Raw genomic sequence first — 144,179 nt, forward strand, 5'->3', positions numbered from 1 at the left:
AAAAAAACTTACCCCTGACATCTCCTCTGTACCTTTGCAATAAAAGATCTCATACAAATACAAAGATGAAATTTATCTGTGCAAGAGAACAAGTTCAATGTTTTTGCAAAAATTTGCCTGGATTCTTACAATGGACTCAGTCAGATACCTGATTTACAATTAATGTATGAATTACTAAATACTTATAACATTAATTTTAAATAATTAAAGAATTATATATAATTTACAAATAATATTATTAAATAAATACTATGAAATACTGATTATTTTATATTAGCTTATAACACATGTGTCTTGTCCTCTCTGGCTTGGAATGATAAAATAAGAATTTCAGTGTTAGTGGAAGAGATATTTGAAAAGAATAGTAATTATAACCACATAACAATTACAGCATGGAAACAGGCTATCTCAGCCCTTCTAGCCTGTGCCAAACACTTACTCTCACAAGTGGAAAGAAAGTGACAATATTTGAAATATAGTTAGAGATCAAATGGGCTGCAGAGTTAAGAATAAAGTGTAAGAAGATAGAGCAAAGGAAAATAGCTTACTCAAGTATAACATTAAAGTTATCAATTCTTTTATGAAAAGCCCACACAGAATGAGCTTACATTCATAGCTTTTTTTACATATGTGGTCTCTTCTAATCGGATGCTATTTAATAACTGAAGTTGTTTATTTGCTTTGTTTATCTAAGATTTCTACAGAAGTTGTAGTGGGCATCATGGAACTACCACTTGCCCACACATCCCACCCTTCCCTCAGTAAGCAGCAGATTCATTAGCAGCGCCTTGGTTGTACTATCAATAGGCTGAGAACTTATTAGCTTTAAATTAACATATTTTTTATTTTTCTAAATTTTAAGTTATTTCTGTTAAATATTATTAAGAGATAAAGAATAGGTATAAGAGAGAAATAGTGATGATCATTATAGAAAATTCTGAACATATTGCAAGTGAGAAGTTCCCTTCAATTTTTGGTTTTAATTGCTGTATGCTATTATTCCCTTTTTAGTATCAAGAAAATCATAGATAATTCATACTTAGTTGAAACAATTTGATTTCTTTTGAAGGAGACGCTTCAATCAGGCTATAAACAATTCTTAAAGTTTGCTGCCCTCACAAAAAATTGATTTAAATTTAATTTTTCTCAAAAGTAAATTCACACAATCAGATACAACTCACAATATAAAATTTTCCATCAAATTAAAGTCAACTTGCTGAAAAGCAAATATATTTATTAAGCACTTTACTATACATAAGAATTTTTTGCTCAATATAATACAAGAAATAAAATAAAATCTTACAATGCAAAATTCAATGTACATTTAAGCTATTTACAACCAAATACAAAACCAAATGATTTAAATGTAAATCTAACTAACTGAAATACTGTTAAGTGATTTATTGAATAAACAAAGTAGACTTGCATATCAAAGCCAAAACTGGATAAAAGAGAATCGTAGAGAATTCAAATACTGCCTAGAATTAAAGGTAGAAGAATAGGATTTGAAGGCTCTACCTGCACCCTTCTCAATTGTTTTTGTTTTATCCAAATAACTAAATGAATAACCTTGGGCATTTTTCATTTAGAATCAAACAGGTGACTAAACTACTAAAGTTAGATTACCAATTCAGAGTCTGGTTCTAGTCAAGAGACCTGCTGGAAGAAGATTCCATTTCTGATGCCTTATGGTTTCATGCTTTAAACAATTTAATCACCAATCCCAATCCATCTGACTGCAACCACTGGGAATTTGAAATAAATTCTTGAAAGTAACACAGATTTGGAAATGTTCACTTTACAGTATTTACATAGAAACATCAATAACGGTATTTCTAATGAATTTAAACCAAAATATGAAATCACGGAAGTCTAAATGAAAAAAAAACTCTCTCTGGAAGTCTTAGCACCTTGTGTAACAATCTGTAGCTACTGTCTAACCAGAATAGTTCTTAAGAAAGGCATTTTTAAAACCTGAATACTGTAGTAATAAATGCTGCCGGCATTATTTTAAGTCTTAACCACATTCCTTGTGTTATAAAACACAGAAAAGGGGTAAAATGAAGTTGTGTTAGATTCAGTTTTGGATTCTGGGATTAATGGCACATGATAAAGCCCGAGGAGCCAAAGTCAACATTTTCAAAATCTTAATATAATGATCAAAGAGAACAGTCCCACAGGGACAAAAATACTGTGTCAGAATAAAAACGTCTAACTTTTCTCCCAAGAGGCTACATCTAATTCTAATCTACAGGACATAAATTGATCCCACCTTGGAATCAGCCTTTTGCCTAAGTATCGACATGCAATACACCACAGTAGTCCTGTCATCTATACCTTCAACACCTTACAGTGACACACCTTTTTCCCCACACAAAAAGCCACAAACAAATAACAAGCAATTTTCTTTTCTATGACATGTTATGCAACTAACTGGGTGTTGGATATCAGTTTGTCAAAACGGGAAAGAAAATTGCATATAAAAAAAATCACCATGTAGTTTTGAACACCATTACATTTTGTACATCCATCTTAATTTCATTACAAGAACCTTTCATTACAAAAAGTCTTTATGCTTTGCAAGTATCCGTGAACACATCAATGCATAATTAGAAAAAAACAATAAATATGAGAACCACTCATTCCAGTATTATTTTCAGTATTATGTAGGTTGCATTTCTGTGGAATCAATTTGTTAAATAATTTAAGGAGAGATAGGGCAAAAAGCTTCATGTGTGATTATTGTCAAATACAAGTTCATAGCAATAGGTTGAGTATATATTGCAACAATTTGAAGCCCACATCAGATCTAAATAATTAGGAATGCCTTGTTTTCTCATAAAGCCTCAATTTTCAATCAGTCCTAACATAACTCCAATTTGCATTCTGCATTCTTATCTCTCCCCAATGCATCAAGCAATAACTGTAATTGTTCTAGTGTTACATAATGGTTTATGTTTATGAAAGTACAAAGTAAACAAATATATAAAGCATATATTTATGCATGGTTACATTTAAAGATAGCTTTTATCATGGCACAGATAAAATTGTTACTTAATGAAACATCATGGTAGTATTAAAACTTTAATAACTTTTGCTGCTTTCATTGAGTAAAGGTGCTTTCAACTCTGATATCAGGGGGACGACTTCATAACCAGGCCAGCTCCATCCAGGCTGCAGTTGGTTCAATGCCCTCAGGTTACTGGCTGCAAACTATGATGGGAATTAAATGCGGCACTTCAATTAAGTCCATTGCGTTTCATCTGAAAAAGTGAACAATGCTTACATGAAAAATATATTTACAGATATTAATGACTAAGAATTTCTTGAATTCAACGCATTAGTCCTTAATTCTTGCTTTTATATTAAGTAAAAGTAATAAATTCCACAATATCTTTAATCTTGTAAGTGTTGCGGTTACTTAATAGTACCCTTGTCAATAAACCTTTCTTCATGTCGATGTAGATTGTGAAATGGTACACTCTCTGACATGGAACCATCAGAATGAAATCTGATCCCAATGTTAACTAACATTCTTACACAGATCTTAAAACTATGTTCATTGGATAGCAGCCAAGTTTCTCTTTTTAGCTTAACTTTATCAAGGTCAAATTGTTATACTAATTTATACAACAGTTAAGGTGAACTAATGCATAAACTCATGTTCAAACTTGGGTCCTGCTCCTTAAGCCCAATTCCAAAGTAGCAGCAAATTATCCAATCAAAGTCAAGAGAAACTAAACATTTGTGAGTACAGGTTTCCCCCGCTAACCGAAGGTTAAGCGTTCCCATGAAAATGCTCGTAAACCGAAATGGCGTAAAGCAAAGAAGCAATTACCTTTAATTTATATGGGAAAATTTTTTGAGCGTTCCCAGACCCAAAAAAAACCTACCAAATCATACCAAATAGCACACAAAACCTAAAATAACACTAACATATAGCAAAAACAGGAATGATATGATAACTACACAGCCTATATAAAGTAGAAATAACGTATGTACAGTGTAGTTTCACTTAACAGAATTGGGAAGTTTGAGCCAAAATCAATTTGTCGGAAAAAAATCGGCATGTGCATGCATGTGCATATCACGCATTCGCATGTACACGCACGTCACGCATGCCCACACACCTGCCCGCAAAAGGCTTCATGGTCATGGTAGTCTTTCTCGGGGTAAACAAAAGTTTAAAGCGAGTGTCTTTTTTTGTAAAAGCGAAAATCCTCTTTCAGTTAACGAAAACAGGTACTAATGTAGGTCTTTCGTAAAAGCGAAATGTCGTAAAGAGAACGTTCGGTAAGCGGGGGGCACCTGTATAACATTTTCTGCACAAGCAATAAATCATGGGGCAAATAGAAATTTGTGATATACTGATCTGAGGGATTGTTTATTCATCTAACCACTTGAGCAAACCTGAATAACTTCTCTACAATTGTCAATTCCAGTATTTTATCTTCTCTTCTGAGATTTAATAGATCAAGCAATATTAAATCTAACCCCAAAGATGGAACCCAGAAATTGTATTTTAAGACATGAAGTACACTTTTTCCTTAACCATACATATAAATATTCCAATCATAATGCAATTTAATCTGAAGATCTAAGAAAGCTGCATATGCAATAGTGAATAAAAAGCAAAAAAAACTGGAAAAGCTGAAAACCTAAAAATTGAAAATGCTCCAAATACTTAATAAGCCTTAGAAACACTTCAGATGGATGACTTTTCATAAGAACTTGGCAAAATTAGGCAAAAGCATAATTTAACTTTCAGATAAAGGCCCATGAAGGACAGAACAAAGGGTTTACCCATGATGGGATGAACAATCAGAGAGAGACTGTAAGATAATTAGTGGTTTGCACATACTCAAAAGGCCAAACTCCAAGTCATTGTTGAATTGTACTTTGGAGCATTCATAAGAATGGGCCTTCACACTTAAGATTTACATATTAATAGTTCCCTACTCACCCTCTTCTTTTGTATTTCAGTAAATTTTATTCATGAATGTACAAACAGAACACAGAACATGGAACAGTACAACACAGTACAGTACAAGCCCTTCAGCCCACAATATTGTGCCTACCTTTTCACCTACTCTAAGATCTACCTAACCCTTCCCTCCCACATAGCCTTCCATTTTCCTTTCATCCATGTTCCTATCTAAGAGTCTCTTAAATGTCAGGTAATGTATTTGTCTCTACTATCAACCCTGACAGTGTGATCCATGCACCCACGACGTTCTGTGTAAAAAAAAACCTCTGCCATCCCCCTATAGTTACCTCCAATAGCCTTGAAATTATGTTCCCTCCTATTAGCCATTTCTACATTGGGAAAAACTCTCTCTGGCTGCCTGCTCTATCCATGCCTCTTATTATCTTATACACCTCTATCATCACTTTTCATCCTTCTTCGTTCCAAAGCTCGCTCAACCTATTCTCATAAAACATACTCAACATGCTCGCTAATCCAGGCAGCATTTTGGTAAATCTCATCTGTACCTGCATTCTCTCTAAAGTTTCCATTTACTTCTTAAAATCAGAGGACCACAAATGAACACAATATAGCAAGTGTAGCCTAACCAGAGTTTTATAGAGCTAGAAATGGTACATGGCTTTCTTAATATTCAGTGTTTGCCGTCTGGACACTTGCAGTGTCATCCATTTAATACATTCTACATAATAGGCACAGATCTCTTTGAAGAATATACTCTACAAATGTTTTTGGAGCTTATAACATAAAACCTAGGTCCTCAGTGACAGTGGCAACAAGAATTTAGGTTGGTTGCACCAAGCTTCGATATGTCCTTTAGTAGTCCTCCTACAGTTAGTAATATGCCAGGCAGCAGCTGTCACTTACAGACATCTCCAACAAATTTTGGGCAGAAGGTGCATCCCTCAAAACATTGGTGATCGTCCAGCAACACTTGATGTTTGTGCCAGTTAGCATCCTTGGGAAGAGCTTGTAAATCATAAAGTCCTCAGTTAGAATTGAAAATACACATGGACTAAGATGTTAACTGTCCTGTGCTATCACCAGTGGGATCATCAGTTGATCTGCCACCTGTCTTCAGGAGTTTTGGCCCGCTTATGATCAAGGCTCCCTCGAGGTGGTCGGCCAGCAGTGCTAAAGCACCACCTCCCACTGGTGAGCTTAAAATCTTGGCATCTGCCTCTATCAGAGTTGTTGGTCACTGTTGCTGTTATAACTGCTTCAGATGAATCTCAACAAGGACCGCAGAATCCTTTTCCAGACCCATGTTGCAAATCAGAGTTCACAATAAGTTGTGCAGCAATGTGTGTATATAATTAAATAACGGGTGGGGTACGAGGGGGAGGTGGGGCATTAGCAGAAGTTTGAGAAGTCAATGTTCATGCCATCAGATTGGAGGCTACCCAGACGGAATATAAGATGTTGTTCCTCCAACTTGAGTGTGGCTTCATCTTTACAGTAGAGGAGGCCATGGATAGACATATCAGAATGGGAACAGGACATGGAATTAAAATGTGTGATAGACATATTAGAACGCTCTGTCCGCCAGAGAAAGCAGGATCTCCCAGCGGCCCCACCTCCCCCTCGTACCCCATCCGTTATTTATTTATATACACACATTCTTTTTCTCTCTCTCCTTTTTGTCCCTCTGTCCCCCTCACTATACCCCATGCCCATCTTCTGGACTCCCCCCCTCCCCTTTTCTTTCTCCCTAGGCCTCCTGTCCCATGATCCTCTCATATTCCTTTTGCCAATCACCTGTCCAGCTCTTGGCTCCATCCCTCACCCTCCTGTCTTCTCCCCCTCCCCCTCCCATTTTCAAATCTCTTACTAGCTCTTCTTTCAGTTAGTCCTGACGAAGGGTCTCAGCCCAAAACCTCGATTGTACCTCTTCCTAGAGATGCTACCTGGCCTGCTGCGTTCACCAGCAACTTTTATGTGTGTTGCGTATAATTCATGTTCTATTTATGTCTTTCTTTTGAATGTTGTTTATCTGATGTTATCTGCCTGTGATATCTCTGCAAGCAAGTTCTTCATTATACCCATGCAGACATGTACTTGAGTACGCAACAATAAACTCTTACTTTGATGTTGACTATTAACCACAGGTCTCAGCTGAACAATTGTCTTTCTTTCTGTTCAGCACTTAAATTTATTTCTTAGTTTATACTCTGTTTCTCAGTGAGGCCCCTCCAATCGTGTTGCTTTATGAGCTTTGCCTTATTGTTACCCAATTCTATGGACAAAGACATATTGAACTAAGTTTCCAGGTTATAGATATTTTCTGCCGAGAAGCTTGCAGCAAGTTGTAAATAGCAAGTTGTGCTATTTCATCTTTGAAAGAAGAATCCTGGTCTTTAGTCAATGTAGAAACAGATTATTTTTGCTCTTATATTTAAAAGTATCAATACAATTCCTTGCATTAATGACCAAGTTGTTAATATTTTAAGAGGAGGGAAAATCAGAGTAGGATCAACAATAATGTAACCATTTATTGACCTGCTGTATTTCTGGAGCAAGGAAAGTGGTGCCCAATATTCCTGTATAAATAAATTGAGGTCCTGTAACATACACTGGTACATATGTGATTTACTAACCACACAAACATGAGGAAATCTGCAGATGCTGGAATCTGTTGTGTGTGTTAATGTAAATAAGTAATTCACCTCGTGTTTAAGCTATATTTCAAGTTCTCACATTTTCCCAAACATTACCATGGAAAACTCAATATATTCTGGCTTCAACTTTAAAGGAAAATTACTTCTTTGCAAGTAGTCAGTTGTGAATTAGGTGCAAGGTTGTGTCAGTTTACATACGATAACATGAAAATCCAACTTATTTCTTCAGATGAAGATCCATCCCAGTTTCTTTCCCCCACTACAGATGAGATAAACTTGCTTTTTGTACTATAATCAACTGTGAATGGGTGTGGAGCTGATGTCTTTTATCTCTTGTTGATAAGCACCACTCTATGGGCCAGAAAATCTTTGCTTACCGTCATACAGGAGAATGAGGAGGTGATAGATAGAAACTACAGGCAGGTAGTCACTCCTAGGTGGTAGGTACCTGGGTGACTGTCAAGAGAGGCCACCAGAATAGACAGATAATGCAGAGCATCCCCGGTGATACTCCCCCTCAATAAGATGCATACCATTTTAGATACGGTTGATGGAAGGAGAACAACTTGCCAGGGGAAAGCCCCAGCAACCAAGTCTCCGGCACTGAGACTGGCTCTGTAGCTCCGAAGGGAAGGGGGAAGAGGAGGAGTGCAGTGATCACTGATTAGCAGAGCAGACAAGAAATTCGGTGGATGTGAATGAGACACCTGGATAGTATGTTGTCCCCCTGATGCCAGGGTCATGGACATCTTGGACAGCATTCTAAAGAGGAAGGATGAGCAGTCAGAAGTTGTGGTACATATTAGTACCAACGACATAGGTAGTAAAAGGGAGGAGGTCCTGAAGAGAGAATATAGGTAGTTAGGTAGAAAGCTGAAAAGCAGGACCTCCTGGGTAGTAACTTCTGGATTGTTGCCTGTGCCACATGCCAATTAGGGTAACAACTGAATGACTTGGCAGATGAACGTGTGGCTGAGGAATTAGAGCAGGGGGAGAGTTTCAGATTTCTGGAACACTAGGAATTCTTCCGGGCAAGGTATAAACCATATAAAAAAGCATGGGTTACACCTGAACCTGGGGGGTGGGGGGCGGCGGTGGGGGAAGCAATATCCTCGTGAGCAGGATGCTAGAGTTGTTGGAAAAGGTTTGAACTAATTTAGTAGGGGAATGGGAACCGGACTGATCGGGCAGAGGAGCGGGCATTTGGTATACAAGTAGATGCAGCATGTAGTGAGACTGTGAGGAAGGATAGGCAGTTGGTCAGGCAAAGCTGCAGTCAGTCTTTAAACTAAATAGTGTTGGGGGGGGGTTGAACAGTTTGGAAAAATGACGATAAAGTGAAAGGGAAAGAGCAAAGGAGAAGTTACAAAAGTTTCCAGAATAAATAAAAAAGACAAGAGATTTAGAAAAGAATTAAAATTTAACCTGGTAACTTAGGGGCAAAGATAAAAAGGGAGACGTATACAGGACTGAAGAATATGTATTTGAATGCACAAAATATATGGAATAAGGCAGATGATCTTGTAGTGCAGTGTGATGGGGTCCTGAATTAACCCTATGAACTGTACTTTTAAAAGAGAGAGAAAGAAAGAGAGAGAGGGACGAAGACTGCTCACAGTTTGTTTATACTTTCTACAAGGACACTGCCTGCTTGTAAGTTCTTACAGAGACAGAAGGGAGGAGCTACTTGGGAAACAGCTGGTATTCAGCACGGTGAGATAAATAGAAGGTCAGATGATAGACCTACAGACACATGGTTTTGGACACTGAATGAGCTTTGTTGTGTCCACAGAAAAGGTGGGTTTTGGAGGATCGATCAGGCGGATCTATCAGTGGCTCTCGCAGTGTGAAAAGAGTGTGACCAGTGGGGAGTTATTTGTGTGACCAACCCTCACCTGGGTTGATAATTCCACCACAAAAGATCTGTCCCCTTTGTTGTAGTCACAGTCGGTGTCTTCTAAAGGATTTCAGAGGACAATGGGAAGATCGATGGCGTCAGCTCACCTGAAGACTCAAATCTCTCCCTCTCTCTCTCTCCATCACTACTCAACTCAATACCACGAACTGAACTGAACTTTACTCATCATCGTAAGACTATCTATTTAGCCCTAGACTTGAAGAAGCTTGGTTTTCATATATTTCCACACTTACTTATATATATAATCATTGTTAACCTATTGGATATATCTGCATTTATATTACTGTATTGCATAGTTACTATTAAATACCATTAGCTAATAGCAATACCGGACTCCAAAGTGTTTTCCATTTCTGCTGGTTCTTTAACCCGTCACGTGGTACGTGACATGCAGTTAGAAACTGGCAGCTAAGATGTAGTGGGCATCACTGACCCACGGCTGAAAGAAGATCATTGCTGGGAGCTTAACATCCAAGGATAGACATTGTATTGAAAGTACAAGCAGGTAGGCAGAGGGGATGGGGTGGCTGTTGGTAAAAAAAAACAAATCCTTAGAAAGAAGTGACATTGGATCAGAAGATTAGAGTCCTTGTGGGTCAAGTTAAGAAACTGAAAGGGTAATAAGCCCCTGATGGGAGTTATATACAGACCTCCGAACAATAGTCAGGATCTGGGGTACACAATCACAACAGGAGATAGAAAAGGCACGTAAAAAGAGCAATGTTATGATAATCGTGGGGGATTTCAATATGCTAGTAGATTGGTAAATCAGGTTGTTGCCGCATCCCAAGATAAGGAACTTGTAAAATGCCTATGAGATTTTTTTTAAGAGCAGCTTGTGGTTGAGCCCACTAGGGGGAAAAAAAAACAATATTTGCTGTGTAATGAACCAGATTTGATCAGGGAGCTTAAGGTAAAGGAACCCTTAGGAGACAGCAATCATAATATAATAGAATTCATCCCACAGTTTGAGAGGGAGAAGCTAAAATCAGATTACAATGGAGTAAAGGGAACTGGTCAAAGTTGAATGGAAGGGGACACTAGCAGGGTTTAGCAGAACAACAATGGCTGGAGTTTCCAGACGCATTTCGGAAGGTGCAAGATATATTCATCCCAAAGAGGTAGCAGTATTCCAAAAAGAGGATGAAGCAACCGTGGTTGACATGGGAAGTCAAAGACCATATAAAAGCAGAAGAAAGGCATATAATATAGCAAAAATTAGTGGGATGCCAGAGGATTTGGAAGCTTTTAAAAACAAACAGCAGGCAACTAAATAAAGCAATGAGGAGAGAAAATATGAAATATGAAGGTAAGCTAGCTAATAATATAGAAGAGGATACAAGGAGTTTTTTTCAGATGTATAAAGAGTAAAAATAAGCGAGAGTGAATATTGGACAGCTGGAAAATAACAATTGCAGACTTAATGGAGGACAAAGACATGGTGAACAAACTCAATAAGTATTTTGCATCAGTTTTCACTGTGGAAAATACCAGTAGTATGTCAGAAATTCAAGAGTGTCGGAGGCAGAAGTGAGTGTAGTTGCTATTATTAAGGAGAAGGTACTTGGGAAGCTGAAAGGTCTGAAAATAGATGAGCCACCTGGACCAGATTGGCAGGGTTCTGAAAGGGGCAGCTGAAGAGATTGTGGAGGTATTAGTAGTGATCATTCAACAATCACTAGATTCTGGAATTGTTCAGTAGGACTGGAATATTGCTAATGCCACTCCACTCTTTAAGAAAGGAGTGAGGCAAAAGACAGGAACTTAACTTATACACTAGTTAGCCTGACCAGTGGTTGGGAAGATGTTGGAGTTCATTATTAAGGATGTGATTCTTGGGGTACTTGGAGGCACATGATAAAACAGAACAAAATAAGCAGTTTTCTTAAGGGGAAATCTTGCATGACAAATCTGTTTGAATTCTTTGAGGAAATAATTGGCAGGAGAGACAAAGGAGAGTCAATGGATGTTGTTTACTTCACTTTCAGGAGGCTTCTGACAAGGTGACACACATGAAGTTGGTAAACAAGATAAGAGTAGCTCATGGTATTATAGAAAAGATACTAGCGTGGAAAGAATATTGGCTGACTGGCACGAGGCAAAAACTGGGAATAAAGGGGCCTTTTCTGGTTGATTGCTAGTGACTAGTGTTGTTCTGTAGGGGTTGGTGTTGGTACCGTTTCTTATCATGCTGTATATTAATTTGGACATTGGAATTGAAGCTTTGTGGCCAAGTTTGTACAAAATACCAGGATAGATGGAGGGGAAGATAGTCATTTGAGGAAGCCAAGAGTCTGCAGAAGGACTGTACGGAAGTGAATGGTTATGCACTTCGTAGAAGGAATAAAGGCATAGAATATTTTCTAAATGGGGAGCAAATTCAGAATAAGAGGTGCAAAGGAACCTGGAAGACCTTGTGCAGGATTCCCTAAAAATTAACTTGTAGGTTGAGTCAGTGGTAAGGAAGGTAACTGCAAGGCTAGCACTCATTTCATGAGGATTAGAATATAAAAGCAAGGATGAAATACTGAAGGTTTATAACCCATTGGCCAAACCACACTCGGAGTATTGTGAGCAGTTTTGTGCCACTTATCTTGTAAAGAATGTGCCAGTATTGGAGAGGCTCCATAGAATAATCACAATAATAATCCTGGGAAGGAAAGGGTTAATTTATTAGGAGCATTTGATGGCTTTGAATCTGTACTCACTGGAGATGAGAAGAAACAGGGCAGAGTTCATTGAAACCTACCAAATATTGAAAGGCTTAGATGGGCTGGATGTGGAAAGGATGTGTCCTATAGTAGTGGCATGTAGGACCAGAGGGCACAGACTCAGAATCCAAGGATGCCCCTTCAGAACAATGATGAGAAATTATCTCTTTAGCAAGAGTGTGGTGAATCTATGCAAGTCATTTCCACAGACAGCTGTAGAAGCCAAGTACTTGGTGCTGGATTAGACTTAATAATTATTTTCTTCGTAGCTTAACAATTAACAGTTAGCATTTTTAAATTCTATCTACTTACATACATGTAATTGTTTAGTATTTTTTTCTAGTGGTCACAGTATGTATAGTATATGCAATTGTTCAGTATTTCTCCAAGTGGTTACATTTTCTGATTCTGGAAAGCTCTGTAAGCTTATCAGGTGTGGCATTATTTGAACAGAGGATATCTCATTGGTTGACTCTTATCCACAAATTTGATCAAGTTGTTTATCTCCGGGTATAAAAAGAGCTGACCACACAGTGGTGCCATTTTATTTGCTTCCCTCTCCCTTCACTTAGCAGACCACTACCATAGTCTATAATTTTCTTTGTTCTATTAAAGCTTAATAAACAATCGTGAAGCAACACATTTTGTACCTCTCTCATGACTTCCGAAAGAATCTAAAGATTAAAACATCACAATCCAACATTGGGTATACTTTAACCAAAGGTAGATAGGTTCTTGATTAGTAAGAGTGTCAAAGGTTATGGAGGGAAGGCAGGAGAATGGGGTTGAAAGAGATAATAAATCAGACATTATAGAATAGCAGAGCAGATTCGATAAGCCAAATTGCTTAATTCTGTTCCTATGTTTTATGGTCTTATGGTCATCTGTATGGTAATTTGCAAATGTCAAAAAATGGTTGGGATACATTAAAATAGTATGCTCAGGTCCTTGAAATTACTACCTCAGGTACTCAAAATGAAAATCTGAAAGTACTTAGCAGTTCAGACCAATGATCATTCATCAGAACAGGGAAGTCTTACAGAGACTTAACAGGTATTGACCAGGTAGTGGTAGGGAAATGAGGAAACTGAGAAAAGAACAAAAAGATTTGTAACAGTAGAAGTCAATTTAAATTAAACAAAATGAATAATGCAAGACATATTAAGACTGTAAACAACTTTAGTTATTTAATTTCTTCTGTTCGTCAAACTATTACAGATCTTCCCCTTTATTCCTTCCCCTTACTCTTTTCACTGTCTTTATGCTTAAAACCTGTTGCATCTTTAAGTTTTGCTCATTCCTTCTTCATTACTTTCATTTCTCTAAAGATGCTGTCCGACATGCAGAATATGGAAGAACCAGGATCATCGCTATTCACCATATACATTTACATGCATTAGGAATTTGCTGTGGTGTTTTGATCATGGCACAGCATGCAACAATATAAATATTTAACAAGTATAAAGAACTATATAAAAAATTAAAGAAATCCTAACCTCCAAAGGATATCCATCATTTTCCACCTTTACTTCCAGGGCATTAGCCAAAAAAACCTACCCCTACTGAAGAAACTACTAATTTTCATCTTTTTCTTATGTTTCAAATCAAAATGGCTTTCTCATAGGTTTCAACTGCAGTAACATCAAACCTACAGATACACATATTATGATACTGCTTCCAATTGAAGTTTTCAAGATTTTTAGCAGAACAGCCAAGAGTAGAGAGAAACTACATTTGTAGAGTGAACAACAAACAACAGTCCTGACGAAGGGTCTCGGCCTGAAACGTCGACTGTACCCCTTCCTAGAGATGCTGCCTGGCCTGCTGCGTTCACCAGCAACTTTGATGTGTGTTATTTGTAGAGTGAGTTGAGTCACAGATCAGTCATGATCTAACTGCATTATGGACACTAATGTCTTAGAAAGCCTACTCCCAATTCAATGCTGTTTCCTAAGTTCCCCTGCTGAGAAAGACTTATGTATAAATAAAATGATGCATAAACATGATGAACCTGTTATAGGAAATTTGGGTCTACAACTTATCACAATGTCAATAATTGAATGCGTTAGAGAAACAAATAAATACACTTAAGGGTACCTGCTATAATGGTGTCTCTTTCTTGTAATTAAAGCTTGAATCTGTCCCTTCAATCTGTAATTTTAGAGCCTGCTTCAGGCTCAGTTCAGTCTCTGCTAATGGATAACCTTCCAAACATTCATTATGTCCTCTTTCCTGTGCACTTCTTGGAACAGCAACTCTGCTCAGGAAAACAGGATTCCCTTGCAAATAATTTGGATTTGTCATGATTCCATTTCGTTTCTTCTGCTCTCCATGCTGTTGAATTAAGAACTGTTGCTGAGTCCTTGTATGTTCCTGTGGACTTTGTGGAATTAAGATTTTACACTGTGATTCATGCGATGTCTGTTTTAGTGACACTACACTATTCTGCACCATTTTATTTATGGCCATTCGCTTGTCAAGTTGTGTCATTTCATATTCTAAAACCTTGGGCTGAGGGGAGCTGTTTTGTTTATTCTGTGCTGCTCTTTTCCCAGACGAAGTACTTTTGGAACCTTCACTGGACACAACATGTCCAGTTTTGCTGCTCTTACCAGATTTCACATTGGGCTTCATCTGTCCCCATTCATTTTCACTGGTTGGGGAACTAGCATGCTGTCCTATGGAACGTGTAGTAGATGACGGAGATACAATAGACTGCCTGCTTCGACTGCGTGGCAAAGAATGCTGCTGTATCTGTTCTGTGAAGGACATACCATGGAAACTGTCCATAGGTACAGTCTGGGCTGTTGCTGTGGATGATGTTGTGCGGAGAGAGGAATTTTTGGAACTCTTTAGTGAATTATTGGACAAAGAGGATTTCTGCCGATCGACTGTTGAATCTGGAGATTCAGAAGGTGAACTGAAAGGATGTTGAGGGCCATTAGAAAAACCCCGCACAGCAGACTGATCTCCTCCACCAGTGCTGCCTGAGCTATTTGACTTAATTGTCAAAGATTGCATTTTCACAGTGACAGATTGAGGGGCTGCCTGTTCCATTGTATGAACCGGAGATGGGCTGCATCCATTTAAACTAGAAGCTCCATACTTTTCTAATAACTTTATAATTTGTGTGTGGCCACCTTTTGCAGCAACTCTCATTGCAGTGCGTCCAAACTGGTCAGCATGGTTTGGATCAGCACCATGTTCCAACAATATCTGGACAACATCCACATGTCCTTCTTGGGCTGCAATACAAAGAGCAGTGGCACCCTGGTTGCACGTATGATCTACTGATGCTCCATGGTCAATCAGCAACTGGACAATTTTCATGTGCCCCTGCCATGCAGAAGATTGTAAAGCTGACCTCTTCTCATTATCTGCCGAATTAACATCAGCATGATAGTTTATTAAAAGTTGAGCCATTTCCAAGTGTCCCTGCCAGCAGGAAACATGCAGAGCAGTTCTTCCCTCTGCATCTGTGCTTTCTACATTTGCTCCATTTTCTAGCAAATACTCAGCCATTGCTAGCTGATTTTCAAGTGCTAGGATGTACAGAGTTGGGCGGCTGTCAGCGTCCTTGCAATTAACATCAGCCCCATGGCTCAAGAGAAGTTCAACTATATCTCTATGGCCTTCTAATGATGCAACACGTAATGCATTCCTCCCATCATAGCCTCTCTGATCTACATTTGATTTGTTTTCAAGCATAACCTGTACACAGTCATAATGGCCTTCCTGACCAGCCAGTATTAAAGGGATTCGACCATCATTGTCCACCTCATTAGTTCTAGCACCTTGTTCAATAAGTGCTTCACATACTACTCGGTGACCCTCAAATGCTGACATATGCAATGGAGTCCAACCAGCATCATCTCTATGATTCTCATCGAGTCCTCTGTCCAGCAGAGTACGCACCACTTCCACATTTCCTTGTGCTGAGGCTATACTCAATACTGTTCTTCCTTCACTATCGATGGTATCCACCGCTGCACCCCAAAACAGCAAGGTGTTTACCACAGAGGCATGGCCCATGGATGCAGCGGCTAGAAGAGGGGTACGACCGTTGTTATCAGTGTGATCCACATCTGCCCCTCCTTCAAGAAGCAAATCGACAACATCCACATGACCTTCATAGGCCGCTACTAACAGTGGAGTCATACCATCCTTGTCACAGTGGTCAACTTCTGCTCCTCGGTCAATCAGCAAACTAACCACTGATGCATGACCTTTGCTTGCTGGGACACACAGTGCAGCAACTGACAGAGCTGTCCTTCCATCTACATCTTCATGATTTATCACCGCACCATGATCAACCAGGTGTTCGACTATTTCTCTATGTCCCATGTATGCTGCCGCAATGAGTGCCGTCCTTCCTTCATTATCTGCTTTGTTAACCTCGGCTCCATGTTGAAGCAGATTTAGAACAATGTCTTCATGTCCGCCCCATGCTGCTGCCCTAAGAGCAGTCCGACTATCTGCATCGGCACAATCCACTTTAGCTCCAGCATAAAGAAGTGCAGAAACCACTTCAGTGTGTCCTCCCCAAGCTGCTGACCTGAGTGCTGTCCATCCATCTTGGTCAGTATGATTTATGTTAGCACCATGCCCAATGAGGCAATTAACAACCTTGGTGTGACCCTGCCTTGCAGCAAGTGTAAGTGCTGTCTGTCCATGATTATCTTCAATTTCCAGATCAGCTTCCCTTGATATCAGTAGATTAACTACATCTAAGTTGCCACTATAGGCTGCACTACCCAACAATGTTCTTCCATTAGAGTCAATCTGGTTAACAGAGGCCCCATTATCCAGTAGAGTTCGAATGGAGTCCTCCCTCTCCAACGCCTGCCGAACAATACATGATGTGCGGTCATCATCACTGTTCACATGAGCTCCTGCCTTCACTAACAGCTGCAGTATTTCCTGTTCTTTAGGAATCACTGTCGACAAAGCTCCTTTCACAGGCGTACTGTTCCAAATCATCCACAATGCCAAATGATGTGTTTCCAGCTGTAAGTTAGAATTAAGCAGGTGCAGAGCCAATTCTTGTACCTCCATCGGGGAGAGTTCTTTTGCACGACATGTGTAACTCATGGCTAACATCCTGTGGCCCTCTGCAGCATTACACAAGTACTTCTGGGTGCAGTGCTTCACATCAAGTAACCATTCGGCAAAACTGTAATGAAACAGAATTTTAGTGCTTCCCAAGCCATCAACAAGAATCTTTGATAATATATCTAATTTACGCTGAAATTCTTCTATTGTCATGGTCATATTTTTTGTCCAGACTGCATGATATAATTCTGAAGTCGTCAAAGGCCTACAGGCAGCCAAAATTACGTTTAGAATAGGCTGCACTTTTGCAAATTGTTTTCGCACAAAAAGCCTCTGACAAAGCCAGAGATAGAGTCCATTCAAAGTTCCTGGAATATCTCTAATTTCTCGCAGCATAATAAAACTTTCCACCACTCCGTCAAGGACACGTTCGAGATAAAGGAAACAGCCACTGCTTTTAATATGAAGTTGGTTCAACATTTCAGCTGTTTCTTTTGTCAGATGCTGCCTGAGTGCTTCCTCCTGGTCCAGCCTATGTAGAATATACTGCTGTACATCTTTCACTATGTAGGCTTTACGTAGATCATCCAAGCTAATTTTTCGGAAGCCTGCATGGAAAATAAGAAATACAATTAGATATTATTATTAATGTAGGAGTTTATCAAACTTATGTCTGCTAACCCTTCTGTACCCCTTATGTACCTGATAAATTCAGCCCTGGTTGCATGACACTTAGCCTTATACATCATCCCAACTACTTGGTCATCTGCAACCTCCCTCTTCTGTTCAAAGTTTTTGAACAACAATTCCTTCGGAAAATGATTCTGCATTTCCAAGCTACAACAAAAATGATCAGACCATTTTCTGATATACATACAGTAGTTAGTCAAAATCTGCTTTTACCTGTTTTTGAGTGTAATCAGATAATTATCATTCCTTTTAGCGGTCCTTCCTCTGAAACCTTACATGTTTTTCTTTCTTGTTATGTACAAACTATGCCCCAGATAAATAACACTTAAAAATACATCAGATATCATATGTCAGATTATATCATTTTATCAGTTCACCATCAGTTTTCCAGACCCCTTCTTTGCTGTGCTATTGTCAAAATACTCGTCCACAATCTATTCCTGAATAAACCAAAATTTCATCCGAATAAACATTCAGATGCCATAGAAATGTGTTTCCACATTACTCTAGAACAGAGAAGAAACCAGGATATTAATTACCAGATTCGAAAAAAACTCATTCTCAGTGAAAACTGCCATCAAACAAGGCTGCAACATTGCTCCCGATATTTTTCATACCATAATGTTGAATTTCATTTCAATTAAATGTCCTCTGGGAATAGAGCTAATCTCAGAACTAATAGGAAATTATTCAATCAATTGTGACCATACACCAGAACCAATAACCCAAACCACAGTAACCAAGCTGCAGCATGCAAATAACACTTTCATTTATGAATGGATGAACACATACAAGTGTCTTTCTCAGACCAACTTCCCCTGGATTGAGGCCCTTGCTACATTCAGTCAGTTACATCATTCACACAGTTGAAAAAACTCTAGATTGCACTCAAAGCCTCCATGAAAAAAATGCAGCAACATAACTGGTACTTGATCGTCCAATGGATTCTTTAGGGTAGAAAGCACAGTTTCCTGCATTGTACAACTTTCTGGCTCCGTAATCGCTGTCAGAGAAGAATGGATGCCAGTGAGATAGACAATGAAGAGTAGGCAAACAGTTTTGAGAGATCCCTGAGACATCTTGCTTTCAAATCTTTTGTTATATACTGCTATAGCATCCTTCCCAAAATGGGACAGCCACCACAGTTTCCACTGTGTTATGAATCTCTCTCTCTACCCAAAACCTGTAATTTTTACCAGTACACTTGCAGTGTTGGTTAAGTTCACTTTCCTTCAGCTGCCCTGCATCCATTCTATAAGTGAAAGGAGAAACGCAAAATAATAAGAGGGAGAAGGATTATTCATATAGCATAGAGAGTATGTTATCTGCATTCCTGTAAGCAGAACCGTAGGTGATCTACTAACTTTAACATTTTAGTTCAATCTATTTAATTAACCAGCAAGAAAATTACTTCAAATATCAAATTAAACACCTGTACAGCCAATAATGAGGCCATTAACATTTACTGAAGTGTGAACTATCACTTAAAATACTATAAACATTAATCAGAACAGGGAGACAAGGAACAAGGCATGGAAATCTATTTTAAGCTAAATATTTAAATTAAAAAGATAAATTTAATACAAGTGATACCTCACAATTACTGAAAATTTCTTCATAAAGCATTAAGTTAATATTCTTTGCTGGTCTATATACAAACTGGTCAAAGCTGCTTTTCTTACCACAAAATTTGATTTGTTCGGTTAAAAAATAATCAAATCATGCAATGGATTAGCATTTTTTAACCTCAAAATTTGATTAAGTACACTTCTATCTGATGGGGTGGAGCCCTCTACATGAATTTAGTTTAATCCAATCAGTTGATACAGAACAAAACAAAATGAACCATATATATTACAACTCTCATTCAGAAGGGGAATTGAATTGCCACATTCTACTATAAAAGATGGTCTGTAGAATCAAGGCCAAGTAATTTCTTCTGAAAACTTCCCTGGAAATACTGCATTTCAGTATGCTAGTAAATAGAGTCAAGATAGATCCCATATTCCCACTGTATCTGATCTATATAGTGCCACAAGAGCAACTGGCATATTTGATAATGTCCTATATAAACCAGAAAACTTTTAAGTAATTCAGTCTAACATTTTTCCTGTGAACATTCACCTAGCATACAGCTATTATTACCTTCACGCAGTCCTTGAAACCATATGCCACAACTTTTTGGAGACCATGAAAATAACTACGTACTCAATAATCAGAACATGAAACTAACTATGAAAGTCAACCAACTAACATGGGGATCTTAGCTGGCTCACAAATATGTCATAGGCTAGTAATATTCTTGAAAATTCAGATCCTACTGGCTGTTGGAGTGGCAGCGCTATTATCGGTGCTCTTACTCTTTTTAATTTACTACTTCCAACTTGTTTTGAAAACTTACTTTTAAACGCAATATTGCTTTATGATGAGTCATGCTAAAGCTTCTAAAAAAGAAGAGGACCCTCCTGTAACTTTGGAATCTATTATGGAGATACTTCGGAAGCATAAAAATGAACTTTTGGAGGAGTTCCAGCAACACAGTGCTGAATTTAAGCAGATGGATGGAATATTGGATTCTATTCAAAAAACTTTGTGAACACGATAAACGGATAAAGGAGAACGAAGACACTTTGACGATGTTCAACGCGAAGATTGACGACCTGGAACAGATCTGTGATAAACAGTTAAAGGTTAATGAAACATTAAGATGGAAGATTATCGACTTAGAAAATCGAAACAGAAGAAATAATCTACGTATTCTGGGTTTTAAAGAGTCATTGGAAGGCAATCAGCCTTCGGAATTTTTTGCAAACCTTTTGGCTAATTTATTTCCGAATATTTTAAAACCTCCACCTAAAATAGACCGAGCTCACAGATCGCCTGTACCAAGACCTCCTCCAGGAGGACGACCCCGTTCAGTGATAATTTGTCTTTACGACTTTCAAACAAAGGAACTTTTAATTCATGAATCTTGTCGGAAAGGTATGATTGATTATGAAGACCAGAAGTTCAGAATTGTGGAAGATTTTTCACCCGAGGTGTTGAATGAACGCTTTAAGTTTAAAAAAGGTCATGTCTGAGCTGTATAATAAAGGCTTTAAACCCCCTCTTCGTTACCCCACCCGTCTTAGAATCATTCTGAAAAATGGTTCTCAGAGATGGTTCCGTTCGACTCAAGAGGTGCAGGATTTCTTGAGTGCCAGATCAATTTCAGAAGTTTAACTGTTCAATAACTCTTTACACAAATTTATGTTGCGTCTGCCTGATGGATCCTTTTTTAAGAATCAGCAGTCTAACTGTTCATTACTTTCTTTTATGAACAATTTTTTTTTTTCACTTTTGGTATGCCTTCATATCTAATATTTTTCGTACTTTTATTTGTTTGTTTAGAAAATTAAGGATTTAGTATTAGTAAGTTTTCTTTGAATTAATACTTCCTAAGTTAATATGTTTTGAAATTTCATATTTCTTTCTAATACTTTTATACTATAATTTTTATGAGTTTTTTTTTAAATACGTTTAATTTTGTTCTTTTTTTGTTGTGTCTTGTTGGAACGTAGTTTTGCCTTAAAAATTTTTTTTGGAGCTCAGCCAGTAGATTCTTTTGAGAGGGAATGGTAGGTTTAGCTGTCGACTGTCCTTTGGTCGATTTTCTCTCTTTGGGCGGGGGGAGGGGTTTCTTTATTTCTATCAGCTGTTTGGCTCTCTTAGCTTCCTTTGTTGCTTGGTTACTTTTTCTTAAAGCTTACTGTTTGGATTTAATATATATTCCAGTGATATTTGTTCAAACATCTCCATTTAGCAACATTTAAAATGGACCGTATTTTTAATTTACTTAGTTTTAATGTGAAAGGATTAAACTATCCTCTGAAATGTAATAAGATATTTAATTATATTAAGAAAATGAATGTCTCAATTTTTTTTAAAAAGAAACACATGTTCGTAAGTGTGATGATTTATGTCTTTTCAGCCGTTGGAAGGGTTTATCTTTCCGTTCCTCCTTTCAGGCTAAGGCAAGAGGAGTTTTGATTCTTATAAACAATTCAGTTTCTTTCGTTCAACATAATGTACTGTCTGATACCAATGGGCGTTTTGTTATAGTCTCAGGGAAATTAGATAATAAATTAATGGTTTTTGCTAATTTGTATGCCCCAAATATAGATGATCCAGGCTTTTTTGAATTTTTTTTCACTTTTACAAGATTTAAGTTTATATTCTTCGGTTTTAGGAGGAGACTTCGACTGTTGTTTAGATCCTGTTTTAGATCGTTCTTCTTCTAAACGATTGACTTGTAGTAGATCTGCCTCCTTTATCCAATCTTTTCTAATGAGATGTGATATTGTTGATGTTTGGCGTTTTTTGTATTCAACAGATAGAGTATTCATTTTTTTCTCATGTTCATCAAACGTATTCCAGGATTGATTATTTTTTTGTTGATAGCCAATTGATTCCATCAGTTCGATCCTGTGAATATAAAGAAATTGCTGTTTCATATCACGCTCCTTTGTTTTTATCTTTAAATCTTCCGGGTGTCTCTCAAATAAACAGATTCTGGCATTTTAATCCAATTTTGTTATCAGATAAAGACTTTTTAAAATTTTTGGAAAGACAAATTATTCTTTTTTTCTGAAGAGAATACGCTAGGAGAGACTTCTAGGCTTATTTTATGGGATGCTTTTAAGGTTTATATTAATCAAATTATTTCTTTTACCCCAAGTGTTAAGAAAACAGCTAATAAGGAGAGAATTGAATTAGCCAATCAGTTGAAGCAATTAGACCAAAAATATGCTTTGGCGCCAGATCCTGTTTTATATAGAAGACGTGTTGAAATTAAAATTAAATACGATCTGCCCTTAACTTATCCAATTGAAATGCAACTTTTAAAAGATAGAAGTCAGTTTTATGTTCATGGAGATAAAACGGGTAAACTATTAGCTAACCAATTAAAGACCCTTATAGTTAAACATCAAATTAAAGTAATTTGTAAAGCTAATGGTGATAAAACATCTGATCATTTAGAAATAAACGATGCTTTTAGAGAATTCTACTCTAAACTTTATAGTTCTGATCCTCCTAAAGATAATACTCCTATGAATAAATTTTTAGATCGATTAAACATTCCTACACTTTCTGATGATATTTGAAAATTGTTGGATCAACCTATTTCCTATGAGGAAATTGCTGAGGTTGTTCACTCTTTGCACTCGGCGAAGGCTCCAGGTCCTGATGGATTTTCTGGAGTGTTTTATAGGGCTTTTTCCTCTTTGCTTATACCTCGTCTATATTCAGTCCTTTCCAACTCTTTTAAATTAGGTAAGTTGCCAATCTTTTTATGAAGCCTCTATTTCACTTACTCTTAAAAAGAATAAGGACCCACTTGAATGCTCTTCTTAAAGACCTATTTCCTTACTTAATGTTGATACTAAAATTTTATCTAAACTTTTGGCTCGTAGGATTGAAAATATTTTGCCACCTATTATCTCTGATGATCAGACTGGATTTATCAAAAATCGATACTCCCACTTTAATATTTGTCGTTTATTGAATGCTACTTATTTTCCTTCTAAAGAGATTTCGGAACGTGTGATATCCTTAGATGCTGAGAAAGCCTTTCATCGGGTTAAATGGAATTATCTATTTAAGACCTTAGTAAAATTTAACTTTGGGCCCGATTTTATTCAATGGATTAAATTACTTTATTTATCTCCCTCCACTCAGGTTCTTACTAACTCTCAGTACTTCAAACCACTTAAACTTCATCGTGGAACTAGACAAGGTTGTCCTTTGAGTCCTTTGTTTTTTGATTTGGTCTTAGAACCTTTAGCTATTGCTTTCCGGGAATCTAATGATATCACTGGTATTTTAAGGAGGGGTATTACCCACAAAGTTTTGCTTTATGCTGATAACCTTTTGCTCTACATTTCTAATGTGGAGTCTTCTTTACCTTCTCTACTTTCTTTACTCTCCTGCTTTAGTATGTTTTCAGGATATAAACTTAACTTTCATACGAATGAACTTTTTCCCTGGAATAACTTGGTATTAAAATTGTTTTTAAAATTGTAAGAAATTAATTTACTTATTTGGGCGTAACAATTACTAGGAATCATAAATTCCTTGTTAAAGACAATTTTTTTTACACTTCTGAATTATGTTAAGAAGGCACTATCAAATTGGTCACCCCTCTCTTTACCATTGATTGGCCGAATCAATTCTATTATAATGAATATTTTGCCTAAATTTTTATATTTATTTCAGGCCATACCTGTTTTTACTCCTAAATCCTTCTTTGATTCTTTGGATTCTATTATGTCTTCTTATATATGGAAAAATAAAATTTCTCGATTAAATAAAGTTCATCTTTAAAAAGCTAAAAAGAATGGAGGTTTAGACTTACCCAATTTTAGGTTTTATTACTGGGCAGTCAATATACAGAATCTTACGTTTTGGTTATATTAATCGAGAGGACTGTCTGGTTTAGGCTTCTTTAGAAGCTAACTCTGTTAATAAATTTTCTATCATTTCTATTCTTGGATTCTCAATTCCTTTATCTTTAATTAATTTAAGGAAGACCAAGATTTTCCCTGTAGAAGTGGGATGCAGAGGATTCGTTGCTACATCTACGACCAGTTTATTGAAGAAGATGGGGGTGAGGGGTCACTCCCTCCAACAAGCAATCAAGTCCTTGTCAAATGCAGCAGAAGAAAGCAGCAATTGGATTTGGATTAAAAGGAAAGACAACAACTGGGCTGCAAGATGAAGACAGGAGGGTATGGAACTGATGGGGGTGTATCTGGGACACCAGGTAGCACCGTCGAGCCCTCTGGAGACATCGTGGGCTTATCAACAAAACGTCAAAGGAGGAGGGTGCCCACCTGATGACCCCGATGACGTACCTACCCTCCCTCGTCATCACTCCAAACCCACTGCCAACATCGAGAGTGCCAACTTACCATAGGGATTGAAACATCAAGTCCTAGTAGCTCTACTGATAATTTTGTAGTTAAACACACTTTGAGGATTTGGGTACAATTTAGAAAATATTTTGGTTTATTGAATTTTCACTTTCCAGTCCCATTTTTTCTAACTGTTTTTTTAAACCTTCTATGGCTGATGTAGTTTTTAAGAGTGGAATAGATTGGGTATTATATGTTTTCATGATTTGCTTGTTGGTTTTAGCAAGTCCTATTATACCTAATTTCTTTTTTCAATCCTCTACTATGGATCAAGCATATCCAGATTGGAAAATTAAAGGGATAGTATGATTTTGTGATTTATTTTTGGATAATTGTTTTATGTCTAATAAATATAATCTGCCTACATCTCACTTTTTTAGATATTTACAGGTTAGAAATTTTTAAAATGCCGTTTCTCCTACCTTTCCAAATTTATATTCAATGGATATTTTGGAAAAAAATTTAGATTTAAATCTTTTTCAGAAAGGTGTTGCAGCAATTATTTATAATACAATTATGAAAATATGTTCTGATGTATCTAATAAAATTAAGACTGATTGGGAAAGAGAACTTAAGATTATTGTACCGATTGAAAAATGGGAAAAAAATTCTTCAGTTAGTTAATTCATCTTCTATATGTGCTAAACATGTGTTGATACAGTTTAAAGTAGTGCATAGGGCTCATATGTCTAAAGATAAATTATCTCATTATTATTCTTATATAAATCCTATATGTGACAGATGTCACTCTGAGATAGCTTCTTTAACTCATGTTTGGGTCATGTCCTTTGTTGGAAAGATATTTTTGATATTATCTCAACTGTTTTGAATATTGATTTACAACCTCACCCAATTACTGCCATTTTTGGGTTACTAATGATAGAATCAAGTCATTTAACCTCTTCAGCTTGTCAGATTTCTTACATTAATGGCTAGAAGATCCATTTTGCTAAATTGGAAAGAGATTACTCCTCCCACCACATTTCAGTGGTTCTCTCAAACTATGTTGTGTTTAAATTTGGAAATTTTGAACTGTTTATGATCCCTCTATTAAATTTGAAAAGACTTGGAGGCCATTTATTCAACATTTTCATATGATGTAATTTGACCTTTTCCAAATTTATTCTATTTCTTTGTAATATTTGTTGAGAGGAACAGAGTCGTCGACACTAATGGTTCCTTTTTTTTAATGACGTTACATAACAGCCCATGTCTTTTTCTTTAGTTTAGTTGATTAATACTGTTTAGGTTAGTTTTTTTTGGGGGGGGGGTTATATTTTTATATATTTTTTTCCTTTTTCATGATTTTTTTTGAGATATTTTTCTTTGTTTTATATTGTTCATCTGTATTCTGTATGATTGGGAGATTTAACATTTAAGTGTCAACTGGGCTTATATTTAACTATGTCGATTACAACAATATATTCCCAATAACTTTGTATCAATACTATGCTATGTTTATTATTATGAAACTAATAAAAAGATTGAAAAAGGAAGATTTGCTTGTTGGAGATAGTCTCTCTTCAACAACTGTCATTTAAGTATTGCCTACCGAGAACTCACCTTTTTCAATATTTACAAATTGGAGATGTTTTGCGTTCTCAAGTACTTACATTTCCTAAAAGTCCAGAGAAAAATTTACTTGATAACTTTTAATTTGAAACCCTTCCATAATGCATCTATATCTAATATTTATGGTATGTTGTTGGGAATGAGAAATATTCCTTTAGATAAAATTTAAAATCTTTGGGAACAAGATTTACAGTTTTCAATTTCTGAGGACACTTGGAATGAAATTTTTAAATTGGTTAATACCTCATCATTATGTGCCCATCATTCCCTTCTACAATTTAAAGTGGTTCATGGAGCACATATGTCTAAAGACAAGCTGTCTCATTTTCATTGGGATACATCTCCCAATTGTGATAGATGCAATAATGGAGAAGCTTCACTAATCCATATGTTTTGGACTTGTCCGAGTCTTGAAAAAATATTGGAAGGAAGTATTTCAAACTTTTTCGGTGCTTTTTAAAGTAAATCTTAAACCTAATCCTTTGACTGACTTATTTGGTATTGTTGGAGGAAATGATATTATTTTGGAGACACATGATTTGCATATTTTGGCCTTTATTTCTCTTGTAGCCAGGAGGGCATTGTTGCTTAAGTGGAAGGATGCCACTCCGCCACTCATACTCATTGGTTACATGATGTTACATCTTGCTTAAATTTAGAGAAGATTCGCTGTTCCATTTCTGAACCTAGACAAGATTTTTTAATATTGTGGGGACCTTTTTTGAATTATCTTCAAAATCTTTGATTTGTTATTAAGCACAGATGTTGGCTAATAATATGTTTTACTATATGATAAGGATTTTTTCCTTTTTTTTAACCTAACAGCTGCTTTTTTTTTCTGGTAGTGGGTTTAGATTTTTTTGTATAATAAAACTATCTCTTTTCAATATTATGTTGAAATTTAATTTATATGGATATGGGGTAATACACTTTATCTGTGATTTAAATATATTGTAATTGATATATATTATATATCCTACTGTACTCTGTATTCTTTTATGTAAGAAATTAATAAAAATATTGAAAAAGAAAGAAAATTCAATTGTCAGAAACAAAAAAAATACCAAATACAAACAATTAGAATGTAAAATACCAATATATACTATTATCCCTTAACCAATTCCTTTGAAAGGAATTCACAATTCCTGTACAATGTCTAACTTGGTGCAAGATCAGAAGCCAGATTCTCTCATCATATATGCTTGACAACTAAAAGTTTGCATTCTAATGCTTAAATAAATGAAAACACCAGCTCGAAATGTATTTGGAAAAATGTCAGAGTGGCCAGAAAGTTTAGGACTTTCATGATCACGGGGTGGGGGGGTGGGGAATGCTGGCAGTGCTGTGTAAACATGATGTACATTGCAGACATTTACTGCACTGTTACATTGTTATTTGGGTTAGTTGAGTTTATTGTCATAGGTGCAATAAAACTCACCTGCCACAGCATTATATAAGAAGCAGTCACATGAGAAACAAATTAAGCCTAAATTGTACAGAATTGTTACAAGAAATCACAATTAGAATAAAAACAGCGATATCCACTTTAGTACAAAACGATCAGAGTGGTCATAGTGTTGCTAAACTGTAATGGTGATTAAGGTTTTGCTGGTTAGTTCAAGAACCAAAGGTTTGAAGGGAAATAGCTGTGCTTGAACACAGTGATGTCAGACTTCAGGCTTCTGTACCTCATGTCCAATGACAGCTGTGCAAAGATGACATAGTGCCGATGGTGGGGATATTTGTTGATGGATATTGCCTTTTTGCCTCCTGTAGACACTACTGATAGTGGGAGGAATGTGCCCTGATGTATTGGTTAGAGTCCAAAACCCCTTGCAGCTTCTTGTATTCTGGCACATTTGAGAAGCAATACCAGACCGTGAAGCAACCAGACAGGATACTTGCAACACTACACCTTTAGAAGGTTGTTAGTGTGCGCGGTGACAAGTTGAATGTCCTTAATGTTCTAAGATAGTAACGTCGCTGGTATGATTTCATCATGATTGCATTTGACCTCCAAAAGTGCAACACCTCACACTTGCCCAAATTAAACTCCATCTGCTATTTCTCCACCCATATTTGTAACTGATCTGCATTCTGAATCCTGTGCATTATGTCAAAATGGGCAATATAGATTAGTACGAATCCAATGCTTCAGAAAGGACAAAAGTATGCCATGAAATTAATTGGTTAGAAAAGGAATAGGGAGAATAGAATCCAATCAGATTCTTCAGAGATACTAGCTGCAAAAGGAAAATGTGCAGATATACAGCCAGAATATGATCTTGTTTCTCCTCCAAATCTCAAAAAACTCTACTAATATTTGAGACATGGGCTTAAGGTAAAGACGAACAGTTGCGCGGGTACTAGGCTACTGGTAACTTAAAACCTGTACCCAAATAAACATCTGCCTGTCAGATAGCAGGAAGAACACTAGTCAGGAGATGCAACTAAGTTACCTAATCTTTATACAATAGCTGCAGCTGAAAGTTAGTACTGTGGATCTCACAACTTTAGAAATTTTGAATGCAAATGCCTAATGGCACAGTTAGATCAAAGTTTAAAGTGCAAAGTAAATTTATTATCAAAGCAACACATACAAAATGCTGGAGGAACTCAGAAGGTCAGGCACCATCTATGGAAAAGAGTACAGTCGATATTTCCGGCCAAGACCCTTCAGCAGGACTTGAGAAAAAAATATGAGGAGCAGAGTTGAAAGGTGGGGGGGAGGGGAGGGAGAAACACAAGGTGATAGGTGAAACCAGGAGGGAGAGGGGTGAAGTAAAGAGCTGGGAAGTTGATTGGTGAAAGAGATACAGGGCTAGAGAAAGGGGGCATCTAATAGGAGATGACAGAAGTCCATGGAAGAAAGAAAGGGGGGGGGGAGGAGCACCAGAGGCGATGGGCAGGTAAGGAGATTAGAGGAGAGAGGTGGACCCAACATAGACTGGGAAACCGCTTCGCCGAGCACCTACGCTCCACCTGTCAGAAAAAAACTGGATCTTGTAGTGGCCATTCATTTTAATTCCACTTCCCATTTCCATTCAGATATGCCACTTCATGGCCTCTACTGTCATCATGAGGCCAGACTCAAGTTGAAGGAGCAACACCTTATATTCCATCTGGGCAATCTGATGGCATGAACACTGATTTCTCGGAACTTCCAGTAATGTCCCCCCTCCCCCCCCACCTCACCATTCCACCATATCTCCTTGCCTGCCCATTGCCTCCCTCTGGTGCTTCTCCCCACTTTTCTTTCTTCCATGGCCTTCTGTCCTCTCCTATTACATTCCCCCTTCTCCAGTCCTGTACTTCATTCATCAAGCAACTTCCCAGCTCTTTACCTCACCCCTCCCGATTTCACCTATCACCTTGTGTTTCTCTCTACACCACCCCCCTCCACATCCTTTTAACTCTACTCCTCATCTTCTTTTTCTCCAGTCCTGTCAGCATTAACTATAGAAAACTTAATTTAGAAAGAGTGAGACAGGTATCATTTGTCAAGTTAGGTTCCAGTTTATTTATGTTTTATTACCTACTTCCATCAGCTTCAGGTAAAATTCACACTGTGTCACAGCACTATTATCCTTATTATCATAGCTTACTGTTCAAGCAAGAGTAGTTGTTAACTTAAAATAATAAAACAATAAGTGTTTTGACCAATTTCTAACCTTATCTAAAAATGCTAAAAATTGCAGGGATAGTTGAACTGCCTGCATAATTATTTAAGTCACACCTTAAGGTATTCATGATTTGTATGCTGAATATTGTTGTCTATGGCTCTGTCTCACTTCAGACCATAAGCATGCAGAGAAAATGAAATCCTTCTAATGAATTCAAAAACATTTCTTTCATTAGTTGACAGTCATTTTTTTACAGGAAGAGGGAGATTTCTGCTTAACCACTTATCTCTTACAGTGTGCCTGAAGGCAAATAAGTGCTTTATTTTGATAAAGATCTATTCATTTCAGTCAAGTTCCCATGGTTTTGTGCAGCGCACAAACTACAGCATACCACAGTCACAATCTACAGTTCCATGACCCTGCAACTTTGCCTCCTACATCATAGTTTAAATTTTTTATTGAAGATGTCACTTTCTATATTTAACCACAGCTTGTGTGCCAGCTTCATTGATTTATTAATTTTCTCTACTTCTTCATAAGCAATCCTTATTCAAATGCATTTCCTTGTTTCCCTTTCAGGCCTCTGGTTATCAAAGGAATGTTTCCAGTCACACAATACCCCAGGGCAAGAGAACATCCCACCAAGGATTCCTACATCCTCTAAAACGGAAATATAATCATATAATTACAATTGTTGTCCAAAATATTCCACATTTTCTCTTTCATCACCCCTCTGCTTTTTTGGATTTTGAGTAAAAAAAAATCTCAAACTAAAACTTATATTAGGAATACATCAGAAAGGATAAAAAAAACATACATGATCATTGAAAATTTTGTGTGGGACTGACTAAGAAGTTGGACTAAACAGAGTTTACTTTTTAAAATATAGCTCAGCGGATAGCATAATGCTATCACAGCACCGTGACCCGAGTTCAGTTCCATCACTGTCTCTAATGCTGTTTATATGCTAAAAAAGGATCTAGTGCACTCCCAGTGTATATGATGCATAAACTCTTCTCAGGCCTCCAGCCAGGTCCAAGTGTCAATTTCAACCAACACTTGGATGACCAACTCCACGATTTTCATCAGGGATGATGCCTAGGCATGTCTAGACCAGTGGGGGGTGGTTGGGTGGGTGAGTGTGTGTGAGTGTGTGTGTGTGTGTGTGTGTGTGTGTGTCAAACACACACAAACATATACATATACACACACACACACACACACACACTCAACTCTAACTCCCATCACCCATCCCTCCTAGTTGGTTAGTCCTCATCTAAACAGGCTTCTGCTCTCCCACCTTGCTTACAATCAAATTCCAGTTCTTACTTAGAGCGAGATCTTTGTCTTTGTTGAAATCATTTTCCTCTAGTTTTATTTCATTGGGTTCCTTTAAAAGGTGGTCCCAACAGCCATTGGCACGGCACAGTAGTTTTGTGCCATCGAAGTCAAACCTACGGCCATTGCGAATGCAGTGTTCTGCTACTGCCGATTTCTCTGGGTAACCCAAACGGATACACCTCTTGTACTCCTTGATGTGGGTTTCAGCCATGCATTACGTTTGGCTGATATACACTGCTCTGCATTCACAGGGGATCCTGTAAATGCCAGCTGTACTGAATCCCAGGTCATTTTTGACCTGTTCCTGAACATTCTAATGTGACGGAAACCGGTCTGTAGTCCCGGGTACGGCAGACCCACTCAACAATAAGCAGTCACCATCATGCCTTCCAACACCGAGCAGTTCTTTCTATTTTGATTAACCATGCAAAGACTATTTCGGACCTGGAGAGTCTCCATGAGGAAGTAAGACGATAACGCACGACTTTCCTACAGAATGGCTACAAGGAAAAGGAAATCAATCAGGCTGTAAAAAGGCCGACGAAAAAACCAGGAAACCTAACAACAAGGAGGAACCCATCACTACCACCTGTCTTCCCTATATTTCTACAGTTTCTGGAAGGAACAGCAGGGTCCTGAAGAAATACCAGATAAATACCATCCACAAACTTGTAAGGAAGCTCAACTCCCAACTTACGCAGGTTAAAGATGACCTGGGATGGTGGAAATCTGCATCAAGGAGCATAGGAGGTATATCCAATTAGGTTACTTGGAGACATTGACAGTAGGTGAACATTGCATATGCAATGACCACAGGATTGACTAAAGCATAGAACTACCATGCAGCACCAATGGCTTGTGAAGATGGCGGAGTTTGGCATTGAAGCATTGGTTAAAATTGACACCTGCACCCGGCTGGAGCCTGAGGAGAGTTTGAGTTTATATGTTCTCCCCATGATTGTGCGGGTTTCACCAGCAGCTCCAGTTTCCCCCACATTGCAAAGACATAAGGGTTTGTGGGTTAATTGGTTTCTTTGATGTAATTGGTCTGGGCAGGCTCATTGGGCTGGAAGGACTTATTACTGTGCTGTATCTCTAAATAAAATAAAACTTCTGAGATTCCTGAAGCAGTGTCCTGAAAGATTGATTATCACTTTCCTACACAGATGCTGCCTGACCCAGCTACAAAGTAGTTCTTTCAGCAGTTTTTGCTTCTAACTCTTGACAAACTAAGATATTTTGGTGAACTGAGGGGCAAAATATAGTCTGTGAAACAAATTGTGCATGCAAAATGAAGTAAGCATCTTCTGCCCAACCCATATTTATTAAATAGGATTATATTCTTCTCAACTAAATTCACTTTTAATCATGTCAGACATGCTGCAGCAAGTCCATTTATGCTGGAAGTATTTTCCTACAAGATAATTTGCATGAGTAGCATTGTGGATAAATTAGGGGATTTGTAATCAAGTAAAAAAATCTGGCAATGCCAGCTCTAAGCCTACCTCAGTAATTCTGTGGAATTTAAATTCAGTTCATTAAAATATCCTGCTTTTTTAAACAAAAGAATGGTCTCAGTAATAAAGGCCATTAAACTATTGGATTATAATAAAAAAGGGGTTGGAATCTATCATCCTTACCTCATCCAGCAGATTTATGAATCCAGCCCAAACAGATTGTGATGTGTGCTGTTCTCTAAGTTCAGAAGCCCAGTAGCATTGATAGCAGACTCCTTCTCTCACCACCTCAGAGACCTAGGTTTAATCCTGACCATAAATTCCCGTGATCTCATGGGTTTCCTCCAGGAATTTGGCTTCTTCCCACACCCTATTTGGTAAGTTTATATTGCCCATAATGTTCTGGTGAATTGTTGAATCATGGGGCAAAGGGGGAATCGATGAGAAGGTAGAGAGAATAAAAAAAGAGATTAACATAGCATTAGCATGGAATTAATTGGTGGTTGGTGGATGGGGCAGACTCAACAGGCCTAAGGCTTGTTTCTGTGCTGTATCTTTTTCAGGCTCTAAAACAATTTTTTAAGCCGTTCTATAATTTCAAATGCTATGTTAAAAGAGGATAAAACCAGATGGACCACCCAGCATCACCCCAGACACTAAAATGGGCCACTGCCCAATCCAGTTTGCAAAATCCTCCTCACAAACATCTCAGCAGAATACAGACACGTCAATTAAGAAGAGCCTAATGTAGTTGTACTTACAGAAACATCCCTTACAGACAACATGTTTATCCATTACAATCTTCATGGGCAAGACCATCATATCGTTCTGGCAGTACAGTGATACACAGTAGAAATTGTCTTTATCAGCTCCAGATCCTATGAAGTCTGATGTCTCTAGGTCAAACACAAGCCATGGAACTGACTCCTGAACACCAACTACTGAGCTATTTCAAAAGCAAAATATTGTTCCTTTATGTTGAACAATTCCTATAAGAAACACTGAAAGTCATTGGAGTATATAACGTTTTCTGGGTGAAGAACTTCAACATTAACTCCATTCCTGACTGAGCTCACTAGGTCCTGAAAGGCATTGCTGACAAATTAAGTTTGTAACTGTAGTGAGTAAATCAACAAATGGGGTAAACCAACTTGATCTTAATCCTGACCAATCTACCTGTTGTAGATGCATTTGTCCATGAGCATAATAGTAACAATTGCACAGTAATTATGGAGACAAAGACCCTCCATCTTGTGCAACAGGGTCATCATATTAAAAGGAATATGCTCAGAAATGGAATGGCAACAATGATTCATCGGTGGCAGCAGCAAAATGCATGATGGCACAGGATATATCACTCTGTGACACAAGAGATTGCAGATGCTGGAACTTGAAGTGAAAAAAAAACTACTGAGCAACTCAGCAGGTCAACTTGCATCTGTAAAGGCAAAGGGATAACTGAGAGTTCAGGTTGAGACTGCATCAGGACTCTGTTAGACTGGATTCAGCAAGAACTATCAGATTGGTGAGATTTTATTTATACTTCTACAAATTCCTGCAGAACTTGTCATATATTTAGCCAATCTGTTTGAGTACAGCTAATAAAGTGGAAAACTACCCATTTCAGATTTTGGCTGAGAACATCATCATGGACCCCAGATAATAAATGCTAATAATAGGAGTTTTATCCGGTGTAAGGAGTTATACGTTGCAGAAAAAGAAATGGTTATGGTTGGTGGAAGTCCCACAGTCCACGGCTTCAGGCCTAGTCGTCGCTACAACCGAAGCCATGCTTCTGCCTCTCGCGACCAAACAAGGGAAACAGGCCTGCGGCATCTTACATTAGCAATATCCAACAGGGTCTTGCGATCACAAAAGAAACGTCCAAGACAATCACTCACAGTTACACTGCACACTGCGCACTAGGCTGAGCACTGATGAAGAGCTTCATCCAAAAACACTGACTGTTTATTCCTTTCCATTGATGCAGGCTGACACGTTAAGTTCCTCCAGCATTTTGCATGTTACTGTTATTAAATATAGTTTGCTCACTGAGATACTACAAGGAGAGAGAAGCAAGAGCACAGGAGCTTGTAGAGCAGGGCCCCAGCATACTTTGATGGAGCATCCCGGCCTTTGCAACTGTTCTGGATGTTGACTGATCCAGAAACAGGCTTAGGCCAATGCGAAGGATAAAAAGATAAACACTAAATCAGCTCAAGATCTGGGTGAAACAGCAGGCTCAGGATAATACTGATTACCACTAGTCATGGTTTGAAAGGAATTGCCACCGATAACAGATGAGAGTCTCTTGGGAGTCAGTTAAAGTGGCCAAATTCTGGGTGTCTTGATTCATATTCTTAATCCAGGAAAAGTGATGTCTGCTGCACTTCTCCCCTCTTTTCAAGTACCACACTCTCTCACCTTCCCTTGTTTAGTTTAGCTCCTTTTCTTAAATTAATTTGCCCAGTTACAAGTGGTAGTCAAACATTGTGAACATCTGCCACACCCTTGCCTTTGAGTAAATTGTAATGCAAATCCTGATACTCTCTGCCTAATTGGTTTGCTTTAGCTGCAAATTGGTGGGGGTGGGGGGTGAAAGGAGAGAAACATGATTTATAATTTCAGCCATTTCTTCCATAATGAATTCTTTCCTCTAAACTCAAAACTCTCAAACTCCTTCTTAGAATTATCTAAAGGAGCAGGCTAAAGGCTGAACTGATGTTCACTGATAATGAACATTGAATTGTCCAACTTCAGACAAACTGCTCCCGCTCTGTCCCCTTTCTCTCTCTTCTCCTGTTCTATCTAGTTCTTGTTAAACACAGCCCAACTCCATCACCATGTTTCCTTCCCCTCCTCTGCCTGCCCATCACCCACAGATGGGTTCCTTTTGGTTTTCTTCCAACACTCTTCCCATCTATCCTCCACCTTGCATTGCTATCAGATTTCACCTTCAACCCTCTCTCACCTCCAACACCATCTCTAAACTTCTCTCACTATTTCCACTCTCCCCTCCTCCACCTGTGCTCATCTGGATCCATCTTTCACTGGCCAGCTCGTGCTCTACTCCTTCCCTTATCTTTTTATACTGGCTATCTCCAGTCCAGGTGAAAGGCCTTGGCCTAAAGCATTGACTACCCATTTCTCACCTCAGATACTATGTCCAGCATTTTCTTTTAATGATAATGCATGTGTTCCATGTTAGCAGATGTTAAACTAAAACTGGTCTAGGAAGCTGTTACTTTTCACTGAAGAAAATAAATTTCATACAAATGCACATTCCCTCCCTGACTTTTCTTGCATTCCCTTAAGCTCAGCACTATAACAAAGAAATAGATAGAACAACCATCTTTAATCTTACGATGTTTTTGTTTATTAAGGTCTACATGCAGTTAACCATATTTGCATTAATCCAATTTTTTTGACCGAGAGCCCTGATTTCAAATTTATTTTTGTTTGGGTAGGATAAAAAAAATCTATGTTCAACATGGTGGTCTTTTTGATTGCATAGAAGTATTAATTATAATCAATTTTTAAATCCAGGGAGAACCTCGATGGAAACAAAAGAAAATCTGTAGATGCTGGAAATCTGAGCAACACACATAAAATGCTGGAGGAACTCAGCAGACCAGGCAGCATCTATGGAAAAGAGTAGACAGGAGGTTCACCAGGTTGATTCCAGAGATGAAGGGGTTAACCTATGAGGAACGACTGAGTCGCCTGGGACTATACTCCCTGGAATTCAGAAGAATGGGAGGGGATCTTATAGAAACACACAAAATTTTGAAAGGGATAGATAAGATAGAAGTAGGAAAGTTGTTTCCATTGGTAGGTGAGACTAGAACTAGGGGACATAGAACCATAGAACCTACAGCACAGAAACAGGCCCTTTGGCCCTTCTTGGCTGTGCCGAACCATTTTCTGCCTAGTCCCACTGACCTGCACACGGACCATATCCCTCCATACACCTCCCATCCATGTATCTGTCCAATTTATTCCTAAATGTTAAAAAAGAACCCGCATTTACCACCTCGTCTGGCAGCTCATTCCATACTCCTACCACTCTCTGTGTGAAGAAGCCCCCACTAATGTTCCCTTTAAACTTTTCCCCCCTCACCCTTAACCCATGTCCTCTGGTTTTTTTCTCCCCTTGCCTCAGTGGAAAAAGCCTGCTTGCATTCACTCTATCTATACCCATCATAATTTTATATACCTCTATCAAATCTCCCCTCATTCTTCTACGCTCCAGGGAATAAAGTCCTAACCTATTCAACCTTTCTCTGTAACTGAGTTTCTCAAGTCCCGGCAACATCCTTGTAAACCTTCTCTGCACTCTTTCAACCTTATTTATATCCTTCCTGTAATTTGGTGACCAAAACTGAACACAATACTCCAGATTCGGCCTCACCAATGCCTTATACAACCTCATCATAACATTCCAGCTCTTATACTCAATACTTCCATTAATAAAGGCCAATGTACCAAAAGCTCTCTTTACGACCCTATCTACCTGTGACGACACTTTTAAGGAATTTTGTACCTGTATTCCCAGATCCCTCTGTTCCACTGCACTCCTCAGTGCCTTACCATTAACCCTGTATGTTCTACGTTGGTTTGTCCTTCCAAAGTGCAATACCTCACACTTGTCAGTATTAAACTCCATCTGCCATTTTTCAGCCCATTTCTCCAGCTGGTCCAAGTCCCTCTGCAGGCTCTGAAAACCTTCCTCACTGTCTACTACACCTCCAATCTTTGTATTATCAGCAAATTTGCTAATCCAATTTACCACATTATCATCCAGATCATTGTTATAGATGACAAATAACAATGGACCCAGCACTGATCCCTGTGGCACACCACTAGTCACAGGCCTCCACTCAGAGAAGCAATTCTCTACCACCACTCTCTGGCTTCTTCCATCGAGCCAATGTCTAATCCAATTTACTACCTCTCCATGTATACCTAGTGACTGAATTTTCCTAACTAACCTCCCAGGCGGGACCTTGTCAAAGACCTTACTGAAGTCCATGTAGACAATATTCACTGCCTTCCCTTCATCCACTTTCCTGGTAACCTCCTCGAAAAACTCCAACAGATTGGCCAAACATGACCTACCACGCACAAAGCCATGTTGACTCTCCCTAATAAGCCCCTGTCTATCCAAATGCTTGTAGATTCTGTCTCTTAGTACTCCCTCCAATAACTTACCTATTACTGACGTTAAACTCACCGGCATATAATTTCCCGGATTACTTTTCGATCCTTTTTTAAACAACGGAACAACATGAGCCACTCTCCAATCCTCCGGCACTTCACCCGTAGACAGCGACGTTTTAAATATTTCTGCCAGGGCCCCCGCAATTTCAACACTAGTCTCCTTCAAGGTCCGAGAGAACACTCTGTCAGGTCCTGGGGATTTATCCACTTTAATTTTCCTCAAGACAGCAAGCACCCCCTCCTTTTCAATCTGTACAGTTTCCATGGTCTCACTACTTGATTCCCTCAATTCCATAGACTTCATGCCAGTTTCCTTAGTAAATACAGACGCAAAAAACCCATTTAAGATCTCCCCCATTTCTTTTGGTTCCGCACATAGCTGACCACTCTGATCTTCAAGAGGACCAATTTTATCCCTTACAATCCTTTTACTCTTAATATACCTGTAAAAGCTCTTTGAATTATCCTTCACTTTGACTGCCAAGGCAAACTCATGTCTTCTTTTAGCCCTCCTGATTTATTTCTTAAGTATTTTCTTGCACTTCTTATACTCCTCAAGCACCTGATTTACCCCGTGTCCTATACATTTCATACAACTCCCTCTTCTTCTTTATCAGAGTTGCAATATCCCTTGAGAACCAAGGTTCCTTATTCCTATTCAATTTGCCTTTAATCTTGACAGGAACATACAAACTCTGCACTCTCAAAATTTCCCCTTTGAAGGCTTCCCACCTACCAATCACATCTTTGCCAAAGAACAACCTGTCCCAATCCACGCTTTTTAGATCCTTTCTCATTTCTTCAAATTTGGCCTTCTTCCAGTTCAGAACCTCAACTCTAGGACCAGATCTATCCTTGTCCATGATCAAATTGAAACTAATGGTGTTATGATCACTGGAACCAAAGTGCTCCCCTACACAGACTTCTGTCACTTGCCCTAATTCGTTTCCTAACAGGAGATCCAATATTGCATCCCCTCTAGTTGGTCTCTCTATATATTGATTTAGAAAACTTTCCTGAACACATTTTACAAACTCTAAACCATCTAGACCCCTAACAGTATGGGAGTCCCAATCAATGTATGGAAAATTAAAATCCCCTACCACCACAACTTTATGTTTCCTGCAGTTGCCTGCTATCTCTCTGCAGATTTGCTCTTCCAAGTCTCATTGACTATTGGGTGGTCTGTAATACAATCCCACTAAAGTGGCCATACCTTTCCTGTTTCTCAGCTCCACCCATAAGGACTCAGTAGACAAGCCCTCTAATCTGTCCTGCCTGAGCACTGCTGTAATATTTTCCCTAACAAGCAATGCTACTCCCCCACCTTTCATTCCTCTGCCTCGATCACACCTGAAACATCGGAACACTGGAATATTAAGCTGCCAGTCCTGCCCCTCCTGTAGCCAAGTTTCACTAATTGCTACAACATCATAATTCCACGTGTCAATCCACGCCCTCAACTCATCCGCCTTCCCCGCAATACTCCTAGCATTGAAATATATACACCTCAGAAGATTTTTACCACCACTCACAACCTTTCTATCATCGGATTTGCTTAAACTTTCAATATCATTTATTTTCACCCCAGCCACACTGTCAGCTCTGGCACTCTGGTTCCCATCCCCCTGCAAATCTAGTTTAAAGCCTCCCCAATAGCACTAACAAACCTCCCTGAAAGGATATTGGTTCCCCTGTGGTTCAAGTGTAACCCGTCTCTCTTGTACAGGTCCCACCTGCCCCAGAAGAGGTCCCAATGATCCTGAAATCTGAAACCCTGCCCCCTACACCAGTTCCTCAGCCACTTGTTCCTCCTCCAGAGCATCCTATTCCTACCCTCACTGGCACCTAGCACAGGTAGCAATCCTGAGATTACCATCCTTGAGGTCCTGCTTTTCAACTTCCTACCAAGCTCTCTATACTCACTGTCCAGGACCTCTTCACTCTTCCTTGCTATGTCATTGGTGCCGATGTGCACCACGACATCTGGCTGGTCACCCTCCCACTTCAGAATGTCATGTAATCGATCAGAGACATCCTTGACCCTGGCACCTGGGAGTGAACAAACCATCCTGGATTCTCTGTCACGACCACAGAACCTTCTATCTGCACCTCTAACTATCGAGTCCGCTATCACTACCGCTCTCCTCTTTTCCCCCCTCCCTTCTGCACTGCAGAGCCAGACTCAGTGCCAGAGATCCGGCTACTGCAGCTAGTCCCAGGTAAGTCATCCCCCCCAACAGTATCCAATGCGGTACACTTGTTGTTGAGGAGAATAGCCACAGGGGAACCCTGCTCTGCCTGCCCTTTCCTCTTCCCTCGTCTGACAGTGACCCAATTTCCTGTCCTCTGCTCCTTTGGCGTAACTACCTCCCTGTAGCTACGATCTATAATCTCCTCATTCTCCCGAATGATCCACAGGTCATCCAGCTCCTGCTCCAGTTCCCTAACGCGGTTTGTCAGGAGCTGCAGCTGGGTGCACTTCTTGCAGGTGTCGTTGTCAGGGACACCGGAGGGCTCCCTGACTTCCCACATCCTGCAAGAGGAGCATTCCAACATCCTGCCTGGCATTCTCTCTGCGCTAGACAATCTGAACAAGAAACTTACCGGAACCTACCCTGGCCTCTGCCTGTTCTCGCCGAAGCCTGTTGAGCCAAAGCCGCCCCACTCTGACTCAGTCCACTCCGATGATGGCTGCTACAACGATGGCCGCTGTATATGGTGGTCTGCTTTTTAAACCTTGGTGCGCTACGTCACGCGCCTGCGCAGTGTAGACCCTTCTCCCCGAGCAGTTTTTTTATTGCCTCAAGATTCAGGAGATTTAGGACGGAGATGAAGAGAAACTGTTTTTCCCCAGAGAGTGGTGAATCTGTGAAATTCTCTGCCAAGGGAAGCAGTTGAGGCTTCTTCACTAAATATATCTAAAATACAGTTAGATAGATTTTTTACATCGTAGGAGAATTAAGGGTTATGGGGAAAAGGCACTTAAATGGAGCTGAGTTTACGGACAGATCAGACAAGATCTTATTGAATGGCAGGAAGTCTAGATGGGCCGGATAGCCTACTCCTGCTTCTATTTCTTATGTTCTTATGTTCCATAGATGCTGCCTGGCACGCTGAGTTCTTCCAGCATTTAGTGTGAGAGAGCCTAAATGGGTTCAAATCTATTCAAGACTAATGAATTGTTGATTAAAACAAGTGTTAATTTATAATTTTCTTTTGCGTTAAATGCATAATGTTTGTGCTTCACAGCTTATTTTAAACAATATTACTTTTTAGCTTCATGACATAAGGTTTAGAAAAACATGTAAACTGATCGGGGTAGATAGATTTAAATGTACTCTTTGATTGGCTTCATTGAGTGATAACTGGAATCTACTATTAAGGAAGTGATAACACAGCACAAAAACAGATCTGGGCAGAATGAAATCGATTCAATGAAATAGAAATAATGCTTAATAAATTTGTAGAAGTTCTTTTACAAGGAGTTGATAAGGTGAGCAAGTATATTTCCAAAAGGCAGACAATAAGGTGCCACAGAAATGGTTATTACACATAAGCTCTTAGTATTAGTCATAGTCATAGTCATACTTTATTAATCCCGGGGGGAAATTGGGTGACACTTAATCATAGACAGGGCTAGGTGATGAAGTGTCAGAAACGGAGTGAGAATAAAATGACAATATATTTAATATAATCACTTCAGTGTCCTGCCTCAACAACTACCGTCCCATTGCACTCACATCCATCATCATGAAGTGTTTCCAGAGGCTCGTCATGAGGCACATGAAGACCCTGCTGCCCCCCTCACTGGACTCCCTGCAGTTTGCGTATCATCCCAACCATTCAACAGACGACACCATCACCACCACCCTCCACCTGGACAAAAAATGCTGTTTATAGACTTCAGTTCAGCATTCAACAGAATCATTCCTCAGCACCTGATTGGAAAGCTGAAACTGCTGGGCCTGAACACCTCCCTCTGCAACTGGATCCTAGACTTCCTGACTGGGAGACCTCAGTCAGTCCGAATTGGCAGCATCTCCAACACCATCACACTGAGCACGGGGGCCCCCCAGGGCTGTGTGTTCAGTCCACTACTGTTCACTCTGCTGACCCATGACTGTGCAGCAATACACAGCTCGAATCACATCAAGTTTGGCGATGACATGACCGTGGTGGGTCTCATCAGCAAGAACGACGAGTCAGCATACAGAAAGGAGGTGCAGTGGCTAACGGACTGGTGCAGAGCCAACAATCTGTCTCTGATTGTGAATAAAACAAAAGAGATGGTTGTTGACTCCAGGAGAGCACAGAGCAACCACTCTCCGCTGAACATTGACGGCTCCTCCATTGAGATCGTTAAGAGCACCAAATTTCTTGGTGTTCACCTGGTCCCTCAATATCAGCTCCATAGCCAAGAAAGCACAGCAGCATCTCTACTTTCTGCGAAGGCTGAGAAAAGTCCATCTCCCACCCCCCATCCTCACCACATTCCACAGAGGATGTATTGAGAGCATCCGAGCAGCTGCATCACTGCCTGGTTCGGGAATTGCACAGTCTCAGATCGCAAGACCCTGCAGCGGATAGTGAGGTCAGCTGAGAAGATCATCGGGGTCTCTTTTCCCGCCATTACAGACATTTACACTGCACACTGCACCCGTAAAGCCAACAGAATTGTGAAGGACCACACGCACCCTCATGCAAACTCTTCTCCCTCCTGCCATCTGGCAAAAGGTACTGAAGCATTCGGGCTCTCACGACCAGACTGTGCAACAGTTTCTTCCCCCAAGCCATCAGACTCCTTAATACCCAGAGACTATACTGATATCCATTTATTATTATATTGTAATTTGTCCTCTACTGTGCCTATTATATTGTAGTTTGTCCTCTAACTGTGTTTATTATTTATTGTACTGCCCTGCATTGTTGTGTGCATTTTATGTAGTCCTGTGTAGGTCTGTAGTCTAGTGTAGTTTTTGTGTTGTCTTACGGAGTCTAGTGCAGCCTTGTGTTGTCTCACTTAGTCTAGTTTAGTTTTGTGTTGTTTCATGTCACACCATGGTCCTGGAGGAACATTGGTTTGTTTTTACTTTGTACTGTACCAGCAATTTATGGTCGAAATGACAATAAAAAGCAAATTGACTTGACTTGATCACTCTGGCCTTTCAGCAATTTAAAGAAGTTTTAATCTCTTGATTAAATAATAATCTAATTACAATATACCGTTTGAATTGGTTAAATATTTAAGTGTTTTCAGTACTGACGAAAAAAAAAATTCTTGATAGGTTTCATTTTAATTTTTTTTATATACACTAAATAATAGAGTATTTGGAGGGCTAACAGCAATTTGACAGCCATCTAAGCTTGGTGTGCTCAGCCAGTTCTCAATTTTCTATAAGTTTAATTGTCAAGGTTTATTCTAGTTCAATCTGTTTAATGTGCAGTACTACAAATAATGGCAGTAATGCTCCCAGCACCTTGCTGGTGAGACTTCTGGAGGGGCTCAGGAAAAGAAGTTCTCACTGTGAGATTCCACACAAATTGGCATGAGTCATAGTTGAGTAAGGGCATTCACTCTGACCAGAAAATCTGCACCATCTTTTCTCCTTTATTAGTGCATTAATTTGTCTTTATGTTTATTGCAATTATTTGACAATCTTACCATTATCGGGTATTACTATTTACTGCAATATTACTATTTAGTCTGTTTCTATTGTCTTCGATTTGCTTTGTGCGCCAAACAACTTCTAAGTGAAGAAAATACTATACAGTTCAAACGTTGTTGATATAGTATTTTCTAATGGAGAAAATGACTATGTCCTACCATTGTGAAAATACTGATATAATGACCCTTTTGAGATGTCACAACAGAGTTCATAATGGTGAATTCAACCTCAAGCAACAATAAAGTAATAAAAGCAATCTCTCCATTCTGTCATTTTCCCTTATTGCTCTTGTCAAGTGAGAATTAGTTAGTTTCAAACGTAATGCTTTTAAAGACTGATCTGTTAATGTAACATTTACACGTTTTATCAACAGGATCCTAATTATACCTGTTTTACGAAACCAGCCTCTCAACAATCAGTTTAAGCTACTACGTCTAAAAAAAGTTGCTTCTGCAAAATATTTTCAATATTAATGTACAGATTAAACTGAACATCAAAAGTTTCCTTGACAAATGGCACTACTACCTGTATTTGAATTCTCTCTCTTGTGACCATTACAGGGACTTGGTTGAGAAAGGTACAGGAATGTCTGCCTAATGTCCCAGGATTTTGATGCTTTAGAAAAGATAGAGAGGGAGGTAAAAGACGTGGGGGAGTTGCACTGCTTATCAGAGACAACATCAGAACTGTTCACAAGAGGGGGCATAATGAAGGGCTTTTTCACTGAGTCTATATGGGTAGAATTCAAAACTAGGAAGGGTGCAATTACTCTGATGGTATTGTACCTCAGAACCCCCAGTAGCTACCGGGACACAAAGGAACAGATATGCAGGTAGATTAAGGAAAGTTGTCATGGGGGACTTGAACTTCCCAATGTAAACTGGGAGGTTCTGACTGCAAGAGGTTTAGATGGTCAGAATTTATTTGGTGCACACAGTAGAGTTTCTTAAATCAATATGTAGATAGAGGAGGATCTGGACTGGACTGATGTTGGGTAATGAGCCAGGCCAGATGACTGACCCTTCAGTGGGTAAACAGTGAGGAACAGTGACCACAGTTCCTTAAGTTTTAAGATAACTGTAGATAAGGGTAAGTATGGACATTGCAGGAGGGTATTAAGTTATCTAACATGTGGAAGGTGTTTAAAGACCAACTGCATGGAGTAGAGGACAAGTATAGTACTGTGCAAAAGTTTTATAATATACACATATAAATTTTATGTATTGTACTGTACTGCTGCCACACAAAAAAAACACTACATATGTGAGTGATGAGAAACCTGATTCTAATAGTGGGTCTCAACTGTGAACTGAGAGTGGGAAGAGGCCAGGGAGAGGGGAATCATGGTTAAGAAAAGGGGAAGGAAGATGGAAGAACCAGAGACATTTTGTCATGATTAATAAACCAACTGTATGGAATACAATGACCTTGCCTAGTGTCTCAGGGCTGGGTACGTCCGCACCCTCCGCCCAACACCTTGGCACAACTTCTCTGCCACTCGGCCCGTGGCACTCCACACTCGTCATTTCCTACATGCTTTGCTCACGTCAGATTTATAAACTTGCTCTCTGCTCCGTGTTAACAGACATAGTACTGTGCAAATGTCTTAAACAGCCTAGCTATAAATATGTGCATAAGACTTTCATACAGTACTGTATGTTCCAGTAAGAAGGAAGGACAAGGATGGCAACATTTGATGTTGATAGAGGTGATGAATTTAGTCAAGAAGAAAAATGAGAAATATGTAAACCTTAGGAAGCTATAGCTATAAATCAGACACAGCCCTTGAGAATTATAAAGAAGCTAGAAAGACAAACTCAAGAAAAGAATTAGAAAAGCCAGGAGGGACACTGAAAATTCCTTGGTAAGTAGGATTAAAAAGAATCCCATTACATACTGTACATCAGGAGCAAGAGGATAACTGGGGAAAGGGCAGGACCACTCAAGGATAAAGGGGGGATACATTTGCTTAGACGTGGAGGATGTGAGTGAGGTTCTTAATGAGTACTCTACATCAGTATTTACCAAGGGGAATGACATGGAGGATAGTGAGATCAGAGTTGAGGGTGTTGATATGCTAGGGCACTTCAAGGTAAAAGGAGGAGGTAGTGTTGGGTCCCCTAAAGAGCATGAATCCCCACAGTCTGATGGGATATGCCCCAGGTTATTGAGAGAGGAAAGAGAAGAGATTGCTGGGGCTTTCACTAATATCTTTGTGGCCTCTCCAGCCACAGGTGAGGTCCCAGAGAAGTAGCAAATAGCTCATTTTGTTCCATTACTCAAGAAGGGAACCACGGATAATCTTGGAATCTATAGACCAGCAAGTCTCACATTAGTCGTAGAAGAGTTACTGGACAGAATTCATAGGGATAGGATTTATGAGCATTTGGAAAACCATAGCCAAGGAGAGCCTGCAAGGCTTTGTGTGGGGCAAGTCGTATCTTACTAACTTGATTGAATTTTTTGACAAGATGATGAGGGTGTTTGATGAAAGCAGAGGAGCTGACAATGTAGCTTAGTAAGGCGTTTGATAAAGGTTCTCATGGGAGGCTTATACAGAAGATTAAGATGCACGGGATCTATAGTAAATTGACAGCATGTATTCACAACTTCCTTGCCTGTAGAAGACAGTGGGTAGTGGTCAAGGGGACTCTTTCTAGCTGGAGGTCTGTGATTAGTGATGTTCCCCAGGGATCTTTACTGGGAACTCTATCTGTGATGTACAGTGCCAATAAAAAAGTATTCACCCCCGCCCCCCCCAGAAGTTTTCAAGTATTATTGTTTTACAACATTGAATCACAGAGGGTTTAATTTGGCTTTTTTGACACTTATCAACAGAAAAAGTCTCTTTTGTGTCAAAGTGAAAAAGATCCTGACAAAGTGATCTAAATTAATTACAGATATAAAACACAAAATAATTGATTGCTTAAGTATTCACCCGTTGTTGATATGACACACCAAATCATCACTGGTGTAGCCAACTGCTGGTGGGTCGGTATCCAGTCAAAAACTACACCATGAAGACAAAAGAACACTGCAAGCAACTCCACAAAAAGGTTATTGAATAGCACAAGTTAGGAGATGGAAACAAGAACATTTCCAAGTCATTGAATATCAATTATCCAGAAATGGAAAGAATATGGCACAGCTATAAATCTGCCTGTAGCAGACTGTCTTCAAAAACTGAACAACCGTGCAAGAAGAGGACTAGTGAGGGAGGCCACCAAGAGACCTATGACATCTCTAGAGGAATTACAAACTTCAGTGACTGAGATGTGAGAGACTACGCATACAACAACTATTGTCTGGGTGCTTCACCAGTCACAGCTTTATGGGAGAGTGGCAAAGAGAAAGCCACTGTTGAAAAAAACCTCATATGACGTCTTGGCAAGAGTTTGTCCAAAGGATGTGAGAGACTCTAAAGTCAGCTGGAAGAAGGCTCTATGTCTGATGAAACCAAAATCGTGCTCTTTGGCCATCAGACTAAACATGGTACATCACAGAAAATACACCCTACTGTGAAGCATGGTGGTGGCTGCATCATGCTGTGGGGATGCTTTACTGCAGCATGCCCTGGAAGGCTTGTGATGGTAGAGGGTGAAATGAATGATGGAATCCTAAAGAAAAACCTGATGCAAGCTGCAAGAGAACTGCAACATGGAGGGAGATTTGTTTTCCAGCAAGACAATGGCCACAAGCATAATGTCAAGCTACACAGGAATGGCTTCAAAACAACCAAGTTAATGGCCTGGAGTGGCCAGAGTCAGAGTCCAGACCTCAATCTAACTGAGAATTTGTGGCTGGACCTATATGGATGGGTGTATGCCTACAAAGACTTATTGTACATTCCCAAACCAAAGGCCGTGGTTGAACCAGGAAGTACGTCGTCTGCTGAAGGCTAGATCTGTGGCATTCAAGTCTGGCAACCCAGGCCTGTACCTGAAAACCAGGTATGATTTGCGGAGGGCTATTTCAAGGGTGAAAGGACAATTTCGAATGTGGTCAGAGGCAATATCAGATGCATGGCAATTCTGGCAGGGACTGCAAGATATTACTTCCGACAAAGCGAAACCCAATAGCATGAATGGCAGTGATGCTTCACTACCAGATGAACTCAACGCCTTCTATGCCCACTTTGAAAGGGAGAACAAAACTACAGCTGTGAAGATCCCTGCTGCACCTGATGACCCTGTGATCTCTGTCTCAGAGGCCGATGTTAGACTGTCTTTAAAGAGAGTGAACCCTCGCAAGGCAGAAGGTCCCGATGGAGTAACTGGTAAGGCTCTGAAAACCTGTGCCAACCAACTAGCAGGAGTATTCAAGGACATTTTCAACCCCTCACTACTACAGGCAGAAGTTCCCACTTTCTTCAAAAAGGCAACAATTATATCAGTGCCAAAGAATAATGTGGGCTGCCTTAACAACCATTTCCCGGTAGCACTCACATCAACAGTGATCAAATGCTTTGAGAGGTTGGTTGAACTCCTGCCTCAGCAAGGATCTGGATCCATTGCAATTTGCCTATCACAATAGATCAATGGCAGACACCATCTCCACGGCTCTTCACGTGGTTTTAGACCACCTAGACAACACAAACACCTACGTCAGGATGCTGTTCATTGACTATAGCTCAGCATTTAATACCATCATTCCCACAATCCTAATTGAGAAGTTGCAGAACCTGGGCCTCTGTACCTCCCTCTGTAATTGGATCCTCGATTTCCTAACCAGAAGACCACAGTCTGTGCGGATTGGTGATAACATATCCTCTTCACTGACGATCAACACTGGCACAGCTCAGGGATGTGTGCTTAGCCAACTGTTCTACTCTCTGTTTACACATGACTGTGTGGCTAGACATAGCTCAACTGCCATCTATAAATTTGCTGACAATACGGCCATTGTTGGTAGAATCTCAGGTGGTGATGAGAGGGTGTACAGGAGTGAGATATGCCAACCAGCAGAATGGTGCCGCAGCAACAACCTGGCACTCAATGTCAGTAAGACGAAACTGCTGATTGGGGACTTCAGGAAGGGTAAGATGAAGGACCACATATCAATCCTCATAGAGGGATCAGAAGTGGAGAGAATGAGCAGCTTCAAGGTTCTGGGTGTCAAGATCTCTGAGGGTCTAACCTGGTCCCAACACACTGATGTAGTCATAAAGAAGGCAAGACAGTGGCTATACTTTATCTGGAGTTTGAAGCGATTTGGCATGTCAACAAATACACTCAAAAACTTCTATAGTTGTACCGTGGAGAGCATTCTGACAGGCTACATCACTGTCTGGTATGGAGAGGCTACTGCACAGGACCGGAAGAAGATGCAGAAAGTTGTAAATCTAGATTGGTGGTGTTGTGGATAGCATAAAACTGACAAAGAATACAACAGGATAAAGTTTCAGATATGTGCAAAGAAATGACAGATGGAGTTCAGCCTGGCAAAATGTAAAGTGTTGCAATTTGGTAGGTCAAATGCAAAGGGCAGTACACTGTTAGGGCAAGATTCCTAATAGTGTTGATGAGCAGAATGATCTTGAGATACAAGTTCACAGGTCCCTGAAAGTGGTTACACAGGCTGATTGGGTGGTTAAAAGGCAAACGGCATGCTTGCTATTATCAATCATAGTATTGAGTTCAAAAGTCAGGAAGTTACATTGCAGCTTTATAAAATTCTCCTCCAAGAGGACCACAACCTTGTCATAGGGTTTGGAGGCTTGTGAGCCTCAATGACCCAAAGAGCTATGTTGGCTAGAGCCAGGGCCTTGTGCTTTGGCTCTAGTATGGTCATCCATGCCAAACATGTCAAAGGGTAGAGGCCAGACTAAGGGCGGTCCAATGGTCCTCAAGGTCTAGGTGCTCAGCTCAGGGCCAAAAACTCTGATGGGTCAAAAAAATAATTGTTACACAATCAGCAATGAAGAATTCCTCTTTATCATCGTGTGACAGTATGGACAGAGATGGAGGAACTTCATTGCTGCCCTAAATGCCAACAGCATAACACACAGTAAGTTTATAAAACTGTAGTTACACTGCATCTGGACTACTGCATACAGTTCTTGTCACACCACTATATGAAGAATATCGAGGCTTTGGAGAGGGTGCAGGCTGTTGCCTGGATTAGAGAACATGCACTATAACGAGAGGTTAGACAAACGTGGGTTGGTTTCTTTGGAGTGGCAGAGGTTTTGGAGTGACCTGAAAGAGGTTTAATAGATTATAAGAGGTATATTTAGAGTAGACAATTTCTTTTTCCATGGGTTGAAATATCTAATACCAGAGGGCATGACTATTTAAGGTAAGAGGTGATAATTTCAAAGAATATGTGAGGGGCAAGTGTTTTTTTTAAACAGTGTGGAGGGTGTCCGAATTGCTCTGCCTGAGGTGGTGGAAAAGGAAAAAAAACTTTATAGACTTTTAAGAGATGTTCAGATAGGTACATGAATGTGAGGAAAATGGAAGGATATGGACATTGTGTAGGTAGAAGAGATTAGTTTAGTTTGCTATTTGATTACTAATTTAATTTGTTCCTCACAACACTGTGGGCTGAAGGGCCTGTTCCTGTGCTGTATTGTTTTATGTTCTATATTCTCATTTGATTCAGATATTGTATTGTGGAAACTGAATAATATATCAGTTAATTAACTTGCAAGCACTTTTGATACAAGAAATTACTTGCAAGCAAAAAACAACAATTAAGTAATTTTAAAATTAAGACAATTCAACTTTATTTTCTTCCAGGCTGGACCGATACAAAAAAAACAGGTAGGCAAATTTTTCTCGAAGACATCTAGTATTTTAGTTCTTTTCTGTATATCCTCAAACAAATCAACTTTTAAAATATTCTTTTATACAAAATACAAAATATTTGAGTTCCTTTTTCTTAGTTAAAGCAAAAAAGTGGTCGTCAGAACTGTACTATCTTAATCTATCCAAGACACGAGCAACTAGAAAGTAGTAATTTCACTACTCTTTAATAATATCAGAGGTAAAACAAACAGTGAAATATTCAAGGCCACTAAAATCAACAGAAAATAAGGAAGAAATATGGAAGTGCAATTGACTCATGCATAGTCCTCCAATTATGAAAAAAACTGTGTATCTACCTCAAGCTACCTTTGAAAGAACTTGTAAAATGGGATTGTGTTTATTAGTCTTATTCTTATAATCCTTTCTTATGTGGTTTTGAAACTCACTGAGATAGGTGTCTAAACTACATGAGAAAGACAGGCCCCCTGGAACCAAGCTGCTGAGTATCATTCTAAACACAGCTGTTGAGAAGCAGGAACTGAAGCTGGGCCAAAGTTTTGGAGCTACATTAAGGTCTTATAAAGTAAATTCCAGACAAGGTCAACCAATTCATCTTTCAAAGATAAGGAACAGGTGGTTTTATGTTTGGTACTTTTCATTCAATCCTACCAACTACAACATGATCTGGACGTATCCAAAAGAAATTTAATGCAAATGATTATATAACCAAAAAAGTAGCGGGGTGTACGAAGTCTTTGCCAATGAATCAAGACACTGACAAAGAACAAGGCAACAGCTGAATTATCCTTTTTAAAATATTATATTATTAAATATGGCTATAAGAATGATGTGCAACTAATAGCTTTTTGTCCCAAAAGCTTAACTTGCTGCATTCCTATCCAACATCATTTACCTGCAGCACTTGCTGCCACATTACACGTTTCAATACAAAATAAATCAGAGATGAATACAAATTTGGGCTATTGAACAACGTCACCACAACATGCCCATCTGCATTCAATTCTGATACAATGTGTAAAATTATAAAAGGGTGGTGCAACTCTCCTGGCATAAAACCATATAATTAAAACTGATATGGCATGTTGGCATGGAAAGCACCTAGGAAGTAAAATCTAATTATGGCCAAAGTGAGCACAGCCTGAGCATCTGGGAAAAGTTTCACAGCCTCACTATTTGAAGCATGCTACTCTTCTTTGTTTATATTATCTCTCACCAATTATCTACTTGAACCTATTTGATAGAAAGACCACTATAATTACAACAATGTTTGCGTCACCTTTATTCTGCCCTTGCCCCACCTATTCTGCAACTGAATACTATTTTTCCTCTTCAAGTTTGACAGAAGTTTTTCTATCTGAAACCTTCACTCTCCCCTCTCATTCAGGCCTGACCTGAATATTTCCAGCATTTTGTGTTTTTACTCTAGATTCAACCTTCAACCTCTATAAAAGCATCTTCTGAAGGGACTGATTCCCCTGTGATATCCTAGTTCAGCTGTCCATTTCCACTTATCACTTCGGCCTCAACATTTCTGATAACCATCTTATTGCCCCCCCCCCCCCCCCCCCCCGCTTTCACACATGTTGCTAGTTATTTTTATTTGTTCATTTTTTTCTTCCCTTCTTTAAGTCTAAAGTTCTCTCATGGATGAGATATTTGGCTTCCAATAACCACATCATCTTTCTCTGTATCATAAATGCCTAGAGGCAGCAAAGATTGCCACCTTATACCAACTTACTTCCATGATGCTATAAGCACAGCAAGTGCAGCTTTGATGTCAAGGACTACTACTCTTAGTCTCATCTCTGAATTCAGTTTGTCAGTTCCGGTTTAAGATGGCGTTGCTGAAAGTGGGCGCCAACTTACTGGCAGTTCTCAAAGCAAGAATTACAACTAAATACTTTATTAATATCACTTTTTCATTAAAAAAAATCTAGCATTCAACACCACAAATCCCTCCAGGCTCGACAAAAAGTTCACAGACCTCGGCCTTCACCCTGACTTGTGTAGCTGGATCCTGGACTTCCTGTCAGATTCTCTGCAGGTGGTAAGAGTGGGCTCTACACCTCTGTCCCTCTGACCCTCAACACACGTCTCCCTTAGGGCTATGTCCTAAGCTCCCTCTCTGTATATCCATGATTGTGTTACCACCCACAGCTCCAATCTGCTAATTAAATTTGCCGACGACACTACACTGATTGGCCTAATCTCAAATAATAATGAGGCAGCCAACACGGAGGAAGTCATCACCCTGACACAGTGGTGTCAAGGAAACAACTTCTCCCTCAATGTTGCAAAAACAAAGGAGCTGGCTGTGGACTACAGGGGAAATGGAGACAGGCTAACTCCTATTGACATCAATGGATCTGGGGTTGAGAGGGTGAAAAGCTTTAAGTTCCTCAGCATAAACATCACCGAGGATCTCACGTGGTCTATACATATGGGCTATGTGGTGAAAAAGGCATAACCACACCCCTTTCACCTCAGACAGCTGAAGAAGTTTGGTATGGGCTCCCAAATCCTAAGGACTTTCTATAGGGGCACAATTGAGAGCACCCTGACTGGCTGCATCACTCCCTGGTATGGAAACGGTACTTCCCTCAATTGCAGGACTCTGCAGAGAGTGGTGCAGACAGCCCAGTGCATTTGTAGATAGGAACTTTCCACTATCCAGGTCATTTACAAAGAACGTGTGTAAAAAGGACCCGAAGGATCATTGGGGACCCGAGTCACGCCAACCACAAACTGTTCCATCTGCTACCTTCCAGGAAACGGTAACATAGTATTAAAGCCAGGACCAACAGGCTCCTGGACAGCTTCTTCCACCAGACCATCAAACTGATTAATTCATGCTGACACAATTGTATTTCTATGCACTTATTGACTGTCCTGTTGTATTTACTATTTATTATAAATTACTATAAATTGCACATTGCACATTTAGACGGAGACATAACATAAAGATTTTTACTCATGTATATGAAGGATGTAAGTAATAAAGTCAATTCAATTCAGTAAATGATCACCACAAACAATGAGGAGATGAGCAAAGGTGAAGGGTTTCAGGGTTGAGACATGCAGGTGCAAGCGAGATCAAGGCATATTTGAGGAGAAGTGGTCAGAGCTGGAGCGAGCGGAGGAGTTTTGGAGCCTGTCCACGTAAACCAAGAGCGAAGTTTGATTGATTTAAGTGCCAAGCCAATTTGGTCCAGGCCCAGAGCATATCTATGCAACAGAGCCTGGGTCTTTGAGTGAAGAATGAAACGATGTTCAGACGATGTAACACCCGGGCTGAATGGATTGAAAAGGCAGGGTGTCGGGAACAGAGGTGAGGATTGGGCTGGTTCTGCTTGCTGCTCCAAGACATTTGCTCCGAGCTTCATGCCTATGGACTCACTTTCATTTTTGAATGCTATTTGCTTGCTTTCATTGTTTGCATTATTTGTTTTTTCTCTCTCTGCACATTGGCTGTTCGTTGGATTTTATTTTTTAATGCGTTCGTTTGGATTTCTTGTTTTGTGGCTGCCTGTAAGGTTGTATATAGTATACATACTGTATACATACATAATGTATTTGTGACTCCTCAGATAGTGAAGCAGTTCATACCCGAATGCAGCGGGACCTGGACAATATCCAGGCTTGGGCTCACAAGTGGAAAGTAATATTCAAACCACACAAGTGCAAGGCAATGACCATCTCCAACAAGAGAGGCTCTAACCATTGTTCCTTGACATTCAGTGGCATCACCATCACTGAATCCCCTACTATCAACATCCTGGGGGTTACAAGAGACTGCACTGGTCTAACCATTTAAACACCATGGCTACCAAAGCAGGTAAAAGGCTAGGAATCCTGCAGCATGTATGTAACTCGCCTCCTGACTCCCCAAAGTCTGTCCACTATCTACAAAGCTCAAGTCAGGAGTGTAATGGAATACTCGCCACTCACCTGGATGAGTGCAGCTCCATCAACACTCAAGAAGCTTGACATCGTCCAGTACAAGGCAGCCTACTTGATTAATATGCCTCATATTACTTTATCCATATATCTATTAAATCTGGTATTATATCTTCCTCTTCGGAAACTAAAATGTCTGCAAAGTCCCCTTTATTTAAAAAAAAGGTACGGTATTCATTAAGTATCTCTAACCTCAAAGTATATTTTTGCTCTCTAATAGGCCTACATATTAATGTATTTATAAAACATTTCTGAGGTTTTCTTACCCAGTTATCAAGTCCCATCCCCATTATTTCTTATATTCTTCCTTTCACTCTTGCACTTTCTAAACTCCATTAAGCTTTCTTGCAGTATTGAGCTCTTAGTATTTATCAAAACTCCTTTTTCTTTTAAAAAAAAACATTACCTTACCCTGTGTGTGGGGGGGGGGGCACAGTACTGTAGTGGCTGGCATAACACTACAGTGCCAGCAATCCAAGTTCAATTCCACTGTTTTGTGTAAAGAGTTTGTCTGTTCTCTCTGTGACCCTGTGGGTTTCCTCCAGGTGCTCTGGTTTCTCCCATATTCCAAAGATGTACTAATTAGCAAGGGGTAGTAAATTGTGCTCATGACATGTTGGTGCCAGAAACACAATTGATAGTTGCAGGCTGCCCCGAGTATATTTTCAGACTGTGTTGGTTGTTAATGCAAAAGACACATTTCACTGTGTGTTTCAATGTACATGATTTTAAAAAAAGCGCTGATCTGTATGCAGTTTGACATTCTTTACTGTTATTTCCCTGAGTTTCTTTTCAGAAATATATCTCTGAATATGTATCTCCCTGTGGACTGGAGTTCTATGATGCATTCCAGTAGGCCTTGTCTCTTTTTTATTCACTTTAATCCATTTGGTCTCATTTAATACTCCTCCTGCAATATAACTTTTTCTTCACAGCTACAAATTAACAGTTTAACTAGACTATGTTTATCCTCCAGATTCTTAGTCCACATCTTTGATTACGAGTCCAGGGGAATAACCAGTATGTAACTGGATCCATTATGAGTAGATTGCTGTTGAGATCTACTATCTAGTACAGGCTAATAAGATGGTATAACTTTGAAAACATACATGATTTCCAAAACCCTCATCATCTCTTAGCCACAGTATTATCCACTCCCATACTGTAAAAGGACTAGATGGGATGGAGTTTGTCAAATGTGTTCAGGAAAGTTTTCTTAATTAGTGCATAGCAGTCCCAACGCGATAGTGTGCATACTTGATCTGCTGATAGGGAATGAGACAGGGCAGGTGACAAAAGTTTGTGTAACCGAACACTTGGCAAACGGTAATCATAATGCCATTAGTTTCAAAGCAAATATGCAAAAGTAGATAGGTCTGATCGGTGGGTTGAGATTCTAAATTGGACAAAGGCCAATTCTGATGCTATCAGAAAGTATCTGCCAAGTGTGGATTGGGACAGGCTGTCTTCTGGCAAAAGTGTACTTGCTAAGTGGGAAGCCTTCAAAAGTAAAATTTTGAGAGTACAAAGCTTGTATGTGCCTGTTAGGATATAGGGTAAAGATAGCATGTGTAGGGAACCTTGGTTTTAAGTGATATTGAGGACCTGATTAAGGGGAAAAAAAAGGAGGCGCATTGCAGGTAGGAACAACTAGGGTGTTTTTGGAGTATTAGAAATACAAGAGAGCAAGAAAGAAAGATTTCAGGAGGGCTAAAAGAAGGCATGAGGTTGCCTTAGCAGGCAAGGTGAAGGAGAATCCTGAGGGATTCTGCAAACATTTTAAGAGCAAAAGGATTGCAATGGCAAAAATGTTCATCTGAAAGATTAGAATGGTAATCCATGCTGGAGCCAAAAGAGATGGGGTAAATTTTAAATTAATTTTTTGCATCTGTATTTACTCAGTGACAGAGACAGTGTCTATAGAAGTAAGGAAAACTAGCATCAACTTCATGGACTCTATACAGACTACAGAGAAGCGGGTGTTTACTGTCTTGAAGCAAACTAAAGTGGATAAATCCTAAGGGTCTGACAAGGTGTTCCCTTGGACCCTGCACAAGGCAAGTGCAGAAATTGTTGGGGCCCGAGCAGAGCTATTTAAAACCTCCCTAGTGACAGACAGGAAAGCTACCAGGAAAGTTGATGAAGACAAGGCAGTGGATGTTGTTTACATGGACATCAGCAAGGTATTTGACAAGGTCCCACATGGAAGGTTGGTCTAGAAGATTCGGTCGCTGAGCATTCAAAAGGAGGTAGTAAATTGGATTAGACATTGGCTTTGTAGGGGAAGACAGAGAGTGGTAGTAAATGGTTGCCTCTCTGACTGGAGGCCAGTGACTAGTGTAGTGCTGCAGGGATCAGTGCTGGATCCGTTGTTGTTTGTGATCTGTATCAACAATCTAGATGATAATATGGTTAACTGGAACAGCAAATTTTCTGGATGACACCAAGACTGGGGAATGTAGGGGACAGCAAAGATGACTATCATGACTTGCAGCAGGATCTAGACCAGCAGGAAAAATGGGCTGAAAAATGGCAGATGGAATTTAATGCAGACAAGTGTGAGGTGTTGCACTTCCGTAGGACCAACCAGGGTAGGTCTTACACAATGAATGGTAGGGCACTGAAGAGTGTAGCAGAACAAAGGAATTTGGAAATACAGGTCCATAAGTGGTGAAATTGGTGCCACAGGTTGACAGGGTCATAAAGAAAGCTTCTGGCGCATCGGCCTTCATAAATCAAAGTACTGAATACAGGAGATGGATGTTATGTTGAAGTTGTATAAGACGTCGGTGAGGCCTAATTTGGAGAATTGTGAGCAGTTTTGGTCACCTACCTACAGGAAAGATGTGAATAAGGTTGAAAGAGTAGAGAAAATTGACAAGGATGTTGCCGGGTCTGGAGGACCTAAGAAATATGGAAAGACTGAATAGATTAGGACTTTATTCCTTGGAATGTAGAATATTGAGAGTAGATTTGATAGAGGTATACAATATTATGAAGGGTATAGATAGGATAAATGCAAGCAGGCTTTTTCCACTGAGATTGAGTGGGACTACAACTAGAGGTCATGGCTTAAGGGTGAAGGTGAAAAGCTTAAGGGGAACATGAGGGGAAACTTCTTCACTCAGAGGGCCATTAGAGCGTGGAATGAGCTGTCAGCGTAAGTGGTGCATGCGAGCTCGATTTCAACGTTTATGAGAAGTTTGGATAGGTACATGGGCGGTAGGGGTATCGGAGACTATGGTCCCAGTGCAGGTCGATGGGAGTAGGCAGTTTAAATGGCTCAGCACAGACTGTGGACCAAAGGGCTTGTTTCTCTGCTGTACTTTCCTATGACTCTATAATGCTAAATTAATTATTCCCTTGCACAGGTATTCTTGTCAAGATTTCAACAGTTTTTTCTGCAGTTGTTTAGAATGCAAGGATATTCCACAGACAGTAAAACAAATAATTTGTGGCAGTTAAAACTCAGTTTATATTCCCTTGTGGACAAAAATCAATGAGTTAATTTTATGTAAAGATATATAATAAGAAAATTAAGAGTCTATTTATTCTGGTGTGAGCATCCAGAGTAATAGGAAATAATTGAGAGGATTAGAGGGGCGGCAGTCATAAAACACAGTTGTAACCCTCTCAGCAGACTCGTATACAAATTCAGCTTTAGTTAACACTCTTAACAGCCACTTCACTCAGCAGTGAGAAGGTCACCTTTCATAAACATGTATGTCTAGGGTTGGTATGATTTGGGGTTCAAATGATACTTCTCCTATCTTCAACCTCTGCTAGTGCTGACTGTCAAGACCTCTCTCGGAAAGGGGTGTCTTCAGTCATTCTTAACAGTGTGACAAGTACTTCTTGAACAACCAACATCGGACTCATCAGTGGAAAAGACATCTTCGGATTCCAACATCTTCTCAGTTAATCTCCTTTTCCTTTTCTTAGGTATCGGTGAATCACCAAGGTTGCATGTCTTTGATGTCAACTTCCTTGATCTAGGAGACTGTTTCTCTTACATTTCCCCCAGAAAACTAGAAATTACCGTAACAGGAAGAAAAGAGGGGCAATCGGCATCCCATGTGAGGGTAACATCCCTTCCTAAGGTGGGTATAACCATTACTCACAGCACCAAACCCATGGTCTGCGTAAAAGCACCGCCATTGTCCAAACCTCGCTTGAAGTTCGTCTCAAACAAACTGGCTCTCTCTCAGGAGTATTGACCCTTCCTCCTTGGAGCCATTCATCTGCGCAAAGCACTTCTTTCAATGGGGACTCTTCTTCCAAGGCATTCTGTGGCATCTTCCCTTCTGTCCTGCCCCACAGTTCCTGCCAAGAAACCCCATACTAGACTACTGTTTGTGACAAATCTCTCTCCGCCCTGCTCTCTAGAACCTTCACAAGATCCCACCATCCTGATTGATGCAACATTCCTAAGTTGAACAACAGCATTGCTTCTTTAGTCGAAACTGAAACATTCTACCTGCAGGACACATTGCTTTTGCAGAAAATTGGAAAATTGAAATACCTACAGCTTAGCAATAGAAATCTTAAACAGAGCATTACAAAGTGCAGAGCAGGGGTTCCCAACCCGAGATCCATTGAACCCCCCCCCCCCCCGGGTTAATGGTAGGGTCCAGGCATATAAAAGATAAAAGTTTGGAGATCCCTGGAGTAGCAAAATCAAAATTTAGTTCTGTTAAGTAGTTATAAATATTGAGTTAATTAATATTTTAAGACTGTAACAATTACGTTTGCATTGGTTAAGAATATACATAACAGGTGTAAGCTTGTAAGTAGGTCTGAGAAAAGAACTCATGTAACTAAATGGTTCCAGAGACTGCTATTCTTATTCTAATGTGCAACATCACAGTTGAGGCAAAGAATTAGGCCATAAACAGTGGGAGATGTGTCTACTCTTTTTCCATCTAGACATCTGTATATACAAGGATGTGGCTAAATGAAAGTGATGATTGTTACTAGGTGGTGCTGGATGGCAGATCAGTTATTATTTCAACCAGCTGACATCTTTGTTGGATTCTCGTTCCAATCAACCTGTTTCAGACAATCACTCTAAACTGCACAAGTGTCAATTTCCACTTACACCAGCTGTCCTGAAGCTGAAGTGAGTTTGCTAATTTACTGTCAAATTAGGGACCATGTGCACAGAAGTCACTGAGTTTGTCACTAGCAAGATTAATTCCGTTTAGTTTTTTTTTTAATTGGCCTAAATTCAGTTCAATTCTTCCAGTCAGTGGTCAGCCTCTGACACAGTTTTGAATTAAAATTTCAATGGGCTGATATTTAGAAACCATTCTGATGCCTTATTAAAATATTAAAATTATTTGCACTATTATAAAACACATTTTTTCTCCAAGCAATTGCAACAATTTGGTTGTTTGTCCCTCAGCTTAAAACTTGCAAATGCTACAAGTTCAAGACATTCCAAGATTGGTATTCAAAACAAAATGTAATGAATATCCCAGGATATACTTAAACCCAATAATTATCAGAACACATTTTGTGCACACGTGTATAGAGATTTTGAAATCCCTCTCAAATAAAGTGACAATAACCAGTTGTATATTTTATCTAAATTGCAGCTTACACCACTTATATTGACTTTTAAGTGGAAAGACTTAACCAAAGCAAAAAAAAACATGAAATTCATTATCTTGAATTTCTGCTAATCAGCATTATTCAGTGTAAATCAGGTAAGAGAAAGACTAAGGATAGGTATCATGTGCTATGACACCAAAGTTTTTGCCACAGTCAGGTTGGAGGAGCAACACCTTATATTCCATCTGGGCAGCCTCCAACCTGATGGCATGAACATCGATTTCTTGAACTTCTGATAATTTCTCTCTCCCCCCTGCCCCCATCCTTCATCATTCACCATTCCTATTTTTCCCTCTCACCTTAACTCCTTACCTGCCCATCACCTCCCTCTGGTGCTCCTCCCCCTTCCCTTTCTTCTATGGCCTTCTGTCCTCTCTTATCAGATTCTCCCTTCTCCAGCCCTTTATCTCTTTCACAATCGATTTCCTAGCTCCTTACCTCACCCCTCCTCCTCTCCAGGTTTCACCTATCACCTACTACCTCATACCTCTTCCTCCCATCGTCTTACTCTGATTTTTAATCTCTTTTTTCCCAGTCCTGATGAAGGGTCTTGGCCTGTAACATTGACTGTTTACTCTTATCCATAGATGCTGCCTGGCCTTGTGTGTATTACTTTGATTTCAAGCATCTGCAGATTTTCTCTTCTTTACTATTGAAAATCCTGTTGACATTCAATATACATTTCTTCAAAATCATACAGGACTCTAAAATCATTTACTGGCTTTAAGAAAAGTAAGAGAAACTAAAGCGAAATATTATCCATTATGACATTGAATGACTGCCATTTTATTAACATTTCTTTAAATTGGAGATAATCCAAGATACTTCAGGAATTTCTTTACTATTTTTTTCCCTACAGTAATTTTAAACTACACTCAGCCAAGCCTTTTATCAATGAATATGAATGGAACATACAGAGTAAAAAGATAGCTCCATCACAGAACAAAATGATTCAAAAACAAACAGTAATGCAAGAAAAAGAATTGTAAAACAGTATATAGAAAATAGAGGAAGCACAAAGACAAATAAAAACTTAATTCACTTCATAGACCATGATACAATAAAAATGTTTATTTTCTTAAAGCACTGCCACAAGAAAGCAGCATCCATCATCACCTGCCCCCCACCCCAAACCATCCAGGTCATGCTCTCTTCTTGCTGCTGCTATCGTACAAGAGCATTAGGTCCCACACCACCAGATTCAGGAACAGTTATTATCCTTCAACCAACAAGCTCCTAAGTCTGCATTGATAACTTCACTCATCTCAACAATGAAATAATTCCACAACCTATGGACTCGCTTTCAAGGACCCTACAACTCATGCGCTCGGTATTATTTAATTATTACTGTTCTTCTATTTGCACAGTTTGTCTCCTTTAGCACATTGGTTGTTTGTCAGTCTTTGTTGTGTGTAGTTTTTCATTGATTCTATACTATTTCTTTCTTCTACTGAGAATGCCTGCAAGAAAATGAATCTCAGGATAGTATATTGTGACATATACATACTTTGATAATAAATTTACTCTGAACTTTGAAAAATAGGCAAATAATAAAATTTTCTGGATTTTCTCCACAAGAAAGAAATGATTTATTTTTAACACCCAAAACATTAACTTATGATATGGCAATATTCAATGGTCACATTTATTCCTATTTAGTTTGCACTGAATGGACTGAACTCAAATAATTCAAAATTTCTGCTCCTTAACGTATGGGGTGGTTCTCAGAAATCTTTGAATTAAACACAGAAAAAAAAAGAGGCTTATTTCAGGCTATTTTTGCACAATATTTAAATTTATCAGGTCACTTAATTTTCTGTTTCTTGCTACATACAAAAAGAATGTTTAATCTCAGTGTAATTTCAATAATTTCCAAGTTCTCCTAAACTGATACGATAATGAAGTACAAACAGAAATAAATAATATCAGAACATGGTAGGCCTTTTCATATCAGAATGTGATAATATAGTGCAAGGATAACTTTATGAAGTTCAATAGATACATAGTCATCATTTCCCTTTCTAATCAGATTGCACAATCCGCAGCCGTTTTGTCTCCACTAATCAACTCCCTGCCTCTGTTGCTATTTTTACCCTTCTATCCCCCACTAGCTCAATCTGCTCATTAACCTTACTTCACCTAAATCCACTCTCATAGCCAGCTCCTGTCTGACTCCCTCACCTCAACTCTTCATACTGGTGATCTCCCATTTACATTTGCAGTCCTGAACAGAGTCTTGAGCTGAAGTGTCAATTATCTCCTTGCTTCTACAGATGCTGCCTGACTAGCTGAATTCCTCTGGCTGTTTGTTTTTGTTCCAGATTCTATCATCTGTAATCTCTTCTGCCTACATACACACTACTTTTTGTTAGAGGGCTGGAAAAATTGCATATTAACACAGATGATGAGGTTGAATGAAGATGTTTGGCAAGATCAGACATAAGATGGTCCTTAAGGATGTGTACTGAAATTTGAATGTTTAGTTGTTTAAGATCATGTATATACAGTAAAGATTTACAGATAAGGGAGGCAAGTTAAAAACGAGCACAGACAAACTGAGTGAGCTGGATCCAAGGAAAGTCAGGATACTTTCCTAGTTCTGAAGGAAGGGAAATGTGGAGTAGCCCAGTAACTGGAACAGTACATTCTATTAAAGCCTATAACCTACACTTTTTGGTAGACTTCAGATATTGTAGCAGTCACTTGTTTTAAAGCGAGTAAGCAGGGGATTTAAAGTTAGCAGGGCCTTTTGGACTTTTCGGTAGGCTTCGCACCCAGTAGATTAACTACTTCAAATTCAACCTGTGGCCAGTTCCCAGAGGGTGTGATAATGACTGAGACAGGTAGGGAGATTCTAGAAGCACTGCTGGAGGAGCCTTAGCTGTTGAGCCTGCCCGATAGATTTGAGATTGTTGTGCCCTGTGAGGATGAGAGTGGGCAGGAAGGGTAAGCAACCGAACCATGGCACTGTGGTTCAGGAAGCCATTCAAGAGGGAGAAGAGAAACATAGCTGTAATTGGGGATAGTTAGGGGAATAGACACCATTCCCTGTTGCAAGGATCAAGAGTTGCAAAGGCTGTGTTGTCTGCCTGCTGCCTAGGTTTGGGGCATTTTATCTGACCTGCAGAGGAATCTGAAGTCAGAGGGGAAAGATCGCATTATTATGGTTGATGTGGGTACCAATGATGAACGAGGAACGAGGGAAGAGGTTCTGCTGCAGGAATTTGAACAGCTAGGGACTAAATTAAAATATAGAACCAAAAAGTTAATCTTTCAAACGTTACCTGAGCCACATGTAAATTGAAACAAAGAGAAAAAGATCAGCGAATAAACGCTTGGTTCAAAGATTGGTGGTGGGAGAAATGAGCTTGAACTTGTGGGACATTGACACCAGTATTGGGGAAGGAGAGAGCTGTTCCAATGGGACGGGTTCCATCTGAATCATGCTAGGTCTAGGGTCCTGGCTGTGTATAGGCCTTTAAGCTAAATAGAACGGGGGGGGGCGGGAGGGGTGTGGGTTCAACAGCTTGCAACAGTAAGGATAAAGTAAAAGGGAAGGACAGTGCACGAGAGGTAACAAGTCTCCATGATTTAAAAAGAAAGTTTAGAAAGGGATAAGAATTTAACTTCCAGTAAAATAGAAACAAAATTGAAAAGGGTGATGAATTGATGGGCAGAATGTATTGTACTTGAATGCACAAAGTATATGAAATAAGGTAGATGAGCTTGTAATGCAGTCAGAAATTGGCAGGTATGACACTGTGCATCACTGAGTTGTGGCTGGAAGAAGCTCACAGTTGAGTGCTTAACATCCAACGATACACATTGTATCGAAAGCAAAAGCAGGTGGGTAGAGGAGGTGGGGTGGCTGTGTTCAAATCTTCAAAAAAAAAGTGACATTGGACCAGATGATGTAGAATCATTGTAGTTGGAGTTAAGAAACTGCATGGATAAAAAGAGCCTGATGGGAGTTATGTACTGGCTTCTGAACAGTAGCCAGGATGTGGGAACAAATTACAATGGGAGATAGAAAAGCATGTATAAAGGGCAATGTTACGATTTCATGGGGGATTTCAATATGCAGGTAGATAATGCAGGAAAATCAGGTTGGTGCTGGATCCCAAGAGATGGAGTTTTAGAATGCCTATGAAATGGCTTTTTGGAGCAGCTTGCAGTTGAGCCCACTAGAGGAAAGGCAATTCTGGACTGGATGTTGTATAATGAATCAGATTTGATCAGGAAGCTTAAGGTAATGGAACACTTAAAAGAAAGTGATCATATGATAGAATTCACCTTGCAGTTTGAGATGGAGAAGCTAAGATCAGATGTATCAGTACTATAATGGAATAAAGGGAAGTACAGAGGCATGAGATTGGATCTGGCCAAATTTGATTGGAAAGATGACAACAGAGCAGCAATGCTGGAGTTTCAAGGATTAACTTCTAGGAAGGCACAGGATGGGTTCATCTCAAAGAAGAAACATTTTAAAGGGAGAATGAAGCAACGGAGGCTGACAAAGGAAGAAAAAGACATCATAAAGCTGTGGAATACATTGCCACAGAAGGCTATGGAAGAAAAGTCGTTGGGTATATTTAAAGCAGAAGTTGATAGGTTTTTTATTAGTAAGGGCATCAAAGGTTACAGGGAAAAAGCAGGAGAATGAGATTGAGAGAAACAATAAATCAGCCATGATCAAATGACAGAGTGGACTAAATAGGCTAATTCTGCTCCTATAGCTTAAGGTTTTTTTGAGAACAAATTAGAAAACATGTACAAAAACTCAGCAAGTATTTTGCATCAGTCTTCACCATGGAAAACACCAACAGTATGCCAGAAATTTGAGTGTCAGGGTATAGAAGTGAATATAATTGCTATTACTAAGCAGAAAGTGCTTGGGAAGCTGAAAGGTCTGAAGGTTGATGAATCACCTTAACCTGATGGTCCACACCCCAGTGTTCTGAAGGAGGTAGCTGAAGAAATTGTGGAGATATTAGTAAAGATCTTTCCATAATCACTAGATTCTGGAATAGATCTGGAGTAATGCAAAAGTGCAAATGTCATTACACTTTTTAAGAAGGGAGAGAGGAAACAAACAGGAAATTATAGGCCAATTAGCCTGCCTTCAATGGTTGGCAAAATGCTATTGTCCATTATAAGGATGAGGTTTTGCAGTTCGGAGGCACATGATTAAATAAGCTGAAGTCAGCAAGGTTTCTTAAAGGGGAAATCCTGCCTGACCAGTGCCTTATAAAGCCTGAGCATTACAGCTTGCTTTAATATTCTAGTCCTCCCGAAATGGGAGGGCAGGTGGGCAAGGTTGAATAACCTTCTATCAGTTGTAACATACAAGGAGAGAGCCAATGTGGCTTAGCTGAAGGCATTTAATAGCAGCAATAACATCAGAGTGGCAAATGTCAGAACTACATTCTGTTCGATTCTGCTTTTGATGTCAAAGGGTTCAAACATATTTCTTTGTCAGAGCTGACTTTACTGCGCACTGATAGATTTGGATGGCAGTTAAACTTCATTAACAGCTTTAATAAACTGCCACTCAGACCACTCACTGCCTTGGTGAGATCAATGAAGGAGTAAGTATAAAGACATTCTTTGCTCCTCGCCAATCGCTTATAGCTGTCAAACTAAGATCATATTGAATGCAGGTTTTCCAATGTAAAAAAAAATTCAGAGTAAACGTGTCCATTCAAGATCTACAACCAGGTCTGGCAAATACTTTCCCATGATGCTCAATAGCTTACTATCTCAGTAGTTGGCACAATCATAGTTCTCGTACAGGATTATAGTCTTTGCACTAACATACTCTGCAGTACAGACCCATGTCTCAAAGTCTGAGAAACTCAAGCAAATGCTGCAACAGTGACAGCACCCAATGTTTGTCAGTTTCAGATGAAAGACATCACCTGAAGCTTCACTGACAGTGATGATATTTCCTTGGAATACAGCTGAAGGCATGTTCCACACATTTTGACATTTGTTTATTACAATTGGTCTTTGGTTAGTGGGTGTGTTTTTTTGCAGATTAACCTGTTGTCTTTTTGATCCCATGACATATGCCCATTGTATAGAGTGTCATGAAGACAAATAGGTTTTCTGGTAAACTTGTACCCAGCAGTCACTGGTATAACACTTAGCAACATATTTGATTTGATTTTGAGTATTTTCAATTTTTTTTAAATTAAAGTTGGTGAAGATGGTTTATTTACCAGTGACAGGTTTTCTTGCAGCACTGTTGGCCTCAAACCAATCATCAACCTTCCAGTTGTATTTCTGACACATTGAGAATGCAGAACTGTAAGAGAGGTTTCAGTTACATTTCAACAGATTTTTGCACTGTGTATGAGTGAGTTGGAGAGTGAAGTAACAAAATAAATGCAAAGGTAAGCCATGTGGCCTCTCAAGCCAATACCACTATTCAATATAATAATAATCGATCTGCCCCAAGCTCATTTCTGCTGTTGTGCCAGTTCCCCATAACTCTCAATGTTCTGATCTAATTCCTCTTTAAATCCCAAATAACCTAACCTCCACAATCATCCAGAGCAAGAGTTCCTGAGTCACCACCAGCTGAGAGAAGAAGTTATACACTTCAGTTTTAAGTGACCATTCCCTAATCCTGTAAGTTTGTCCCATCATTTCAAATTCTAAACTTTTAGAAACATCTCAACACCTATGCTGTCATTGTCTCCTAGAGATCCTATGAGTTTAAAATTATCAACCCTCATTCTTCTAAACTCCTAAGAATATAAATCTAATTTTTCAGCTGCCTGTGATCGACAACATACTCATCCCAGGAATTAGCCTGCTGAATCCCTTTAGAACTTTCACCAATAAACCTTGAAGAAGAAAAAAAATAGGTTTAACGATAAAGCTGGTAATTCCATGTAAATTTTACAAATATGAATTTTACACTAGGACCTTAATGAATGAAATTATTGATTTCAAAACATTCCATCATATAATAACCTTTCAATCATTTTCAATCAGACTGCATGACTGAATTACTCTGAGATAAGGAAACTAATTTGCTTCAAAAGCTTAACTTGCTTGCTTCCGATATTGAAAACTGAAGATTACATTAATTCACACTGTCCAAAGCCAAAAAACAGGTCAACACATATAGCATACAGTACATCTCAAAAGGTGTTTGCAAGGTAATTTATAGCTATATAATTTTGGCTTGGAATTTTACATTCACCCTGGAAAATACCTCCTCTGATTTATTGTAAATTCTGTATCCATGAGTACATTTCAAATGCTTTTTGATAATAACAATCATGATGAGAAAGTAATTTCCTCAGCCCAAAGGAAAATGATTGAAAATCCTATATCATGGGAATGTCTCTCCAAGTAGGAAATGATCATATTTCAGGAATCACATACTCTTGTAAACCCCTGCATGATATATATCCATGAAATAAATCAACTGACAGAATATGATAGTATAAAACACAATTATTCTGATCAGAATTCATTCATGGACAGGAAAAAAAGCATAAAATAGATTCAACTATGGTGTTGCAGTTGGGCAAGAATCATTTTCTGTGCCTAAAGGGCTGTTTAAGATTCTTTTATATCGAGATCACTAAAAAATTGCACACAATTGTACACCAGTTTCATTGCGAGATTATATAAATTTGAATGTAGACTTTTGCACTTTGCCTGGTACAGTTAGTAAAGTAAACATAGAGTTTATGATAGTTATTAATTCTATTTCTACTCTATGTTCTGTCTGTTACAGAGGGTGAGAGGGTAAGAGGGGTGGTAGCCAGAGAACCAGGTCAGAAACTGGAGGAAATGAGTGTAGATGTCATGACCAATAGGAACAGGCAGGAGTAAGGTAATAAGACACAGTGGGATGAACAGATTGAAGAGTGTGTGCTTTAATAGTAGGAGTGTTATGGGTAAGGGTAATCAACTTAAGAGCATGAATTAGTGTAGGGAACCACGATGTTGTGGCCACAACTGAGACTTGGTTGAGAGAAAGATAGAGCTGGATGCTTAATGTTCCAGGGTTTTGATGTACTAGAAAAGATCAAGATATAGGTAAACAACAGGAATTCTGCAGATGCTGGAAATTCAAGCAACACACATCCAAGTTGCTGGTGAACGCAGCAGGCCAGGCAGCATCTCTAGGAAGAGGTACAGTCGACGTTTCAGGCCAAGACCCTTCGTCAGGACTGGCAAAGGGTCTCAGCCTGAAACGTCGACTGTACCTCTTCCTAGAGATGCTGCCTGGCCTGCTGCGTTCACCAGCAACTTTGATGTGTGTTGCAAGATATAAGTAAGAAAGGAATGTTGGGGGACACAGCGGATGGGACGGAGTTGCACCATTAATCAAGGAAATAGCACAGTTTCACTCAGGGGTTCTAAAAGAAGGTTCATCCTTTGAACCTGTATTGGTTATATGGGTAAAACACAAAAATAAGAAAGGTGTAATCATTCTAATGGGATTATATTACAGCCCCTCCCCCTACATAAGGAAGAGCCATACTGGACCTATGTTAGACAATGAAACTGGTCAGGTGACTAATCTTTCAGTTGGAAAATAGTTAGGGAACAGTGAATGCAACTCCTTAAATTTTAAGATAACTATAGATGAGGATAGGTATGGGCCTTGTATGAACCTTGTAGAAGAATATTAAAGTAAAACAAAGGAAATTACATGAGTATTAGGCTGTAACTAAAAAGATTAAATGGGAACAGTTGTTTTTAGCCTAGTTTGCATCTGACATGTGTAGGGGTATTCAAAGACCAAAAGCACAGAGTAGAGAACAGTATGGAAGGAAGGACAAAGATAGTGAGGTAAAGGGACCTTGACTGTCAAGGAAATTGGTAAATTTAGTCAAGAAGTAAAAGAAAACATATGCAAGGTTTAAAAAGCTAAAATCAAACAGAGCCTTTGAGGATTATAAGGAAACCAGAAAAAAAATCAAAAAGGCATTAGGAAAACCATCTTGCGCTCATGTACAGAATGAACTTGGGGTCCAAGTCCATAGCTCCCAGATAGTGGGTACACAGGTTGATAGGATGGGAAAGAAAGCTATGGCACCCTTCCTTTTATTTATCGAAAACCTGAATTCAGGAGGTGGCAAATTATGTTGCAGCTTTATAAAACTCTAAGTTACACCCCATTATAGGAAGGATGTTGGAGAGAGTGCAGAAGAGTTTTACCAAGATGCTGCCTAGACTGAAGGCTAGCAAACTTGATATATGTTTTCTGAAGCAGCAGAGGCTGAGGGGATATCGAATAATGGTTTCTAAGATTATTAGAGGCATTAGATCGAGAAGACAGCCAGTACCTTTCTCCCCCAGGGTGAAAAGTCTAATATAAGAGGGCACAGATTTAAGCTGAAAGAGAGTAAATTCTAAGGAGATATGCAGATCAAGTTTCTTGGTGGGTACTTGCAATGCACTGACTGTGGTGAGGAAGAGGCAACAATGACTGGGCAATCAGGAGGCTCTTAGAGTGTGCAGAAAATGCAAGGATATGGTTATTGTGCGGGAAAAAGATGACCTTAACTGGACACTTCATTACTAATTTAATTGTTTTGGCACAACATTGTGGGCCAAAGGGCCATTTCCTGTGCTGTAATGTTTTATTTTCTTGACATGGACAAGTGGAAACATGAACATTATTGTTAATTATACAGGGTAATGTTTGTGACCGTTAATGGAAACATTGACATTATCCCAAAAATTCCATATCAAAGTAAATAATATTATTATATTTTTACAACTATGCTTCCAATTGCATTTCTTATTTATTCACTGTTAGTATAAATACACTGGTGCACTTGTTCTTTTTCTTGTATGTAGAAGTGCACTGTTCCAGCACAATTTCATGTGTCATTCCTTCCACTTGCTTGATACACAGTGCCACAGGGCAACAAAATGTTTTGTCTACTAAATTATTTCACCTATAAAGGTGTGTTATTCAATACAAGAAAGGCAACTTGGGCTGGAATTTAAAATTGTAACTTTTCAGATAGTGATCCAATAAATTATTCTCCATCGTCATCTCAAATTCAAAATATGGGTAGATTGTGATCTCCTTGAAACATTCCAAGTACAAAGTCCACCAACCACACAGGTTCAACAAGTGTTTACCATTTTAAAATAGATAGCATATATACACACACCAGTAATTTTTTTTTCTCTTTACACTTGTGTAAAGAAGAATGACAATAAACAATCTTGAATCTTGAAGGAGGAAACCTACATAAATTCAAAGGGAAGTCTAACTGGCAAATTACAATCATACAATACATTTAAGGCTATTTCAAGATAATGTGCACTGGCACACAACGCTAATGCGGTCTATATTATTAGCAGGAATGGGCAAGAAAAACAAGCTCACCTGTGAACATTTTTGTCACCATTTTACTTTGTCTTCTGGCAGAGCAGACAAGCATCAGCCATGGTGGGAAAAACTCATGATGAGATGCTAGAAGCTCTGCAATAGTCCGTGTCAAGCCTGTTGGCTTTTGCTCTCCTTCAGCATAATTGCAGCCTTCATCAATAGAGTCCACAACAATAAAGAGATTCTGCTGAGGAGGTTTTATTCCCAAAAGTGGTAAGAGTACACACCTGAAATGAAGAGACATGAGAAATGTTACTAAATGCCAGTGTCCATCACTAAGTGTGAAATAAAAACATTTACCCATTTTTCACTGGTACATCTGAAGCATAAAAAAATCTTATCCCTTTAAAATTTTGTTCCAACATAGCACAACTACATTTTAAGTTTAAAGACAAAATGGCACATCTTGGGTAGGTGCCTTTACCTTAGTGTAAACATTTGAATTCTGTTATGTATGCATAGGTGTATTTAACTCAGAATTAGTACTTCACTAACTAGTGAAAATTCTGTGTTTGAATACTTTACAAATAATTTCAAATTCCCATGGAGAAGACTCAAACAGGTTCACTTTATTGGTAAGTTTGCTCACAAGAAAATTAGACACCTCAACTTGAATGTTATGGGTAAGACAAATAGTTACTTTATATATCTACCAAAATGGATGAACCCATGTGTTGCCTGGATTCTGACGGATGAAGCTTTATCAACCTGAAATGTCAGCTCTTCTTTTCTATCCCTACCCACCCACCCACAAAGCCACAGGACCTACTGAGTACTTCAGCTTCTTCTGTTTTTATCTAGCAACTATGATATTTTACTTTTATATTGCTGTTGCACACAGATTATCTACCTTTAGGAGAAGGAAATCAGGAAGCCGATTATTTTAAAAGAAAAGGGTCATCCAATTTGTTATTAAATGCCCGTGTCATCAATGTGCATTGCCAACGCAGCTAAGGAATTTGTGCTGCAATATTTGATATGAGCTATTAATATTTTCACAAATCAAAACAAATCTTAAAGGACCAATACATATTTATTTCAGAACATTTGCCCATGATAACAATAAAAACAATGAAGGGAAATGTGCCAAACAGAATTGGTGCATAGTGTCACAACAGGGAGTAATTTTGCCTCCAGGTCTAGTGCGACTTTGGTTCAATCCTGACCTCCAGTGGAGTCTGCAGGTTCTTGTAATTTTTGTATTTCTTTCTTGTAAACTGTATTTCCCCCAGGTATTCAGGTTTCCTCCTACAGCCCAAAGACAGGCTTATTGGTAGATTAATTATGTACCGTAAATTACTGCTCGTATAAGTGATGGTAGGAGGATCAAGGGGGAGCCAGTGAGCATGTTAAGAGAACACATTACAGGGAAATAAGTGGGGGATTGATAGCCAACATAGACCTGATGGGATAGATGACTTCCATTTATGTCATAATAATAAGAGAATACATAACCTGTGAGCAAGAAAAACAAATACAGTGGCATGCAAAAGTTTGGGCACCCCTGATCAAAATTTCTGTTACCGTGAACAGTTACATGAGTAGAGGATGAACTGATCTCCAAAAGTCATAAAGTCAAAGATGAAACATTCTTTTCAACATTTTAAGCAAGATTAGTGTATTATTTTTGTTTTGAGTGGAAAAAAAGGAAAGGAGCACCATGCAAAAGTTTGGGCACCCCAAGAGATCTGAGCTCTCAGATAACTTTTACCAAGGTCTCAGACCTTAATTAGCTTGTTTGGGCTATGGCTTGTTCACAGTCATCGCTAGGAAAGGCCAGGTGATGCAAATTTCAAAGCTTTATAAATACCCTGACTCCTTAAACCTTGTCCCAACAATCAGCAGCCATGGGCTCCTCTAAGCAGCTGCCTAGAACTCTGAAAATTAAAATAAATGATGCCCACAAAGCAGGAGAAGGCTATAAAAAGACAGCAAAGCATTTTCAGGTAGCAGTTTCCTCAGTTCGTAATGTAATTAAGAAATGACAGTTAACAGGAACGGTGGAGGTCAAGTTGAGGTCTGGAAGACCAAGAAAACTTTCCGAGAGAACTGCTCGTAGGATTACTAGAAAGGCAAATCAAAACCCCTGTATGATTGCAAAAGACCTTCAGGAAGATTTAGCAGACTCTGGAGTGATGGTGCATTGTTCTACTGTGCAGTGACACCTGCACAAATATGACCTTCATGGAAGAGTCATCAGAAGAAAACCTTTCCTGCGTCCCCACCATAAAATTCAGCGTCAGAAGTTTGCAAAGGAACATCTAAACAAGCCTGATGCATTTTGGAAACAAGTCCTGTGGACTGATGAAGTTAAAATAGAACTTTTTGGCCACAATGAGCAAAGGTATGTTTGGAGAAAAAAAGAGTGTAGAATTTTATGAAAAGAACACCTCTCCAACTGTTAAGCACAGGGGTGGATCGATCATGCTTTGGGCTTGTGTTGCAGCCAGTGGCACAGGGAACATTTCACTGGTAGAGGGAAGAATGAATTCAATTAAATACCAGCAAATTCTGGAAGCAAACATCACACCATCTGTAAAAAAGCTGAAGATGAAAAGAGGATGGCTTCTACAACAGGATAATGAACCTAAACACACCTCAAAATCCACAATGGACTACCTCAAGAGGCGCAAGCTGAAGGTTTTGCCATGGCTCTCAGTCCCCCGACCTAAACATCATCAAAAATCTGTGGATAGACCTCAAAAGGGCAGTGCATGGGAGACGGCACAAGAATCTCACAGAACTAGAAGCGTTTTGCAAGGAAGAATGGGTGAAAATCCCCAAAACAAGAATTGAAAGACTCTTAGCTGGCTACAGAAAGCGTTTACAAGCTGTGATACTTGCTACAGAGGGTGTTACTAAGTACTGACCATGCATGGTGCCCGAACTTTTGCTTCAGGCCCTTTTCCTTTTTTATTATTTTGAAACTGTAAAAGATGGAAATAAAAAAGTAATCTTGCTTAAAATATTAAAGAAATGTGTCATCTTTAACTTTTTGCCTTTTGGAAATCAGGTCATCTTTTACTTGCTTAGCTATTCACAGTAACAGAAATTTTGACTGGGGTGCTCAAACTTTTGCATGCCACTGTACAAGTAAGTACACAACATAGACAGCATCTCTGGGAAGAGAAACAAGAGTCAACATTTCACATTAATAACCATTCATCAGATGTGCAAAAGTAGGAAAGCAGCACGCTTTAATTTACAAAAAGGAGTAAGGGTGCAAGACAATAGAGGGCATGTCGGTGACAAGTATGCCTGCAAAATTTGTTGAGGTAACTATTAAAGCTCATGCCTAGTTTATGTAAAGGTTCCTTTTCAGATAACAGTGCATAAGCCAATTTCTCAATAGTCAGACTGATCCCTTTTCTATAGCTATCCATATTGCATCATTCTACCTATGAATGTAATAAATTCACTTAATCAAATATTTCCTTAACAATAACCATCACTTTACAAATTGAACATGTACTGTATCTAGTCATCAACGAATGCTGCTAAACATTTCTTCTATTATTTCTAACTTGAAAATGCTATGGGAGAGATTGCGTAAAGTCAGATTTCCATAAGTCAGGTCATCTGTAACCCAAGATGCCTGTGTATTTTAAATTCTTGCTGTTAAAGACAAAAAAAGAAAGGAACAAATTGAAACTGAAACACTCAGCAACATCCTTGAAAGGACAAAAAAACCTGGTTACTTGAAACCATTGAATTCAATATTGGGTCCAGAGGGCTGCAATATGACCATATGAAAGATGAAGAACTATTCCTTGAGTAGACATTTTAGTACAATGTAGGTAGCCAAAGGAGACAGAAAATGGTGGAAGTGAGCTGGAGAATTAACATGACAGGCAAATGGAATCTCAGAGTCACTCTTGTGGAGTGAATGGAGATGTTCTGTAAAGCATTCGCCCAATCTGCAATGGAAGGGAGACCATATTCTGAGCAGTGAATACAGATAACTAGGGGTGTAAATGTTGCTTCACCTGGATGGACCGCTTCATCCAGTGACCTAAACAGTTTTCTTTGTTCTATCCATCCTCCCTTTTTCTGCAATTTAAAATACACTTGATTTCTTACTTTTTGGTTTTATTTTTTAATTTTCTCTTCATCCATGCTGCCTGATATATATTGAGTGATTTTTGTTTCAGAGATGCCATTTTGGCTCCTATTTTCAAACTTGGTGCCTCAGGTTTGAGAAACCAAAACAAAAACTTTCTTTTTTGTGGATTAAAATTGTCATCATATATTATACACCCATATTAAAAGAATTATCACTGAGGCATATGGGTCAAGAAAGAGGAAATGGCAAAATGGCTACATTCAAATGTGTATATCCTTAGATACTTTTGATTAAGAGACTTGAGCTTAAAGGTCTTATCAACATAAATAGTACATTTCATAAACATATACTGACATTTATAATGTCAATTGTATTACTGACATTTCTCAAATACTTTGCAAATGTCGTAGTACCCAATCCATCCCACACTTTAAAACAAAGGCATAAAAGATTAAACATTTATTTTAAAAAAAGCTATAAATTAGTTACTTTTAGGTCATCAAGTCAAACATAAACCATCCTCACCAACCACTACATAATAACATTTAACTTTCAGATGCATCTCTGGTATTAAGTTTACTTTAATTGTTTATGGTTGATATTCTACAAATAATAGCTTTTGAAATATATCTTTTATGATTATTTAAAGAAATGCAGTTGGTAAAGTAATAAAAATAGTGAGGTAACATATATTAGACCTTGAATGTAAATTTTAAAAAAGGATGATTGAAAACTCAATCAAAACCAGATTCTTTGAGAGGTTCCTTATGAAGAAAAGGATGAAGTAACTAGTTTGCAAATTCTAGGTATTAATACCAAAGTTCTCAAAGGCTTTGTTTGGTGAGCTAGAATCCTGAAAACACAGAAGAACATTGCTAAACAAGAGAAAACTAGCAGCTTTGTCGATTTAGGATATATTGGGTCACAGACAGATTTCCAGACAAAAGCAAGGAATTTAACTTTCATGCACTTGGGGAACTGAAAGTCACTGCAGGTATCCACATGGTCCATGATGTTAAGAAAGGTAATGAACAACTACAACAGAAAAAATTATTTTTTCATGTCAACAACTCTCACCATGAGTGGATGGACATTTGGATGCAAATCAAATTGAATTTATAAAGCCAATATTATGGTAGCATCAACTTAGGAAACGAATAAGGATATTGTGAAAAAAAGTATCTGTGAGATAAAACTTTACCAGGAGAATTAATGATCCAGGAAATGGAGAGCTGATACCATTTCAGACCCAGAAACTGAGTTTGGTGGCAGATGGAGGTAGAAGTGAATGTCATCAGTTAATTTGTGGATGTCGATCTACATTTATGGTTGACAGTGGAAAGGGGCTAATAAGTGGAATTGCAGGCACAGGCAGTGGAGAGCAATGATGTGCTCTAAGGAGATGATTACATGCAGGTGATAAGAATCATTGCCATAGAGGCAGAGGCCGAAGAGGGTTGTATCATAGATGGTGATGAATCAACACGCAGGAGGGAGAGTGAAAATTTGGCCAAGTGGTGTCATAATAACAACCTGATTGTAGACCTCAAGAGAGGAAATCCTGAGGTCCATGAGCCAGTAATCATCAGAGGAGCAGAGGTGAAAAGGGTCAGTAACTTTAAATTCCTGGGTGTCACTATCTCAGAGAACCTGTCCTGGGTCATCGTATAAATGTAATTGCAAAGAAAGCACGACACAGCCCCTACTTCCTTAGGAGTCTGTGGAGATTTAGCATGTCATAAAAAACCTTGACAAACTTCTATAGATGTGTGGTGGAAAGTGTATTAACTGGCTGCATATGGCCTGGTTTGGGAACACCAATGCCTTTAAGTAGAAAGTCCTACAAAAGGTTGTGGATACAGCCCAGTACATCATGGATAAAGCACTCACAACCACTGAGCACATTTACATGAAACATTGCCATAGAAAAGCAGCATCTATCATAAAGATCCTCGCCACCCAGGCCATGCTCTTTGCTCACTGCTGCCATCAGATAGAAAATAGAAGTGCCTCAGGACTTGCACCACCAGATTCAAGAACAGCTACTATCCCTCAACCATCAGGCTCTTGAAGAAATGATAACTACACTCATTCTATTTCCGGTGTTTCTGCAACCAATGATCTCACTTTAAGGACCCTATCTTGTTATTTCACAGTCTCGTTACTTATTGCTATATGTTTATATTTGCATTTATACAGTTTGTTGTTCATTGATCTTGTTACTGTTCTATAGATGTGCTGAGTATGCATGCAGGAAAAAGCTTCTCAGGGTTGTATGTGGTGACATTTATGTACTGTGACATTAAGTTTTACCTTAAACATTTTTGAACTTTGAATTCATTTGCCAAAGCAAGAATCCAATCACTATTAGGTCAAATTAAAAGCTAGAAAATGGACAAAAAGTGATGTAGATGCACAGTATAGTCAGTCATTGCACATTGTATAGTCACTGTTAAGGAAAGCAATTTGAAATATTAATTGGCACCTGATTAGTTCCAAGGGATTAGATGGGGCAGAGTTTGCTAAGTGTGTCCAGGACGGATTCCTGTCACAGTATGTGGACAGGCCGACTAGGGGGAATGCCATACTAGATCTAGTACTAGGTAATGAACCGGGTCAGGTCACAGATCTCTCAGTGGGTGAGCATCTTGGGGACAGTGACCACCACTCCCTGGCCTTCAGCATTATCATGGAAAAGGATAGAATCAGAGAGGACAGGAAAATTTTTAATTGGGGAAGGGCAAATTATGAGGCTATAAGGCTAGAACTTGTGGGTGTGAATTCGAATGATGTTTTTGCAGGGAAATGTACTATGGACATGCGGTTGATGTTTAGAGCTCTCTTGCAGGATGTTAGGGATAAATTTGTCCCAGTGAGGAAGATAAAGAATGGTAGAGTGAAGGAACCATGGGTGACAAGTGAGGTGGAAAATCTAGTCAGGCAGAAGAAGGCAGCATACATGAGGTTTAAGAAGCAAGGATCAGATGGGTCTACTGAGGAATACAGGGAAGCAAGAAAGGAGCTAAAGAAGGGGCTGAGAAGAGCAAGAAGGGGCATGAGAAGGCCTCGGCGAGTAGGGTAAAGGAAAACCCCAAGGCATTCTTCACTTACGTGAAGAACAAAAGGATGACAGGAGTGAAGGTAGGACCAATTACAGATAAAGGTGGAAAGATGTGCCTGGAGGCTGTGGAAGTGAGCGAGGTCCTCAATGAATACTTCTCTTCGGTATTCACCAATGAGAGGGAACTTGATGATGGTGAGGACAATATGACTGAGGTTGATGTTCTGGAACATGTTGATATTAAGGGAGAGGAGGTGTTGGAGTTGTTAAAATACATTAGGACAGCTAAGTCCCCGGGGCCTGACAGAATATTCCCCAGGCTGCTCCATGAGGCGAGGGAAGAGAGTGCTAAGCCTCTGACTAGGATCTTTATGTCCTCGTTGTCCACGGGATTGGTACCGGAGGATTGGAGGGAGGCGAATGCTGTCCTCTTGTTCAAAAAAGGTAGTAGGGATAGTCCGGGTAATTATAGGCCAGTGAGCCTTACGTCTGTGGTGGGAAAGCTGTTGGAAAAGATTCTTAGAGATAGGATCGCTGGGCATTTAGAGAATCATGGTCTGATCAGGGACAGTCAACATGGCTTTGTGAAAGGCAGATCGTGTCTAACTAGCCTGATAGAGTTCTTTGAGGAGGTGATCAGGCATATAGATGAGGGTAGTGCAGTGGATGTGATCTATATGGATTTTAGTAAGGCATTTGACAAGGTTCCACACGGTAGGCTTATTCAGAAAGTCAGAAGGCATGGGATCCAGGGAAGTTTGGCCAGGTGGATTCAGAATTGGCTTGCCTGCAGAAGGCAGAGGGTGGTGGTGGAGGGAGTACATTCAGATTGTAGGATTGTAACTAGTCGTGTCCCACAAGGATCTGTTCTGGCACCTCTACTTTTCGTGATTTTTATTAATGACCTGGATGTGGGGGTAGAAGGGTGGGTTGGCAAGTTTGCAGACGACACAAAGGTTGGTGGTGTTGTTGATAGTGTAGAGGATCAACGAAGGTTGCAGAGAGACATTGATAGGATGCAGAAGTGGGCTGAGAAGTGGCAGATGGAGTTCAACCTGGAGAAGTGTGAGGTGGTACACTTTGGAAGGACAAACTTCAAGGCAGAGTACAAAGTAAATGGCAGTATACTTGGTAGTGTGGAGAAGCAGAGGAATCTGGGGGTACATGTCCACAGATCCTTGAAAGTTGCCTCACAGGTAGATAGGGTAGTTAAGAAAGCTTATGGGGTGTTAGCTTTCATAAGTCGAGGGATAGAGTTTAAGAGTCACCATTTAATGATGCAGCTCTATAAAACTCTGGTTAGGCCACACTTGGAGTACTGTGTCCAGTTCTGGTCGCCTCACTATAGGAAGGATGTGGAAGCATTGGAAAGCGTACAGAGGAGATTTACCAGGATGCTGCCTGGTTTAGAGAGTATGGATTATGATCAGAGATTAAGGGAGCTAGGGCTTTAATCTTTGGAGAGAAGGAGGATGAGGGGAGACATGATAGAGGTGTACAAGATAATAAGAGGAATAGATAGAGTGGATAGCCAGCGCCTCTTCCCCAGGGCACCGCTGCTCAATACAAGAGGACATGGCTTTAAGGTAAGGGGTGGGAAGTTCAAGGGGGATATTAGAGGAAGAATTTTTACTCAGAGAGTGGTTGGTGCGTGGAATGCACTGCCTGAGTCAGTGGTGGAGGCAGATATACTTGTGAAGTTTAAGAGACTACTAGACAGGTATATGGAGGAATTTAAGGTGGGGGGCTATATGGGAGGCAGGGTTTGAGGTCAGCACAACATTGTGGGCTGAAGGGCCTGTAATGTGCTGTTCTATGAAGTAAGGCACCACAGCTCTAATTAGAGAAAATCTTATTCATGACTCCTGGGAAGTAAAGGCATTTTAACTGTCAGAATGTTACATTAATTCAGCAGAAATTCAGTGGTGATACTTGCACATGAAATTGAGGAAAATGTTAAAAGTAAGAAATTCACATAGTTACAGATGGAGTAGCAAAGAGAGCCAGTATGTGTTTTTCCAGAAACTACTATAATTGCATCTTCCTGTGCTAAAAAATCCGTAACTGTCAAACTGCTTTGTATATCACTAAATGTCATAGTGTTTTTGAAAAATCAATGTAAATATCAAGGCGGATCTTGTATGAGCAGGCTATTGCTTCTCTGATAAGACTCCTCCATCCAACAGGTCTTTTATGATCCTCCGAACTCAGGCATATGCAAAGGCGGGCATATTCAAATGAATACAAGTCATTGGCTGCCAAGAAAAAGTGGTCTTTTGTGATTAAAATTAATTCCAGGTCTTCAATTAATTGTAGCACATATATTTCATAGTGCTTTGAATGTAATTTTTCTATAATATCTTTAATTATTTTTTCAGAAAATGTTTCAATATTTGATATTTGCAGTCAATACAACTGACTGCAAATGTCAAATATTGAAACATTTTCAGTTGATGAGTCAGAGGATACGGGCTTGCAAGTTGCCAAGGCAGTTCTATGAGTGCAATTGGACATCTGAGTCAAAGCAGCCCCTATACTGAGCTGGGTTCCCAGAGGCAAGTTGGAACAAATAGCAAGGCACAGCAGCATACAGGCAATGATCTTGCAGCAATGAATGATCACTTTCAAGGAGTATGACACAGTTCTTCCAGTATTTGAAAACTTTACTAGTTTAGGGTTTTGTGCCCTATGGCACAAGTAAAAGGAATGCAGATTGTAACTCCTTAGAATTCCACATAAATTATGTATGTTCAATGTAGTATGTTGATAAATAAACAATCATTCAAATCTGTTTTCAGGAATCTATGTAAAAGTTGAAAATAAACATTTTTATATTGCTTATTTCAGAATCAGAATCAAAACCTGGCTTATTATCACTGACATGTTGTGAAAAGTTGCTTTGGGGCAGTAATATGGCGCAATGCATAAAAATTACTGTAAGTTACAAAAAAATATGAAAATAAATAGTGAGCTACTGTTCAGAAACCATTCAGAAATCTGTTGGCAGAAGGGAAGAATCTGTTCCTAAAACATACAGTGTGTGCTTTCAGGCTTCTGCACATCCTTCTTATTGGCAGTAATAGGGGGCAGGTCCTGGATAGTGATGGTCCCCAATGATGGATGCTGCCTTCTTCAGGCACTGCCTTTTGAAGTTATCCTCAATGATGGGGAGCCTAGTGCCCATGATGGAGCTGATCTACAATCTGAATTACTTATACTGAATAAATACACTTTCCATAAGAACTATACGCACAGGAGGAAGTAAGTAATGTTTATAAACAAAATGTTGATGTGTTCTGTTCAAGACAGTCTAACCATCAATCCTACTAAAATACCTTATTGGAGCTACGGTGTAATTAATATGGCCCCTCAAAACAAATCTCCATCAATAAAATGTTGGCTAATCTTTTACATCAGTGTTACTTTCCTATCCCAGAGCTTATACATCAATTTCTTTAACATTCAAACATTTATTGATCCCCATGCTGAATATACTCAGAAATAAACCTCCAAAGCTCCCTTGGGTTGATATCTCCAAAAATGTAATAACTCCTGAATAAATAACTTTCTTCCCAATAATCAGTTCTAACCCATTACAGGTGTGCGCCGCTTAACGTCCATTCGGACAATGTCCATAGTCCCGATTGGAGAACGTGACGTGGCGGACATAACCAATCTCGTGTATCGCGCATCTCTTGAGTGTAGTCACGTTATCTCTGTTTAATTTTCTTTCAAAAATATTACCGTAAAGTGCAACATGGCTTCCAAACGCAGCAAAACCACTCCTAGTGATAGCAGCAGCAAGAGGCAAAGAAAAAGTATCTATTTGCAAGTGAAACAAAAGGTTATTAAACAATATGAAGGTGGAAAACCAGTGAATGCTTGGGATTTAGGCATGCCGCACTCGACAATCACGACAATCCTGACAAACAAAGAAAAAATTTTCTAAGCTGTTAAAGGATCGGTTTCACTGAAAACTACAAGACTTACGAAAACGTGAGAGGGACCTATATCGGATATGGAGAAATTGCTAATGACATGGATTTTATGGTGTTCGCACAACGTCCAAATCACGTAACGTCCGATTTCACAGAACGTATCGTCGATGTTAAATGACGCATACCTGTACTTTTAGCTTGATAAATATCTTGCATGCATATACATTATTAAACCCCACAGAAAGTCATACTGCATATAAGCAAGCCACTTAGCCAACTGAGTCGATGCCAATCATCTGCACCCAGTTGCACTAATCCCATTTCATTTTTCCCACATTTCCATCAACTCCCTTCTGATTCTTTCCCTTACCTACAAGCCAGTGGCAATATACAGTGGTAAATTAACTTACCAAACCACACATCTTTGGGACATGGAAGGAAACCGTGCAATCATATGGAGAAGGTAGCAACTCCACACCATCAACACCAGAGATTGCAATTTAACCTGTATCATTGGAGCTGTGAGGCAGCACCTCTCCTTATTCTGTTACTATGCTTATCTCCCATTCTTCTGAATTTTAGAGAGTAGAGATCCTGTTTGATTAATATCTCTTTTAGGACAAACCCTCTATCTCAGTAATCAATATTCTGAATCACAGTTGCACTCCCACAATTGCAGGTACATATTTCCTTTGGTAGAGAACCATACCTGTGCACAGAACTCTAGCTGTGATCTCACCAGGAACCAATGTGATTACAGCAAGATGTACTTTATTCATATATTCCAAACCTTTAGAAATAAAGTCAAAAGATTACTTGTCTTCTTGTTTCCCAGGTCCATTTTGTGATATGTATAAAGATCTCCCAGGTCTCAATAAAAAAAACCAACAATTTGATGCTCTGACCATTATACTGCTTTTTCTATTTTTCCACTGAAGTGAATAGCTTCACATTTTTCTACTTTACATTGTGTCTTTATTCACTTAATTATTTTACTTGCATTACAGCGAAGTCTCTTTGTGTCTTCTTCTAACCTCATACCAATCTATGCACTTACATCCACTGTGAGGTAGTGCTTTGAGAGGTTGATGATAAAATAAATCAACTGCTGCCTGAGAAGCAACTCCCCTCACAATGGTTCAACAGCGGATGCCACTTCATTGGCTCGTCACTCAACCCTGGAACATCTGGACAGTGAAGATGCATACATCAGGATGCTCTTTATCACTGCAGAGGAGCATTCAATACTATCATCCCCTCAAAACTAATCAAAAACCTTCAAGACCTTGACCTCAATATCTCCTTGTGCACTGGATCCTCAATTTCCTCACTTGCAGACCCCAGTCGGTTTGTATTACAGCAACATTGGCTCCACAATCTCCAGCAGGACTGGTGCACCTCAAGGATGTGTGCTTAGTCCCCTGCTCTACTCACCTTATATTTATGACTGTGAGACTAAGCACAGTTTCAACGCCATATTTAAATTTGCTGATGACACCACTGTCATTGGCCGAATTAAACGTGGAGACAAATCAGCATATAGGAAAGAGATTGAAAATCTGGCTGCGTGGTACCACAACAATAACCTATCACTCAAAATCAGCAAGATCAACGAGCTAATTATTGACTTTTTGAGGAGGAAATCAGAGGTCCATGAGCCAGTTCCTCCTGGGATCCGAGGTGGAGAGGGCAGCAACTTTAAATTCCTCAGTGCTAACATTTCAGAGGTTCTATCCTGGGTCCAGCATGTAAAGGCCATTATGAAGAAAGCACGGCAGCTCTTCTATTTCCTTAGAAGTTTGTGTTGATTCCTCTCAGTTTTCCTTATGAGAGGAATAAAAAAGAAGGAATATAGACTTAAAAGTTATTGATAGAAGGATTAGTGTAGAGATAGGTGAGGCTTTTCCACCAGAGATTGGAAAGGGTTTGAAAATTTCATTTGGAAGGGTGGTGGAGGTAGAAACACACATATTTCAAACATAGCTGGGTGGATGAAAATTTGCTAGGCTATAAATCACAAGGAATAAAGTGAAAATATGCCTAATAGCTTTCTCAGCCAGTATCATCATGATGAGCTGACCAACCTTCTGTATTATGGTATTCCATGATCCCATGCAGAGGCTAAAAGCAAAATAATATATTACATAACCCAAATATAAATCTCTAGCAGTAAAATTTTCAGCCATCTGCAAAAAATTGAAAAAAAAATTCAATGATAATAAATTCATGCAAGATACTGCAGACATTTGGTCTTGCCACTAACATTAGGGAAGATTTGTTACTATAAATAAATAGATGCAAATGCAGTGACTATGTAGGGAAAAAAGATTTTACAAGCTAACTCGCACAGGGAGTGAAAAACTTACTTTCACTAAAATGTTTACTTTTACTCTTAACTCTGATATGTGTATTCCGCTACAAAAATAAAAAGGAACCATGTATTTAATTGGATTTCTAATACAACCTATTTCTATTGAAAATTATGAATCCTTAAATATTAAGTATGCAATCCACTTGTCAAAATTTCCACTGTCCTTTCGAGAAAAATACTGACATTTTGAAAATAAAATATGAACTACTGAATAAGCCAACACCTTAATTAAAAGGTATGCTTTCAGTATTGTACTTGTTTTTCATATTAGCTATGTCAATGACAAGGTGATCTTCAGTTTTTCAGCAAATTGAAGCATCTTAAAGTGATAAGCTGTTCTTTAAAATCATCTGGACAAGAAGCAAGTTCTACAAACATAGATTTTGTCTCTATTTTTGCTAACTCAGCTCAAACAAGAATGATATAGATCTAATAAACTGGATCAACTCACACTGTGAGAAAGGAGGTGGGAAGGAAAAGTTAAAAGGCTGTAGACCATATTTATCCAGCATTTCTTTTGAAATGTTTGCATAAAGATATCACAAAAATGCAATCTAACTCCATTGTGCTGATCTTGCCAAAAAACATACTTCCGACAGAAACAACTCCACCAGGGAAATGTGTAATAGATTTAATTAACATTGAGACCAAGGGACAAAATAAATCTTGAGAAAGTGCACTATTTGTACTAGCTTACATGTATCCTATCAATATCTCACTATATCTTGGTCCAGCTTTGCTTAGCTAAATCATGAACTGTTCCAACAGAACAAAACATGTGATTAGTTTTGATTTTGCTGATCCTTTTCTGTACAGGATGAAACCACCCACTATTTAACATCAATTGTTCAGCTTCAGGCAAAAATGGCTGGTGTAAAAAAAAGGATAAATCTGCCTTGCTCAGTAGGATTAGGATAAGTATTGGTAATGCAGGGATTAGGGCACATATTTCACATCATAAACTTGATTACTTATAATTTCTTTCCTTCATCCACCTTTCAGCTTCACCTTGCTAATGTAAAGAACTTTATTCTGACATCATTAATTAACATCTGTCTGTTCACTTAAGATACCGCTTTGAACATTTTTGTTTATGCAGTCAGTACCAACAGGATATGCAACTTAAAATACATAAATTTTAACATGATAAATACAAATAAAATGTTGCTGATTTTTCTTTCAGAGGAATCTAAAAGGTGGATTTACTATTTCCATTGTGTTTCTCTTTCAACATTCAATGCTGAAATCAACTTAAAGTAGTTTGACCCTACAGATAATAGAAACAGAAAACCAAGACATTTTATACCAAACTGATAAAACCATAGAAACTTCATTTATAACACAGACAAGTAGGTTTAAGAATGTGTTTTCACAAAACATGGAATTCTGCATATTGATTGCTGAATCTTATGCTCTGAGCATAATTTTTTTGGTTTAGCCTTTGGTTCAATTTGCGTAAGTTTTATCAGTTACACTGGACAGCATTTGTTTTTAGTTTTGTAAGTGTTGTCTCCTCTATTTTTTTTTGTTTATGATAGACCACTTAAAAGCTAAACACTAACTTCAGTCTACCTCTATCACATAGGAATTTGGAGAAAGAAGAAATTTACTTTTATTGAATATAATGTGCTTAATTGCATAACAGCTGACACTTTCAACTAAGCTAAAATGTTTTGTTGATGATTTTCGTTTTTACTCAGTGTCTGAAGCTTCTTGCTTAAGTGTCCAACAATAATCAGCCAACATTGATGAATTCCAGTTGCCTGATACAGTTTCCCCATGATCGCAATGTCCTTTCACCATGCTTATCACTGACAGTGCCAAAATTTGCAGGTAAATGGGAATGCAGAAAATGAATCTTTAGTGACATGTTGCACTTTGTGGTTTTGTATGATTGAAGCACATTGTCAACCAGCTCTGTAGTTGCCAATAAAATATTCAACAACATCCTTGAATGCCTTCCAAGTGATTTTCTCCGGTCCCACTAGAAGTTCTTTGAATTAACTGTCATTGATGATCTGCTTGTTTTGTGGACCAACAAAATTGCCTTTCTTATTCTCAGTGTCAGTCATTGTAGGAAAAATCTGTCTCAAATATTGAAATCCTCTTTCTTTCTTTTTCAATCTTTTTATTAATTTCAAAATATAGAAACAAAACATAGCAATAATAGATAATATGAGATGTATTGTTACATTTAAAAAAAGAGTAATTGCAAAACCAAATAGTGGAAATTACCAAAACTCCCATACATGTAGAACTGATCACGGATAATATAAAGCAAAAAAAAAGAAAAAAGAAAGAAAAAGAGAAAAAACCCATCCCAAAAGAAAAAAAAACAACTAAACTAAACTAAAAGACTTGGGCAAAACTAACAACTTAAAAATGGAAAAGAAGAAAACCTCAGCGTCGACGATTCCATTCCCCTCCAACAACAGTACAGAGAAATAAAATAAGTTTGGAAATGATCAAATTACATCAAATGAAAATGCTGAATAAATGGCCTCCAAATTTTTTCAAACTTAATAGAAGGGTCATAAACTGCACTTCTAATTTTCTCCAGATTCAGACACACCATAGTTTGTGAAAACCAATGAAATACTGTAGGAGGGTTGATCTCTTTGCAATTCAACAAAATGGACCTTCTAGCTATTAAAGTAAGAAATGCAATCATCCTTCGTGATGAAGAGGTTAAATTATTTGAGTCTATTATTGGTAGTCCAAAGATAGCAGTAATTGGATGAGGTTGTAAGTCTATATTTAGGACCGTTGAAATAATATCAAAAATATCTTTCCAATATTTCTCCAACAAGGGACATGACCAAAACATGTGAGTTAGAGAAGCAATCTCAGACTGGCATCTGTCACATATTGGATTAATATAAGAGTAATAACGAGATAGTTTATCTTTGGACATATGAGCCCTGTGAACTACTTTAAACTGTATCAACCTATGCTTAGCACATACAGAGGATGAATTCACCAACTGAAGAATTTTTTCCCATTTTTCAGTCGGTATATTAATCTCAAGTTCTCTTTCCCAGTCAGCTTTAATTTTATTAGAGGCATCAGGACATAAATTCATAATTATATTATATACAATTGCTATTACACCTTTCTGAGAAAGATTTAAGTCTAAGATTTTTTCCAAAGTGTCCATTGGATATGGGTGTGGAAAATTAGGAGAGACAGTAATTAAAAAGTTTCTAATCTGTAAATATCTAAAAAAAGTGAGATCTGGGTAAGTTATATTTATTAGAGAGTTGATCAAAAGACATAAAACAGTTATCCAAGAATAAATCGCGAAAAGATATTATACCTTTGGTTTTCCAATCAAAGTAAGCTTGATCCATCATGGAAGGTTGAAAAAGAAAATTTGATATAATGGGACTTGCTAGAATGAATTGATTAAACCCAAAAAATCTTCGGAATTGAAACCATATACGTAAAGTATGTTTAACTATTGGGTTATTCATTTGTTCGATTTAAAAGAAGTAAAAGGAAGTAAAGTTCCTAAAACCAAACCCAAGGAAAACCCTTGTAATGAATTAGATTCAAGATTTACCCAATGAGGGTTTAAAGATGCGTCCAATTGAAATCCTTCACAGAAATGTTTGTGTCTGGTGACAGCAGATTTCATCCTTGCAGTCTTGAACTCATTAATTCTGATGTTGCCTTTGACAAATCTATGTCTCTGACCAGATCATTTAGCTCAGACTGAGTTACCAGGGAGGCTCACTTAACATAAAAAGTTCAAAATCAGTAATCAGTATCAGTGATGTTTTCCATTCCTGGCTCAAGCATCATGGGATCTTTGTCTGCCTCCTCTAGACTCCATGTCTCTAATGGCTTCAGCTTTGGTTCCGGAAGACTATCATCGTGTGGCACAGGACACATGGCTGAAGAGAGATTGGTCATTCAATGGATTTCTTGTTTTTAGCAGAGAATTAAGATACGCTGGTCAGACAGAAGTAGCAGTCTGTCACATGAGCCTTCTGCTCGCTCTCGCCATATCATCAGGACAGGAAAGGCATTGACTTCCAAGTAACTCTGAACACAGCCTTAAGATTGACAGCGCATGTTGCGCAACAAATATGAGGAGCCCATTTTTACACCAAGAGTTAATAGGCTTTCTTAACAAGAGGAGTCATGCTCCATATTTGAGATTTAAGCATATACTCACCACAAATATAACAGAAACTATTGTGGCTGTTGCAATATTGGCAAGACATTTTGCAAGTAGTCCTGAAAATACAATTACTTTTTTTTATAATGAGTACACCCAAATTGCTCTGTGTATAGCACATGTGCATCAATGTGATCGCAAACCAATATACATGTAAATGCAATGCACAGAATGGTGTGTGCGTAATGATTTTATAACCTTTCTAAAACCTGTCCTGCCATGCCGCATCTGCCCTGCCCAAACATACCCAAGGATGCCTGGACTAGATAAAAGACTTTTCAGCCTACATGGTGGGCAACTTTTGAATTGATTTGAATTATGAATTGAAATAACAAATATAGGTGATTTCAAGAGAAAATGGAGTGTGATAAAGAAATTCCATGGTGATTTTCATTATCAGCAGCCTAAAATCTATAAGATACACCCAGTAGTATTCAGAAAGAAAAGTGTGTCCAGTATTATTGATCAAAACATTTATGTCTCACAACCAATTATTTGTTTTAATTTTATGTAACCCTCAGGCTCGCCCAGCTCGTGTTCATCTAGGGACACAGCCTTCGGCCCCGCCAAACTGGGTAATCGCGTTTGAGTGGATGCTGTGTAATGTACTCCCAGTTACAAACCCACAATGCAAGATATCAGACATATGCAATTAAATGATTGAACGTTATGAATCTTAACATGAATATAGGGTTAGTAATGAAAATAAAAAAAGGGCCCAAGTCAAGTCAAAGTCACGTTGGAGCTCACTCAGTAGTCATTCTTCCACCATCGGTCTCCTCCGCGTGTCGCCGACCTTCGGACCCTCAGATCCCAGTCCACACCATCAGTGGTCTACCAGCTCTTTCCACATGCGTCCTCCCTCTTCATCTCTCCTCGACAAAAGACCGCGAGAAAACATTTTTCCAGACTCACAAGACACAGCAACAATCTCTTACTGGTTAACATGCATCCTGTTACCTCCAGCCATAACCCAAACATTGCTGCTACAGAGAAACCGTTACTTCAGCAGGGAACATTACAAAGAAGCCATTACATTAGCATTGAAACCTTACAGCGCGTTACATTTATATTACATCAGTGGTTCTAATAGGTGTTGGTACGCTATTCATTAATTCATTTATAAGGCAATGCAAATTCCAAACAATTCGTATCAATACAAATTTTTCCCATGATTTACATAAGTACAGCTTTCACGTTTTACAATTGAACATACAGAATTCTAGATTACAGTGTACTCGTGTGTGTAAAACCTTGGAGAAAAGCAGACCTTATTTGGAAACAAAATTGAAAGAAAGTACCTGTGTATAATTCTTTCCGCTAGATCCATAAATTCTATATTTATGAACTTTTATTTGATACTGTTCTGAATACTGCCGAATTAATTTTCTCTTCCTCAGCAGCAGACGTGTAAACTCAAATAAAACTACCTGAGTAACGTAAACAAACTCACAGCCAATTAACACGATGCCATTGTTATGATAGTGCAATCAATTCACCGAGTACATTTAAGTACACGTGAACTATCTGGTAAAGCACCTACATAACTTACTTGACTGTAGACAAGGACAATTGTAGACTCTGACTCGATCATAATCAAGTCAAACCAACTCATCCTTTAGAATATCTATAATCAAAATTAATCTCTGAAAGTTTCTATATAGATCTTGCCTTTTAGATAACTACCCTTTTGTAAATTGTGTGAGTTCTACTTGAGAGGGATATTCTAAAAAAAACAATTCATATACTGTAAAGAAGTAAAATAAGAAAAATATTTAGTTCTTTTGTTTCTATTTATATTACAGTGCCACCAGCAGGAAACCTACACAACAGCTGCTTGAGATATTCCTTAAAACTTTTAATGATTTATTGATCTACAAAAAAAGTGTAGATGTCAGAGATCTGAAACAAACACTGAAATCGCTGGAAACACATAGCAGGTCAGACAGCATTTGTTGAAGGAGAAGCTAGTTAGTATTTTTGATCTAGACTCTAGTCAAAAGTTCATCAGTTCTAAGAATTCCAGAACACAAAACATTAAATGTTTGTCCTTTGGGTGGTGCCTGACCTGCCTTGAGCTTTCAGCATTTCCTGTTTTCTTTCATGATCTGTTGCCTATTGAGCCATTACCACAAATTCTATTTTGGAATAATTCTGGAAAAATTGTTCAAATGTGGGATATCTTAACTTTCTTCAAAGATTAGTGAGATTTGGCACGTCGCTGAATACTTAAAACTTTTACAGGTATACTGTTGAAAGTGTCCTGAATGTTTGCATCATTATCTGGTTTGGCAATACAAATACACAGGAATACAAGCAGCTGCAAAAAGTAGCGAACTTGCCTAATATCACAGGCACATCCGCACCCCCCCCCCCAACAGTATCTACATGAGACTCTGCCTCAAGGAGACAGCATCAATCATCAATTGAATTGACTTTATTTCTTACATCCTTCACATACATAAGGAGTAAAAATTTTTACCTTACATCTCCATCTAAATATGCAACGTGCAGTCATAGCAATTTAAAATAAATAGAACAGTCAATGTAATATAGAGTACACTCAAGTCAGTGGCAGTTCATCAGTTTGATGGCCTGGTGGAAGAAGCTGTCCTGGAGCCTGTTGGTCCTGGCTTTTATGCTGCGGTACCGCTTCCCCGATGGTAGCAGCTGGAACAGATTGTGGTTGGGATGGCTTGGGTCCCCAATGATCCTATGGGCCCTCTTTTACACACCTGTCTTTGTAAGTGCCCTGAATCATGGGAAGTTCACAACTACAGGTGTGCTGGGCTGTCCGCACTACTCTCTGAAGAGTCCTGCAATTAAGGGAGGTATAGTTCCCATACCAGGCAGTGATACAGTCAGTCAGAATGCTCTCAATTGTGCCCCTGTAGCAAGTTCTTAGGATTTGGGGGCACATACTAAACTTCCTCAACTGTCTGAGGTGAAAGAGGTGCTGTTGTGCCTTTTTCACCACACCTGGTGTGTACAGACCATGTGAGGTCCTCAGTAATGTGGATGCCGAGAAGCTGTTTACCCTCTCAACCCCAGATCCATTGATGTCAATAGGGATTAGCCCATCTCCATTCCTCCTGTAATCCACAAACAGCACCTTTGTTTTTGTGACATTGAGGGAGGGGTTGTTTTCTTGATACCACTGTGTCAGAAAGATGACTTCTTCCCTGTAGGGCACTTTGTTATTGTTTGATACAAGGCCAATCAATGTAGTGTCATCGGCAAATTTAATTAGCAGATTGGAGCTGTGGGTGGCGATACAGTCATGGGTATACAGGCAGTAAAGGAGGGGACTCAGTACAAAGCCCTGAGGGGCACCTGTATTGAGAGTAAGGTTGGAGGTGAGGAAGCCCACTCTTACAACCTGCTGGCGATCTGACAGGAAGTCCAGGATCCAGCTGCACAAGGCAAGGTCAAGGCCGAGGTCTCTGAGCTTCTTGTCGAGCCTGGATGGAACTATGGTGTTGAATGCTGAACTGTAATCCAAGAAAAGCGTTCTCACATAAGCATCCTTCTTCTCCAGATGTGGAAGGATGGTGTGTAAAGCAGTGACTATTGTGTCATCTGTCGATCGGTTGTGTCGGTAGGCGAATTGTAGGGGGTTGAGTTTGGGTGGTAGCAAAGCATTTGCCTATAATTGAGTCATTCAGGCATGTTACCTTGGTCTTTTTTGGTACAGGGACAATGGAGGAGGAGGGCACTCTACACTGGAAGTGGGAGAGATTAAAAATGTCTGGAAACACAGCTGCCAGTTGTACTGTGCACATCCTAAGTACTCACCCTGGGATGCCATCCGGTCCCGCAGCCTTGCGACTGTCCACTCATCGGAAACGTCTGCGTACCTCAGCCTCAGAGATGACCAGGTTGCAGGTTGTAGCTGTGGTTCTCCTTGGAAACTCAGAGTTAGTGACATCAAACTGAGCATAAAAGCAATTGAGCTCATCTGGGAGAGAGGCTTCAATGTTGGTGGCACCACAACGTTTGGCTTTGAAGTCTGCAATGGTATGCAGCCCTCGCCACAAGTCATGTGTGCTATTCATTGTGAATCTTGACTCTATCTTCTCCCTATATTGTTGTTTCACAGCCTTGTTAGCTTTGCGCATATCATAGCTGGTTTTCTTGAGCTCTAGTTGATCTCCAGTGATGTAAGCTTGATGTTGCGCTGTATGTGCTGCTCTCATGGAATTATTGATCCAGGGTTTCTGGTTCAGGAAGACCCTGACCGACTTCTGGGGGACATCATCATCGATGCACTTCCGGATGAAGCACGTGATTCCATCAGTGAACTTGGAGACATCTTCATCATGGAAGACATTTCAATCAACGTCATCAAAGCAGTCCTGCAGCATGGAAGCCGATTGGTCGGACCAACAGTGGACGGTTTTAACTATGGCTGCCTCTCGTTTCAGCTTCTGCTTGTATGTCAGCAGAAGCAGGATCAAAGAGTGATCTACCTTTCCAAAAGCTGGGCGAAGGAGAGCTTTGTAAGCGTTGCAGAAGGGAGTGTAGCAGTAGCCAAGTGTGTTATCTCCACAAGTGCTCACCTGGATGTGCTGACAAAACTTCGGAGAGGCTTTCCTCAACGACACTCGATTAAAGTCACCGGCGATAATGAAGGCAGCATCCAGGCATGCAGTCTCCAGCGTGCTGATGGTCTTGTACAGTTCCTTGCGAGCCAGGTCAGTATCAGCCTATGCCAGAATGTACACCACTGTGATGATAGCAGCCGTGAACTCCCTAGGCAGCCAGTAGGGTCTGCACAGCAGCACCAGGTATTTCAGGTCTGGGGAACAAAAGGATTTGAGTGGATGCACATTCTGGGGGTCATACCAAGCATTGTTGACCATGAAGCAGACCCCTCCTCCTTTACTCTTCCCAGTGAGGTTTCTCGACCTGTCTGCCCAGAACAGGGAGAACCCAGAGGTCTCAATGGCACGATCCGGTATCTCCTCCATCAGCCAGGTCTCCACGAAGCACAAAATGCTGCATTCCTTTGTTTTCCACCGATAGGAGCTTCTGGCTCTCAGTTCACAGAGCTTGTTATCCAGGGACTGAACGCTAGCCAGGAGTATGCTAGGGAGCGGCAGTTGATTTGCATGCCGTCTCAGCCTCACCAGGAAGCTGGCCATTCTCCCTCGCCTCCAGTGCTTCTTCCGAGGTAGTGGCGGTGTAAGACATGAGTCTCCCATGGATCGCGCAAGCAGGAGATCCCAGTGTAGGAAACGCAGCACATTGTGGGTAAATGCCATCTTTCCGATGTTCAGAAGGGTCAGTCTATCGTATCTGATGTGACTATCAGCTACTTGAACAGAAAATTCTAAGTAAGTCATAGAAATTAGTAGTATACTGTAGATTTGGAATGGAGCTCACAACACAGCCGCCGTACACAGCACATGAACCGGGAGGTGGAAGATGCCCACCTTCCAGTCCATGTCATTCAGAGATACAGCATTGTAACAGACCCACATAGAAACGAACCCACACAACCCAGTCACACCCATGTGACCAATTAACCCTATTAACCCACGCATCTTTCAATGTTGGAGAAAAGCGGAACACTCGAATGAAACCCACGTAGTCACAGGGAGAATGTACATACTCCTTGCAGACAGCTATGGAATTGAACCCAGGTCACTGGCAATGCAATAGCTTTAGGCTAGCCACTGAGCTACTGTGTGTGTCATTCATAATCTTTTTGCAGCTATCATCGAGCAGGAGGTACAGAAGCCTGAAGCCCTTCACCACCAGGGGTAAGAATAGCTATCTCCCTTTAACCATTTGGCTCTGGAACCAACCTGCAAAACCCTAATCATTACCAGAGTATATTAACACTTTGACCACTTTGCACTCCAATAGACTTTATTCTAATTGTTTCTTTTTTTAAATGTACAATTTATATTTAAATCACTCTCTTCTTGTGAATGCTGTGCATCTGATGCTATGTGCCTATTCTATTGCTGCAAATTTTCATTGCTATGTGCTCATATGTACTTGTGCACATGACAATAAACTTGATTTTGACTTTAAATGGATAGCAGTTTTAAACTTTTTAACATTGGATATCAATGAAATCAAAATATTTGCATCAGTCAAGGAAAGTGTCGCTCAGATAAAGGATCAGCTAGGATTTTAATGAATAATGGAATAAGTATAAGGGATCAAGTGGCCTGTTTTCATTTATTTTATGTTCAAATACATCTTCATTTTTCCTTTGCAACATGTAAATACAGCTAATATTCTATCTTCCTACCCACATTTACTCAAAAAAAATGACTACTGGCAAACCATTTGAAAACATAGGCAATTTTCAACTATATTGCAGACATATTGGGGAATAATTACCCATTGGTATTTTGCTCATCAAAAGCTTTATAAATCTACTGCAAATGTGAGCCTGCATGCAGTGTAATTGGGTGCAAACTCACTTGATACCAGGCAAAACTAGACTGCTCCATTAGAGTTAGAATTCAGTTCAAAACGAAAAGAATCTCTCAAATTTGCAGGAAGATGACATCTCTCAAAATAGCCTATAGATCGCAGTCCTGATAAAGGGTCTAAGCCCAATAGGTCATCTGTTTACTCTTTTCCATAGATGCTGCCAGGCTTGCTGAGTTCCTCCCGCATTTTGTGTCTGTTGCTTTGAATTCCAACATCTGCAGTTTTTCTCTTGTTTATATATTTTTTTAAGTGGCACATCAGCTTAAAAAAAAATTATCACCACAAATTACTGGAAGTGATAAGATGGCAAGGTGCCAAAAGAGATACAGGGAAACCCTGGAACCAACAACCTGTTTACTTAACCGATGAAAATGAATGACAGAGAACAGAAGCAGGAGTAGAGAAGGGAGAAGTACCAATAAGAATTAACTGTGGTATTTTTTAAAACAGAAGTTATAATTAGATGAAGAAAAAGAAGAAAGGTATGATGAAAATGTAAGAAGTTTAAAATTTTCCAATCATTTTACACCTGCCAGTTTTCTCCAACACCCAGATGTTCAGTTTTTTAGGCTGGAGTCAGTGAATGGCATGATAAATGAATATAATCATTAGAAGGATCCCATGCATCATTAAATATCAACACTGTTTTCTCGAGGAGTTAATTGATTCTAATAATGCCAATATAGCAATTTCACCAAAACCCATGAACATATCAACTGGCTCCAGTTTTTGGGAGGCTAATAGTGCTGTGGCACATACTGTCTAGCAATTTGGAGAAAACTGCAGTTCCTCACTCGTCTACACAATTTGCTGAGTTATTTATATACTAAAAACATTGTGTGGATTAAACTAGCTGCTATATTTTCCAGAAGATTTTACCTCAATATTTTTACAATGTATGTTTAAATAATATGCCGTTACTAAAATAATACCTATTAAAACACTATATTTGTGGATTAATTTGTAAAATTACAATTAGAGTTCCATATTGGATGAATTATACCAAACTTTACTAAATAAAAATCAGTAAATCTTGCAAATGATTTGAGCTTGGAAGAAAATACCTTCTGCATCATGCAGGATACACAGATCTTCACCAAGGTGGTTCAACACGAATGTACAAAAACTCTAATATAGCAGAATAAAATTATTGTTTTAGTCAGGCACATCTATTCAAGAGTCCTTTAAAGCCCTTCTCCCAAAATTAAAATTGACCATGCAGCAAATGGCTCCCACAACCATCCAACTAATCTCATACCTCACAAGTCAAAAATAACTAAGCACTTCTATGCGTCTGACCACAACCCCTCCAAATTCTGATCTCCTCTTTTCCTTTATTGCTTATTTTCTTCCCAATCATCAAATCAAATCTGCATTTGAAATGCAGTAACACCATCCTCCCATGAAGGCAATACTAAATATAAAACTTCATGGAAACTCCCTAACATAAACAAGCCAGAGCACTAGGTGAGTTCTTTAAAAAAAATTATAAATAGGTATTCTCTGATTCACTTTATTTATTAGTACATGTAAAATACTCATCTGGTCAACCACCTATCCGCTCGAGATCCCTTACCTTTATAAAACCATAGGATATAAGAGCGGAAGTAGACCATTTGGCCCATCGATTCTGCTCCGCCATTCAATCATGGGCTGATCCAATTCTTCCAGTCATCCCCACTCCCCTGCCTTCTCCCCATACCCTTTGATGCCCTGGCTAATCAGGAACCTATCTATCTCTGCCTTAAATGCATCCAATGACTTGGCCTCCACAGCTGCTCATGGCAACAAATTCCACAGTTTTACCACCCCCTGACTAAGCAATTTCTCCTCTTCTCTGTTCTAAATGGATGTCCTTCAGTCATGCCCTCTTGTCCTAGACTCCCCTACCATGGGAAATAACTTTGTCACATCTAATCTGTTCAGGCCTTTTAACATTCAGAATGTTTCATGTTATTTAATCACTCTTCTTTTTAAAGTGATTCCGCACAAGGAGAGGATATAGAAAGTCATCTATCCATATCCTCTGTGAAGTTCAAAGCTTGTCCATTTAGATTGTTCACCCTGCAGCATCAGCTAAAGACAAAAAATGTCAAATGCATCTTCAACAGCTGGATACCAGATGAATGCCACAATGACTGTTTGGTCCTACCATACTTTTATTTCTTTGTTGATAGCTTCCAACAAGTATTAAATCACCATTTATACAAAGTCTATCTGTCTGTCTAGGTACCATATCCGATGCAGACACTGGTGACCATGGTTTTCCATATAGATCTATCCCTCGTTCTTTGGATGACTTCCATTTCCTCCATGTGTAGGCACCTGGCTAGGCTTTTGATTTACATAAGCCGAGGTCTTCCTCTAGGAACAGACATAAAAGTTGCTGGTGAACGCAGCAGGCCAGGCAGCAACTTTTATGTGTGTTGCTTGAATTTCCAGCATATGCAGAATTCCTGTTGTTTGCGTCTTCCTCTAGGTTTGCTCCCCTCGATCTTTCCAGAGAGTATGAGTTTTTCTCGTTCATCTTTCCGCATGATGAATCTGAGTTGTCTTTCTCTTATTGTTGGTATGAGTGATCTAACTGATTGGGCTCTTCTGAGAACTTCTTCATTTGGTGTGTGTGTGGTCCATGATATTTTTAACATTCTCCTGTAGAACCATAATTCAGCTGCTTCTAGTCTCTTTTTCATTGCTGGGGAAATGGTCCAGCATTCACTTCCATTAGTCAGGATAGAATAAATGTAGCACTGCAGTATCCTGTTTTTAGTGTACATGCTCATCTCTCTGTCTGTTAACATGGTCTTCATTTTTTGGAAAGCTTCTTTCACCATTGCTATTCTATATTTGATATCTGTGTCGCACCTGCCATCACTTGTTATTAGGCTGCCAAGATATCTGAATTTGTTGACTTGTTTGATGTTTGTATTTCTGATCTTGATCACACATTGTGGGATGTTTGTCTTTCTGGAGATGACCATGCTTTCTATCTTCTTGGTGTTGATTGAGAGGCCTCTGCGATTACTTTCTGCTGCCACTATAGTGAGTAGTTCTCAAAGTTTTGTTTCCGAGTCAGCTATTAGTACGATGTCATCAGCATATCATATGTTATTTATATTATGTCCTCCAATTGTGAATCCTTTGATGTCTTTGATACTTCTCAAGATATTTTCACTATACAGGTTGAACAGTCTGGCTAAAAGACACAACCTTGCCTGACTCCTCTCATGATATTCACATACTCACTCACTTCTCTTTCTATTCTCATGGATGCTATCTGGTCCCAGTATAAGTTTCTTAAGAAACATATATCTTTCCCATCTACGTCAAGGTCTTGAAGCAATTCCAGAAGATCTTGGACTCTGACAGTGTCAAAAGCTTTTGTATAGTCAATAAAACATAGGTAGATGTCTTTTTGTACCTGGATGGCTCGTTCATAGATCATCTGTAGCATGAAAACTGCATCTCTGGTACCAGTGTTTTCCACAAAGCCGCATTGTTCTTTACTGATTTCTGGTTTTATACAGCGTCTTGCTCTCATCATGATTACCCTGAGAATAATTTTTGCCACATGACTCATCAAGCTTATTGTAACTCATATTCTGTTCTGCCCTCTTTCTTTGGAAGTGTGATGAACACTGATTTACTTAAATCATCAGGTATCTCCCCATGATCATAGATTTCATTTGCTATTTCTGTTATTTTCTCTATTCCAAAATCTTCTAAGGCCAGTATCATTTCAACAGCGATGTTGTCCGGACCAGTTGCTCTGTTATGTTTTGTTTTATTTATGGCTGCTCGAATTTCTGATTTTAGAATGCTAGGTCCTTCAAGATTCTTCTTTATGCTTGGTTTTTCTCCTCTTTGGTCTTCAAAGAGTCCTTTTATATTTTCTGTCCATCTGTTTAGGATTTCATCTTTGCTCATAATTAAGCTGCCATCTTTGCCTTGATGCATCCACTTGCTGAGCAAGGTAATTTCTCCGTTAGTTCTTTAATCTTACTGTGCATCAACTTTGTTCCAGGGTTATGGGTTTGCAGCATTTCTACCTCTGAGCATTTCTCATTTAATCGTCTGTCTTTAGCTTCTCTGCTTTTTCTTTTTATTGTCTTATCAAGTTGTTTGTATTCTTCACTGTTTCTTGGTTTGATGGTCTGTTTTTGTTGCATCAATTGTATTATATCCTCAGCTATCCACTTCTTACTTTTCCGTTCTTTTCGTGGGATGGTTTCTTTTGCAGCTTCAACCATGGATTCCTCCAGTATGTCCCAGGAAGATTTGCCTCCTTCATCCTGCAGCAATTGAAAACGGTTTTTCACCTTGATTGTGTATTCTGTTTTCAGATGAATTTGTTTAGTAGCTGTTGATAATCCAGTGATTCTGATCTTTTTGGTTTCTTTCATTTTCTCATCTTTATTTTCATTTTGCAAATGACTGGTATGTGGTCGCTTCCACAGTCTGCTCCAGGGTAGCTTTTAGATTTAGTTATCAAGTTTTTGAATCTGTTACTGATTTGTTATGTAATCGATTTGATTTTTGTTGTTCCCATCTGGGCTTCTCCATGTCCAGTTCCTTCTTGGATGTTGTTTAAAACCTGGAGCAGACTGTGGAAGTGACCACATACCAGTCATTTTATACAAAGTAAAACAAAAAAAACTACTTAAATCTTACCATCAAAATAAGGCAATAAATCATAACCACAAACGATTCTTGCTCAAAATAAAACAGTAATTTGATTCACACAAATCTCATCATCAGAAATCAATGGTCATTCACAAATGAGCATCTTGTATCAAACTATCAAAGGAATAGTATGTTACTGGTTCTGATTTTGCTAGAGCAATGACAACATAATCACTTGAATTAATATGAGATCACACTGAGCTTTTTATGTCCTATATTAAATGCTGAGGAAATAATCTGGCTTTAAAATTTAAAAATTGTTTCCTGGTTTTTAATGAAATGTGCCTGCTCAATCAACTTGATGATTTCACCCCTCTCATATGCCAGGATTTGACTACTTGCCAGCAGCACCCATTGGAAAAAAAAAGTTTTTCTGCAGGGATCGTTTTGCATTTTTAATCTTCCATTGAGCATAATGTGATGTAAACTTGCTTTGTAATGGTCAGAAATTCTGAGATTTTTTTATCTATAAGGGTATACATTAATCTACTTATCACAGAAAAAGTAATAAAACGCAAGACCATAAGACAGAGGAGCGGAATTAGGCTATTTGAGTGTCTCTGCCATTCTATCATGTCTAATTTATTATCCCTCGCAACCCCATTCTCCTGCCTCCTCCTCGCAACCGTTGACACCCGACTAATCAAGAACCTATCAACCTCCGCTTTAAATTTATTCAATATATTGGCCTCCACAGCCATCCACGGCAATTAATTCCACAGACTCACCACCTTCTGGCTTGTTCTTCTAAACTTCACACTCAGAGCCATTAAGTTCTACTAATACACTAACACCTTCAATCCCAGAATCATTTCATGAACATCCTCTGTACCCTCTCCAATGCCAGCACATCTTTTCTTTGAGAAGGTGATAAGGGGCCCAAAGCTACTCACATTATTCCAAGTGCGGTCTCACCAATGCTTTACAAAGCTTGGCATCACACCTTTGCTCCTATATTCCAATACTCTTGAAATTAATTGCCTTTAATTGATGCCACTGGGAGAACGAAATAAATGGCCAAGCTATGAACTTGACAGAGGATGTGGATAAATGGCTTTCAATACCCTTCCCATCTCAACTTGCAAGATGACTTTTCGGGAGTCCTGCACAAAGATTTCCAAGTCCCTTTGCAGCTCTGATTGTTGAGCTTCCTACCCGCTTAGAAAATAGTCTACATCTTTATTCCTTCTACCAAAGTGCATGACAGTACACTTGCCCACACTATATTACATCTGCCACTTCTTTACCCATTCTCCCAATCTGTCCAAGTCCTTCTGCAGACTCCCTGCTGCCTCAACACTACCTGACCTTCAGTTATATTTATATCACTGGCAAACTTAGCCACAAAGCCATCAATTTTGACATTCAAATTGTTGACCTATAGTGTGAAAAGCAGTCCCAATACCAACTCCTGCGAAGCACACTAGTCACAGGTAGTCAACCAGAATAGGCCCCTTTTATTCCCAGTCTTTGCCTCCTGCCAATCAGCCAATCTTCCATCCATGCTAGTATCTTTCCTGCTATATACTAGGCTCTTATCTTGTTAAGCAGCCTCATGTGCAACACCTTGTCAAAGGCCTTTAGAAAATCCAAGTAAACATCCACTGACTCTTCTTTGTCTATCCTGCCGGTTATTTCCTCAAAGAATCAGGCAAGAATACCCTTTTAGGACTATACAAGGCAAGAAACCTGCAATATAATATAACAAACGTGATGGAGCCACTAAGTCTCTTTACCATGGTATCTTCTTTTAATGAAAAGCAACCTTACATGCGTGCATAGCTTTTTATCTAGGCAGCTTAAGGTGGTGAATTTTCTCCATTCTGAACACCTGAGAGATCCTGTAATGGTTGTATTTCTAGTCAATTATTTTCCTAACTGGAAAAAAAATGTTTTCAGCTGGATAAGCAGGTAGCTTGTGGCTTTTTACTGAAACCTATGTTACTGTCGAATTTTGCAACAATATAGTTCTTTGCTCGTATCCTCATTCAGTATGAATTTCAATTTCCATTGCCCCTCTAGTGGAGAATCAGAGATTATTATACCCCATTTTAACAATGGTATTTCCTCTCCAGGGATGACCTATTCAATGTCGCTTGACTTCCAAAAGCTCTCTGAAACAAATGTGCCTCAAACATCAAATTGCTCCCTCCACTCACCCAACTTGACATAAACTGTAACCAACTAGTCATCTATCCCACAGTAAACAGTTAAATGGATGTAGTTCACTTATTTTTGTTGTTAACAAGGACAATTGTGATTGTAAAGGAGTAAGGAGAAAGAGATAAATCTTACTTAGGAACACAAAAATAAATCACGTTATCCTCATGACTTTCTTGTCATCTATTATTGTCAAACTAAACACTTTATGAGGCTGGGCTGCATGTCTAAGCCAAGGGTAGTCCAATGATAATAACAGTAATATTACATGAAGATTCCTGTTATCAAGGAATTCCAGTTATAAATGAATAGAGACAGTTCATTCAGTAACTAGTTATCACACACTTACTACATAAATCAACTGACTGTTATCATTTCCTTTTGGAACCTTTGCCATCAAAAAACAATTATGGAGAACGGCTTAATTCAAAAACAAAGAAAACTACCAAATTGAGGAAAAGTATTATTTTACTTTAGTTGCCATTAGGGTTTTTTCCCATTATCACATCGCAACATTTACTATATCCAGAATATATGCTCAGTGACCACTTTATTAGGTACACTCATACACCAGCTCATTGATACAAATATCTAATCGGCCAATCATGTGGTAGCAACTCAATGCATAAAAGCATGCAGACGTGGTCAAGAAGTTCAGACCAAACATCAAAATGGGTAAGAAATGTGATCTAAGTTACTTCAACCATGGATTAATTTTTGGTGTTACACAAGGCAATTTGAGTATCTCAGAAATTGCTAACCTCCTAGGATATTCACACAACAGTCTCTAGAGCTTACAAGGAATGGTTTGAAAAACAAGAACCATCCAGTGAGTGACAGTTCTTTGGGAAAAAAATCTTTGCTAATGAGAGAGGTCAGAGGAGAATGGCCAGAATGGTTCAAGCTGATAGGAAGGCAACAGTAACTCAAATGGTCATGCATTATAACAGCTGCATGCAGATCATCTCTGAACGCACAGGTCGAACCTTGAAGTGGATGGGTTACAGCAACAGAAGGCCACACCAGGTTCCACTCCTATACCTAATAAAGTGGCCACTGAGTGTATACTCATAATTCATTGTTGACTCATTCAATCCAGAAGATCTTGAAGATAATCCAAAATAATCTAGAAGGCCGAAGTGATAGTCTTCATGATTATGACAAGATTTTAATCAAGACGACAATATCTTCACACATGAAATAAATCCAATAGGAATTTAGAAGAGGTGTTTTTATCAAGAGAAATGCTGAAATGTAGAATGCGCTACCAAATTGCTATTTCAGCCGACTCCTCATGATGCTCAATAGAATGACATGAGCTTTCACAGATTTCACCGCTCTCAGGCTGGAAAACTGACAGTGAGCCTATGGAAAAACAATTCTTAATCTATATACCACTAAAACTCTCATGCTCTGTCTGTCTGTTTGTGACCTTCAATTAGCGCAAATGGTGCATTACAGCGAATTAAAATGCGCTAACTTACAGAATGCAGGCAAAGTTCAGGGTTATATATTCATATAAAATTGCTCATTTGCCAAAAATCGATAGGCTGGCTTTCACCTGAGACCCGATCGGCCATCATGGAAATCGGGACGCAACAACCTGACACATGCACACGGCTAGCCTCAGCAGCGACACCTACCAGAGCAAAAGGGCAGGGCAGCTCTATTTCCAGGGGTCACATTAATCACGTCAGATTGTGCAGGATTGGGACAGATCTTACTGCCACCCATCTATAAGAGATAATTAAATCTTATTGTAATGATGTACTTCGAGACACCCATAAAACCCTTTGCTGCAGTCAAAGGACAGCGGTGACTATATCACGTCCATTTAGGAGACCGCCAACCACATCAACAAGAATAATCAGTATCCTTTGGCGTCAGTGCTTCGTATCTTCTATCCAGCATTAGGGTAAAAAAAAACGGTCAGCCTAATTATGCCGCGTGGAAAGGGAAGAGGGACATTATGGTCAAGAGATAACGCCAAACGTCGTCGGGAAGCGGCAAGGAGAGGGAGAGAACAAGAATTGGATGAGGCCAGGGCTGCATGACTCCAGGATCAAAGAGTCAGGACAAAAAAAGAGGAGAGGCATGCACGTCTCCAGGATCAGAGACAAACAAGAAACAGCAGAAGAACTGAAGAGATGGGGGATGAAAGGGCTGCACGTCTCTAGAATGACAAAAACAGGCACAGGAGGAGGAGAGAGGAAGAGACAAAGGAGCTGAGAAATTCACGTCTCCAGGATCAGAGACAATGAACAAACACGCAGAAGAGATGAAGAGACAGGGGATGAAAGGACTACAAGTCTCCAGAATGACAATGAGAGGCACGAGGGTGGCAGATAAACCAGAAATTCTGGTCACATCAGACTGCACTACCCTTCTCTCAAAGGGTGCCCCAACAGGTCACCCCGTTGTCTAGTATCCAAATAAAAATAAAATCATGTAATTGGGGCTCCATATTGCAACAGGAGTCCTTATTAGATGTCTGTCTGTGTCTCTTTCTGTCTGTCTGACTGTTCTCTGTCCCCCTGTCTGTGTCTCCCCAAAGAAGGTGTACAAGATGAGCATTACAGTGGCACACCTGCAGCAAGATTGAAAGTATGCTTCTGGTTTATCTGGTTTGGTAAGGGTGGGAGAATGTTAGGAGACGGGTTGTGAGTCACAGGATCAATTGTGTCTATTCTATGTTAACTATGGTGTGCTCTGAAGGGTGACGGTGGGGGTGGAGAAGCAAATGGCAAAGTATATAAAAAAGAAGCACAGGATAAAGAATAAAAGACTCCTTTATATGGGTCCCAGTTCTGTGCTGTCCTGAGAGTGCACAATGACAGCCATTTCTCAAGCAGACTAGTTTGTAATACTCCAAAACGAGGTGTTAAAACAAGTAATGATGTTATCCATTCAATCCTGGTGCAATAAGCACCCGAGGCCACAGAGTGACTCATGTATGAGCATCCGGGAAACGTTAACATGTTGCATTCCAGACAGGGAAAAAACTTGATATTCCGTCACTTTATACTGAGAAGAATCAGGTTTAAAATCACTGCAGTATGTTGTGAAATTTGTGAGAGTTATATTTTTCCAATTTCCAGGCACACTTCTCCGACACATCCAGTATTTCCATACAGCTTTCTTCTCTTCTACTTTCACAAGTTTCAGAGACACCATCATTCTTCAAATAGCATTAAGATGCTTTTCCTTTAAATGTGCAAACATAATGAACATCAAAAACACAATTCTTTCTCACTACCACCAACTGACATCCATATCAATGTGCATTCTAGAGTGTTATTGGAAGGTGATGAGGCAGAAAAACTTTGCTTTATATTTTTCTCCCTCTCTTCTCACCTACCCACCCCCACACCAGGACTCTGGATCCAGCCCAAACAGAAAGCTATGCTCTGTGACTTCATCCAAATGGATCTAATTTTATCCCAGTGTTACATAGCCAAAGAAAACATCTGGATAACCACACTGCAAGGTGACTGTGCACTACTAATGCTCCTTTACTGTTGACAAGGAACAGAATCTTGAAATTGCAAATCCAACCATATTGCTCAGAGTTTCTTTGACTTATTTTGTCAGCATCAGAAACTGATGTATAGATCCAAGGCAAACATTAATGATGAATTTTGTTCACACTTAAAGACAAAAACATTGAAATTCCATACGTATATTAATTTCCCAGCTTCACAAGCCAACTTCTGTAGGCAACACTCATAATATACTACTCGATCTCCAAGTTTAATTTACATATCAAAGCACTGGTATGTTTGCACAATCTGTTGCTGGTTTTTAGTCGAATGCAGATGTGACTACGCCATATTACACTGGTGCTTTATAATGTTGAACATGTACAAGTTTAACTGTCAACTCCAAAATCTGTATCATTCATTCCAAATTTCCAGTATTGTACTTGTAGATTTGTACCCAACAAAAATCTTAAATAAAGAGATCATGATAGCCTAAACAATAAATCAGAACAATGAATGATGGATGAATGTCAGATACTGTATGTACGTTAAGGGATACATGGGTGACCCTGTACATCAATCATCTTTTCAAGTAATAGACATAATGTCAAGTGAAGAAGAAAATTCAAAGAGTTCATATTGTAGCATTTAACCATTCCATTGTGTAACAAAATGCATTGGGAACTTTGTACAGGTCGACTTTCACTAATCTGATTACCTGTCATCCAGTTCCTTCGATAATCTGCACTGATTTCGAATTTTCTGTGCAACTGTAATTTCAAATTTTTCGGGCCACCGTATCAATCTGCTGTGCATTGTTTTAGTTGCACTAGATCTGTTCACGTGTTGGCGCACTCTTGTAAGCACAGACAGGCGATTCCTGTTTGTTTTCCTGCGTTTACTAATATCATTTGCTTGAGGTGCGGCTGCCCAGAACCCCCCAGCGGCAGGGGAGCTGGCGCGCTGGGTCAGTCTGCCTTCTCGCCCGCCTGCTGGCAGTCGCGCACTACCCTCCGGCATTGCCCAGCCAGCGCTCTGTTCTCTCCTGCTTACAACCTCAGGTCAGACGTGGCCACCTGCTGAATTTAAGCATATTACTAAGCAGAGGAAAAGAAGCTAATGAGGATTCCCTCAGTAACTGCGAGTGCAATGTAGTCTTTGGGGTAACTGCAAGTCTGTGTCTTTGCTATCGCTTAGCTCACGCTTGAGTGCTGGTTGTGGGTGCGCTTTATTTTTTTGCCGGTGGGGAGGGGGGATTGTTGCTTGCTGCTGCTTACTCGCAGGAGGGAGGGGAGCGGTGGGTGGGGGGACTTAGTTAAATGTTAGAACTCCTGTCGTTCATTCTTTAGGGCACTCCTCTGTTTTCGTAGATGGTTGCGAAGAAAAAGCATTTCAGGATGTATATTGTATACATTTCTCTGACATTAAATGAACCTTTGAATCCTTTGATATTTTAAATGTATGATGAGGCGGTTAACTATTGCTTAATGTGATCCTTCGGTAATTCGGCATTTTCACTAATCTGGCACTCCTCAGGTCCCAATGGTGCTAGATTATAGAAGGTCGACCTGTATTTCAATTGTATTGTGTGGTGACTATCCTTAAACAGAAACATGCTCTTATATGGAGTACTACAGTCTGGATTTTGAGGTAAAATCAATACTGAAACTGCCAAGAATTCTTTGATGCAAAGGAATTAGGCAGCAACTTTAGCAATCGCATACTTGAATGCCAGGCAGTTCACATCCAGATTGTTCCAGTTGTTTTGTATACTGTCCTGAAATATCACTGATGCATATTCTTTCAAGTATGGGAAGATGGATTAAATACCCATTAAACTAGCCTAAGAGCATTTCAAGATTCAAGATAGTTTAATGTCATTTCCAGTACACAAGTATAAAGGTGAACAAAATAATTATTACTCCAGCTCCAATGCAGTGTAAAAAACACAACAAAAATAAACATAAATACATAAGATAGCTTATATACATAGATTGACTGTATGTTCATAAAGTGATGCTAAGCACAGGAGTGTCAGTACATAAGGTGGCTGACAGAAAATGATAAAGTAGTGGTGGCTGGGGATGTGGATGAGTGGGTGGAGGTGTTAATCAGCTTTACTGCTTGGGAAGTAAGGCTCCTCAACATTTCTAGCTAACCACCTGTTTTTGAGTCTGGTAGTAAAAGCATGGATGTGATGTAGCATCCTCCCTGATGGGAGGAGGACAAACAGTCCATGTGCAGCGCAAGTGGCATCCTTCATGATGCTACTGGCCTTCTGGCACCTTTATGTATTCATGTCCTTGATGGCGGGTAGGCTGGTGCCTGTGATGTATTGGGCAGTTTTGACTACCACTTGTACAGCCTTCCAGTCTGCCACAGTGCAGTTTCCATAGCATGGAGTGATACAACATCTTAAGCAGTTAGGATGCTCTGTACTGTGCATCTGCAGAATGACGTGAGTATAGATGTGCATAATCCAGCTCTCTTCAGCCTCCTCATAATAGAGGCATTGGTGAGCTCCAGCAGTTTGAAACCCTGATGTAAAGAGGGGTGTGAGCAGTGCAATTTCTCTTGAAGTCAATAACGATCTCCTTTGTCTTGCTGACGCTGAGGAAGAAGTTATTTATTTGTTTAGCAATACAGCATGGAATAAGCACTTCTGGCCTTTCGAGCCGTGCTGTCCCAGCAATCCCTGACAACCCCAATTTAACCCTAACCTAATCACAGGACAACATGCAATGACCAATTAGCTTACCCAGTACATCTTTGGATCATAGGAGGAAACTGGACCTCATCCAATAAAATGTAAGTAAACTTTTAATAGAATTACTGCCAAACAGCCTCTACTTTCATAATAATCAAAATAATTTTCCATCTTTCTTTCTTTCTGCTTTGCATCATTTTCAATGATATTCTTCTTTCCCTTTGTTGTATCTGCTGGATATGATTTGACACTGGAATTCATGTTATAGCTTAGACCAGCTGGTCTAAATTTTATAGGGGCTAAATTGTATATAATCCCAAAAAAAAAACAGGAATCAAGATGCTGAAATTAGCCAATGCCCATTCAGAAGGCAGAAGGCATTTTGCAGTCATTATTATTTTATATCTTTAAGCAGACAGGAATAACTGCACTGGTTCTGTTTCAATAGTGGTACAACTTTAAGTTCAGCTTCGCTAAATAAAAATGGACTGCACTGCACAGAGAAGGTACATTGTGGCTCCAACAGATGTTAGAGATTGTTCTTGGTGAGCCAAATCAGATCTGGAAAAGAAAGAAAGATGGATAAACACGGGCAGGAGTACATTCTAAGGGTTTCCAGCTGTACAGGAGATCTTGGAGCTAGGGTATAAAAAGATAAAAGAAACGTCTCATATCCAGGGGCATGGTGGTTGTTCTCCGGCCTGCAATAAGATGGTAATAGACGTGAATATTAAAAAAACCTCTAGATGCTATTAGCCTAAAATGTAAACAGAAAGTGCTGGAAATACCCATGGGATGAATTAATATTTCAGGTTGAAGACCCTGCATCAGAAAAGTTGACCTGAAACACCAGCTCTTTTTTGCTTCTCTCAGATTCGCTTCAAATGACTGCATATACAGTACCTAGCGCATATTTCCAAAATATTCTGTTTTATTTTTATATAGGCAGTAGATGTTCGATGTCAGGAACATGGCTTCATAGATCTAAATGCACTGGTGCAGGAAACGTAATGGAAGGATACGGTGCACCCTAACTTCACATTATTAGGGCTATTTCAAACCTCAGGTCCACATTTCATAATTTATGCATATAATGAAATATTCAGTCATTATAACTATACAGTGGCATCATCTATAATTATATAGTATTCTGGTTAGACTACACAAGGTCAGTCTTCCCTACTTAAGAGATGATATACTTGCATTGGAGTGGATACAACAGAATGTTCACCAAATTTATTCCAGGGATGCAAGGCCTGTTCTCTGAGATGTGATTAAGCAGGCTCTGCTTGTATTCTTGAATTTAGATACTAATGGGTATCTTAGAGCGCCACAGCTCAAAAACAGGATCTTCATCTTAGGTAGTCCATGCTGAACTATAATGCTGCCTTGTGCCATCGACCCCCACCTGGACCATAGTTCTCCATAACCCTCGTGTCCATGTACTTATTCCAACAATCACTAATCACAGATGATCTCACTGAAATAAACAGAATTCTCACTAGGCTTAATAAGGTAAATAAAGGAATGATTTTTCCTGATTGAGTTGCCTGGAACCAGAGATCATGATCTCAAAATAAATTTAAGATCAGCCTTGATGTTACTGAATAGCAGAGGAAGCATGAGGGAAGAATGCCAAACACTCCTTCTATGCTTATGTTCCGATAACCTCAGCAAATATTTAGTTGATTTGCCTACCAATTTGGTACTTAATTAATATTAATACACTGCAATGGGAATATTGCTGGAAGTGGTATATTCAAAAACAATTACCCAGTACAGTACTTAACTAACACTAACTTATAGTTTTCAAAATGGAAATGGTGACTTGGTCCATCAGAACATTTGTGTACTTCCCTATTATCAAACATCTGCTGTTAATTGCCACACAATCAACTTCAATCAAAAATATAAAGGTTGCAATAGAAGTTCAGACTAGTATCAAGCATGGTCAATCTTGCAATCCCTGATTACTGCCATGGTGCTCTAGATGCAAGTGTTCAAAGGGGCTTGCAAAATGTCATACCAGTCTAGCAATGGCACATGCAAGACTGCTGGATTTCTGACCAGTTATCTTGGAGGAGTCCAAGTCACTTGGTCTGCTGCTTTCTCCTTTGGTCCCGTACTTCTCATCTCAATAAAAAAATGATGAGGCATATGTTTACAGGCAAACAATTTAAAGGGAATGTGAGAGATTTTTTTTTGTTTCAAAGTGTGATTGGTACCTTAAACTCACTACCCACTGGTCATAGACCTCTATCAACCACTATATTCAGTATTCTATACCCAAGCCAATGCTGAATCCATAAGGATTCCGCCCCCCACCCAATGAAGAACCTTGTCAAACATTTTATTAAAATTCATGAAGAAAATATCGGCCTTCATCATCAAATCCAGATGAAGGGTCTTCACTCAAAACACTGTAAATTTTCTACCACAGGTGCTGCCTGACCCACTGAGTTGCTCTGGAGTCAAATGGTTCTCTTTGGGTAAATATGTGAACCCAATTTATCTCAGAATAGCTTTAGACTATTCATTCTTTCAATACCCACAAAGAGAAGATAAGAAGACTGCATGAATCCAAAACACGATTCATAAGCTTGAAAGCTCAAAATAAGAACTGCAGCTATGATTGAGAAATCCAGATTCACCAAGTGCTCGCCCAGCCCACATAAAAAAATCCATTGCAGAATCATCAAAGCTACCTTAAACCAACTAATGTAACCTTACTGGAGTAGCCAGAGGGGCCAGCAATTGAAAGGATAGTGTGTAAAGAGGATACATTCTACACTGATAATATCGCACTGTAAGCACTGATAAGGAGATTACGTCAGGTACAAATTGGTGACTTTGTTACTGTGGTCAATATAAGATGGGGGTAACTAAGCAGCTTTAGTACAGTCGCCCCTCGGTATCTGCGGGGGATTGGTTCCAGGACCCCCCCCGCGGATACCAAAATCCGCGGATGCTCGTCCCTTATATAAAATGGTGTAATATTTGCATATAACCTACGCACATCCTCCCATATGCTTTAAATCATCTATAGATTACTTATAATACCTAATACAGTGTAAATGCTATGTAACTAGTTGTTATATTGTATTGTTTAGGGAATAATGACAAGAAAAAAAAAGTCTACATGTTCAGTACAGACACAACCATCGCAGCTCTTCTGGGAACGCTGATGCTGCCTCGACATCAGCCGATGCCGATTCTCCTGTGATCTTTAAGCTCTTGAGGATGTAGCGCTTTACATAGCTAGCCAGCCATCTCTTACTAGCCTTAAACTCCTTCCTCTCGCTCACAACACAAGTAGCAAACAAATGAGATGCGAGGCGAACAATGCTCAAAGAACGAGTGCTGGAGAAAGACTGAGGATCTGTGAAATGGCGGGAGGCTACAGCAGGGTATGCCTACACATCACTTCATTCGCGTAGATTCAGCGTAGTGCTCGACGCGCGGCAAATTCAAGTTTTGCTTTTTGGAACTTCCTGGAATTTTTTTTAAAGAATGTTTTCGATCCGCGGTTGGTTGAATCCACGGATACAGAGGGCCTACTGTATGGTATGCAGCAGGATAGACAGCCTGACAGTCCTCAGTTCTCCTCTGCATCCAAGTTAACAGGCCAGAGTTGAATGGCAAAATAGGCATACTCCAGATGAACCAATATATGCGACAAATGAGAGATCATGCAAAATTTCTTACTCTGCTCACTGCTCAAAAATAGATATGGAGGGTACAAGAATTTTACAGTGCCAATGTGAGTATTAAGACGTGCTCATAACAGGAAAGGAAAAGGATTCTGGTGAATGAGCAGGAAAGGTGACAATTATCATGATTTGAGCAACCTTTGGCAGTCCACTTCTTGTCCTACTAAAGATGGAGATGTGTATGCAGTTTTGCACAAAAAGTCCTCAAAGTGCAATCATCTCAATTATTGTCGACCATAGAGGAGAAATGATTCCTTAATGTACTGAAGTAATATAGACTTTACTAAGCACCGTATTAAATCCTCCTCCCTCTGACAGCAACTTGTCCTGCTCTGCACAGTTTCACTCAGTATCTCACTAATGATGAAACAGCTGAAACTTTCAGATTCTAATACTTAAACAGGTATTACTATACAGATAATCAGTTCAGAAAGGAAATCTTTGCCTAATGTTGTACATGAAAAGATGGCAGACATCCCACCTCTCCCGGAAGTTCCGGGAGTCTCCCGCATATTGATAGTGGCTCCCTGATGTCTACAAATTATACACAATATCCCAGAAATCAATTTTTTTGAGAGCGAGAGAGAGCAAGAGCGCGCGAGCGAGAGACAGAAAGCGTGCGAGAGAGCGCACCATGGCAGAGTGTTCCAAAAAAAGAAAATATAAAACGTACGTCACCCCAGACTACACTAAAGTGTACCCCTGCCTAATAGGGGTCAAAAATAATGACAGTGTTGCTCGCTGCACTGTTTGCAACAGTGACTTTTCTATTGCCCATGGTGGGTTAAGACTGTAAAAGACATGTTGAGGTGAGTTTAACAGGTGTCATTCGTTCATTAGCATAGCTAACGTTATTTAAACTAGCTAGCTAGCTGCTAAGGTGCTATTCTATTGCCGACATCCCCCCTCTCCCAGAAGTTCCGGGAGTCTCCCGCAAATTGATGGTGCTACCTCCCTGAAATGAGTTTTTGCAGGGTGGGACTTCTGAGATGGGCAACAGGACACTTCCCTGATCTTCTCTCAAGGAAAAATAAATTAATGTCCTTATCAGGTTAAGACTTCTAAGGCCCATCTGTTTCTCTTTAATGTTACCTTGAACTGAACAGTATGATGTGACAGGGTAAATTTATGAATTAAAATTCTGGACACCTGGGGAGCATGTGAAAACTATACCTACATATTTGGCATAATTGAATAAAAGGTATTAATATATCAAGGAACTAATTAATGGCAAAATTGAACATGAATAAATCAGTCCACTTCAATAGAATCTTTCTAAATAAAAAATTATACCACATGATAATTTCATTCAACTCCTGCCTTACATTTAAGAGCATTCCTTTAACAAAGAATATATCTCATAACAAAACTCCTGCCTTACATTTAAGAGCATTCCCTTAACAAAGAATATATCTCATAACAATTCAATAACAATGAATAGACCAGCAAGGTCAGAAAAATGATAGACAACAATTGAAATTGATCCATTTGCTGTGCAAACACAATTAAAATCACATTTCCTACAAGAGCACAAGCTTTATGAAAATATGTTGAGGACACCACTTCTTAAATGAGCATTCCAAAATAACACTTGACATTACCTGCCAATGTCAAGAATGAAATCAACTGATTTTCTTTAAATCAACTACAAGCCTCCTAGATGTAAATTCTCCCAGTGACTACAGGGTTTCTACCGGGTACTCCAGTTTCTCACAGTCCAAAGATCTACCAGTTAGTAGGTTAATTGGCCATTGTCAATTGTCCAATGATTAGGCTAGGGTTAAACAGATGGGTCACTGGGTAGTGTATCTTGTTGAGCCAGAAGGGCTTGTTCTGCACTGTATCTCTAAATAAAATACAAGCCAGTTCAATTCAGTCAAATTGTCCAAATATAGACCAATGAGCCATAATACAAAGTGAGGTGATAGCGACTGTCCTTGACATCAAACCAACATTTGACCAAATGTTGCATCAAGAAACTCCAATACAAAAATGGAAAGTACTCCAGTGGTTTGAGTCGCAAATCACACAATGGACAATGGTGGTGGCTATTGGAGGTGTTACATTCCACCCTAGAATATCACTGCAGGAGTTTTAAATGTCAGTGTCCTTGGTCCACTATGTTCAACTCCTTCCTCAAGTAGCTTTTTTTTATTATAATCCAGTTATTGATTGATAATTGCATAATGTTTAATCATAAATGCGGCATTGTAGCAAGTAAGCCAGTGCATACCAGCACCTAATCAGGCACAGCCTGATAAATAGCAATTAAAATTGCCTGATACTATTGTGGCACAAAAAATAATTTCCAACAAGATATCTGACCTTCCACCCTTCACAGTCAATGGAATACTACTACTGAGCCACACCATATAACTCAATTTCATCAACCAAGTAATTGCTATGGTTACAAGAGCAGGTCCGAGCCCCGGTATTCTCTAATCAATCAGTCATGCTCTGAGACCCAGGGTTTTTCCTCCATGCAGATGTCACAGGTCAGGAGCAATGTAGAATACTCTCCACTCACCTGGTGGAATGCAGCACCAACAGCACTCATGAAGCTCAATGCTATCCTGGATAAAGCAGCCTACTTGATTAGCACCCTCTCCACCCTTTGTATTTCCATCCGTACACATTTAGCACACCAAAATTGTGGTGTGCACCATTTCCACCATGTCTAACAGAACACTTCAACTATTTAATGACAGCATTTCTTAAACTCACAGGTTTTTCCACCAAAAAGGACAGGAGCAGGGGGTGTAATAGATATTACCATCTGCAGGACTCCCTCCAAGCTGCACACGTGTCACAACTTGGTAACATTTCACCAGTGCTTAATTGAAACTTGGTCCAAATCCTGGTTCTTCATCTCCACAGCACGGTACGAGCACCTTCACAAGAAGTGCATCAAGAAGGCATCTCACTACTAACTTCTAAAGGGAAACTAGGGAAGGACACGAATGTTGGCCTTGGCAGTGGCACTCAGAAATTTTAAAAAAATGATAAATTAAAGAAATATATAAATTAACTAGAATCTCAAGTTATTTTTCTTCCTCAAACATGTCACAACATAAGCTAATTTCATATTTCAGATTCAGGATAGGTCTTCTCTTAGACTAAGCGAATACTTAAATATTGTTTTGTTCTGAATTCCGACTATTTTTGTGGTAGAGAGAGGCAAGAGATTACAATGAATGTCCATTAAGTACTGCAAAACACAAATTAAATGCTAAAGGCATGTGCCTCTGAGTTTTCAAACTAGATCAGACAGAGCCATTCCAAACATGCACTTGATATTTTTTCCATCTGGCCACTACAGGAATATTTTATTTGCAACACATGTTAAAATATATAGGATACTACACAGATATGTTTTCATTTTAAATTTCTGTTTCTTTTCATAATTTTGAAAATATATTTTAAATGCTTCGGATTGTCTGAAACAGTCAGCCTTTATTCCAATGAACATAGCATTTTTTTTTCACATTCATTATTGGTCTGTTCTCCTAATAAGGTGAGACGGTCTGCTGTGTTTGTGTCTCACTGTCAAAGATCCAGTTGGATCTTCCCTAACAGTTATTATTAGATTGCTTTCATTTCTTGATTTTGTGCTTCCAATTAACAAAGATTGTAACCTTTCTGTATGAATAAAATCTTGATAAATCTGCAGATAGTGTAATAACAAGGCTGCTATTTTTATATACAAGAGATTCTGCAGATGCTGGAAATCCAGAATAACACACACAAAATACTGGAGGAACTCAGCAGGCCAGACAGCATCGATGAAAAGAAATAGCGTTGACATTTTAGGCCGAGACCCTTCATTGGGACACTTTCATCAGAAGGTGAATGCACTCGTCACCTTCATTGAAAACACTTATCTCTCAAGTAGAAGGTGACTAAATTCAAAACTGACAAACTATACTGCCAATCATAACAAGGTCACTTAATCCAGGACAGTTTTGTTCATCTAAATAATCTAGGATGCAAAGTTAGGGAAGGGAGTAAGACACCCAATGCCCAGGATAAAAGTTTATAGTGGTGAATGATTCTGTATCTTTTCACAGTGACATTACTCTCTCTGCACTTACAGCAATATAACAAAGTAAAACCATTTGCAAACAAAATTGGTTGTCCTTGATGTTATATTTCATTTACACATTTCAAAGCAATTGCACATTTAATATAAATCAATCTAAGCAAATACCTCTGACATGTCTGAGATACCTTTTTGAACTCTTACAATCTATGGATTTAAAGTACTTCATCTGTTTTTGTTAGAAAAATATGTTCAGAATTTTTAACTCAGTCAAGGTGAAAGAATAATGATGTGCTTCCATGATTGTGGTTTTTGAAGATCCTAGAGTGGCAGTGTTGCCATGTACCTACAGACCCAAGTTGTAGCTAACACACGTTGTGTACTTAGGACTTCTCAAGTTACTGCAACATTTCCTATATGATGGCAGTAGGTTTGCTCTCCACGAAGTTCTGAACTCAAATGAAGATCTTAAGTCCTTTCCACTATAGCTAGCTGTAGTGAGAGCTGTAGCTCTCACTAAAGGGAGCTTATACTGTAGCCTCCTACTCTTCAAAGGCTAGATCACTTCTCTCTTTTTCCTCCATGGCAAGTTTAGCTACCACTATTTGAGCAGTGGGTCCCCCACCCCACCAAACAGTTCTGTCATACAAGAGCTTTGATCACATCCCTTAGTTCTGAGGTGGCTTTTATAAAATTCAAAATATGCTGCATCTGCTATTTAAATTTTACTTAAATTTAGCCTTAAAATCTCAGTACTTCGTTTTTAGGTATATCTAGGGCTACCTTTAGCATGCACTGAACAAGTAAATTATTAATCTACACACAACCTATCTCAATGTTAAAGTAAAAGTTTAGTCATATCAGGAATATGAAACCATATTACTTGTCTACATAGCCAGAAGCCAAGTTCAAAACAGCAAACCAGGCAATAAATGTTGCTGGGAGCAGCTATTTGTTTGCTGCCAATGGATTTTTTTAAAGAAGGGTTTACAATGCCTCTGCTGGCAAATGCATAAAACATTATTTAAGCCAGTTATAGTACTAAGTACAGTAAGGTCTGGTTATTACATCACAGGAAGAATTTTATTTATTTAGAGATATAGCGCAGAATAGGCCTTTCTAGCCCTTTGTGCCACGCCACCCAGCAACTCCCAATTTAATCCTAAACTACAGAACAGATTACAATGACCAATTAACCTTCTAACCAGTACGTATTTGGACTTGTGAAGGAAACCAGAGTTCCAGGAAAAAATGCATGCATCCCACGGAGGGGTCCTACAGACATATGAAGTTGGAATTGAACTCCACAATAACCGCTATGCTATTACTATGAGGAAAGATGGACGATTGGGGTCACTTTGCCTGAAATAAAGAAGCATGAGGGAAAACCGATAGGGTGATAAGGAAGACACAGGTGATAAGGAAGACACAATACCTTTAGCACTGGTCAATAAATAGGGAGCAAAGATGCTAAAGTAAATTCAAAGTACTAAGTATATTTTATTATTTCAAAGAAATTGGGAGGAAATTCTACATTTGTCATCCAGAATCTTGAGAGACTGGATCTTATACCCTGAAAGGATGGTAGAGATAGAAAACTCTTGTCACATTTTGAAACTAAGTACATAACTGTGTCTGATGTTCCATGATTTACAAGCCTTCAAATCAGCAGATAAAAAGCAAGATTTGGCTGACTAGCTCTCTTCAGCTAGTTTTGTCATGATAGGCCCAATAGCTTCCTGTGATGAAAGCTAATAGTGCCATTTGTGGCACCTTATTAAAAATTCCTACATGAAACCAAATATAATACCAAATTTATCCTTATTTAATAAAACATGTGGTCAGAGCACTGACATACCATTACTCACATTACACTGGTCAAGTTTCATCCACTGGAGAAAAATGTGCAGCATTTCATTAACCCTATCAACTCTCAGAATGGATTTCCAACATGTACATGGCTAAACTGTACCAGGTCCTAAACATACAAAGCCTTATAGTCTACAAGGAACTGTTATTCAAGGGAGGTTGTAAACTTTAATGAAGTCTATAAAATAAACTGAAAAATTTAAATTTTCTTCTGTGATAACCATATAGAATGAAAGTGGCTGGAAAAAGTACTGAAGCATGCAAACCTCAAAGATATCAGTTCAGGTAGCTGGTCCAACTAGCAGCTGTGCACTGGCAATTACAGATTCTAGACAAAGTACTTGGGTTTCCAAGAAGAAAAAAAACGGTAATTTTGAAGTAATTGCAAATGAAGAGATTTCCCTCCAGCTCATAAATTGTTAGAGAAGGAAAGAGAAACTGAGAAAGTAGCCACAAAAAATCTTTTATAAGAGCTCAATAGTTCCAATGCAGCATTCTCCTGATTCCTTAACTTCTACCTTAGTTTGCTAGATTCTGTTTTTGGTGGTGAAGTAGTCTAAAACTGCCCAAGTATCTTGAATTAATCAATAACAAATTGATGCTTCCAAGGAGAGATCTGTAAACTAGGACAAGAATTTTCAATGGGAACTAACATAGGTAAGCAAATACAAGAATGACAGATGAATGGTACATGTTAGGACACAGGTACAGAGCTTTGGCTCCAAGTGGGAACAGGTTATCATTATAATGACAAACTATGTGATGCAGTCTCAAACAATCCCATATTTAAGGAGACAACAGCAGAAAACCTCAAGAAGGCTTGGTCATTTAACTTGCTTTGCAATATAATTACATATAGCACAGCAAAAACATTGGAAACTTCAGTTAAAAGTATAAACTGTAGCCCAATTTATTTTATTGGTAAGAATTATATTGCATGTCTGGACACTGAATAAACGTGTCAACTGATGAACAGGCATCAAGAGGATGGGTAAATTGGATACTGAAGAAGATGAGTTCTGAAGAAGGGTCTTGGCCAAAAACGTCACCTCTTTATCCATTTCCATGGATGCCGCCTGACCTGCTGAGTCCCTCCAGCATGTGTTGTTTTGGATTTCCAGCATCTGCAGACTTGTGTTTATGGATAAATTGTTTATAGTGTTTATCACAAGACAGAATTGGTAAGAGGTTCTAATTGTCTTATAGGACCATTGAAAGCTAGGAGTAGTGTGGGATTGGCACCCATCATTAGAAGTAACTTCCATATGATTACTTCTACACCTACAGAGTAGTTTGTAAAGTAGGTCTGCAAAAACAGAATTTTAATTATGTCTTTGGAATCAGCACAATACTTAAGCTGTTCACATTAATTACATGACCATTCATAAGCATTATTTGTAAATCAAAAGATTACATTCTGGATTACAACGCATACATATGTATTATGCCGTTTCCTATATTAAAACTACGCTGTACCTTTTAAATGCTTCCCCGGGATTCCTCTCACATTCACCAGCCTGCAGCACGCTGTGGACGGCCGGATCTCGAAGTTTCTCTTCATATGCCTGGACCAGACTGCTTTTACGAATCTGAGAAACAAGGCTTCGTATGAAGTTGCCAACGCAAAGCGTGTCTGCATCCTGAGCTTTGCAGAAGTGAAAGGCGAGCGTCTGCCGATGCAAGCCCCGCTGAACCAGCTGCGGACAGGTGGGCCAAACCAACTCAGTACACAGAGCAGTCTTCCCACTCCCGGGACCCCCAACAACCAAAATACCCCCGATTCCTCCAGTGTTCTTTCCCGAAGGTTCAGTATTCCCACCGGGATTAGAGGTCCCAAATGCTTTTCCATTGTTCTTTTCCTGAAGACAATGCTGGAGTTTATGGAAAACCCACTCCCTGCAGAAAAACCGCTTTCCTTGTAATAAACTCTGAGACATTTTGCGTGCAGAGACGATTTCCTTTCTGTGTGACGGTACAGTTTTAATGCATAATGCCTGGGAGAAGTTCTAATATACAAAGCAGACACAAGATCTAACTAAAAAAGCAGAATTGCATGCGGATTATTCACTCGTTATTATTTCCTGCAGTAAAACACCTGCAGCGAAAGTTGAGCCATTTTCGTCCTCTGGTTACTCTTTGTTGGTTAAACAGTGACAAATCCACTAAGTGTGTTCACGGCGTTACACATTAGCCACATTACAACGAATGGACTTTTATGTACAATATCCATCCATTTACATTTTATTCTCTATCCGCCTGGTCGTTTCCTTTAATTTTTATTTTGCCACGAATCTCAAAATGATCAATATCCTTGCCCCTCTCTTCATCGTTGCCCTTCATCGTAGCTCCATACGGATAAATTCATTTGCAGACCTATTGGAATTGTCCGCGATCCTTTGGAGCCCTCCACATCGTAAACCCGGCACAACAAAGCTTCTTCGAGAGAAGGACGAGGAGTTTCCAGTGGTTGTAAGGTTCTTGTCTTCCTCACTTAGTCGCTAGGAGAGAGCGATTTACCCCAGTCTCCCACACCAAATGTTCACTGTTCTTCCGCTTTGTCAGTATCAACTTGATTGACTGAGATCCAGGGATTGGGATGAGGATTGTTTCGATGCAGCCACTCCGATGAGAACCGCCCAACGTTGCTGAATAGTTGTCCTGGGTTAACCTTAGCCCCTGCTCTCACTGCTAGGCTGGTCGCAAACGTCTATTCTGCTCCCTGGCTAATCCCGATCCTCTGCCCGGCTCCCGGCGCCGATCGGACCCCAATCCCTTGCCCTTCTCCGGTTTGGGCTTGATCCTGATCGCCTGCTCCGTGCTCCCGGCTGATCCTGATCCTCTTGCTCTTTGCCCCCCCCGCCAGCTGATCCCGTTCCCTCGCTCCGTGCTCCCGATCCCCCCACTCCGCTCCCAGTGCCAGGAATCCTGTCGCTTTCTCCTTCTGTCTCCGTCTCTCCAGTCAGCGGCTCCTCCTCGCTGGAGCCTAATTGGAGGAAGTCCCGGGCAGAACGTTCCGCCCTAGCCCTGCAGGGAGGTGGGTGGAGCGGCTGTCTGCGTCAGGCCGGTCCCGCGGAGCCTCTCCTCCTGCTGGAGAAGAGCGGCGGCGCCTCGTGCTCGCGGAACACGCCGGCAGCCGGAGACTGCGCGAGCCACCCTTTTCCAACCGCCCCAGCGGCATCCACCACACCCACCCTACTGCTCTCTGAGACCTGCAGTCCGGCCACCCCTCGGGGACGCTATTAAAACAGTCCTTCAAAACACCGTGTGCAGCACGTTCACGGGCGTTTTAATGTCATTTCAACACCACACGTTTAACTTCCAAAAATCCACCCGAGCAGTTGGTGATCTTGCGTCAAACTACAAGTCCCAGGATGCACTGTTGTATATGTAGTGGCGCCTGCGCAGACTTCAGGTGGAACTTTGCGGCAGGAGGTAGTCGAGAAAGGAATGGATTAGTCAGGAATTTAATCAAGACAGTCGTATTTGGAGATATAAGTATATTTGGGATTGTTTTCCTTTGAATTACACAGTAAAATATTTAGAGTGCTGCGTACTGTTCGCTACATTGTAGGGAGGACTTGGTAACAATCGAGAGAGTGCAGCAGAGATTCACCAGGGTGTTACCTGGAATAGGAGAGCGGAGGAGAGATTGCAACGGATGGTTTATTTTCACTGGGATATAGGAGTCCGAGAGATGACCTTATAGAGATTTATATATTTTTGAAGGATGCAGATAAGATAGTCTGATTTTTCCCCAGGCTTGGTGAGTCGAACTAGAGGTTGCAGATTTTAGATCAGAGAGGAGAAAAGTTTATTGTACAAAGTGTGATAAACATTTAGAATGAGTTGTCAGAGAAGGTGGTGAAGGCAGGTACAATTACAATGTTTAAAAGGTATTTGGACAGACACGTAGATGAGAAAAACGAAAAGTGATATATTGGCCTGATATGGGGATAAGGAACTTGAAGTGTTTTGAATTTTGAAATACTTGCACTTACCTTAAATTTTAAGTTCACGGTGATAGATCTTTCTCTATTTTATGATCATCATACTGTTGTGTCATATTCACTCCAAAGCTGGCAAATTCACTCTTCCAACACGTCAAGATCTTCATTTTTCACTTTATAAGGTACTTTTCATTAACTTCTATTCATTACGTATGTGAGGTCACTTCTCAGAACTGTCTGTGATACTCCGAGACCTGCACATCACCTGGGAACCTTCCCATCGCCTTGTGGAATTTCATAAACACAAGAAAATCTGGTTGCACAAAATGCATAGCATTATTTTCTTTTAAGATTTGTGGTGATAAAGCATCTGTTGATTACGAAACAGCAGAGAAATCCAGAGCAACACACATAAAATGCTGGAGGAACTCAGCAAGTCAGGCAGCATCTATGGAAATGAATAAACAGTTGACGTTTTGGGCCAAGGCCCTTCTTCAGCACCTTGTGGAATTTTCCATTTGTGATGAGTCAACACGCAAGAAAATTTTGGAATTTGGAATTTTGGATAAGGGATGCTCAACGTGTTTGAGCATTATGGCTAGTATGGATGAGGTGAGTTTAAAGGTCCCATTTCTGTGCTGTATGTTTCCTTAATTATATTAATATAATTAAAGTTGTTATGCATTTAAAATAATCATGACTTGGTAAATGGAAGCAAAGTTTTCAATCTTTGATTGGAACAAGAATCAGGGGCTAAAGATGCAAGATTCAGAATCATAGATTAATTGCAGCACAGAAATAGGGCATTTGGCCCATCTGCCCTGTCTGTAAGAGCAAACCAACAAGTCCCATCCTTTTGATCGAGTTTTAGCAATACATGGGCAGGGTGTAGAGTTTGTGTTCAATATACCAGGAATATTTGAGTCATATTCAGATTTCGTACTCAGATCTCAGTAATACTTGTGGTAGAGGAACCTTGCTGGTGGGATTTTTGGCTGGAAATCTCTGGTTACAGTCACTTTCTTCATCATTTCAACTTAAATTATATTGAGTTGAGTAGAGTAATTTTTAACAGCGAGCAAACTTAATATAAGTAGGGTAAATTAAATATAATTTGGCATCTGGTAATGCATTCAGATATTTGGCTTGGTGCAACATGGTAAATCAAAGGTTCTAAACTTCAATGTGAGAGATTAATAACACAGAAAAGAAGAAATGATTCAGCACAGTGGTTGGTGCTGCTGCCTCATTATTCCTGGATTTGCTCCCTATTTCTCTGAGTGGATTTCGCATGGTCACTCTGTGACTACGTTTGAGTTTCTGCTGGACCTCTTTTTTTCTCGCATTCAAAATACTGGCTACTGTAACTTTACCCTCAGTTTAGGTGCATTAGCAAAAAAAGGATTTTTCACGGGATGTGGGATGCAGACTACTGGGAAGTAGGAAGGAATGTGACTGATGAGTTAAATGGCTTCCAACCGATAAATAAATGTTTTTACATAAGAATGGAAAGGCAGTGCATTCATTCCATATAATAGGGACTGAATTCAAGATGACCTTAAATTAGTGACTGGAGGATCCAGGGTTTAAGGAATAAGGAGAAAAAAAAGGTTAAAATGTAGAAAGAAAATTATGTGTTTGAGTCCCTATACTAACTTTTTTCTATTATTTTAATGTCAGCTCAGGTTGAACATTAAAATAGAAATCACCTTGATTTTAATTGAAGATAACATAAATTTAATAAAGTGTTTAATGTGAAATATATGAATTATATTATCTTTTTTGTAAGCAGGTACTTCACTGAAGTATGAAATTGTTCAAATTAATGCAATCAATAAAAGAGATAGTAAAGCGGTGACCAAAAGACTTGCCAAAGAGAAGAGCATAAGATTAAGGGGAAATGATCATGGTTTCAAGGTTAGATAATGAATAGCTGGCCTTCAATGATAAGGCGAAGGAAGTTGACAATGCACAGACTTGTTAGAAAGGTCTAGTTTTTTAGAAGTTGATTGGAATGATAAATGTTAGATATGAGAAAAGATTAAACTACGGAGGAATAAGACTAAAAATCAGACGTGATTGGGAGCCAAAATAGGTGAGTGAAAAGATAGTGCAGAATAGTGTTCCAATCAAGACAGCAGTTAAGTTCCATGGTTTTTTCTTATGATCTCACTCGTAATGCATTAAATATAATTCTTTATCAATATACAATTTATTTGTGTTACAGAGCTGTTGCTAATGAGTAAGTTTGCATTTGATGGGGATAGGACTCTAAAGCAACCAGTAGATATCAGTGCAATGCACGACACCACAAATATATTTTTTGATAGACGTGTTCATAATTTGACTACATTTTGTTTCTATTTATGACTCACATGCAAGGCAAGATCCAAAGTGGATGACATCACCAACACTTAAAAGTCCAATGGCTTGCAGTTACTTGGTGGCTGTATTACAGGAAACAACAAAACATTTCATCTATAATAAATAAAAGACTTAAGAGAATGGTCTGAAACAGGTAGGGAAAACGGGAGGGGAAAATACAAACAAGTGGTGTTTGAGCCAAGCTCGGTTTAAAACCATGAAGGGAAAACCAAGCAAGAAGCTTACAACAGTGTTTGCTAACTCAGACACAGTGGCTGTTTCTGATGTAATTCAAGTGTATCCAGCAGGTGGGGTGAGTTAATGAAACTGTTTGTAAAGCTATTAGCTGAGATATATTTGGATGGAAAGAGAGGCAAAATGCTCTTGAAGCATCATTAGACTAAACAATTTCTTTCAGTAGTGTTCAAAATTCCTAACATTAACAATGATTATAGCAATTACAGATGCAAAAGTGAGAGTTGTGCATTTTCAAGCCCCTTTGTGATCTTATTGTTGCCTGTCCTACTAGCAAATGTTTTTGATTTTATTTCTGATTCTCAACCAACTTGTGTTTTATAGCCTACATTATTTAAGAGGTCTGAGTAGGAAACATTTCACGATCTCATTGCATTTGGAAACCAAATGCTTCATTCCTGCATTGCAGTAGGGTGGAATAGTTTGGATGGTTTGACAATGGGGGGAGTGATAATACTAAAACAACTTTCAAAAATCTTTTCACACTTTAGCCAAGTTCATTAACTAATTATAATTGATTAAACTGTTAAGTTTTTCCAACTCCTTGAATTATTACCACAATAAAAATGAACACAATAAGAAAGGAAGATATATTATGGGCAAGTGATTTTGGATTGCAGACTCATACAAACATCCAAAGAGCAAATTATCTCCTTCAGTGACGCAAATGTTCATTCATGTAGCATGAAGTGATAGGAAAAAAATACATAAGACAAAGGAGCAGGATTAGGCCTTTTGGCCCGTCAAGTCTGCTTTGCCGTTCGAGCATGGCTGATTTATTTTCCCTCTCAACCTAATACTCCTACCTTCTCCCTGTAACCTTTGATGCCCTTACTAATCAAGAATGTCTCAATCTCCACTTTAAATATATGCGAAAAGGTTTAATTTCTGTTACAAAGAAAAGAATGATGGAAGTGACCTGAAAAACTATTACATAGAAATTATATTAAAGAAAACTGCTGCGTATCTGAGACTCTCTGGGGTTGAAATATTCACAGCTGCTTTCACCTCCATTCTAAATGGCTGAATGTTTGTTCTGAAACTTTTCCCCCTAAATCAGAATCAGGGAATCAAAATCAGATTTAATATCACTAGCATATGTTGTGAAATTTGTTAACTTTATGGTGGCAGTACGAAGAAATACATTGTAAATAAATATAGAGAAAAAGTGTGTGTGTGTGTGTGTGTATGTCCTTCCCAACAGTAATGAAAAGAGGGCATGTTCTGGGTGGTGGGAACCCTTAATGATGGACGCTGTCTTGCTAAAGCACTGCCTCTTGAAGATATCTTGGATACTACAGAGGGTAGGACCCACAATGGAGCTAATTAATTTTACAAGTTTCAGCAACTTACTTTGAAGTAGTCCCCTCACTCATACCGGACGGTGATGCAGATGCATGGTGCATTTGTAGAAGTTTTTGAGTGTTTTAGTTGACAAACTAAATCTCCTCAAACTCAAAATGAAATATAGCTGCTGTCTTGCCTTCTTTATAGCTGCACCAATACGTTGCATCCAGGTTAGGTCTCAGAGATGTTGACACCCAGGAACTCAAAATTGCTCACTGTCTCCACTTCTAATCCCTCTGTGGGGATTGGTTTGTGTTCCCTTGTCTTATCTTTTCAGAAGTCCACATTCAGCTCTAGGTCTTGCTCATGTTGAGTTCAATGTTGTTGCTGCGACACCACTCAATAGCTGTTATATTTCACTCCTGTATGCCCTTTCATTACCACCTAGCCAGAAGAAACAGCTTTTGGCATCCATCCTATTCAATCTCAGAATCTGAAATATTTCGAGAAGATCATCTCTTCTAAACTTCAGCTAATATAAGCTAATTCCCAGTGCCCATGCCCACTGCCCATTTCACAGATCAATTTAGTGAATCCATGCTGTGCTGCTTCCAAGGGGAGTATATTTTACTGTGGAAAAAAATGATCAAAAACATTAAATATATCTCCACAAATCTCATATTTTCAACGTTTTCTACTTTTTAGAATTTTCTACTTCCTAGTTTCCTGAACCTTGTACTTTGGACCCCCTGTGAAAAAGGCAGGCTTGCAATTTACCTTCCTAATTGCATATAGTATTTGCAAGTTAAATTTCTGCACTTCATGAACCACCTGTATCAAGTCCTTCTGTACATCCATGTTTAATAGTCTCTCACAGTTTAACCATTTATACCTCCACTCAAGTGAATAAGCTTTCATTTTCCCATATTATGTTTCAGTTAATGTCATTAGCTAAAACATGGGCAAGAAAACTTGCGAATACCATAAATCTTGCCTCTGGTTGATGAATTGCAACTCTTCCAATACTAACCACAATTGCAAGAGTTTTGGTGAGACTTCAACATCCGTAAGAAAAGATACAGCAGTAAGTGTCTCATCTTCTGCCCGTTATGCCATTCAATAAGATCATGACTGATCTTTGACTTAAATGCCATTAATATCATATCTCTCAATTCCCTTAATATCTAATATCTATTGATCTCTCTCCTCTGAATACACACAGTGTGAGCTTTTCGAACCCTCAGGAAAAAATTCTTCATGTCTTAGCCCTGGATGACCAACACCTTTTTTAAAAAGATAAGATAGCACACCCAAAGCCTGTGGGAATATGGTACATTTCAGTAAGATCACATAACATTCTTCGAAACTCTCGAGAATCTGTCCTCGTATGTGCCATCAGAGGAATTAATCTAGTGAACCTTTCCTCCACTCTCAATTGCAAATATATCCTTCATTAGCAAGTGAGAATGCATTTGTGCTCAGTATTCTTGATGCAGTCTAAATGGATTTAAAATAGTCTATCTGTACTTTTAATTACAGCCTCTCACAATGAGAGAGCAACATGCATCTTGCTAATATAATCAAATGCGATATCCGCATTTTCGGTGATTCATCCACAATGACAACCAGATTCCTTAGAACGCCAGCACCTTTTAATCTCTAGCCATTTAAAAATACAATGCCTTTTTTAAGTAAAGTGGGTGACCTCACTTTTTTTTGTATGAAATTCCATCTGAGGTCAGCCTCTCTGCATCCTCCTCACACCCTACCCATCAATCTAGCTTTGCATTATCATCAAATTTAGGTAGGTAATATTTGATCCCTTCATCCAAGTTTATGATATAGATTGTAGATATTTGGGGCTCCAGCAGCATTGCATTAGTTACAGCCCAACAATGAAAATGATCTGTTCATTTCTACTTTATATTTTCAATTCATGCAATATATTATTCCGAATATAAGTACTTTAATTCTATTCAAATATCTCCTTTAGCATCTTATAGAAAGCTGCCTGAAAGCCTAGGCACACCACATTCACCGTGTTGCCCTTATCTGTACTTGCGTGCTCAAAAACAAGTTCGCTAAATTCAGTTTTCTTTTCATAAATCCATACTGACTTTACCCAGTCCTATTATTATTTTGTAGGAACTTAGTATTAAGTTCCATGTCTCCCTTACTACTGATGTCAGGATATTTTGTCTGTAGTTTTCACAGTGTCTGAAAAACTCAAAATATTTGCTTAATTCTTCTGCCATTTCCATATCCCGAATGTAATTTCTCCCATTCCAGTAAGTGAGGGACCCTTGTTTTACTACCCTTATATTATTAGACTTCTCTTTTCTATATCCATAAATGCCCTTGCTCAATTTTTTGAGTTTGTTTTTAATTCATTTTAATTTTCCTTTTCAGTTCCTCATGATCTGTTTATTTAATTATTTATCAAGATACAGCGTAGAATAAGCCCTTCTGGCCCTTCAAGCCTCGCTGCCCAGCAATCCCTGGATTTAATACCTAATCACAGGATTATTTACAATGATCAATTAACCTACCAGCCGGTACATCTTTGGACTGTGGGAGGAAACCAGAGCACCCACGTGGTCACAGGTAGAACGTACAAATTTGTTATAGGTGTTGGCAGAATTGAACCCAGATCGCCTGTACAGGTACTGTAAAGTGTTGTGCTAACTACTACACTACCGTGCCACCCTATCTTACACCTTCTTGTTTAGGTGCTCTGCACTTTCTGTGTAGCTGTTACACTTTATTCTGCATTCTATTATTGTTTAATCTTGTTCTATCTTGATGAATTGTGTAATGTTTTGATCTCTGAGCCACATGCAAGACAAGCTTTTCAGTTTATCTCGGTACATGTGACAATAATGATCCAATTTCAATTCAAATAGCTTTGAATTCTGAAATGGTTTAATCATCAAGCTTATTGAATTTTTAAAGCAACATTATCTGGCTATTTCTTTGATCTAAAACTATCCTTAACTTGAACAGAAAGGACTGGACCATTTTTCCTAATTTACTTGTTGACTTCCTCAAATACACTCAGTGGCCAATTTATTAGGTATACATGTACACCTGCTCGTTAAGGCAGATAGCTAATCAGCCAATCATGTGGCAGCAACTCAATACATTAAAGTATTCAGATAGGGTGGAGAGGATCTGTTGTTGTTCAGCACATGACCTTGAATGATTGTTGCTGCCAGACAGGTTGGTTTTAGTATCTCAGAAACTCGGATCTCTTGGGGTTGTTCACTCACAACAGTCTCCAGAGTTTGCAGACAATGGTGCGAAAACGGAGAAAAGCATCAATGAGTGCAGTTGTGTGGGTGAAAATGTCTTGTTAATGGGAGAGGTCAGAGGAGAATGGCCAGACTAGTTCATGCTGACAAGTTTATAGTAAATGAAATAACCACTCATTACAACAATGTTGAGCTGAACAGCATCTCTAAATGTACAACATGTTGAACTTTGAAGTGGATGTGCTACAGCAGCAAAAGACCGTAAATATTCACTCAGTGGCCACTTTATTAGGTATAGGAAGTACCTATAAAGTGGCCACTGAGAGTATATTTTATTTATAAACCGTCATTCTTTAGAAGTTCATCATTGTTTGCTTACTTTCACTTCTTTAAATATAGTTTGCCAATCTGTCAGAGCTTACAGATATCTCATACCTTTGCAGTTTACCTTACTCTGATCCATGACCCTAGGTTTAGGTTGAACTAAATAACTTGCAGGATTATGTAAAACTATCATATCATGATCATTGTTCCCTCAGCTACCATAATCATCAATTAACCCTTTCTTATTGCACAAAATAATTTGGCCTGCACCCCAGTTCCTCAACATACTGATCTAGAATACTATTTTCCCACTTTATTCATCTTCTAGATTTTTCAGTCTATATGTAGATTGAGAGTGGTTTATGGAACTCGGCTAGTCAATCATAAACCCTATAATTTGCAGATTGGGCCTGTGGGTGGTTGTGTGAGAACACAATAATAGACAATTTCTACCACAGATGTACAGTATCTCTTTATATCGGAACTGACCACTACACAGAGTTTGTTTATGAAGGCTAAATGATAATAAACAGAGACGCTCTTTAATGTGTTGCCCTACTACTGTGCTTTATGGGAAAGGTTCAAAATGCACCTTGCAATTCAAAACTGGTATTCCTGGGTCAAGGGTGATAAATGGCAGTGGCAATATCCTGTTGGACTATAATCTGTAACCTCACGTACTATGTATCCTGCACCCTGAAATATTCCAGTAATCCATTCAGTTCATGGACTGTTAGTATTAGAAAATAAGTACTAGTGACAACAATATGCATAAACAAATAATATTATTTAAATGAAGTCAAGAAGTCCTGGTAAATTTGATGAATGTAAATTGCGACAAAAATGTTCTTGATCCTAGAAGAGGAAAAAATGGTTTTGGAGTTCCAGAAGCTCATGGCACAATTTCATAATGTGAGTGCTTTAAGAACGGCCATTATCAGCAATGAACATTCTGACCTTCACTCTTAGGAGATAGAGGAATACCTTTCACTGGCAGCACAATATTTAATTCTAAATCCACTAGGTACAGATTATGCAGAAAATTTTCATTGTCATATATAACTCTGAAGTGTGGACTTCAAGTCAGAGAAATGATTAGAAGCATAGAATCCCAGGAATTCTGTAGCTAGAAATAAAATTAATAGAAAATTATTAACAATTTCTTTACATAGCTCAAAAACAACAGCCTCTTTCATTAAAAGGAGATAATTTCAGTGCTTTTACCAACATAATGAAGAGCAAAATTTCTTAAAAAGAATGCTTTATGAAATAGTAAAAGGGAAAATGTGGGAAAAGAAATTATGACTTTGTTAAGAAACATCAAACAATGGACCCAAACCATGTTATCCAAACTACTTCAGAAGGCTAAATTGATGGTAATTAATTCCAGAGGCAACCAAATGTCATCTAAATAATTGAATAGAGCAAAGAAATCATGGCAGTAATTACAATTCACCTCTTCACTTCATATCCTTCCACCATGTACAAGACTGCAGGTGAAGAATGAGGTAAACTATTATCAACGTGGCTGAATGTGGGCAATGTCAGCAACACTTCAGCTTTGCCTGGCTAATGACATTGTCCTAGACAACACAAACACCTTCATCAGGATACTGTTCACAACTATAGCTCAGCATTTAATACCATCATTCCCACAATCCTGATTGAGAAGTTGCAGAACCTGGGCCTCTGTACCTCTCTGTAATTTGATTCTCGACTTTCTAACCGGAAGACCACAGTCTGTGCAGATTGGTGATAACCTACCCCTTCACTGATGATCAACATTGGTGCACCTCAGGGGTGTTTGCTTAGCCCACTGCTCTACTCTCTGTATACACATGACTGTGTGGCTGGGCATAGCTCAAATACCATCTACAAATTTGCTGATGATGCAACCATTGTTGGTAGAATCTCAGGTGGTGACGAGAGGGTGTACTGGAGTGAGATATGCCAACTAGTGGAATGGTGTCGCAGCAACAACCTGGCACTCTACGTTAGTAAGACGAAAGAGCTGATTGTGGACTTCAGGAAGGATAAGACGAAGGAACACATAGCAATCCTCAAGGAGGGATCAGGAGTGGAGAGAGTGAGCAGTTTCAAGTTCATGGGTGTCAAGATCTCTGAGGATCTAACCTGGTCCCAGCACATTGATGTAGTCATAAAGAAGGCAAGACAGCAGCTACACTTTATTAGGAGTTTGAAGAGATTTGGCATGTCAACAAATACGCTCAAAAACTTCTATAGTTGTACCATGGAGAGCATTCTGACAGGCTGCATCACTGTCTGGTATGGAAGGGCTACTGCACAGGACCAAAAGAAGCTGCAGAAGATTGTAAATCTAGTCAGCTCCATCTTGGGCACTAGCCTACAAAGTACCCAGGACATCTTTAGGAAGCAGTGTCTCAGAAAGGCAGCGTCCATTATTAAAGACCTCCAACACGCAGCGCATGCACTTTTCTTACTGTTACCATCAGGTAGGAGATACAGAAGCCTGAAGGCACACACTCAGTGATTCAGGAATAGCTTCTTCCCTGCTGCCATCTGATTCCAAAAATGGACTTGGAAGCTTTGGCCACTACCTCACTTTTTCTAATATACAGTATTTCTATTTTTGCACATTTTTTAGTAATCTATTTAATATATGTAATTGATTTGCTTGGTTATTTATTAGTATGTTTTATTTTATTTATTATGTTTTTCTTTCTCTCTGCTAGATTATGTATTGCATTGAACTACTGCTGCTAAGTTAACAAATTTCACATCACATGCCAGTGAGAATAAACCTGATTCTGATTCTGATTCCTGATGGCCAGAGACAAGCAAGAAGTATGGTTTCCAACAAGACACTGAGGAGATGGAAACCTATTTGATTGGATCCTCATTGACTATCATTATATATAATGCCTCTGCCACAGCACAGGTGTGCATCATCTATAAATTACACTGCAACAACTTATCAATATGCCTTCTTTGATAGCTCATTCCAAATTTAAGACTTAATAATATGGAAGGACAAGGACAATAGGCTTACAGACATACTACCATCTGTAATTTCACTTCCAAGTCTTATGCCATGTTGAGTCATTGGACAAAATTCGGAAATAGAACTGCTTAAGTATTATTTGTTCAAGAATGTATATAACATTGCCTTCTCTAACATTATTGAGTCAATATTGCACTGCTCATCTTAAAAAAAATGCAATTTCACAAGTTTCTGAAGTATATGAAGCAACACTCAAGGTACGATAAGAAAATGATGTTTATAAATTTTGTTCATTTTTTAGTTAAGTGTGCTATTTTTAGCACTTTGATGAATGAGTTTTCATTTATGAGGAATGCATTTAGGCTAAGAAAATTGCTGATCAGAATATTAACACACTGCATTATTATAATCAAACAAAACTGTTGCTCAGTGCAACTCAGAAGAACTTCTAACATTCCTCATTGTTATTTCTGGATCGGATACCGTTCCATATAAGAAATGCCAATTCAAAGAAGCTTTAAAAAGAGAACTATATTTTGGATTGGCTGCCATATGGGTTTGACCACTGCAAATTAAATTGATACTATTTGATCAGATGACTGTCATCATAGCTGGATATAAGGGATTTCTATGGAAACAAAGCTGAACCTATTCAACTTCAGCCGCAAATTGTCAGTAAATGTGAAGATTATAATTCTGAGCAAGTTATTACTTTCAGATGCCACTGGAGTAGTGAGAAACAAAGAGTGAAGTAAATAATGATATGCTGAAATTCATTTGGGCTGTACAAGCTTAAGGCAGAAACTTGTATAGTTACAATGAAAGTGGCTTAATGTCTTGATGCCAACAACTGAAAATAGTTGAATTATTACACTCTTAGACCCTTTAATATATTGTTGTTTGTCAAAGTTTTTAAAATTAAGAATATATGAAATGTTTATGGAAGATTTCCAAGTACAGGAATATTTAAAAAAAATACAAATTTACCTGCATTAAGAAGACTATCATTGCATCACTGAGTTTGAATAAGATAACCTGTTTACCTTTTTTAAGGTTTTTTGAACATTGGAGGATAGTTTATTTACAAAATTCTAAATTGATACTTCCATGATTTGTTAATCCATTATTCTTCAAAGCAGACCAAGAATGCAGATCTTCTTTAAGCTTTCCAGCTATCACTATTCCTGTACATCCCCGCTCACCCATCTTCCTGCTGCTGTAATAGTGATAGAGTCCCTCTTGTCCTTACCTACCACCCCATCAGCTTCTGCATCCAACATGTCATCTCCACAACTTCCATCATCTCTAAAGGGATCTTAACACTAAACATATCTTTACCTCCTGCCCCCTTGCTTTCTGCAGGGATCGCTCACTCTGTGAATCCCTTGTCTATTTGTCCCTCCCCACTAATCTCCGTCCAGGCACGTATCCCTGCAAACAGCCCAAGTGCTACACCTGCCCATGCACCTCCTCCCTCACCTCCACTCAGAGCCCCAAACAGTCATCCCAGGTGAGGCAACACTTCACATGCAGCCTCCTCTACATTGGTATGACACATGGTAAATTGGGGGACCACTTCATCGAGCATCTCCACACCACCTGCAACAAATGGGACTTCCCGGTAGCCAAACATTTTAAATCCAATTCCCATTCCCATTCTGACACACTGATTCATGGCATCCTCTTGTGTCAAGATGAGGCCACTCTCAAGATGGAGGAGCAACTCTGTGTGGGTACCCTCCGAACTGATGGCATGAATATTGATTTCTCCTTCTGGTGAACAAAATATATCTCTCCCCCCTTCCGCTATTCTCTATGCTGATCTTACACTTTTTCCCACCTGCATATTACTTTCCCTGGGTCCCCTCCTCCTTCCCTTTCTCCTATTGTCCCCTCTCTTCTGAAATCAGATTCTTTCTTCTCCAGCCCTTGATTTTCCCACCCACCTGCTTCAACTGTCACCTTCCAGCTAGCCTCTTCCTTCTCCTCCCACCTTTTTATTCTGACACCTTCCCACATCCTTCTCAGTTCTGAAGAGGGGTCTTGGCCTGAAACGTCATCTGTTTACTCTTTTCCATAGATGCTGCCTGACATGCTGAGTTTCTCTGGTGTTCTGTGTATGCTGCTATGAATTTATTGCTTTATAAGCATATGAAGAAGTTTTGATAATATCGTTTCAATTTTTGGACACATTCATTGACCCAAAAAGTATGTAGATGAAATGATAATTGTTGTTCTGTGTTAGTCTTCTTGAAAGTGGTTGTTGTGGAAAACCAGAGCTTTCAAAGCAGCTGAGGATCACATAGATCTAAATTCAGTCTGATTGGAATCTATTTTGTGTTTTTTAACTCTATATACAACATAGGACAGGTGTCAGACTGCAATCTGATACAGTGGCACAACCTACTTCAGGAGCATGTGGCTTTATAAGCAGTCTACAAGATCAGATTTAGTTAGGTGCAAGAATTCATTTATGGGTGGGTTACTGTGAAGTCCAGTATCATAAATTTAGATCCTGTGAAGTTAACAAAATGCCTCTATTGCTAGTGAAAAAAACATTTAAAAAATACAAATGTAGCTCTTTGAGTGATTTAGTGTGTAAGTGCATTTTAACTGAGCATAATGAATCATGAAAGACCAGGAAAATGTCAACTTTGCCAACTAATAAATAGTTGCATCAGGTGCTACTATATCAAAAGAGTGAGTAGTAAGCCAGGAAATGTGGTTGCAAACTGCATGTATAGATGCTGTGAGTTGCTGATTTTGACTGAAATTTATCTGTGTGCATGAGCACATTACAGCAAGGCACACATCAGAAGACTTGCTGTAAAGAAAGCAGCATGTGCCACACTTGTGCAACTTGAAGGTATCCAGAATGGATGATTTTAATATCAACAGTGTTGGCAAATTGAAACTCAGTATTGCAGTGTTATGAGTTTTCAACCTGCACAGACCAAGTGTTAATTAGTAGGAAGCATTCCAGACCCATAAAGCAGAACAAGGTTTAATCAATTACTTCCATTCAGTTGCTGATTGACTCACATTGGTTGTGCTCATGTACCGTTTTTACATGCAAACCCTATCACAGCTTATGGAATCTATGAAGACCATTGTTCTAGTACTTAGAAAAGTGCTGTGTTCTCTAACCTTAAGCCAACCTGTTTTTGCATAAGATCTGTACTTTAAGGAGCTTAAGGTAGAGGTGTTATCATTTCGGAGGATCTGTCCTCGGTCCAGCAATTAGTGCCATTACAAAGAAAGCATGGCAGTGCCCCTACTCTCTTGGAAGTTTACAAAGATTTGGCATGTTATCCAAAGCATTGATAAATCTCTGTAGATGCACTGTGGAGAGTGTATTGACCGGTTGCATCATGGCCTGGTGTGGAAACATCAATACATTTGAATGGAAAAACTTACAAAAATAGTGCATATAGCCCAGTCCATCATGGGTAAAGTTCTCCCCACCATTGGGCACATTCTGCAGGGAGCAATGTCGCAGGAAAGCAGCATCCATTGTCATGGACCCCCACCATCTCGGTCATGCTCTCTCCTCACTGCTGCCATCAGGAAGGAGGTGCAGGAGTCTCAGGACCCACACCACCAGGTTCAGGAAGAGTTATTACCCCTCAACCATCATGCTCTCACACTCACCCCAAAACTGAGCTGCTCCCACAACGTTTGGACTCACTTTCAAACATTTTTTATCTCATTATCTTGATATTTATTGCTTATTTATTTATTATTATTTATTTTTGTACTTACACAATTTGTTGCCTTTTGCATATTGGCAATTTATTCATCTTGTGTACAGTTTTTCATTGATTCTATTGTGTTTCTTTGTATTTGCTGTGAATGCCCACAAGAAAATGAATCCCAGGTTAGCATATGTGCTTTGATAATGACTTTATCTTGAACTTAGAACCCTTCAGGGCAGTGATCATAATATGATAAAATTCACCCTGCAGTTGGAGAGAGAGGGAAGCTAAAATCAGATGTAATCAGTATTACAATGAAGTGAATGGAATTACAGAGGTATGAGAGAGGAGCTGACTAAAGCTGATTGGAAGGGACACTAGTAGGGATGATGGCAGAGCAGAAATGGCTGAAATTTTTGGGAGCAACTCAGCAGGTACTAGATAGATACAACCCAGAAAGAAGCATTCCAAAGGGAGGATGAAAAGTAATCCGGGAAATTATAGGCCGGTGAGTTTAACGTCAGTAGTAGGTAAGTTATTGGAGGGAGTACTAAGAAACAGAATCTACAAGCATTTGGATAGACAGGGGATTATTTGGGAGAGTCAACATGGCTTTGTGCGTGGTAGGTCATGTTTGACCAATCTATTGGAGTTTTTCGAGGAGGTTACCAGGAAAGTGGATGAAGGGAAGGCAGTGGATATTGTCTACATGGACTTCAGTAAGGCCTTTGACAAGGTCCCGCATGGGAGGTTAGTTAGGAAAGTTCAGTTGCTAGGTATACATGGAGAGGTGGTAAATTGGATTAGACATTGGCTCGATGGAAAAAGCCAGAGAGTGGTGGTAGAGAATTGCTTCTCTGAGTGGAGGCCTGTGACTAGTGGTGTGCCACAGGGATCAGTGCTGGGTCCGTTGTTATTTGTCATCTATATCAATGATCTGGATGATAATGTGGTAAATTGGATCAGCAAGTTTGCTGATGATACAAAGATTGGAGGTGTAGTAGACAGTGAGGAAGGTTTTCAGAGCCTGCAGAGGGACTTGGACCAGCTGGAAAAATGGACTGAAAAATGGCAGATGGAGTTTAATACTGACAAGTGTGAGGTATTGCACTTTGGAAGGACAAACCAACGTAGAACATACAGGGTTAATGGTAAGGCACTGAGGAGTGCAGTGGAACAGAGGGATCTGGGAATACAGATACAAATTTCCCTAAAAGAGGCGTCACAGGTAGATAGGGTCATAAAGAGAGCTTTTGGTACATTGGCCTTTATTAATCAAAGTATTGAGTATAAGAGCTGGAATGTTATGATGAGGTTGTATAAGGCATTGGTGAGGCCGAATCTGGAGTATTGTGTGTAGTTTTGGTCACCAAATTACAGGAAGGATATAAATAAGGTTGAAAGAGTGCAGAGAAGGTTTACAAGGATGTTGCCGGGACTTGAGAAACTCAGTTACAGAGAAAGGTTGAATAGGTTAGGACTATATTCCCTGGAGCGTAGAAGAATGAGGGGAGATTTGATAGAGGTATACAAAATTATGATGGGTATAGATAGAGTGAATGCAAGCAGGCTTTTTCCACTGAGGCAAGGGGAGAAAAAAACCAGAGGACATGGGTTAAGGGTGAGGGGGGAAAGTTTAAAGGGAACATTAGTGGGGGCTTCTTCACACAGAGAGTGGTGGGAGTATAGAATGAGCTGCCAGACGAGGTGGTAAATGCGGGTTCTTTTTTAACATTTAAGAATATATTGGACAGATACATGGGTGGGAGGTGTATGGAGGGATATGGTCTGTGTGCAGGTCAGTGGGACCAGGCAGAAAATGGTTTGGCACAGCCAAGAAGGGCCAAAGGGCCTGTTTCTGTGCTGTAGTTTCTATGGTTTCTAACTGTGGCTGACAAAGGAAGTAAAAGAGGACATTAAAGCAAAAGAGTGGGCATATAATGTAGCAAAAAATAGTGGGAAATTAGAGAATTGGAAAGCTTTTAAAAACCAACTGATAAATCAAATGGAGAGAAAAGATGAACTGTGAAGGTAAGCTAGACAATAATATAAAAGAGAACAAAAATTTTTTGGAGATACTATATAAAGAGTGAAAGAGAGACCAGTGTGGACTATGGATCACTGGAAAAAGACACTGAACTTGTGTAATGGTGGACAAAGAAATAGCAGATGAACTTAGCTTACTATTTTGCAGCAATCTGTACTGTGGAAGATATCAATAGTATGCCATATATTCAAGAGCATCAGGGGATAGAAGTGAGTGTAGTTGATATTACTAAGAGGAGGTTGCTTGGGAAGCTGAAAAGCTTGAAGGTACATAAGTCACTTGAACCAGATGGAATACACCCCAGGGCTCTGAAAGAGGTAGCTGAGATTGTAGAGGCTCTAGTAGTGATCTTTCAATAATCATTAGATTCTGGAGTGGTTCCAGACAACCGGCAACTTGCAAATGTCATTCCAGTCTTTAAGAAGGGAGGGAGGGAGGGAAAAGACAGAAAATTACCGGCCAGTTAGCCTGACCTCAGTTATTAGGAACATGTTGGAGTCCATTGTTAAGGATGAGTTTTCAAGGTACTTGGAGGCACATGAAAATAGGTGGAAGTTAACAAGGTTTCTTTAAGTGCAAATCTTGCCTGCAAATCAGTTGGAATTCTTTCAGGAAATAACAGGCAGTATAGACAAAGGAGAGTCAGTAGATGTTGACCTGGATTTTCAGAAGACCTTTGACAAGGTGCCACATTTGGGGCTGCCTGGCAAGATAAAAGTCCATGTTATTACAGGAAAGACACTAATATGGATAGAAGATTAGCTGACTGGCAGGAGACAAAAAGTAGGAATAAAGGGGGCCTTTTCTGGTTGGCTGTTGATGAGTAATTTGGAGAGGACTACAAAATAAAAGCAAGGATCTAATGCTGAGGCTTTATAAGGCATCAACCAGACTGCTCTTGAATTATTGTCACCCCTTGTCTAATAAAGGATATGCTGGCTTTGGAGGAAGTCCCTGGGATGTTCGTGAGAATTATCTTGGGAATGAAAGGGTTAACACATGAGGAGCTTTAATTGCTCTGGGCCTGTACTTGACTGAGAGGGACCTCATTGAAACATTGAATATTGAAAAGCCGAGATAGAGTGTATGTGGAGAGAATGTTTCCTATCGTGGAGAAGTCTAGGACCAGAGGGCACAGTTTCAGAATAGAAACACATCCCTACAAAACAGAGATGAAGAGTAATTTCTTTAGCCAGTTGATGGTGAATATGTGCATCAGGTGGCTGTGGAGACATTGTAACAGATGGCTGTAGAGCTCAAGTCATTGGGTATATTTAGTGTTGAGTTTGCCAGGTTCTTGATTAGTAAGGGCATCGAAGGTGATGGGGAGAAGGGAGTAGAACAGGGATAATAAATCAGCCATGATGGAATTGCAGACAATACTTGGGCCGAATGGCTTAGTTCTGATCCTATGTGTTATGGTCTTGTGATGTAGAGTTATGGGAGAATAAGGAACACCATGCAGAGTTGGACAACTCTTAGAAGAGGGAGGGAGAGGAGAAGGAAAAATGAGCCTTGCAAGGGACCGATTTCCCACATGCATCAAAGGCAATGTCTTTAGTAGGTACACACACACACACACACACACACACACACACACACACACACACAGCCACAAGGTAGGCTTTTTTATCATTTTCTAGAAGCTCAAATAGTGTGTGCCATACCTACACCATGTCTGCAGATCAGATTCTTGTCAGTTTTTGTGACAGAGCACTGCTCCCACACTCCTAATTTTTGTTTTACTTTGGCTATCCTCTTAAACCAATCCTTGCCACATGTACCAGATCCTCCAAACTAGATTTCCAGCATCTTCATGCATTCAGAGCTGATGGTGAAGGAAGCAGGACATCATTCATGCCAGTTGCTGAGGAGCATGACTCTCTCTTCCTGTGGGTTAGTTTTGCTCCTGAGACCAGCTCAGACTGGTTGCCAATTTTGATTCGTCTTCAAGCCAACCATAGGTCCAAGTGGAAGTATCCATGTACAAAGAGGCTGGATCAGAGCATCCCACTGACTGGCATTGTTACCCCCCTTTCGCACAAATTCTTGTGGTCGATTGGGAAAAGGTCCTATACAGCGCATAAACCAGGCAGGACAACGGGCAACCTTGCCTGACTTCAGATTTGATGGGGTAACTTTCTGTTTCCCACCCATCAATTTGGAGTGTGATACTGATATCTATGTAAGGTCAGATGTTTTCATTTGTTAGTTCCTTCCCTAAGCCCATTTTGGAGATTGTGTCATCCATTGTGTGTGTGCGTATGTGTGATACAGTTTCAAAAGCCTCCTTGTCCAAGCTGGCTGGGCAGTGACCAGGTAACTGTCCACTTGTACAGTATGTAGGAAATAGTATTTCCAAGTAACAAAAGGCTGTCAGAGATTTTCCTGTTAGGTTTTGTCTCGGAACATATTTGACCTGTTTGGCAATGACTATGGACAGGACCTTGTCAACCACATTCAGCAGTGATGTGTGTTGCCAAGTTCTGATGTCCTCCCTCTGCTCTTCCATGTACATAGAACATAGAACATAGAATAGTACAGCACAGTACAGGCCCTTCGGCCCACAATGTTGTGCTGACCCTCAAACCCTGCCTCCCATATAAGCCCCCACCTTAAATTCCTCCATATACCTGTCTAGTAGTCTCTTAAACTTCACAAGTATATCTGCCTCCACCACTGACTCAGGCAGTGCATTCCACGCACCAACCACTCTCTGAGTAAAAAACCTTCCTCTAATATCCCCCTTGAACTTCCCACCCCTTACCTTAAAGCCATGTCCACTTGTATCGAGCAGTGGTGCCCTGGGGAAGAGGCGCTGGCTATCCACTCTATCTATTCCTCTTATTATCTTGTACACCTCTATCATGTCTCCTCTCATCCTCCTTCTGCCCAAAGAGTAAAGCCCTAGCTCCCTTAATCTCTGATCATAATGCATACTTTCTAAACCAGGCAGCATCCTGGTAAGTCTCCTCTGTACCCTTTCCAACGCTTCCACATCCTTCCTATAGTGAGGTGACCAGAACTGGACACAATACTCCAAGTGTGGCCTAACCAGAGTTTTATAGAGCTGCATCATTACATCGCGACTCTTAAACTCTATCCCTCGACTTATGAAAGCTAACACCCCATAAGCTTTCTTAACTACCCTATCCACCTGTGAGGCAACTTTCAGGGATCTGTGGACATGTACCCCCAGATCCCTCTACTCCTCCACACTACCAAGTATCCTATCATTTACTTTGTACTCTGCCTTGGAGTTTGTCCTTCCAAAGTGTACCACCTCACACTTCTCTGGGTTGAACTCCATCTGCCACTTCGCAGCCCACTTTTGCATCCTATCAATGTCTCTCTGCAATCTTTGACAATCCCCTACACTATGTACAACACCACCAACCTTTGTGTCGTCTGCAAACTTACCAACCCACCCTTCTACCCCCACATCCAGGTCGTTAATAAAAATCACGAAAAGTAGAGGTCCCGGAACAGATCCTTGTGGGACACTACTAGTCACAATCCTCCAATCTGAATGTACTCCCTCCACCACCACCCTCTGCCTTCTGCAGGCAAGCCAATTCTGAATCCACCTGGCCAAACTCCCCTGGATCCTATGCCTTCTAACTTTCTGAATAAGCCTACCGTGTGGAACCTAAATGCCTTACTAAAATCCATGTAGATCACATCCACTGCACTACCCTCATCTATATGCCTGGTCACCTCCTCAAAGAACTCTATCAGGCTTGTTAGACATGATCTGCCCTTCACAAAGCCATGCTGACAGTCTCTGATCAGACCATGATTCTCTAAATGCCTATAGATCCTATCTCTAAGAATCTTTTCCAACAGCTTTCCCACCACAGACGTAAGGCTCACTGGTCTATAATTACCTGGACTATCCCTACTACCTTTTTTGAACAAGAGGACAGCATTCGCCTCCCTCCAATCCTCCGGTACCATTCCCGTGGACAACGAGGACATAAAGATCCTAGCCAGAGGCTCAGCAATCTCTTCTCTCGCCTCGTGGAGCAGCCTGGGGAATATTCCATCAGGCCCCGGGGACTTATCTGTCCTAATGTATTTTTACAACTCCAACGCTTCCTCTCCCTTAATATCAGCATGCTCCAGAACATCAACCTCACTCATATTGTCCTCACCATCATCAAGTTCCCTCTCATTGGTGAATACCGAAGAGAAATATTCATTGAGGACTTTGCCCACTTCCACAGCCTCCAGGCACATCTTCCCACCTTTATCTCTAATCGGTCCTACCTTCACTCCTGTCATCCTTTTGTTCTTCACATAATTGAAGAATGCCTTGGGGTTTTCCTTTACTCTACTCGCCAAGGCCTTCTCATGCCCCCTTCTTGCTCTTCTCAGCCCTTTCTTAAGCTCCTTTCTTGCTTCCCTATGTTCCTCAATAGACCCATCTGATCCTTGCTTCCTAAACCTCATGTATGCTGCCTTCTTCCTCCTGACTAGATTTTCCACCTCACTTGTCACCCATGATTCCTTCACCCTACCATTCTTTATCTTCTTCACCGGGACAAATTTATCCCTTACATTCCGCAAGAGATCTCTAAACATCGACCACATGTCCATGGTACATTTCCCTGCAAAAACATCATCCCAATTCACATCCGCAAGGTCTAGCCTTATAGCCTCATAATTTGCCTTTCCCCAATTAAAAATTTTCCTGTCCTCTTTGATTCTATCCTTTTCCATGATAATTATAAAGGCCAGGGAGCGGTGGTCACTGTCCCCTAGATGCTCACCCACTGAGAGATCTGTGACCTGACCCGGTTCATTACCTAGTACTAGATCTAGTATGGCATTCCCCCTGGTCGGCCTGTCCACATACTGTGACAGGAATCCATCCTGGACACACTTAACAAATTCTGCCCCATCTAAACCCTTGGAACTAATCAGGTGCCAATCAATATTAGGGAAGTTAAAGTCACCCATGATAACAACCCTGTTATTTTTGCACCTTTCCAAAATGTAGTTGGGAGGAGGAGGAGAAGATGGCGGCAGGGCGCAGAACGTGCGGCCACTTCGGTGGTGATGTCTGTTATCTGTCAGGTAGGGGACAGTGCACAATTCTGATTTGATGGAGATGGACGTGAGAGTACGGAGGAACATCTGGATAAACTTCTGAAATGCCCACTTCGCTGCCGCTGTTACGGTGGGGTCCGGAATCTCCGGAGGAGAAGGCCCCGAATCCTCGGTTTCACTTGTTTCGGTGGCTGGGATGAAGTCGAAGGCGCTCGGCAGAGGATGACGCTCGGGAGGCTGTATTGGACGGGCGGGTGGGAGGCTTGAAGTTTTCGGACGGACGGACTCAGTGTCGGCTATGATTGGGTGCTTCCAATGCATCGGCAGTTGTCGGGTCCTGGAGGTTTATGGCAAGAAGTTTCTCTCTTTGCCGCCTGCTATCGGGAACTTGGGAGTCGATCTACTCGGGACTTTGAGACTCTTTTTTACCATGCCCATGGTCTGTTCTTTATCAAATTATGATATTGCTTTGCACTGCTGTAACTATATGTTATAATTATGTGGCTCTATCAGTGTTAGTCTTCAGTTTGTCCTGTCTTTTTGTGATACCACTCTGGAGGAACATTGTATCATTTCTTAATGCATGCATGCATTTCTAAATGACAATAAACGAGGACTGAGTGTTCTCATAATCTAAGTTGAATGTGATGATAACCTTCAATAGGGATTCTGACGTGCTGCTGATTAAAACCAGAATGCTGCACTGTGTGCTTTTAATATCTGGGTTCATCTAGTTCCACATAGTAAAATAAACACAGGAATTAAGCTGGAGCAGCAGGCCACATTAGAAAATAGACATGAGCGTTGTCAGTTTCTCTATCGGGTTATTAGCAGTATGTATATTAAATTGAAGGAATGACCGATGTATTCTTTTATTTTGCATTAACAAAGATTTCCCTTCCTGAATGTGCACCTGACCTTAAAGAAACCGATGCTAATTCTCATTTTGCAGGTTCTATTCATTGCAGTTAGTCCATAATGTCTTTGATTTTTTTCATATACCACAGAAGACCAAAATTTTATCAGGAGTTGAAGACCTTAGACTTTGACCCCTTTGCGTTTGATTTCACTCTGAAATCAACATAGAGGATGCCTTCAACAAAAGGCATGCTGTTGCCTGAAACTTAATCGACAAAATATCAGTGCTATCACAGATGCCTCTGCACCTGTTGGTGCCCTGCAGTACACCACAGAAGGAGTTGCTGGCAATGGTAACAGTGTTAATTCCAGTTAACCTAAGCTGCTGCTAGACATTCATGACCTTGAGTCTTGTGATTCCATGCTTGGTTCGGCAACAGCATGGTTTAATTAGCTGCTTTAAGAAATCATTCTAATGATATTGAACCATGAAGTTCTGGTATGTTTTTGACTGAATGGGAATGACTTGGTTTATGAATCCCCATTCTTCTTCAGGAGTTAACTAATTTACTCCAGTTTCTGATCAAACCACAGACATATGGAAGGGAAACGAAAGGAAAAAAATCTGCCGTCTTAGGCAGTTAATGAATTAGTTGAAAATGATCACAATTTTGGTATCTGATGGATAATGGCCAAAAGCAAACCATTTAGATTTCTTGTGATGTTTACTGAATCCCTTAATTTGATTAATATGATATATTTTCCTGCAAGCTAGCTGATATAAATAATAATAAAAAGGCATTAATCAAAAAAAAATACAGATGCTGGAAATCAGAAATAAAAACAGAAATTTCTAGCTATGCTGTGAGGTATT

The 144,179-nt window shown here is 39.4% G+C and overlaps 1 protein-coding gene across 1 annotated transcript; it reads right to left on the bottom strand.

Annotated features, from left to right (window-relative positions):
* Positions 1-1,273: 1,273 nt before the first annotated feature.
* Positions 1,274-120,119, bottom strand: ankrd50 (ankyrin repeat domain 50). The gene is made up of 4 exons (XM_072256138.1): positions 118,719-120,119; positions 70,524-70,753; positions 14,329-17,891; positions 1,274-3,263 (listed from the first exon to the last, which is right to left on the bottom strand). Exons 1-3 carry the CDS (start codon positions 119,177-119,179, stop codon positions 14,332-14,334), a joined length of 4,251 nt encoding a protein of 1,416 aa, XP_072112239.1. The 5' UTR covers positions 119,180-120,119; the 3' UTR covers positions 1,274-3,263; positions 14,329-14,331.
* Positions 120,120-144,179: the final 24,060 nt, after the last annotated feature.

Source organism: Mobula birostris, chromosome 4, assembly GCF_030028105.1.
Source record: "Mobula birostris isolate sMobBir1 chromosome 4, sMobBir1.hap1, whole genome shotgun sequence".
NCBI classification, from domain to species: domain Eukaryota; kingdom Metazoa; phylum Chordata; class Chondrichthyes; order Myliobatiformes; family Myliobatidae; genus Mobula; species Mobula birostris.

Excerpts from the sequence above, each read along its gene's own strand:
- ankrd50 (XM_072256138.1), bottom strand. The coding sequence starts at position 119,179 with ATGTCTCAGAGTTTATTACAAGGAAAGCGGTTTTTCTGCAGGGAGTGG. Across the intron at positions 70,754-118,718 it reads CCCGGGGAAGCATTTAAAAG|GTGTGTACTCTTACCACTTT; the intron begins GTACAGCGTAGT and ends TCTTCATTTCAG. Across the intron at positions 17,892-70,523 it reads GGTGACAAAAATGTTCACAG|GCTTCCGAAAAATTAGCTTG; the intron begins GTGAGCTTGTTT and ends TTTTCCATGCAG.